This window comes from Panicum virgatum, chromosome 4K, assembly GCF_016808335.1.
Source record: "Panicum virgatum strain AP13 chromosome 4K, P.virgatum_v5, whole genome shotgun sequence".
Lineage (NCBI taxonomy): Eukaryota > Viridiplantae > Streptophyta > Magnoliopsida > Poales > Poaceae > Panicum > Panicum virgatum.
Genome location: NC_053139.1, coordinates 47322290 through 47455437, shown reverse-complemented (window position 1 = coordinate 47455437; position 133148 = coordinate 47322290). Strand labels below are relative to the sequence as shown.

Sequence of the window (133148 nt, the reverse complement as noted above, 5' to 3'; positions counted from 1 at the left end):
CCTGACAACACTGGGAGCAGGTGCAGCTTGAGCTTGCTTTTGCTTTTTCTTGGCTGGGGTCTTCTTTTTCTTTGGGGTCTTCTTTCTCTTGGGGGAAATCTTCTTCTTATTTTTCTGAGATGGTCCAGCTATGTCCTCAGCAACCTGTCTCTTTCTACAATGAACACAAGGCAAAGAGTTTAATATTTTCAGATTAGTAGTCATTAGTAAAACATGAATTAAGACAGCTGTGTACCTCTTCTTTGGAGTGATAGTTTCTCCATCTTCTCCAACAACTGGCATCTGGCAAGTCTTGGAGAAGTGACCAAATTCTTTGCACCTTCTGCATCTCACTTTCTTTTTTGTTGCATTTTTTCTCTAGACATCCCCGAATCCTGACTTTCCTAGACCTGGCTGCTGATCTACCCAGTAAAGAAGGGTACACTTTGAAGCCAAGGTCCACAACTGGCCACTGGGATCTGTCTGGTAATGCTTCAACTCTCCCTTCATATGCAGCTCTGAACCTTGCAACTGAGTAGTACTCATGCACATAATCCCCAATGTTCAGGCCTCTGTTGGACAAAATCCATGCCAAGGCATGCCTGCAGGGTTTGCCTGTCACTTGACATTCTCTATATGAACATTTGGCGTTTTTCAGGTCCACAGAATGCCTTCTAGTGTTGTTCCACTTGTCAATAAGAGTCACTTCTGCTATGTCATCATCACTCCTGGATACCTTAACAACCTGTAGGTTCATGCTTATGGCATTAAGTTCCTTAATCACATTTGGCAATACTCCATCTTCCATCTGTTCTCCTATCTTTCTCCTAAGATATCTCTTCTCCATGATCAATTCTCTCAACCCATCAACCAATTCATGAAGCAGCAAACCTTTTAGATGCCTTATCTGTGCATTGAAGCTCTCAGACACATTGTTTGTCAAGTAATCACACTTGCTTGCTTCTGAGAAACCACTTCTGTACCAAATCCTGGAGTGGAACTCCTCAAGATAATCTATAGCATCTGGAGCAACATTATATATTTTCTGCATATGCCACTTGAACAAGCCCTCAGTGTAGCTTCTAGCTGCTGGATACAAATGCTCAGTGAAAACATCACCTTGGTAGTACTTCATGAAGTTCCCATACAAATGCTTCATGCATTCTCTGTACTCTGCTGTTGGGAACACAGCACCAACTGCTGTCTCAAGTCCTTTACAGGCATCTGTACAAATGACCAGTCCCTCTAGGGTCCCAACAGCCCTCTGCAAATGTTCCATAAACCAGGTCCAGTTCTCCTCTGTCTCTGAGTCAAAAACTGCATAAGCCAGGTTATACAACCAGTTGTGCCCATCCACTGCAGTTGCTGATGCCAACTAACCAGTGTATTTGCCATTCAATTTGGTGGCATCAACCCCTATGTATGGTCTGTAACCAGCTAAAAACCCATCTACACATGGCTTCAATGCAACAAAAATCCTTCTGAACCTCATCTTCTTATTCTTCCTTTCTAAATTAATTTCAATTACACTACCAGGTGCACTGATCTCCATCTGTGCTTTCCAGTTGAACAAAAATTGGAAGCTCTCCTCATATTTACCATGAACTTGCTCTAAGGCAAGTTTCAAACCTGACCAAGCCTTTGAATACTTAAGATTGATGCCATAATCTCCTTCCACATTCTCTTTAGCATCCTTTGCACCTTTATTGGAGTTTTTCTTCACCCATTCAGACAACCTATCAGCAACCCATCCCTGAGTTGTCATCTTGCTCTCCCTAAGCTTGGTAGTTGGACAATTGTGCTCTGCAGGAAGAACTTTTATCTGCACAACCAATACAAACAGGTGTGAAATTGGAAGCATAACAAACTAAACAATTACATAACTAAATCAGACATGTACTTTACCTCAATTGTCTTCTTATCCCAAATGTGGGAAGCATGTATGCACCATGGGCATTCCTGATGAGCACACTTGGCAATGAACCTGGTCTTATCTGTCTTGAGGTCAGTGAACTCAAAACCCCTCTGCACAGCGTAATGCCTAATTGCTTTCTTGAAGCTCACAATATCAGGAAACAAGGCACCCTGCTCTATATTTGGCTGATCAGGATCATGAATCACATTCAACTCCTGCGGATCTGCATCATTGACCTCTGCCTCAAGAGGCACACCTCCTTCAGCAGCAGGCCCATTTTCATTAAATTGAGGACATGCATGTGCATGAGATGATTCAGGTGCTTGTGAACTAGGCTGTGATGGTGTAGGTGTGGGTTCAGCAGCAACATTTTCAGTGCCTGCTGCTGAAGATGGTGGCACAGGCATATAGATGTGCTCATCATCTACCCCAACATATTCCTCCTCATTGTCAAACAAATCTGTCTCTAAAGCATCTGCCTCCTCAACTGCAGCACCTTCTGATCCTGCCACCTTGGATGCAGACGCTCCCTTTTGGTTAGCATGTGCCCCTTCATCAGGTAGCACCATACACAGTGGCTCTAGTTCTTCAATTAGTATCACCTCAGCAATCTTGGAATTGTTAAGGATGACTACTACCACATGGCAACGCATTTCTGCCTCATACATTTCAAACATGTCATGCAAATGAAACTCTTCTGTTAGTCTAATGTCCTCACCCAATTTCTTGTGAAAAAACCACACTGTAGCCGACTGGTTAGGTGCCCATTTTACTTCATTTTCCAGACATTTCATGAGCAAATCAAGTGAATAAGAGCCAATCTCGACATCCCACTTAATCACCCGGCCCTTACAATACACTTTTCTACCCATTGAATCGACTGTGAGAAACCCTTCCACCATAATCTCTAGCGAGAACAACTCACACCTATAAAGAGGAGACAGAGAAACCCAACAACAAATCAACAACCTACGATTCACCCTTCGTCTAGTTAGGTTTGGGGAACAGATCTAGGCTTACCTGTTGTGCCCGCCGCTGCTGTCCACGCCGTCGACCTCCATCGGCGCCCCCAGTAGGGGAGGTTCCGTCGAGGGTGGGCTTGCCATCCGCTTCAAATCGCCTGCATCGGACTTCCTTGGAGGTCTTCCGCCGCCGTTGCTCTGCCGCCGCCGCCGGTCTAGGGTTCGTCGGGTCGAAGAGGGGAGGGGCGAGTGTTCCAGTGAGGACTGACCGGATCAGCTGAGCCAACCATGGCCTTATCATTTGGGGAACGGCTCCGCTGGTTCGGCTCGGCTCGTCGTCTCGGCTCAGCTTGAGCCGCCAAAGCAGTAGAATATGTCGCGTACGGTCTGCATGTGGGCCCAAAGCCGCGTCAAGCGTACAAAATGACACGAGCCGGGTAGAGATGAAATAGTAATGGCATGGTTCCAAATAGACGAATAGTAATGGTAGTTCTCTGAACCTTAAGAATTGTAATGGCATGGATTGAATTAACCCTATATTCTATACTGCGTAGTGTGGTGTATCTTTGCTGCAAATCAATTCAATAATATTTCATGGAGGCGGACAGCTCATTTTGGCTGTTTTTTAAAGCTACGAAAAAGTGGGTGGAGTGCACAGTAGCTGCTGTTGCATATACACTTGAAATGAAATGTTGGCTTCTAGAAAGTAGAAAGGGGCTATATTCGGCCCATGACGTTTGCAAGAAAGTGGGCTGTCTTTACGTGGGCTTTTTTTTCTTCTTAAGTGGGCCACAGTCAGCAGCCTTCTTAACTTGAGAATTTGTTTGTGGTGAGCCCTGTGAGGTCGGAAGTAGCACCCTGGGCCCTGCTGGGGGCCCTTGAGTTGCAGAATGCAATGGTTCAAAACTAGCATATTATTTGCTGAAAGTTTAAAAAACTAGCTGTAGATCCTCTTCTCGTCCCTTCCAGAGCTACAGTTGAGAGCGCCGACAGGGGGGCGATTCCTTGTTCCCCCGTCCATTCGCCGTCGCCCTCGCCTCCGGCGGCCTCGCCGGCGTCGGAGGAGGAGGGGGGCTGGCTGAATTGGAGGAGGATTTGTACATACCCGTTCTTATTAGTCCTAGTCTAAATAAGCTACCAGCTTTCTTCGCCGCCATCCTTGGTTTGTCTCAGCTCTGCTTCGTCCATGCCTCTGCTGGGGTTGTGCGTGGTGGGGAGCGACGACGACGACGGGTTCGAAGAGCTGGGCCCCTTCTTCACCTTGCTGATGTTCGTCTTGTCGGCGGCGTTGGCTTGGTGTGTCGCATCCTCGCCGAATCTGGGGTTCCGTTCGAAGCTCCAGATCTTGTAGGTGAGTTGTTTTGTCCCTCCCTCGTCCTTTTCGGGGACGGCACCGCCGTCGATGTCATCTCCGATGAGGCTCCAGGGAGGTTTGTGTACCAATGTCTTGAGGGATCGGGAGAGTGGTTTCATTGCAACTGCTTGGCGGTCTTCCCTTTCGGTTGCTTGGTTGTTCGGTGTTTTGGGGTGGCTGGCGGTGCTTGTGGCTGCGAAACCCAAGTTCCTCGGCGACGAGATGGCCGGTGGTCATCTTCTACTACCTGGGTGTTCATTGACTTTACGGCATGTTGACGAGTTTGATGTGCTACTCGGCGTGGCAAACAAAACTTTGTTTCTTCGTCGGGAAGGGTTTCGGGTTCAAGTTGCTTCCCTGGTGCTCTCCTCCACTTTGGTGTGGCGGAGGCTCGTCGGGTGGCTGCTCCGTGCGCTGGCGACGAAGACGACCAGGAGATCCTTGGCTGGACCAAAATGTAATTTTCTTTTTTTCCAGGGGTGGCTCTGTAAGAGTTGCAATGTAATCCTTATCCCATATATGTGAAATGCAATCCCGGTTTTCTCAAAAAAAAATGCTGAAAGTTTAGAATATTTCAGGTGATGATGCATAACAACATCAGACGCTATGGAGAGCACCAGCGGAGAGGCTAGGGCTCTAGGGCTTTATATGGAGTATTTATATGTTGCTAGCGCTGGTTGACCGGTTGTGTGCTACCGGGATTAGAAAGAGCTGAGGAGAGGAAGCTGTTGAGAATCCATGAAAAGTACGATCCTAGGTTTGGAAAAAGTTCACAAATAGTGTAATCGTCATGGAAATTGAATCTCAACTACCTACCTAATTTTATTTTTAGATTTGATTTGCATGCTAAAACTAATTGTATGTGGCCAACAAACGGGGCCAAATGAGTCTTTTCACGGCATCACTAATTTGTCTAAAAAAACTTGTCAAGACGAGGACAGGTTATGGCATACACGTAACGCAACCACATGCACGCTCATTCCACCTGCCAATCACATGATTGATGATTGCATTGTAGAATAATATATATACTAGTCCTAGCTTGATGGAATAATGAAATAGTAAAAGAATGGATCATGGAAATGAACAATTCGTTAGCGTGCTTTTAATTTTTTACACCAACCAACTCTCTGTCGATCAGTTGAAAGAAACAAAACGACCTGTATGTACGAATACCATCGCGCGACTATGCTGAGCTGCTGCTGCTGGGGGTTACGTTGGCGGAGGATGAGCAACAAGCGGCGGCAGTTTGTTGGCGTCGGTGGTGAATCTGAATCCGAACCATCTGCGGGTGGCGTCGTAGACGAGCTGCTGGCGGCCGCCGCTCCAGCGCAGCATCTCCATCTCCCCGGCGGGGGCGGCGTTGTGGGACGACACCTGCGCCGTGGCGGTCGTGATCACGAGGCTCGGCGCGCGGAAGGGCGGCTTGCGGCGGCGCTCGGGCCTGGGCATGGCGCAGGTGTAGGCTTGGCGTCCGGACGTGGGCATCCTGCCGAGCGGCGGGGCCGGGGCGGCGGGGTGGAGCAGGACGAGGACCTCCCAGTCCGGGAGCAGCACGGCGTCCGGCGAGGAGCGCGGCGAGGGCGAGGGCGAGGAGGAGGAGGAGGAGGAGCAGGCGCAGGTGTAGGGAAACGGGTAGGCTACGCTAGCATCACTACCGCATAAACCCAAGATACTTGCGAGTAGAAGATCATAGATCGTTATCACTAGACGCGCAGCGCAGCGGAAGAAGTCGCGCGTCGATGTAGAGGAAGTAGTCGATCACGTCCCACGAACCGAGCTCCGCGTACTTGATCCCAGCAGCCGATCAGCGCAGCAGTCGCAGCAGCGCCTCCACGGAGTCCACACGTACGGGGATGAAACGCCGGGCGTCGGTGTGATAGCACCGCACGCACGGCAAGGGCGGCGGCCGAGAGAGAGGGAGGGGCGGCGGCTAGGGAGGTGGCGCGGCTCAGGTCTTCGCCCCCCTAGCCCCTCCCTCATATATATATAGGGCGTACTAATGGGCTTCTATCTCATAGGCCCATTAGTAACCCTAATCCCTCTTGGATCAATATTTATTTGGGCCTTTAAACCGTATTGTGATGATGGGCTCTTGGGCATATCACCAACAGCAGGGCCCTGCCGCGGCGGCGCGGGGAGGGCGGCGACTGCATGGTGGACTTGGCGATGGATCGATGGGCCGAGCTAGTAAGGATCGATGTGGACTTGTAAAGTCGTACGTCGTCTTTGTTCGGTGGTGACCGAGCGATCGAGCGAGGGGAATCTAGCTAATTCTGTCTTGTGTCTGTCGTGGTTTGGTTTGCCTGCTGGTGCTTGAGGGGGAGTAAAACAGATGGACGCCTCCCCGGTGAAGCAAAGCCAGAAGAATCAACACGTGCGTCAGAATGTGAGAATATAGCCTTCTTTCCTTCTTCTCCGACCTAGCTAGCAGTAGTAATAGCTGTCACGACTCGAAAAATTTCAAACATGATTAACATGTTAACCACATCATCATGAGCATCATTAAGGCATAAAGGAACATCATGTGCATGTGTGCTTTGTTTTAAATTCAATTTTGTGTTTGGTCGAATATGTGCTTGTTAAGAAAGTTCAAATTTTGTTATGCAACTTGGCATCCAAAAATTTTATTTAAATACTAGATTTCAAATGTTGATTTTAAAATATTTTTGCAGGATTTTATTACCTTTGAACAGAACCACAAAATTGAAGGAAATTTCAAAAATGGTCTCTTTGTTCTTTTTTCTGCGACCAAATTACAAAAGCTTTTCAAGTGATTCTTATTGCATTGTGTTCTTGGTGATTTTATCTATCTCCAGTAAAAATTTGGTGAATTTTTTAGCCCGGAAACACCTTCGTTTCGAATTACAAACTTGAACCGCTTATTTTCCTCGCCCGGGCCCACCCGTCAGTCTCCCCTTCTCCTTCCCCCTGCTCTGCTCGGCGCGACACACGTCGCCACCGCCGCCGGACAACCTCGTGCCACACGCCAGCGATCCTCATTCCACGTGCGTCCTTATCCACGCCGAGTCCGCCCCCCTCGCCCTCTCCCATTGCCTGCCGCCCCGAGCTCCATCGCCACCATCGGTTCTTCGTCTCCGGTCGGCCTCTCCTCGATTCCTCGTGCGGGGAGCTCCCTCTCACCCTCCTCCTTCGATTTCGGCCATAACACAGCCCCTCCCCTCGCCGTGCAGGGCCGCTGGCGTTGCTCTCCGCCCGCCGTCGCCCAACGCCGCCGCGCCGCCCCCCTCGTCGCCGTTCTCCGCCCGCGCCGCCGCTGGTGAGCTTCGCCGCCATCACCTTCACCCCCGTGCGCGTATCCCTACCTCGCTCCGGCTCCGCCTCACTGCGCCGCCTTGCGCCGCCGCCTGCCGTCGCCGCGCGCGACGTGTGCGCGCGCGCACCGCTCGACACGCTCGCCGTGGCCGCGCCCACGCCGCGGTCAAGGCCGGGCTTGCCTTGACCCAGCCTGGGTGGGGCACCTGCCCAGTGGGGCCCGCCTGTCGGCGCCTGGGCCGGCTCGGCTGGGTGCACCTAGCGTTTTCAAGCATGTTTATTTTAGCAGCGAATTTGCAAAATCTATAGAAATTTGTGTATAGCTCATAAAAATGTGAAACTTGTTTTATTGATTTCCCTAGCTTAGATCTACTCAATAAAAATATTTTTTTGCATGTTACTTTGCTATAGATTTATCTATAGTTTTATCTTACAAAAGTGAGTTTAATGCTTAATTATTTGTATATTGCTCTAAAAATGCCAAACCAAATTTTGCTAGACTCCTTGTGAAGTTTAGATTTCATTGGTGCAACTTTCTCATATGTTTCCCTAATCTTTGTTAAGGTTTTAGTGTGTTTTCTTATGCTCTATCTGAAAATGGTTTAATATAGAACTTTTTGCTGGAAAGTGACAAAATGGTAAAACTAGTTTTATCAGCTTTGTATTCATTCCTAGTATCTATAATAATTTTCTCAGATTTGTTTAGTTAAGTTTGCATGTCTTTTATGATTTATCTTGTTTAGAATAGCTGAAAATTAATTTATTTATGATTAATTGTAGGAAAATGCTTTTGCGGCAAAATCAGTTTTCTTGAGTTCCTTGTAATGATCTCTGCTTGATCAATTTATTCCATGATTGATGCTTGCTGTGTGAGTTCATTTCTTAATTCTTGCTCTAACTTCCTCGTTTACGTTTACAATCGTGATCGCATGTGTTTACATTGTGTGTCATCACATTTTGTGCCATTCTTTCTTCACGCCATATCCTCTTGCATAACCATGGCATCAATCTAATATATACGCATCACTTCATGCATTTTAGTGACCGAACCGTCGGAGGTCGAACCCATGGAGCCCACCGAGTCCGTTGAGCCTGAACCCGGAGTCCAGTTCGTGGTCGAGTCCGAAGTTAACCCAGGCAAGCAGCTAAGCATGATCCTTTGCTCCTATTTAATCTGAGTTATTTAGTTATTTCACCGGGTAATGTTGGATTATATAGTACGTATGTATTGCATTCTTGTACCTAGTTTCCTGCATTACCTTTCTTGAATTGTTATCCCTGTTCTTGGCACCTGTTAGTCAATTAATTATTTAACTTGACTAGATGCTTAGCCCTGCTTAGAATACTCATATCGCTTACTAAGAAGGAATGTTTTGGAGTATCACATTTACCGATAATCCTTGTTTGCGCTGGTTCGTTGGGGTAATGTTGGAGTGGTAGTATCGAGATTCGAGGGGAATGGTAGGGCCTAGAGAAGAAGTCACTTGGGCATAGTCCGCTTGAATCGTTTAAGGACCGTCCGTGGATGCCATCGACTTTGAGTACCTTTCCGTGCTACCACATATCCAAATAATGGTACGGATGAGCCAATTACCTTCTTTGACTTGATCGTTGAGGCCCGGTCCCATATGTGTGGCCAAGGGGCTATGTAGAGAGGCTTAAGGGTGTCCCCGATGGACCTAGGTTACTCTCCGCGCAAGCTGGGCGTACCCTCAACGGTCGAGCCTCGTTGGAAACGGTTGACACGAGTACCCCCTTACCCGACGTGATCGGTTGAGTGAGCCGCATGGTCCTCGCGTCGTGTGGGTAAAGTAGTACACCCTTGCAAGGTTTTAATCGATTCGAATTGCCGCGCTCTCGGTTATGAGCAAACTCTTGATTCGTCGAATTCCTCGTAGAGAGTTTCGGTATCGTCGGTTTTGGTTCATGTCACTTCTATGATCATTTATATTTCATATCATGCTTTTAACCAACTAAAATTATCTGGGGGTTTGGGCAACGTTAATTAATTCTGATAGGTGATAGTGTAGAGAGCTCATGCTTATGCAATAATTACTTAACCTTAAAGCTTTTGATGAGCCTGTGCATGATCCTTGTTTATATATTCGCGTAAGGCTTGCGAGTACCTTTGTACTCAGGTTGCTTTCTAAACCTAGTTGCAGGTGAGCCGGAAGTGGTGTTCGGCCACTTCTACCCCGCTGATCCAAGTGCGGGGGAGGAGTAGGTCGTTGTGGCTGTAATGATGTTCTTGAGCAAGACATCATTATCTTAGTATGTCTTTACCGTAATCGAGCTCCGTGAGACCATGTAAATGTAATAAACTCTAAGTTTCTGTTTAATATGACTTTCGTGAGCCCAAGACTTGTAATGGAAGTTAGTTGGAACCCTCCTATATCGAACATGTATTAAACTTTTTATATTATAAAACTACTCTTTGTGGTTCTGTGGCGATGTATCTGATTGTAAACGGTATGTGCATATGCTGGATCCTGGGCGTATGCTGGAGCACATACCGGGACTACCGGATTCGTGATCATTTTAGATGAATTGTGTTGATTAAGTGCTTCTAGGATGTAGATTTAACACGTGGTGTGTCGAGAGACAGACACGTGTTAACTCTCATCTTAATGGATTAATCAATAATTTTCATCTAAACCGAGTGCAAATTAGGCGGTTCTCACAATAGCCGGCCGGGCCCCAGTGAAAATAGGATTATAGGAAGGAGACGCTCACCTAAGGTGGAACTCGGCTCTAACAATCTCTTCACAGTCCAATATATTCTTTATATATTTTTAACTTAAAATTATGTAAAATTATAGACGGTCCTTAGATTATATGGACTAAATTTTAAGACTCTTTACCATCCCTACGCCTACCAGTTGGCCGGCCTTACTGATTGTGATTGGAGTGGAATCCTAGTCAAGTCAAATTGGATGCTTCATCAGTTTTTCCCCCTTTTTTTTACTATTTTGTCGCACTTTTTCTCTTCCTCCCCTCCCCTCCTCTCACTCATGAGACTCTTATCTACCTTGTGGAAGATGGCTAGCTGGTGTATCTTTAAACCCGACTAGGATCTAACAAAGCCCACTGAACAACAAACCGTACAACCCTGGCTGCAAGATGGCCGAGAAATAGAATTCAGCCTAGGCTTCAAGGGTCGTCGGCCTATGGTGCTGGTGCATGCCGGTTCAGTTTTACTCTATTTTCCCTTTAATGCGTTTGTTCTTTTTATTCTTTATTTATGATTAACTCACATTGTGTTATAGTTTTGTGCTTTCAACATTTTGAGCACCAAGATGGCTCCAAATGTAAAACATTTGAACTACAAAGTTGTAGGGCCCCGGCGTGGGCACGCCCATCTGCGACGCAGGCACCTCCAGAGAAGCGGTTTTTTCTTTTTTATATTTAAAAAAAATTAAAATTTCAAAAATATATGTCCGTTTTGGAATATTTCAAAAATATACCCCGGTCGCCCTCTCATAGGGCGACAGGCCCAAAGTGTAATTTTTTTTCTTCAAATTTGCAACGAAGTCCCTGGAGAAGAAAAAAAAGGGGGGCCTGTCGCCCACCCCTCGGGCGACAGGCCCCCCTTTTTTTTCAGGGACTTATTTTGAGCTATTCGAGCGTGTATTCGTCATCATCGTCGGCAGGATCTCGACCGCTAACTCCTACCACACCTAACTTGTCCTTCATTAAATCACGGGAAAAAATCGCAAGAACTTCCCTTATTTCACGAGCATTATGGAACCCACAAACATAATAAGTTCACATCAATAGTATCTATAGAAACAAATGACAAGTAACCTACCACAATCATAAACATCGGATACAAATAAGCGGTCCACAGCTATCTCATTACAAATAAACATCAGGGATACAAACATCAGATACATCTAACCACCTCTAGGGCGTCAGACCCTCTTAGCCCTCTGCTGGGCACGGACATGGCCCTCGGAGTAGGTGAGAACATCCGGAGACCTCACCTGTCGCTCAGGACGCGCAAGGGGCTGCGGTGTCTGCTGCTGAGAGATCCCAAGTGGTGCTCCTCCTAGCTGTGAATACCCCAAGACATCGGGGTCACCTTGCACGGCAGGCTCTTCTGGACTCAAGCTGTCGAAGTCGTCTAAGGTGAAGGTCTTGTTATCTGGTCGAAAGGAGGAAGAAGAAGGTCCGGCGCCCGCATGGGGGTAGAATCCTATGCAAAAAATGTGGATGTTAGCATATGCTCGTATATTTTGTCATGCCATGTAGAAACCGAAATACGAAACATAAACTAACCTGTGTAGGCCGGTATCTGTGGCCCCGGTACCATCCCTGGATACGGTCCGCCAACTGGTGCTGTCTCTCTAAATATTACAGTATGGCCGAACGCAGTAGCTGGATCGTATCCTGTATGTGATATTAGTAAATATGTAGGAACACTTAATGTAATTTTAAAGAGATATGTACGTTACCTGCACTTGGGAAGAACTGCGACGTCGTCCCGTGCATGGTCGACGGACACGGGAATGACGACGAGGCCTGAGACGACCCGTGGCTGTCTTCGTACTGCACACGGCTTTCGAAGTTGTGCACTACCTGACGCAACTGATCACGCTGCCTCGACCATGCCTCTGTCTGCTCAAACTGGGTCATTGGGGATCTGGCACGTACCCTCGTCAAGTAAGTCGAGCAGTCCGTCTCCATCATGTTGCAAATGCGAAGCTGCATCAATTCAGTAAAGGTACAGTTACAAACACATGAATTATCTTATGAATATGATTATATATATATATATATATGATCAAGAGACTCACCGTGCCAGCTAGTGCCTCCACGTGGTACCGGCCATAGCCATCCTGAGGCCTCGCCTGGTGTGGCTGCGGGTGAGTGTCAACAAAAACCAGACGAGCCCGAGTCCGGGGTAAGTACCAGGTGAGGTAAGCCCTAAAGGAGCTGTCTGTGTGTGGTCCTGTTGGATGAACCAAGAGCTCGTCTGCCTGTTACCATTGGTCCACCCACGGCTGGATCTTGGTGAGCCAATCATCAGAGCACGGCAAGCCACTCCTTGACAACCTACAAAGTGGACCACGAAGAATCGTTAGATTCGACACGAATGTATGAGCCAAGTTCATTCATAATTACCTGTGGTCCTGGCGACTGACACGCTCCAACGCGGTGGGCACCGGAAACTCCTGGCGCTGCCCAAACTATCTCCTGACTCTCCAGGGGCAATATGCCTCAACCGCGATGTCATAAACCAGGACGGCGGAAGTAAGCCACAGGCTCGCATTCGCGGAGCAGTGCGAAGACAGGCCTGCTGGTGCATGGGTAGCCACAGCCTCTGGGCTGTAAGGCTCCCAGACAACGTCCTCGGGCGTCAGAATGTCGAGCTCCGAAACAAACTCAGGATATGCGCGTCTAACCCGCGCATGTGCCCAGGACCTCTGCATTCCGAATAAATAAAATTAAAAGTGTGCTAATACATCATGTAACAATGAATAACAAAATTAGATTTGTTGCGAACGTACCTGACGCTAGATCCAGATAGTTCCCATAATGGGCCTCTCGTCCTCCTCGTCGCCGTACATGCCCCCGTGGTAAGGCTCGTGGCTGACAAAGAGCCGACCAACGGCTAGCCTCTCGTATGACCAAAGCTGTAGCAGTAGTGGGCACCCTGACAGGATAGCGTTCCCATGTGTCTTCATGCAGCCGTCACAGAGTCCACGGTAAGTGGCTGCAAGTACCGCCTCATCCCAGCTGTAGGGCGGTACGTCCTCGTCCCCATCCGCAATCTCCCGTGCATACGGAAGGAGAATCCTATCGACCGAGTTGCCATGAGTGTTGTTGAACATGATGTAACCAAACAACCAAAGTAGGTACGCCTCCAGCGATCTGGTCACACTGTACTCGTCGGCATCCGCAGCCAACAGGGCAGGCTGCATAAACAATTAAGATTAATGGTTTCAACTATCAATGGAACATGTGAATTGTAACAATTAAATTTATATATGGAATGAATACGTACTGTAAACTGTAGGAACCAGGTCTTCGAAGGACCTGCTGCTCGCGGGTGCGGGTTGATCGGACCTGCTTCTTCCACGCGGTCAACCAAGGCAAAACGGGCCTCGAGCTCATTCTTCCATGAGGCCGCCACCACACGCGGACCTACAGCCTCCCCGACGATATGGAGGCTGAGGAGGTAGGCCACGTCCTGCAGCGTAGGAGTCATCTCCCCACACGGGAGGTGGAACGTGTGTGTCTCCGGCCTCCATCGGTCAACGAGCGCCGTCAGGAGGGATCGGTCGAGCTGAATAGGCCCAACCTCGACAAGACGGCTCAGAGTCAGTAGGCCGGCCTCACGTAACCTGCAAAAAACAAAAAATGTCAAAACAAAGGAATACCGGTGAATACATAAGAGATAAACAATAATATTTCATTACATACCGGTCACACCAATCGTGGTGTATAGAGATCGCCTCGCCGGGTGGACGAGGACGTAGCACCTCTAGGGCTCGGTGCTCAACAGCTGCAAAGTAAGACCTGTGGCTCGAGTCGATCACTGGGTCTAGCAAGGAGTCCATCTCCATACCTGCATTCAAAAATATATGAGAACACATAGGTAAATATATATTTCGTACAAACTGGACACATAAATACAATAATACTTCATTACATACCTGCCATATTTCATTACTACATATTACAAATAATGAAATACAATTGTGGATCATGACACCGAATGCCTTCCACGAGCAATTCTCGTCGATGCTCGTCTAAACATAGGAGGTGCTCCATCTCTGGGATTTCTGGAAGGACCGACGTCAGCAACATCGTGAAGTGCATTCTGAGGACACTTCTTGTAGTTGTGACTCAATGCTCCACATTGCCTGCAACGCTTTTGTGCCTTGCTTGCTTCCGACTCGTCCATACCATTCCGAATACGACGTGTCTGACGACGGCCTTTGCCTTTCTTAGTGGCTGGATCAGGAATAAACATCTTATTCTCATTATCCTGAGTGAAAGGCCCCACAATTCCAATCCCGTATACCTCATGTCCCCATGTGGATACAGCTGCTTCCTTGCTGAAGTACGGTGAAACAAATAGTCCTGGCTGTAACGCAGACTCTGCACATGCCGCAATGAGATGGGAGCATGGCATATGCAATAACTTAGACTTCATGCAGGAGCAGAAGGCTTTGCCATTAACTGTAATCAAACTCTCCTGTACCACCCTATCTCTACGGATACCACGATCACTTCTATCCTTGCATAGAACCTCAAATCTATGCTCCATTGTACCTGTGGATATGACGCGGTGCAGTTTGGTATTTTCAATCTTCTCTTGCATATATTGTGTCACTCTTTTGCAAAACTGAATTTGGGAGTTGCTGATGTTTATGCTTGCAGCCGTGTAACGCTCTCTGAAATACTTCATGCACCCATACATGATGAACTCAACAATTCCCACAAGTGGAAAGGCACGACAAGAACGCATAACCATATTGAAACACTCTGCATGGTTCGTTGTCTGAATACCATACCGTATTCCGTTGGTATCATAAAGGAATGACCATTTCTCCTTAGGTGCACCTCGAATCCAGTGTGAAAATGGCTTCTCAATTGAATTCCTAGCCTCTGCAGCCTGACTCGTGCCTGCTCCTGATGCCCTTACCTTCACTAGCTCTGCAGTCAACTGATCAAGCATCTGCCATAATGCATTGAATTTTCTCTGTTGATTTTGGGTGCACAACCTCTTAAACAGGTTCTTTAGATCCTTGTTCTTGAAGTGTTCATAGAAGTTTGCACCCATATGCCTAATGCACCACCTGTTTTGGACATCAGGCCATAATGGAGGCGTTGTCGCAGTTTCACGTTGCAATTTCAGAATTGATTGCAGGATACCTGCATGCCTATCACTAATAAGGCACACATCTGGACGTGCAGCAACAACATGAATCTTCACTCGTTCAAGGAACCAATACCAACTGTCTATGTTCTCATTCTCAACAAATGCAAATGCGAGCGGAACAATTTGGTTGTTGCAATCTACACCGATTGTGGTGAGTATCTGACCTTTATACCTTCCAGTAAAAAATGTGCCATCAATGCAGATCACCGGAAGACAAAACTGAAATGCTCTAACACAAGCACCTATGCAAAAGAAGGCTCGTTGCATAATTCTTTGTCCCCTAGTCACGGCTGGTACAAGGTATGTGTCATAAAAGCTTCCAGGATTTCTAGCAGCAACCTGGGATAACATACGAGGTAGGTTATCATATGATGCCTCGTATGTGCCGAACCGCATCTCGAACACCCTTTGTTTAGCCCGCCATGCCTTCAAATAACTGATGGTGTACTGGTAAGTCTGCTCAATGTGTCGAACAATCATTTTTGGCTCATAATTTAGGTTGTCCATAATAAACCCATACATTTGCTTTGCAACAAAGTCGCATGATATATTGCGATGCGAGGGAAGAACTTCTGACAGCAAACAAGTGTGCTCTGTGACAATGGAACATTTCCAGTTTGACTTCCATTTTCCCTTGAATGCATGTACTCGCCATGGATATCCAGCATTCACACACTTCACCTCATATTCTTTACTGCCAGACTTTACGACTCTGAATTCTCGTTTCAATGAGATTGCCCATAGTCTCACAGCATCTTTTACGGCTTCAATGTTTGGATATGTTGCACCTTGCACTACCTCATTCCCTCTGTACTCCCACTCCTGATTTTGTACATCTTCTGCGACATGACTGCCAAAACCATGCTCTTTCCACTCTTTTGGCAATGAGTACTGCTCGTCATCAGATGAGTCCTCATATTCTTCCATCTCTATTGCGGTTTGGTCTTCTGCCTCCATCTCGTCCACAATGCTATGTATCCTCTCTCCCTCATCAGCAAGGCCCTGTGGTCCCATATTTTGGTTCTCTGTCTCTTCTGACTCATCTTGCTCAACATAATTGGTCTCTCTTCGAATACTTGGAGTTCCTTGATCTGCACAATGTTGGATTTCATTTTGTGTCTTCTCCTGAATTTGAACAAGAATGGCCAGAGGCCACCCACGCTCTAGAGCTGCTTGCATGTACTTCTGCCAGTCATCAGTGCTGTGTATCATCATTAATTCCCATAATTCACTTTCTACCTCCCAATTAACAAGAGACTGGACAGTGATCACATGTGTCAACGGATCAATATGGAACCCACGCTGCAGCCACTTACATATGGAACCAAAACTCCTTTCCAGAGGTTTATCTATACCGCTAGATGTGCGCTTAAAGGCAGAAAGATCTACTCCATTTGGCCCATACATAACATTGTATTCACCATAAAATACTTGAAACTGCATCTTGCTCGACTTATCTGTATATCACATAATACTTATCGAGTTATACTCTTTACTTCACTACCTTATTCATTAATCCGTAAAAACTAAGTATGAAATTCAACTACAACGTATAAGTATTCATAACTACGTGATGACACTCAAATTCTATACTGCATATGCCAAATTCTATTCTAAATCATAATTAATTGATAAACACATCTCTAATAGTACTGCAATTGTAATAATAAATGCGTAGAACTAATTTTCTAAACTAATTTACTACTACGTAACTACAAACTAAAGTATCATTGAACTCCTACTTAAATGGTTCTACTATAGCACTAATTAAATTAAATTACTTACCCCTACTTAAATTACTCATATTTAAATACGTAGTACTTAAATATAACAATATATAAACTAAATGTACTAACCTGCAGATCACAAGTGCTGAATTCGGCAGGGCTTCGCCGCTTTCCTTCTCCTCACTCCTCTCTTTTTTCTGGATTTTTGGTGGAATTTTCGGACTCAAATGAGGAGGGAAGGGGAGGGCTGGACCTTTTATAGGGGTGGACACCCCGGTCGCCCGGGGGGGCGACAGGCCCCCCTGTCGCCCGCGTGGGGGGGAGGGGGGGCGACAGGCCCCCTGCCGCGCCCGTGGGCTGGGCCCAGCGGCGGTCGCCCGTGGGCTGGGCCTGTCGCCCCCCAACGGGCGACAGGGCTTTTTTTTCCAGGGACCTTATTGCGAATTTGAAAAAAAAATTACACTTAAGGCCTGTCGCCCTATGGGGGGTCGACCGGGGGTATTTTTGAAATATTTCAAAACGGACATATATTTTTGAAATTTTTATTTTTAAAAAATATAAAAAAGAAAAAACCGCCTCCAGAGAAGTTGAGATGGTTCTGGCCGGATCATGTCATGTATGTGCCACGCGCAGGCCCACCACGCCTCCCTGGAAGCAACGTTTTTGGGACACGGCCCAGCCCACCAAGCACTTAAGCACTCTCGCACTCGACGGACGCACGCAGGCGCCGCCCGACCAGGCACCCGCACGAGCGCCGCCACTCGCCGTCCGTCGCCGCGCCGGCTGCAATCTCCGGTGAGTTATTCAGCAAACTGCCGTACGTATCTGCCTCGATACTGATACGCGTATCTGTATCCATGTAACTTAGACATCAGGTGCTGTCTTGCTTTGCTGATCTAACTTTCTCGGCTCTCCGTGTTGCAGGCAGCGAGATGTCCGAGTACCAAAATGTCGTTGGGGGGAGGCTGAAGCTCAAGGGGAAAGCTTTGGATGTCAAGGAAGGTGGAGTCAAGAAAAAGAAGAAGCAGCAGCACCATGAGGACTCGTCTCAGATTGGGCATGATGAACTTCATCAAGGTTTGGCTCATTTACACTGGCTTCTGAACGTAAGCAAACTACTCAAATTTCTGTGAACGACTGAACGTGTTAATGAGCATCATTGTGTACGCTAGTAATGACCTGTTAATTGGAGTATTTTAGGTCATCAGATGATCTTCTTTTAACCCATATTTGTACAACAACAAATCCTTTAATCCCAAACAAGTTGGGGTAGGCTTGAGATGAAACCCTAAGAACCAAAGCACAAGAACAAACAAACCAACCAAACGGAATAAGGAAAAGAAATATAATTTTTTTTACATCAATTGCGTGCTGAAAGTTAGTGATGTTAGCTTGTATCCTTTATCATGCCCTCTGTTTTGTCTCTTTTGTTGCGCCTCACAAGTAAACAATGTGAAACTTCAGAAAAAAGGTGTTTTGGGAACAACCCTATCACTAAATTTCTGGGAAAATACAAGTAACAACCCAACCAAACCACAAAGCTAGCCCTAATGTTTCATGTGGTGTATTGTAGTCTGAATAAGTTTCAGATGGTACTTAGTAAACCTGTCAATAAAATAGCACTATAAGCTGGTACACCCAGTTTGTGCTGCTAAACTTTCACAACACTTTTATGGATCCCTTTTGATGTTTTTGAAAAATAAAAACAAAGGTGATTGCCTAGGTCATCATAACCAATGCTTGTTGCAGGTGGACCGATTTCTTCATCGATGGATAAAAGAAAGGGGTCACCATGTCAACAAGGTTACCTTGAAAGTTCTCAAGCTGGTAAAATGATGAGATATTCGATCCCAAACCTTCCAGAGGTATGTCAGTTATCGGCATAAGATTCTGAGAGGGAGATTTAGATGGCAAGCCTAATGTCACCATGATTACTCTAAATAGGACACAAACTTCATATATTTTATATTTATAAACAAAGGAAAAAAAATGTTTAGTGTTGCAGTTTGTTTCTTTCATGGCCCTGTCTTCCAAAATTAGTTATTTTTCTTTGTTCTAACTATAATCGTTCTCCCTGCAAAGGCTGTAGGGTAATATGGTGCCTTATATATGCGTGTTTCATCCTATAATCTATGTATACCTACTGCCTCCTGAAAGTTTCTGAGCTTCTCAGATCACTGCAACTGTTTCAACTTTTCCTACCACCCGGGAAGCATATATCAGCCAATATATGGGCATGTAGCTATTGCTGCTGTATGATACGGTCCCAATTAGAATACACTGTTAGCAGCTTAAGATTTCCCGCTGGCTTTGTGGATTCTAGACAAATGTGACAGATATTACTAAGCCTCTGCAGATAAGAAAATACAGTCGCATGTCCATAAAATCTTTTTAGTCAAATTGAAAGCAGATACTTAATGCTTGTTCTGCAAAGTCCAATTTTGGTGTGTTGCAGCCGGAAGCCTTCCACTATCAGAGCAGAAATACGAGCAGGCCTAACCATGGCAATTGGCAACTATGCATGTCCATTTGAGAATAATATGAAAAAGAAAACATTCTGTTTTGATAACTTAGTGTTAGTGGGATTTAGGTAAACCGAGCATTGCACAGAAAAGTTTATCCGTATTAACCATATTATTAATTGTCATTGAAATTCCCATGCATTATATTACTTTCCCATTTAGCAAACCTTGTGCAATCAGAGGTGGATTACCCATGTGCTTGTGCTAACCCCTCTCGTCTAAGTGACAATTGAGTTCCCATGGCTGTACATGCAGGACATCTGGCGTCATATACATTCCCTTGTGCCACTGCGTGATGCTGCTTGTGCTTCTTGCGTGTCTCGTGCGTTTCTACATTCCTGGAGATGTCGTCCTAACCTCATCTTTAATCGGCATACTCTTCGGTCGAAAGCACATGTGTCTGGAGCGAATTTGAGCCATACACTTGACTGCATTCTGAGAAGGCACTCGGGTGTTGGCGTGAAGACTTTGCAACTTGTATTAAAGGATATTGCCAATAATGGCGATCTTGACAGTTGGCTTCAGGTTGCTGCTGCACCAGGGATTGAAGAATTAATACTTATGCCAATATCTGAGATGATAAAGTACAACTTCCTGTGTTCACATTTATTGGAAGGGGTTAGAAACTCAATCCGGCTTCTTACACTTGGCTATTGTGCCTTCCGTCCCACACCTGAACTTGGCCCCTTAAGAAGCCTGACAAGTTTGTGTTTGGATACTGTTGGTATTACGGGGTATGACTTGGAGTGCTTTTTTTCCCATTCTCGTGCTTTAGAGCGGCTGGTGCTCATGGATTGCCAGGAAATAATTTGTCTAAAGATACCTTGTGAGTTGCAGCAACTCAGCAGCCTCAGGGTTTGTGGATGCTGGAGGCTAAAGGTGATAGAGAGCAAAGCTCCGAATCTCTCCAATTTAGCCATCATTGGGAAGGTAAAACTCTCTGGAGAAACATTGCAAATGAAACACTTAAGCTGTTGGCGCATATAGATGAATAGCACGGTAGCAGGGTAACAAACCCTAGTTCGCCCTCCCTTGGAGGCTCTGAACTTGTTACGTCGCTGGAACTTGTGACTGAAGAATCGGTCCACAACACTTCCCTCCCCGTAAGAAAACAACTTGTCCTCAAGCTGGAAATCCGGATGAGACTCCTTGAATTGCTCCAATGGCTCCCATGTGGCGTCAGCATCAGACTGGCCTTGCCACTGAACCAGTAAATCCCATGATGAACGGGATGGTCTTGCGCGGATAACAGCTGCCGGCGCAGGAACAGCTCGGCCATGGATGATGGGTGAAAGAGGCACTGTAGTGGATGGCGAGTCTCCAGTGAACTTCTTGAGGAACACCACGTGGAACACATCATGCAGGCGGGACTTGGGCGGGAGCTGCAGACGGTAGGCTACCGTGCCGACGCGCTGTAGGATCTGAAACGGGTCGTAGTAGCGCGGCGAGAGCTTGGAGGAGGAAGCTCCTTTCACTGATGCTGCTGCCCGTTGGTGGAGGCGAAGCCAGACCCACTCGCCCACCTCGAACTCAACTCGCCGATGAGTCTTGTCGTGATACTCCTTCATGTAATCCTGAGCCTGGAGCAAGCGCTCCCTGATGTCGGCCAAGAACACGTCGCGTTCCTAGAGCTGGCGGTCCAGAGCGACCACCCTTGCCACGCCAGGCTCATAAGACAGCAGTGTCGGAGGAGGTCTGCCATAGACCACCTGGAACGGTGTCGTCTGGAGGGCGGACTGGTACGATGAGTTGTAGCAATATTCCGCCCACGGAAGCCAACGCAGCCAGCTGCGAGGATGATCACCTGCGAGACAGCGAACGTAGACGCCCAAAATACGGTTAGTAACCTCCGATTGGCCGTCCGTCTGTGGCCGGAACGCCGAGCTGAGGCGGAGCTTGATGCCGACAAGCGTTAAGAGCTCCGTCCACAGCTTGCTCGTGAAGACTGGGTCCCGATCGCTCACAATAGAGCAAGGGAGACCATGGAGCCGTACGATCTGGTCGAAGAAGACCCGGGCGATGGATGTAGCAGTGTGGGGGTGGCCGACCGCAACGAAGTGGGCGTATTTGGAGAAGCGGTCGACGACGGTGAGGACGACGGACTTCCCTCCAACGCGTGGAAAGCCCTCGACGAAGTCCATGGCGATGTTGGACCAGACCGAGCTCGGGACGTCGAGGGGATGAGGAAGACCGGCGGGGTGTAGATGTTCGGTCTTGTTGCGCTGGCAAACCTCGCAGCCCTTGACGTAGTCGCGGACGAGACGACTTGCGTGCGGGTTGTAGAACGAGGCGCGGAGGCGGTGCAGCGTCTTTTGGGCGCCCTCATGGCCCAGCCTGTGCGTCGTGGCGAGAAGTTGGGGCCACAGCGAAGATGTCGACGGGACGAACACGCGGCCGCGGTGCATGACGAAGCCGTCCACCATGGACCAGGCGGCGCCGGCCGTGCCATCCGCGATCTCGCGCCGCTTGCCGACGATATCTTGTAGTGTGTCTGCCTCCCGTCTGAAGTCGTCGAAGATGGCGAACTCCGGGGCGGACAGCGCTAGCGCATGAGCACTGTCCGAGTCCTCGTCGCGGTGAGATAGCGTATCTGCCACCGCGTTCTGGCGACCAAGCCTGTAGATCACAGAGAACGTATAGCCAAAAAGCTTACTAACCCATGTGTGCTGCGGAATAGTCGAGAGGCACTGGTCGAGGAGATGCTTCAAGCTGCAGTGGTCGGTTCGGATGGTGAACGACCGCGTCCAGAGGTATGGCCTCCAGTGGCGAACGGCCTGGACAAGGCCGATTAGTTCCCGTTCGTACGCGGCTAGCTTGGCGTGCTGCGGCGCCACGGTGCGGCTGAAGAAGGCGATGGGCCCTTCGCCCTGGTGGAGGACCGCGCCGAACCCGGAACCTGAGGCGTCGCAGTCGACGAAGAACTCCTTGTTGAAGTCCGGTAGCTGAAGCACAGGTGCGGACGTCAGGGCGGCCTTGAGAGCGTTGAAGGCCGCAGTGGCGTCGTCCGACCAGCGGAACGCCTCCTTCTTGAGGAGGGCGGTCAGGGGCGCCGCGATGATCCCGTAGTTGTGGATGAAGCGCCGGTAGTAACCCGTGAGGCCAAGAAAGCCTCGCAGTGCTCTGATGGTCCTGGGGATCGGCCATGCCTTGACAGCATCAATCTTTGACTCATCCATGGCCACGCCGGAGCCGGTGATCACGTGCCCGAGGTAGGCGACGTTGCGCTGCGCGAAGAGGCACTTGGAACGCTTGAGCACCAAGCTGTGCTCGCGCAAGACGGTGAAGACCGCATGCAGATGCTGAAGGTGCTCGGCCCATGTCTTGCTGTAGATCAATATGTCGTCAAAGAAAACAAGAACACACCGGCGCAGGAAGGGCGCGGAGGTCCTCGTTCATGAGTGCCTGAAACGTAGATGGCGCGTTGGTGAGGCCGAAAGGCATTACGAGGAACTCGTAATGGCCATGGTGAGTGCGGAACGCCGTCTTGGCGATGTCGTCGTCGAACATCCGCACTTGGAAGTAGCCGCTGCGCAGATCAAGCTTGTGAAGTATGTCGCGCCGTGGAGCTCGTCCAAAAGCTCCTCCACGACCGGAATCGGGAACATGTCCCGAATGGTCTTGGCGTTCAACGCCCTGTAGTCGACGCAGAAACGCCAGGTACTGTCCTTCTTGCGCACCAAAAGGACGGGGGCGGAGAACGCCGAGGTACTTGGCCTGATGATGCCTTGGTCGAGCATCTCTTGACACTGGCGTTCGATCTCATCCTTCAGCAGTTGGGGATAGCGGTATGGGCGTACCGCCACAGGTGCGTTGTCGGGGGCGAGGTGGATCCGGTGATCCAGATGGCGCTGAGGGGGCAGGCCAGTCGGTTCGGCGAACAGGTCGCTGAACTCTTGCAGAAGACGTTCCAGGAGATCCACCGTGGCCAGCGCGGACAGCTTGGGTGATGGCGTTGCGCCGACGCCAAGCCAACGAACTCTGTGGGAGTCACGCCAGAACGTCATGGTTTTCAACTTGAAATCTCACAGCACCAGTCCTAGAGTGCGCAACCATTGGCACCCCAGGACGAGCTCGTATCCCGCCAAGGGGATGATGTAGATGTCGACGCAGAAGTCTTCGCCGGCGATGGAGAACGCCGTGTTAGGACAGATGCCGGCGGAGGCAACGCGTTCGCCGTTAGTGACGCCGACCGTGAGGCCAGGACTCGGCGTCGGCTGGAGTCCGAGGCGCTCGGCTGTGGTGGTAGACATGAAGCAGTGTGTCGAGCCCGAGTCGACGAGTGCGACGAGCGGCTCTTGGGACACCGTGATGTCCAGCAGCATGGTGTCGCCCGTGGAGATGCCGGTCATGGCGTGGATGGACACTTCTGGAGAGCCGTCGGTGTCCGAGTTGGGGTCAGCTTCATCGTCTTCCATGTCCATGAAGTAGATGCCCCGCATGGGACATTGCTTGAGGTGCTCCTTGCTGAATTTCGCCGGGCAGTTGAAACACAGGCCCTCGAGGCGGCGTTGGGCCATCTCATCTGGCGAGAGACGGCGAGGACGAGTAGATGGTGCGGCCGGCTTGGGCAGAGTATTTGCCGGAGCCGTAGATGTCAATGAGGTGGCCGCCGACTTGGTTGGACGCGCCGGGGTACGGGGGGCGTCAGTCGTGATCTGGAGACGGCGTTCGTACGAACGCGCCAGCGCCATGGCGTCCTCCAGTGTGGTCGGCGCATGCATCTCGACGTCGGTGCTCATCGGTTGCAGCAGGCCGGCCGTGAACAGATCAATCTGCTGCTTTTCGGTGACGTCTTCGCAGCGGGCCAAAAGCTTGAGGAATTGGTCGACGTACTCGTCGACAGATCCAGTACGGCGGCAATGGGAGAGCTCGCCGAGCGGATTGCTGCGGAGGGGTGGCCCGAAGCGCTTCTGGACGCCGTCGATGAACGCTTTCCACTCCGGAACGCCGTGATTCTTCTCCCAGCGGTAGTACCACTGGCTGGCCGCACCTTGTAGGTAGAACGAGGCCGTCCAAACCTTCTGATCCGCTGGTGTGCCGTGTGCTCGGAAGAATTGTTCTCCCTTGTGGATCCAAGTGATGGGGTCTTTTGATCCATCGTACTTGGGGAAGCGGAGTTTGTGGACAGGTGGGGAAAGGCCGCGATCGAAGCCGCCTCCAGATGCGTCCTGGTCGAAGCGTCCCTGCTTGTCCAGCAATTGCGTCTGGACGTTCTTGATCGAGGTCGACAGATGAGCGTAGTCCTGACGAACTGCGGAGACCTCCGTGTCAACTTTCTTGCCAAGATCGCCCATCATCTTGATCATCTTGTCGACGGCCTCCTCAAAGACCGCCTTGGTGATTGGCTGATCATCGTCTTCGGGCATGGTGGTGGTGGTGCCGGGTGAGGGAAGCTCTGCCCGACGGCTGGCTGTGGAGTTGGCGCAGGGAAGTGTTTGGTTAGGGTTTTGCGGTGGGCTGAGGGAAGGCGCAAGATCAAAGTCAACTGATACCAAGATGTTGGCGCATATAGATGAATAGCACGGTAGCAGGGTAACAAACCCTAGTTCGCCCTCCCTTGGAGGCTCTGAACTCTTTGAGGTTTATTATCTGCTTAATTGTCTCATGTGCCAGCTCCCCCTTTATATAGAGCCGGCCCTAACAAACCAAACTAACAATTCTGAATAATACGAATTACAGCAAATAAAACATAAATGTGCCTAGCCACTAGTAGAAGCCGCCTTCTTGTTACGTCGCTGGAACTTGTGACCGAAGAATCAGTCCACAACATAAGCATGTTCTTTGGAAATGTGGTCTGTTATGCTCGCTCTGAGCTGCCGTCAATTTTGCCAAATCTTGAGACTCTTGACTTAACTTCTAGTGATGAGGTATATACTAAAACTTTAGGTCTTATAGAGTTGATATATGCCTAGCAAAATACTTATAATTTTCAAACCTAAGCCATGCCATATTTTTTGAACAGGATGTCCATACACCAATGCTGCCTACCAAGTTCATGTATCTCAAGCAACTGACCATTTCAATTACATCAGGATTGACCTTTTCCCCATCCTATGATTATTTTTCTGTGGTTTCTTTCCTTGACGCATCTCCTTCATTAGAGATTTTGGTCTTAGATGTAAGGCTCTCATTGATTATGTCCTGCATAGATATGTAGTAATTGTTGGATACATAAATTCAGGTTCCTTTTATTCTTCAGGTAAGTCAGCAACGTATGGGGCATGCATCAGTTTTTGAAGATTCCTCAAGTTTGAGGCAGATTGATGAAAGCAACTATTGCTGCCACAAGACTCAAGAGTGTGAAGATCTCAGGGTTTACCGCTGCAAAAAGCTTGGTTGAGCTAACGTGTCACGTCCTTAAGAATGCAGTGTCACTTGAGTCTGTTATATTGGACACCCTTTATGGTTGGAGGTGTTCTGAAGAAAATCGTGGAAGCTGCTTGTATATGGGCAATGGTATTCTGAGGGAAGCCCCAAGAGCAGTTGAGGCTATCAGAACATACATTACAAAGTTCCAGCCAGTGCTAAGTTTTCTGTTGTAGAACCTTGCAGACGGTGCCATAAAGTTGCACGTTCGTTGCAGTTATCATAGCAAGAAGGCAGTTTTCAAGCTGCTTCCTGGTTCGTCCTCTTTCATTGCGTGTATATATTTGCTTCCGTGTTTGTTTAAATCAGTATCTATATATTGCAAGCACATCACCATTATATATGTTTGGAACAGCTGATTGATTGTTCATGAGAGGATGATCAACGTACAGATGGATACCGCAGTAGTGCTGTGAGCAACAAGACAAACCGCGCAGAGAAGAAGCCCACAAGAAGGAGCAAAGACAAAAACAGTGCAGAGAAGAAGCAATTAGTGAAGAACAAGAGGATACAAGAGAGGGCGTAGTATTTAGCTATTGGGGTGTAATGTAATACTAAGCTTTACAATTCTTTCTAGCTTGCTTGCTTGTCTACAAGCTCAAACTTTGACTGAATAGCTTAATATTTCTGTATGCTCATGTTGGTAAACAAGACTATGGGTCACCAGGGGGTCGGCCGCCTCGCCTAGGGTGTGTGCTGACTTGTGGAGATTGGTAACTCGCCTCAAGAGCGCCTTAGCGTCTCTGACAATCCAGTTCAAGGGTTGGTGAGCTGACGCGTTGACGTGATGCAATATGTGGTCGCAGAGGCGGACGGCCTCGGCTCTGAAAGTGCCGCCCATCGCAGTCGCGTATCCAGGCGAGATTGCCCGCGCTGTTGTGGGGGTTGTCCACGCGAGCGGGAAGCGCGGAGAGGTGTTGGAGTAATGGGCTTGGCCCATTTATTCTAAAGCATTAAAAGAATTTAAAGTCCACTATTAATGTTAGGGAATCAATGTTTAATTCCGTATCGGGAATTGAGGAGGATCTCAACCGACTTAAAATGTGGACTTCTTGTACATCACTTGTGAAGCCGGTAAGAGGAGGACGGTGAACCACACGCGCGCGCTCGCTCGCCTCGCCGGGCCGGGCCGTGGCCGTGCGGCGCGGCGCGGTGTGATGGCTATTTTGCCGTTGACAGCAATTAATCGTGCGATTAAACGTGCAATTAAATCTGTAATTAATGGCCATAACCGCATCACCTAAATGACTCTGATGGTGTCCAGGTTCAACGATCCTGAGCACCTGAGTCACTATATAAGGAGTGCCATTCCCCTCATCCATCCTGCACCAGAGCACTGAGGCACTGAGGCAACTCGGCTCCTCTCTTCTCCCTCTCCAGTTGCAACAACTGAGTTCCCCAACGCTAATTTCTGCGCGCACAGAATTAGCGTGAGCAGGCCTCCGAAACCTTGCTCGCCTTGAGATCCTGCACGGGATAGGCGGGCAATCAGGTTTTTGGGTAACGCTTTAGCGTGACTGCTCAAAAATACGAAACCTTGCTCGCCTTGAGATCCTGCACGGGATAGGCGGGCAATCAGGTTTTTGGGTAACGCTTTAGCGTGACTGCTCAAAAATACTAAGGCTTTGCCCGATTGTACTACTACTTCCTGGTGGACGAGCCGAACGACTACATCGACTACATTCTGGTGGCCGAACGACTACGTCGACTACATCTTGATGATCGTTCGTGGGACTGCACTGCGAACTTCTTCCTGCACCGATTTAGTTCGACTACTTCGACTGAGGCCAACCGAGTAGATGTCTACTCCAGTTGGTAACAGCGCAGCCAATGCCTCCGGCAACGGCCCCGCTTTAGGGTACTCCCTGAAACTTTGGTTATTTATATTATTTATGCTTATATGTGTGATAAGTATAAACATGTTCACATGTTTTATTTTACTCCTTAAAGTCATAGAAATATTGCTAGTTTATACATTTAATTTTGGAATTAAAATATACCGAAAATTGCCTAGATTTCTAACAATCCAAAAACCTGATTGTGTTAATAGGCTTTCGGTATCTAGCTTTGCTGCATCAATCAAACCATCACCTTTTGATGGTTCAAATTACAAACGTTGACAAGAGCGGCTTATACTGTGGTTAACACTATCGAGAGTGATCCATGTGAAAGAGGGTAAGCCTGAACAATTCTCTCCAGAGGAAGGGAGTGCGTTCGATGAGGCTGATTTCCTCTTTCGAGGCTTGATCATTAGTGTTCTCGGTGATAACTTGGTGGATTCTTATATCCGGCTGCCAACTGGCAAAGCTTTGTGGGATGCTCTTGAGGCTCAATATGGAGTATCTGACGCCGGGAGTGAGTTGTATATCATGGAGCAGTTTCTTGAGTACAGGATGGTCGAAGACCGTTCTGTAGTGGAACAGGCTCATGAAATACATACTCTGGCAAAAGATCTCAAAAATTGCAGCAAAGAGTCCCCATGTGTGTTACCCAATAAGTTTGTGGCTGGAGGTATAATCTCTAAGCTGCCACCTTCTTGGAGGGACTTTGCTACTTCTCTAAAACATAAGAGACAGGAGTTCACAATAGATGGACTCATAGGGACTCTTGATGTTGAGGAGAAGGCGAGAGCAAAGGACATACGTGGGAAAGGAGTTGTTGGTGCTTCAAGTGCCAATCTTGTTCAGAAGAACAACTCCCATAAGAACAAGAAAAAGCCACCGCAGAACCAACCAAAGACTAAGAAGACAACCACTTTTAAGAAGAAGAAGAAGACGGGAGCTTGCTATGTGTGTGCTAGTACGGATCACTTTGCTGCAAAGTGTCCGAACCGCAAAGGCAACGACTCCGCCAACATGGTTATTAGCGAGCCTGGAGGAACTTCGGGGTACGGTAATTTATTACCTACTGTTCTTTCAGTCTTTGGTTCACCCGAGTGGTGGGTTGACACTGGTGCTAATATTCATGTTTGTGCTGATGCTTCTTTGTTCTCTTCTTACCAGACCGGCGGGACTTCCTCCTTTCTGATGGGGAACGGATCACATGCGCGTGTTCTTGGTGTTGGTACGGTAAATCTGAAGTTTACTTCGGGGAAGACCGTGCAGCTGAAGAACGTGCAGCATGTCCCCACCATCAAGAAGAATTTAGTCAGCGGCTCTCTACTGTGTAGAGATGGTTTCAAATTAGTCTTTGAGTCCAATAAATGTATCTTGTCTAAGTTTGGTACTTTTGTTGGAAAAAGTTATGAAAGCGGAGGTTTGTTCCGTCTTTCTTTGTCAGATGTTTGTAATAAAATTGCATACAATGTTATTAACGTTGATGAAACAAATGTTTGGCATTCGAGGCTTTGTCACGTTAATTTTGGTTGTATGATGCGCTTAGCTAATTTGAGCTTAATTCCAAAGTTCACTTTTGTCAAAAATTCTAAGTGTCATGTATGTGTTGAATCAAAACAAACTCGTAAGCCTCATAAGACCGCGGAGGCAAGGAGCTTGGCACCCTTAGAATTAATTCATTCCGATTTGTGCGAAATGAATGAAGTGTTGACAAAAGGTGGTAAAAAATATTTCATGACTTTGATTGATGATAATACTAGATTTTGTTACATCTATTTGTTGAAGTCAAAAGATGAAGCTTTACACTACTTTAAAATCTATAAAGCTGAAGTAGAAAACCAACTTGAGAGAAAGATCAAAAGAGTTAGGTCAGATCGTGGTGGCGAGTATTTCTCAAATTTATTTACTTTATTCTGCGAGGAACATGGTATTATTCATGAGAGGACGCCTCCCTATTCACCTCAGTCAAATGGGGTTGCCGAAAGAAAGAACCGCACTCTAACGGATTTGGTTAACGCCATGTTAGATACAGCGGGACTTTCCAAGGAATGGTGGGGTGAGGCTATATTGACTGCATGTCATGTCCTAAACCGTGTTCCTACAAAGAATAAAGAGATAACTCCTTTCGAGGAATGGGAGAAGAAAAGGCCAACACTGTCATACTTACGTACATGGGGTTGTTTGGCAAAAGTGAGTGTGCCAATAACCAAGAAACGTAAGTTTGGACCTAAAACTGTGGATTGTATCTTTCTAGGTTATGCTATTCACAGCGTTGGATATAGATTTTTAATAGTGAAATCTGGAGTACCTGACATGCATGTTGGTACTATAATGGAGTCCAGAGATGCTACATTTTTTGAAAACATTTTTCCCATGAGAGATGAAACAAGTTCATCTAGGCAAGAGTTCATCAAGGATGATGGCTCTGCTGAGCCGATAGAACACAATGAACATACACTTGTAGAAAATCCTGAGGAGGATAACAATGATGCTCCGAGAAAGAGCAAGAGACAAAGGACTGTAAAGTCTTTTGGTGATGATTTCATTGTATACCTCATAGATGATACACCCAGAACCATTGAAGAGGCATATTCATCTCCTGATGCTGACTATTGGAAGGAAGCAGTAAGGAGTGAGATGGATTCTATTATGTCTAATGGAACCTGGGAGGTCGTTGAACGTCCTTATGGATGTAAACCGGTTGGATGCAAGTGGGTGTTCAAGAAAAAGCTTAGGCCAGATGGTACTATTGAAAAGTACAAGGCTAGGCTTGTGGCCAAGGGTTATACACAAAAAGAAGGAGAAGATTTCTTTGACACTTATTCACCAGTTGCCCGATTGACCACAATTCGAGTGTTACTTTCTTTGGCAGCCTCTTATGGTCTTCTCGTTCATCAGATGGACGTTAAGACGGCTTTCCTCAATGGAGAGTTAGAAGAGGAGATCTATATGGATCAGCCGGATGGGTTTGTATCAAAGGGTCAAGAAGGAATGGTTTGTAAGTTGTTAAAATCTTTATATGGTCTCAAGCAAGCGCCTAAGCAGTGGCATGAAAAGTTTGATAGAACTTTGACCTCTGCCGGCTTTGTTGTGAACGAAGCTGGCAGATGTGTGTACTATCGCTATGGTGGGGCTGAAGGAGTGATTTTGTGCTTGTATGTGGATGACATACTGATCTTTGGCACTAGCCTTAATGTGATTAAGGAAGTCAAAGAGTTTTTATCTCAAAATTTTGAGATGAAGGATCTGGGAGAAGCTGATGTTATCCTTAATATAAAGCTGGTAAAAGAGATCAATGGTGGGGTGATTCTTACACAGTCTCACTATGTGGAGAAGGTGTTAAGTCGCTTTGGTTATAGTGACTATAAACCTGTCTCAACACCATATGATGCCAGTTTAATTCTTAGAAAGAACAAAAGGATAATGCGAGATCAGCTGAGATATTCTCAGATCATTGGTTCATTAATGTATTTAGCGAGCGCTACAAGACCTGACATCTCGTTTGCTGTAAGCAAACTGAGCCGGTTTGTTTCAAACCCGGGAGATGATCATTGGAAGGGTCTTGAAAGAGTAATGCGCTATCTGAAGGGGACAATGAACTATGGAATTCACTACACCGGGTACCCAAGGGTACTAGAAGTGTATAGTGATTCAAATTGGATTTCTGATGCTGATGAGATAAAGGCCACAAGTGGATATGTGTTTACACTTGGTGGTGGAGCTGTTTCCTGGAAGTCTTGCAAGCAGACCATCTTAACGAGGTCAACTATGGAAGCAGAACTCACAGCATTAGATACCGCCACTGTTGAGGCTGAGTGGCTTCGTGAGCTCCTTATGGACTTGCCGATAGTTGAAAAACCGTTACCGGCAATCCTAATGAACTGTGACAATCAAACAGTAATTGTCAAGGTGAATAGTTCAAAGGATAACATGAAGTCATCTAGACATGTGAAAAGGCGGTTGAAATCTGTCAGAAAATTGAGAAACTCCGGAGTTATAGCCCTGGACTATGTTCAGACGGCTAAAAATCTAGCAGATCAGTTTACAAAGGGTCTTTCACGAAATGTGATAGACAATGCATCTATGGAATTGGGCTTGAGACCCACGTGAGTCATTCTATAGTGGAAACCTGTCCTATGTGATCGGAGATCCCGTGAATTAGGATGGTGAAACAAACTAAAGTCTGACTGTGAGAAGAGAACCTTTGTGAAAAGGGCTCATTCCGTGTATAAGGTGCATTTCTCTTCTAATCTGTATGGCAGGTTGGTCTATACCTTAATGTGTGCCAGATGGTTTCTTTTAAACAAATGAGTTGTTTTCTTGAAACAAAGATGTTGTCCTACAGAACATCTGAAAGGAACACACCTATATGAGTTTGACCACTGGTCATGGTCTATGAGAATTGGGTATTCTCTAGAAACTCATGAAGGGCCTGGAGTATGACTTATAAGCTCCAAACCGCGGGGATGCTTTTGCAGCCTAGTACCAGTGTAGGGCTCTGGTCAAACTTGTTTGCACAAAACTGGCAATTCAAGGCATAGTCCATTGCACAGTTGTGAATAAGTGTAGCCTTTGTCCTAGATGGAAGTTCAACTTAACAGTCTCTGTCGAATACTGGTATATCAATGAGAGAATGAGGGTATTTCTAGTGTGGCTTAAATTTCTTGGTGGGGATTGTTGGAGTAATGGGCTTGGCCCATTTATTCTAAAGCATTAAAAGAATTTAAAGCCCACTATTAATGCTAGAGAATCAATGTTTAATTCCGTACCGGGAATTGAGGAGGATCTCAACCGACTTAAAAGGTGGACTTCTTGTACACCACTTGTGAAGCCGGTAAGAGGAGGACGGTGAACTACACGCGCGCGCGCGCGTTCGCTCGCCTCGCCGGGCCGGGCCGGGCCGTGGCCGTGGCCATGGCCGTGGCCGTGGCCGTGGCCGAGGCCGAGGCCGAGGCGAGGCGCGGCGCGGCGCGGCGCGGTGCGATGTGATGGCTATTTTGCCGTTGACAGCAATTAATCGTGCAATTAAATCTGTAATTAATGGCCATAACCGCATCACCTAAATGACTCTGATGGTGTCCGGGTTCAACGATCCTGAGCACCTGAGTCACTATATAAGGAGTGTCATTCCCCTCATCCATCCTGCACCAGAGCACTGAGGCAACTCGGCTCCTCTCTTCTCCCTCTCCAGTTGCAACAACTGAGTTCCCCAACGCTAATTTCTGCGCGCACAGAATTAGCGTGAGCAGGCCTCCGAAACCTTGCTCGCCTTGAGATCCTGCACGGGATAGGCGGGCAATCAGGTTTTTGGGTAACGCTTTAGCGTGACTGCTCAAAAATACTAAGGCTTTGCCCGATTGTACGACTACTTCCTGGTGGACGAGCCGAACGACTACGTCGACTACATTCTGGTGGCCGAACGACTACGTCGACTACATCTTGGTGACCGTTCGTGGGACTGCACTGCGAACTTCTTCCTGCACCGATTTAGTTCGACTACTTCGACTGAGGCCAACCGAGTAGATGTCTACTCCAGTTGGTAACAGCGCAGCCAATGCCTCCGGCAATGGCCCCGCTTTAGGGTACTCCCTGAAACTTTGGTTATTTATATTGTTTATGCTTATATGTGTGATAAGTATAAACATGTTCACATGTTTTATTTTACTCCTTAAAGTCATAGAAATATTGCTAGTTTATACATTTAATTTTGGAATTAAAATATACCGAAAATTACCTAGATTTGTAACAAGAGGCTCAGCATGCGCAGCAGCCCATACGCATTGGCCATCTGCCTCACGGCCTTCATGTTGTGGCCCTGCCATGCGTCGGCTCTCATGTCGATAGCAAGCAGCACTTCCGCCCATACGCATTGGCCATCCGCCTCACGGCCTTCATGTTGTGGCCCTGCCATGCGTCGGCTCTCATGTCGATAGCACGCAGCACTTCCGGAGCTTCCTCGACGCGGAGGGCGCGGACGAGAATCCTGCGCCGCGCACCGCCCGGCAGGTCTGGCAACCCGCTCATCTTTTCCATGGCCTCGCGCAGCGAGATGGCGCTGGCATGCGGCAAAGCCATCGTATCTTTGGCTCTTTGCTGCTCTCTCTCTGTTTTCTCTCTATCTACGACACGTACGACTACGCTATTTGAAGGCAAATCAAACTAGAATCCGACCGGGACTCTCTCGATCCAGTCTCCCCGCTTCCTTTTTTTTTTCTCAACTTAACAGTCTCTCCGCTTCCGACTCGGCCTTCCTCGTCGAATTCGAGTCGGGAGAGGGCACTAGGATTTGGTTTGGGCCTTAGTCGCACTCGCACCAATGTACTCAATGAGGTGCTTGAGATCCAAATGTTTGATACCCTTATGCTATTGATTCCTTGTCCAAAAGTCAATTTGACATTATCACTGCCATGAAGTGTCAACTATAAGATAAGGATCAAAATCCTTGGTATGATGATCTACTATTCTGCACAATTGGGCTATTTGTTGTTGTGGTGTTGATGTCATTGCCAACAGCCCTGTGACGTGCCTCACTCAACTTGAGGCTGCAGCTATCTGATGCGTTTAGGCTTTAACTAATCATCAGCAATACTGAGGACATTGGATTCAATTTGTTGCCAACAAGAATTTATGAGAATTTACACCGGACTAGATTCTGGATTGATATCCCTCTTGCAAATATGATGTGTACTATTTTCCTCAAGGGTCAAGAAGGTGTGGTATTGCTATGGTAAATTAGGTAGCATTTCAAACCTCTCCTTTTTCTATCCAGTTAACTCAAGACCTCACAGTACATTACCTATACAGTAAAGGTTTGACGGCTACAATATTTTTTTTTTGAAAGATTGATGGCTACAATATTAACGGTGGGATTGCTCGACTCTTTGTGCAGTAAAGTATATAGTAGCAGCGTATGTGTAGCTGTGGGAATGCTCAACCAACATCAAGGGCAACAGAGATCGACATGAGGGATGAATATATGGATGACGTAAGAAATTATGAGATGGCCAGAGACAGAACTACTGCAGTCTCTTTCCTTTGCTTGTCCTAGTTCATCGGAAACAGTTGGTAGGTTGACTCCTGCGTTGACTGACGAAAATAGCTAATCCTTCCGACCCCAAAAAAAAAACATATTCTTCATGGCAACCACTTGACAGAGACGGTTTGTCCAAGCATTTTTCCCGTAATTAGGACTTTGGTCAATTTGCGCATCTCAAGTTTAATTTGAATATGATGAAGTCATTTTGGGGGACACATTTCATCTATGGTGGGAACTAGCAGGTACAGTCGCCACCTCTGCCATGAGCTTTTCTCATGCCATTTTCAACAATGATATTCCAAGTGCTGGCTACTAGCTAGCTAGTGTGTGTACTCCCTCTCTCTCTCTAAAAAAAAGGCTAGTGTGTGTACTCAAGAAGAAGCACGTATATAAACGTCGTAGATAGACTGACACAAGCTAGCGTGGACTCACTCGTCAATCTCGTGTTTGGCAGATCAGAACACAAAGGACAAAGAAAAAAAAAACACGCCCTTTCTTTTCGGTGGTTTATTTGCAGCGAGCGAGCGAGGGTAGCAAGCATAGCAATTAGCAACAAGGCAAACAACTTCCTCCTCCCTTCGATCCACTCGGCGCCGCGGTTGCAGACTTGCAGTCGCAGTCGGTTCCCTCTTCCTTCAATCCTTCCTCCCCGCCCTCCGCCTCCGCCTCGGCCCTTCCTTCTCTTCTCCATCGCTTGCTTGCTTGCTTGTGGTTCCTTCCACACAAACCTACATACAACAGCAGAGGATCGGAGGACAAGAAAGGGAGCCCGTCGGCGGAAGGGGTGCCTGCAGTCTCACCACACCAGTGTCTCTCCCCATGGGGAACTGCGCCAGCGCCATCGACGCCTTCGTCCAGCGGGGCAGCAGGCCGTCGCCGTCGGCTGCTCCGGGTAAGTGCCAACCACCATCAATCACAAGCCAACGCCATTTCCGACTCTCTTCTCCCTCCCAATTAAAGCTCCAATCTTTCCTCCCCTGGAAATGCAACCGCTGGTTCTGTTCACTTATTCTGTCTGTGGTCCGGCCCCTTTTTACTTCAGTACTGGATTTGGCCACTTGCTCATGCTGCAACAAAGCGCGCGTATCTCTTTCACTCTCCCCGTGGCAGTGCCAGTGTGTTGCTAATTCCATCGTGGGTGGGGATGAGATTGAATTTCCTATGCTGCCCAATTTTTCGATTCATGTATATGCTTCCAAAACTCAAACTTTACATGCCTTATCTGCTTGATTGCATACAGCCTAAAACTGTCTTATTTATATACCACCGTCCACCGCACCGGATTTTTTTTTCACAAATCTCTCTTGTATATACCGTAACAAACCTAGGAATAATCATAATCATGTTACTCATCAAGATCAAGCATATGGTGCACTTTCTCAATATATTTTGCCGTATTGCTGTATCAACTGTAAATAAATTCTTGCTGTTGCAACTAAATTGGTTGGTTTCTGCCAATTGCGCTGACTTTTCTGTAGAATAAAGCACCACTTCTTTTTTTTCCTTCAGGAAATGTTTATCTCAATATATTTGGCCGTATTGCTTTATCAACTAAATAAATTCTTGCTGTTGCAACTAAATTGGTTGGTTTCTGCCGGTTGCACTGACTTTTCTGTAGAATAAAGCACCACTTTTTTTCCCCTTTCACAAAATGTTTATCCAGGTCCTTGAGAACCATTGGTATCTTCTTTTACCCGAATGGTTAAATTCACTTTCTCACCTTGTATCTCAATGTCGATGAGCATAAATAACCCTCGACATCTAAATTATTTTGATGCTATGGTAAATTAGTTAGCATTTCTACCCAGTTAACTCAAGACCTCACATTACCTATCTTAAGTGCTGTGCAGGAATGTCTGCATCGAGGAGGACTAGTAGCTCTGCCACCACCGGGAAGCTGTCAACACTGAGTACCAGCACCTTCATGCCATCCACAGTTAGTGGTGTTAGTGCTGACGATGATTATCAAGATGGTCAGATTCTTGAGTCTCCAAACCTCAAAACATACACCTTTGCCGAACTCAAGAGTGCCACCAAGAGCTTCAGGCCCGAGACGGTGCTTGGGGAGGGCGGATTCGGAAAGGTTTACAAGGGATGGGTTGATGAGAAGACCTTGAACCCGTCCAGGAGTACCACTGGTATGGTGGTTGCTGTCAAGAAGCTCAATTCTGAGAGCGTGCAGGGAATGGAGCAATGGCAGGTACGGCAATTCTCAAGTTGCTGTTTTCTTACATTATTAAATGCATGCTTTTGGAAAAATTAATTGCAATTTTAAGGTGGTTTCTGTTTTGATTATCAGGGAAATAGGGAAATGAAGCAGTGAATGCTTACAAAATAGTTCCAGTTTTTATTTAAAAATCATCAAAAGGAAAATCAGCGGATTAGTTCATGTCACTTGAATGTTTGTGGAAACTACAGCTTGCTTTCTTTTTCCAATTTGTTCCTATCATTCACTGATTTTCTTTCTCGATGCATTGTTAACTCGTGCATTGGTCTTTTTTTTCTTTTGGGAGAATGAACCTGAAGTATCCCTGGCACTCTGGTTATTTTTGTTTTTCAAATGACTCCTGTATTGTTCCCTTTTCTACTTACAACCAGAATGCTCTAGTTGTTAGGCCTTAGTGCATGCTCCTGTTCTCTCACCAATTGTTTCACACTTATTATGTCTACTTTGTTTCTGCTTGTAGTCGTATCGACAGAAGGATTTCTGATTTAGGCAAAAGGCTTCCTACTCTCTGATGCTATGCTTGTTTCTCAAAAATAATTGGTTGTTTCCATTGCAGTCTGAGGTCAATTTCCTTGGGAGGATTTCACACCCCAATCTCGTCAAACTCTTGGGATATAGCATGGATGACAACGAGCTACTGCTCGTGTACGAGTTCATGGCAAAGGGGAGCTTGGAGAACCACCTGTTTCGAAGTGAGTATTTTAGCAGATCTTTTCCTAATGATAGTAAAATCCAGCAATAATTCTCTTTATGTCACTTTTTTCCGCACTCTTTATGCCAACTTCGCCTGCAGTAGCGCACTATGCAGATGTTGGCGCTTTATCTGCATCTGCAAACCATTTTCATAAATTATTATATATCGAGCACCATAGTCCATAGTGCTATACAACTAACGAGCATTTTGGAGGATGTCAACGTCAACCAAATTGCCAGAGCTGTACGATATCTTGCTGCTTCAGCCTTCAATTTCTCTTGTCAAGTCAACTTGGAAATTTAAGATGAAAAGTTGGCGCCACTTGTTTGTACCTTTACTATTTTGGGCCATCCATGGATTTCTTTTATGAAACATCCTATTTACTAGTACTGATTATTCACCATTGCCAGGAGGGGCGGTCTACGAGCCACTGCCTTGGAGCCTCAGGCTGAAGATTCTCATCGGTGCAGCTCGTGGCCTTGCTTTTCTTCATTCATCAGAAAGGCAAATCATCTACAGGGACTTCAAGGCTTCCAACATCTTATTAGATTCGGTAAAATACTCTTTCCAGAGGTACTGATAACCAGCTGGTGTTACCTGAACAATACTCTAATCAGCCTAAATCAATGTCATGTTCAGCACTTCAATGCAAAGCTCTCAGATTTCGGATTGGCCAAGCATGGTCCAGATGGTGAGGAGTCTCATGTGACAACAAGAGTCATGGGAACCTACGGCTATGCAGCTCCAGAGTATGTTTCTACCGGTACGTCTTATCTCTATCAGGGTTTATGTTTCTCTCAAAATGTCTACCGTTTTATCCCTTTTCTATTCAGAGTGCTAAATGGTAGCTGATTGCATCTTTCATGAGCTAGGCCACCTGTATGTGAAAAGTGATGTGTATGGATTTGGAGTTGTACTGCTGGAGATGATCTCTGGCCTGAGGGCGCTGGACCCAAGCCGCGTGAGCGAGAAGGTGAACTTGGTGAACTGGGCAAAGCCATTGCTAGCTGACCGGAGGAAGCTTAGCCGAGTGATGGACCCGGGATTGGAGGGGCAGTACAGTTCCAAAGGAGCCCTCCTTGCTGCTCAGCTGACCCTCAAGTGCCTGAACAGTGACCCGAAGAGCCGTCCATCCATGAAGGAAGTGGTGGAGGCGCTGGAGCAGATTGAGTCGATAAAGAGCAGGGTGAGGGAGCCCAGGAGTAGTGGCTCCTTGCGCCGTGGCCAGGGACAGTCACCGAGGAGTGACAGCGCTAGGAAGAACTCCAGGGGCAGGTAGATGCATGGTCACGAGGATACATAGGAGGAACTGATTCTGATGTGGAAATTGTAAATGTAGACCGCATTTTTTGTTGTCATGATGAAGTTTGTGTCGATCATGATGATCAATGTAATAGTATAGCGTTACACTTTTGATGACTTGGTACATGCCTACCTGACATATATATGCATACATTCAACCACTTTCCATTGAAGCCTTGTCTGAGTTGATCGCATCAGATTGCACTAACAATAGCATCCAGTCATTGTCATTCACATCCTTGTTTTCGTCAGTCGTGATTCTGTAGAAGTGCTGAATTTCTATGGTCAAATGTGAAGAAAAAGCAAACACTCGAATCATTAGCAGAAAGATTTTAGCAACCTTTGATTTTTTTTTTGAGGGTCAGCAACCTTTGATATTATAGGGGTGGGGGGACTAGTTGGATTCTTACTTGCTCTTATAGATTACTCCAGGCTGTAGATATTTCAAACTAATGTGATAGTCCAAAGCAATGTGGCATGCTTTTGCATTCCTTTTCGACGTTTCTAGTGGGATGTCCACTAACAAAGCAATAGCTTTTGGTGGTAATGGGGGATTTAAAAATGATTTCGAGGCATTTATGGATTTGATGCCCTGGTTGGATGGTCAAAAGCTGTAACTTGGTTGGAACTAAGCCTACCTGCATATGTCATCAGTCGGCAAAAAAAAGGTGTGTTTCAAGTCCATCTCTGCTATAAGCAACCTCATTGGCTACACATGTGGTTTACGTATCCTAATCCCATGTGTAATTAACAACGTTAGGCATGTCCCGAGTGAGTACTTGACCGGCCATGAGCTCACTTTTGATCCTTGGCAAATTACACTAGCATATATGACCATGCCTACACCAGAATATAAGAGTCGCAAGAAACATCATCATACAAATTGATCTCTCTAGAATCAATATGTGCATAAAGACTTCCAAGCGCTAATTTTGTGCTACTTCAAACTTGCAGAGTACTGTGCGGATTTGATCTTGGGCTGTTGTACTAGTTGTTTTTTTTTCTATTTGTTATATCATCCCGTATAATCTTTAATTTTCTTTTAGTAAATTCAACATCTCTCTTGTCTACTCTCTCCGTTTCAAATTATAGGTCGTTTGATTTTTTTTTACCTCAAATTTGACCACTCGTCTTATTCAAAAATTTATGTAAAATATTATTTCTTTTATTGTGGGGTTGCTTTATCAATACAAGATCTTCAAGAATGACTTAAATTTGACAATGTTTGCACAATTTTTTTGAATAAGACGAGTAGTCAAACTTAGAGTCAAAAAAGTCAAACGAACTACAATTTAAAACAGAGGTAGTAGTTCGTTAAAAAACTTCAAACTTGCAAGTGCTGCCTCGAGGGTACAATAATACTCCATTGTAGTTTAGTCACAATATTTTCTCTAACAATTATAAGTTGTTTAATGATCTTAGAAAGGAAGAAAAAAATAATTAAGGAGTTTGTATCATTTGGTTTTCACTCGAAGTCGACAACAAGAACTGTACCTAATATTGATCCAGCATACTGGACAGTGCTTAATCCATTTTGGCCAGAAAATATATTTTTTTAACAGATTCGTCATTCTTCATCCTTTCACCTACACCCAGCTCTCGTCCCCCTAAACTATTTCCACCTCCCCTAATAACAAGAAAAGAAAAAAATAAAGAAAATTCACATCCCCATCACTCCACTCGCCCGTCCATGGCGTCCTCCTCCACCGCCGCCTCCTCGTCGGCGGCAGCGGCAGCGTATCCCAGAACCCCCTTCTCCCTGCGGCGGCGCCCGGGTCTCCTCGCCTTCCTCTTCGTCTTCCTCTGCTTCATCTCCTTCCAGGTTGGTCCCATTGCCACTCGCCCCTTACTGTCCACTGCAACGGCGAAATGTTAGGTTCATCGATGATTTACTTGCAGAGTTAGGGCTTCTTCCTTACTCATCGTTCCTGCCGCTTCTGTTCCGCAGGTCGTTATCCATGTGCCCTTCGCCAGATCGGCGGTGTCCCAGTGGCTCTTCTCCGGTCACCAAGGGTGAGGACCATCGCCATCGCTCCTTTATTCCTGCGCCATTACAGGTTCTAACTTTGGTGTTTTCTCGCGATTTTGGATTGGCAGTGAGCACCAACGTCCCAAGAACTGCCCTGGGTGTGCCAATTCACAGGTTATTTATCTGAATTTTGGACGCCCAGGATACTCATTTGGCACTGTAGTGCTTCGCTTCCCAGGTTACTGAGTGTGCATCGTGAATGGTTGGCAGGATGTGGGCAGCGCTGACAAGAAGATTGCGTACACCGACCAGTATGGCCGGATCAAGCTGTTCAAAGTCACCGCCAGAGAGTTTGCGTCGTCCTCTATCTGGGAGAACCCATGGTTGCCCAGAGATAGCCAACCGATAGCCAGAACCGTACGTGCTGAATAACACCATGCTATTTGTGTGGAAAAGTTGGTAGGTTGTTCTTGATTGTACATCTCATGGGTGTTTCTTCTGCTGTTGCACCAGCAAGAGGCTGCTGAGGATCTTCTACTAGCCAATGGATCAGAAGCCACCAATCTTTCAAGTGCTGAAACTCTGGCAACTAAAAGCGCTGATCCGATCAAATTAAAGCGACAGGTCAATTTCATTCGGCCGTTTGTAGTGGATAGAAATGCAGTACAATGGTTATCTATTTATGTTGTGAGAATTTTTGTTTGGTTTACTCGGTCATGTGCTATCTGTTTATGTTGTGATAATTTAGTGACTATGAAATGCAGTAAAATGGTTATTTATTTATGTTGTGAGCATTCTTGTTTGGTTTACTCTCTGATGTGTTAATTTTGCCCATCTGAGTGGATCTGGTGTGCTGCTATTGCTTCTCTAGGTATTTCGGCGTAGAAGAAAAGAACAGAGGGTACAGGAGTTGCTTCAGGTGGATAAGAAGGTTGAACTTGAGATGCGAAATGCGGCAATAAACAGCTCAAGGAACTTTGATAATAAAGTTAGGGGCAGCTACAACGTATGGAGGCAGGAGTTCCGCTTTACTAATACTGATTCAACCCTAAGGCTCATGAAAGATCAGATAATAATGGCCAAGTTATATGCCACTATTGCACTTTCCCAGAAGGAACCAGACATGTATGCCTTGCTCATGAAGTGCATAAAACAAAGCCAAACAGCCATTGGGGATGCGCTTATCGATAGCGAACTCGATTCAAGGTACTTCATTTCACTTCTGAAAATTAATCAGGTTGGATCGTTTCCACTTTGGTGTTAAGGATAAGTTTCTTATCACCCCTCATTTCTGCAGTGCTTTAGAGAGAGCAAAAGCAATGGGGCATGTGCTGTCTTCGGCTAGAGATGCTCTGTACAGCTCGAGTGAAGTGTCAAGAAAATTGCGTGCTATGCTTCAGTCTACAGAACTAGATATTGATGCAGTTAAGAAACAAAATTCATTCCTGGTTCAGCATGCTGCAAAGACTGTCCCCATGCCCTTGCACTGCCTACATATGCAGCTGACCACCGATTATTATTTTCGTGATGGTGTGACGAAGGAGCATTTTCATGATGCTGCTTTGAAGGAGGAAGAAAATAAAGCAAAGCTTGAGGATAGGTCACTCTATCACTATGCTATATTTTCTGATAATGTCCTTGCAGCCTCAGTAGTTGTCAGATCAACTGTGACAAATGCCAATGAACCAGAGAAGCATGTGTTCCACATTGTCACTGATAGACTTAATTTTGCAGCCATGAAGATGTGGTTCATCGCTCATCCTCCCCAGCTGGCTACTGTTCATGTGGAGAACATAGACAATTTCAAGTGGCTCAATTCATCGTACTGTTCTGTTCTGCGGCAACTTGAATCAGCTCGGCTCAAAGAATATTACTTCAAAGCACATGATCCATCGTCACTTTCTGATGGAAACGAGAATCTTAAGTACAGGAACCCCAAATATTTGTCTATGCTCAACCATCTAAGGTTCTACATGCCAGAAATACACCCGAAGCTTGACAAGATATTGTTTCTCGATGATGATATTGTTGTGCAGAAGGATTTGACGCCCCTATGGGATATTGATCTTAAAGGGATGGTAAATGGTGCCGTTGAAACCTGTAAAGAGAGTTTTCATCGCTTTGATACTTATCTCAACTTCTCACACCCAAAGATATCAGAGAACTTCGATCCACGTGCTTGTGGGTGGGCGTTCGGAATGAACATGTTTGACCTGAAGGAGTGGAGGAAGCGAAATATCACTGGAATATACCATTATTGGCAAGATTTGGTAAGTATGAACCAGTAGTTTGCTGTTGATTGTACTTTTTAATCACATTTTCCATCGTGTGTCTTCTGTCTATGACAGCTATGGTACATAAATAACTTGTAATGAATTTTGTTATTTTACTTACTAATAGAAGACATGTTGCAGAATGAGGATCGCAAGCTGTGGAAGCTGGGTACATTGCCTCCGGGACTGATTACTTTCTACAACCTGACATACCCATTGAATCGTACTTGGCATGTCTTGGGCCTTGGATATGATCCAGCTGTTGACATTGTTGAGATCGATAATGCTGCAGTAGTTCATTACAATGGGAATTACAAGCCCTGGCTTGACCTTGCCATTTCCAAGTACAATCTGTACTGGTCCAAGTATGTAGATCTTGACAGCTCCCACGTTCAGCATTGCTATGCGAGTAAACAATGACATGTAAATCTTCATCCAGTTTTATTTTTCCTTTTGGAGCATAAGTTATTCACTAGGAGATGGTTAGACAGAGTAGTGGCATGTCTAACATAGTTTAGCCTTCATAATCTTGTCATTCTCCTGAATAGTAATGTGTCTACTCTTGTATCAACTGGTGAACATGGTGATTTATACCCTGCAACAAAGTAGGTGTTCTTTTGTTCACTTTAGAATTTGCTGTACCTTGAATGAATTGCAAAAAGAATAAACCTTCACATCAATGCAGAAATTCAACTTCTTATGTCCTGCGATGTGAACACTGTAGTTATAATGGAGTACTGATTTTAAGAATGTTGAAAAAATGGCTGTACAGCAAAGCTCTCAATCTCAGAACTGTGCCAAAAAGCCTAGAACAAAATGGCCTTGTTATGGATCAGTTAACTAAAATAGACTAGCAGTGAACATATGTTGTTAGTCTCATTTATACTGTAGATGGAATCGAAAATGGTATTGCTAATGGTATAATGCCTCTGTATATGGTACTTTATTTTCCATATTCTTAGAAAAGTGGATTCTAAGAAACCATCTGTATTTTTGAATGATTGTATGGCACCATTCGAAGATCTATCTCAGTGAACTATAACTAATGCAAGCCCTGAAATTAAGACCAGGATAGCTCATGTGTCCTGCTGTAGGCACTGCTATTCTAAAAGATACTGGCGTGACTTTCTTATTATTATTCTTATTCATGACTTAAGAAACACAAATATATTGTCAGAAATGATGAGTCATATACAATGGACGATACAATGCTGTTTGTTAATTTTGCAGCACACTAAGAAAACAACCGAAATACAGCAAAGTTCAATATACAATTAGTACTAACATAGTACTCACTATATGGTGATTACTCTTCATATGACATGACATGGCATGGCTGAGTACTGAGGTACGTATTTCTCATATTACGCATTTCAACAGCAGCATCACTTATTAACCACTCTCTGGGCGATGGCTTTGAGCACAGCACACCAATCTGGATGATGGCAGCCAAACATTCCTTGGTTCTGATTATATATCTTGTAGCATTTCTCTTGTTTGCTTTGTAATGAAGCCAGATTGTGGATCTGCTATTTCCATGACCTTATCAGGAAGAGCAGCCTCGGCAAAGTAATATAGGCTTAACCCATCTCAGAACATATCATCTGTTGGGTTTCTTCCTGTAAACATCTCAATTAAAGTAATGCCGAGACTGTATACTGCAAGCCCTTCTCCATATTCTATAATAGAATAGAACAATTTGGAGCATAAATAAGTATGTGCAAAACTTGTTTACGAACATACACCTAATTGAATCTAATAATGTAAAGCAGATAGAAGCATATTGAAGTTACCTGGGGCAAAATATCCTATGGAGCCTCTTATTCCGATGGTATTTGAATTTAAGAAGTTGTTCTTGCAGCTCCATTTAGAATCCTGGCTTCTGCAACACAAACCCTCATGTCCTGAGTAAGAAGAATGTTGCTGGGCAACACAAGCCCTCATGTACTGAGTAAGAAGAATGTTGTTGGGCTTGAGATCGCAGTGGATGGTCGATGTCTGGCAACCATTGTGAAGGTAGTCTATAGCTTCTGCAATGTCAGTGGTGATATATAACCTCTGTTCCAAGGTGAGTGCTCCATTTCCACTTTGGCTTTCAGTATATAAGTGGATCCAGCTGTCCAAACTTCCTTTTGGCATGAACTCGAAGACTAGTGCTCTGAAGTCTTGACCTTGGTGGTTGTTGCACAGGATGTGATGACCTTTACAAGGCATCGGTGCCTCACCCTTCGCAGTGCTTCACATCCAGTCTGGAAACTTCTGCACGATCCTGGTTGCTGAAGATTAAATACCTTGACAGCCACAAGAACACCGTGATTTTGAACAGTACCTCTGGAAACTGAATCATATCTTCCCTTCCCCAGAAGATTGGTATCTGAGAACCCATCAGTCCCTTTGAGCATTGCATCGTATGAGGAGATGACAGTTGTGATTTCTTCACTGCCGCCTTAGACCTTCTGCAAAGAAATGCAGCTAGAGCAAGCCCAGAGAATAAAACCAGGATAGCTCCTGTTGTAGGCGCTGCTATCCTAATAGACAGTGACATGGCATTCTTAATTTTCCTTGCAGGAGAGTCTGGGCATTGTGGTAGAAGGTAGATGGACCTGTGGTATTTCACCATATAACTCATTGTTTCCAACTATTGATAGCCCAGTTAGATTCTTGAAAATCCCTTCTTTTGGTACTTCACCTTGTAAATTACTGAAGGATAGATCAAGGAGTAGCAGCGATGTTGAATTACCTACGAGTTCTGGGATTGGTCCTGAAAATTATTGTGGGCAAGGTACAACTCATGCAAGTTGACAATGCTACCTAGGTTCCCTGGGATGCCGCCCTTCAGCTTGTTGTCTGTCAAATTCAATAGAATGAGGCCTTTTAATTCTTCAGCATAGTTTCCTCTATTAATTCTTCAGCATGGAAGGTATGCTTCCATGTAACGAATTTCCATCCATTAAAAGGAATTCTAGCAATAGGATTGGTACCTTCTGTGATCATGACATTTGGAACAACCAAGCTTGACATCCACTCACTGTCGAAGTACAGACCGTGCTGAGTTGAATATAGGAAAACCGGACCCTTTTTTGTTTTGAAACTACCATCAAAAGTAAATCCACGAATTAAGTAACAAAAAACTATGGTGAAAGGTGATCATCTTACTACGCCATCTTGGAACAGCTTCTCGCCTCAGATTCACTATGACTTGATGGTGACAAATTCGACTCCTTGTGTTCTTTCCCTTAAGCGACTAAATGGTATGACATCGACCGACTCAGATATCTGGACAAAAGTTTCACTTCACAATAGATGAAGGAACAAGACCTCTGGACAGCACACGAACAATAAGCAATCAAGTACACTGGCCAATTTGTATCACCGGTGAATCAATTAACACTGTATATACAGAAAATTTACTCACTGGGAATTGATGAAAATCGTATAATAAAGACGCAAACTTTTGAGTCAGCAGAGAATAGCAAGCAGAACATTTTGAGTCAGCCGACAAGAAGCGACAAATACACCAGCAATTCGCCATGGTCATGGTTAGCACAGATCCTTACAGCTCGTCCGAAGTCATCTATCTATCTAACCTGACACGCGTATCAAGCCCGCACCGTACCTAATAGCCATGGAAGCCTACAGGCAGGGATCAATTATTGATGTAAACTCAAGTGTACCTATGGTAAATCCATTACTGTATTTCTTCCTTTTAGGTGCCGAGCATCCTGCAACGCAACAACGAAGCCAAACAACCACAACACCACACTGCTATTATAATCCACCACATTCTTCTTTATTGTACTGTATGTCTTTCTTGCAAAGATGAAGCTGGGCAAAGTTCCTGGAAGGATAGGATAACCACCACTGGTTCACACCTCAGGATACGTACTACTATCACGTCCATTACTCTTTATTCAATGTTACAACCATTCCCAACATCACATATTTCATGTTGTATCCACCTCCGGTGCGCCTCGACTGTGCACGATTTCATCCTTGTCAATCTACATGTTTGGCTTCAGGTTGAGCCTAGATGCCAGCTTCTGGCCGATGGATGCATCGCACTGCAGCATAGGGGTAAATACACTCAGGTTTCAGCACCAAGATCAAAAGATAAGGATATGCACAGTTGTACATGGCCTTGTGCATTTCACCAAAAACCAACAAAAACAAATACCTGAGACCAGTAGGAGATCCAAATGCTACGATGCTCATGGGTAACACGAGGATCTGAGAGAGCGTCAACCACGCGCTGGATGAACCGGTCTTGCCTGTGTGTTACCACACCAAAATACTTTAATTAGCCAAACAACAGCTCAAACCCTTCCCATGCCTCAAAATCAATTAAACTCAGGTGGGAGGGCAAACCTTGCAGGGTCGAAGGATCGGTATCTCTCACCAGCCTGCTTGAAGTTATTCTCCTTATGGATAATGCACTGCAGACCCAACATTACCAGATTATAGATTAGCTCAATGACAACTTTTCCAACAGTCATCCACATATGCAGTACATCAAAGCTATGCTAATTGCTAAGCACAGCGTAGCCACCAGAGCATACTGGAACATAATGGCATATTGTTATAATTTAAGTATACTCACCTTCTCACGGCAGCCTGTCAGAACACGGGGAGGGATAGGAACCTTCTCAGCATGACGGACTGTATCAAACCTCGAAGGGAAGTAGTTCACCTGAAAAAAGCAAGGAAAATAGATGTACGTGCAAATGAGATTTCATTTTATTTATGTTAATGGCTATAAATACTGTATAATGGACGCAATAGACCCGCATGCTAAAAGGAGGTAAAAATGCCAAAGAACAAAGTACCTCTTCATCCCTGTGCATGAAGTTCATGAAGCCATCATGGTGGTTGTTGTGGTGAGCACATTTTGGTGCATTCACAGGAAGCATCAGATAGTTTGGACCAAGGCGGTGCCTTTGGGTGTCAGCATAGGAGAAAATTCTCGTCTGAAGTAGCTTATCGTCAGAATAGTGGATTCCAGGGACAATGATAGCTGGGCAGAAAGCAATCTGTTCATTTTCTGCAAAGAAGTTATCGATGTTCTTGTTCAGGACCATCCTTCCAACAGGCTGCAGTGGGATGATATCCTCTGGCCAGGTCTTGGTGACATCAAGTGGGTCAAAATCAAATTTATCCTCATGGTCAGGATCAATGGTTTGTATGTAAAGCTTCCATTCTGGGTAATTCACAGCCGCAATAGAATCATATAGATCCTTTGTGGCATGGCTGTGGCAGGTGCCTCCAACAGTAACAGCTTCATCATCCAACAAGCATTTCACACCGCAAGTAGGCTTCCAATGGAATTTGACAAGGTGAGGTTTTCCAGCCCTGTTGATCAAGGTGTAGGTGTTCACACCAAAACCCTCCATGTGCCTGTAGTTGAGTGGGATGCCAACATCATCAAAGAGGAAGGTGAACATGTGCATGCTCTCTGGGTGGTGTGAGAAGAAATCTACTATTCTCCAGTTCTCCTGCAAATTGGTCTTTGGGTTTGGCTTGAAAGCATGAACCATGTCAGGGAATTTCATCCCATCCCGGATGAAAAAGACAGGCATGTTGTTACCCACAAGGTCAAAGTTACCCTGAAAAAAGCACAACGAAATCCATCAAGAACTATCCCTTGGATATAAAAAGGTCAATATAAGGTGTCAGCAACTGGGAGAAAGTTAATGAACAGCATAGAAATAGGTCAGCAGCATGTCTCGATCAAAGAATATCCTAAACTCCCAATGACAAGGTGAACAGTCAATTGCATAGGCCCACAAGTTTAAAAGGGGGAGGGGGTAATCAGCCATTCAACTGTGAAAACAATGAATGGTTGGATGTAAGATATCATTAACAGGTCATGGCAAGGATACTATTCAAGTTGTTATAGCTCCAATGCTATGTTAAAAATTGTTACTACAGTTTTTGATGAATGTGTTAGGAATATATAGACAGAAACATATTAGCCAAAATTTGTCGCAGAACTTGCAGTAGTTTTTGAAGAAGTTATCATTACAACAAACAGAGCAGTTAAAATAGATACACATTTTGCAGGGAAGCAAGTTAAGATTTGTCATCAGTACCTCTCTGGTGTAGAACTTGACAGCAAAACCACGTGGATCCCTCAAGGTCTCAGGGCTTCCCCGCTCATGCACAACTGTGGAGAACCGAACAATAACAGGGGTCTGAACCCCAGGAGCTCGGAGAAAATCAGCACATGTAAGGTGAGAAACATCGTGAGTTACTTCAAAGAAACCCTTGGCACTGGCTCCCCGTGCATGAACTACACGTTCAGGGATACGTTCCCTGTCGAACTGAGCAAGCTTTTCAATCAGATGGTAGTCCTCAAGGAGGATGGGTCCTGCCAGAGAAGAATACATCATGTCAGTCCATGAATGAGCAATGGTGTGTAATAATTCCAAAACACAAGTGCTGCTGGTAGACACAAAAAAAAAGAACTAAAAAAGAAGCTGCTGGGTCTTTTTTCGGCATCACTGATAGTAACATATTGGTTATAAACTTATAATAGGTGCACATATATCATGTAACTGTTGTGGTACTTTCTGTGACGATGACATGTAGAAGAACAAAACTTGAGTCCCAATCACTTTCAAGGTCATAGGAGAACAGGGATTACGTTCTTCTGGTAGTAATTCAGCCCTACCCAGGTAATCGTCGTAGGTAGGTGTAAAAGGTCAGTAACAATCAGCTACGGTGATTACCCCCTCACTTTACTATCATGAAATTGCTCATCAAGTTAGATTTATTTATCAGTATGACTGAATGATGGCATATTATCTGAAAGGCAATTTATTCCCTCAAGAAAAAATAAATAGTATGACAGCAACTGGGGAAAATATGCAGACAAAAGACTGAAACATAAGGTTTTTCGCCCTAGAGTTGATCAAGGAATGCGACCCCCCCCCCCCCCCCCCCCCAATAGAAGCAGGCTAACCAATCCATACGGAATAGCAATGAAAATTGTACACATAGATTTAAGTGAAAATAGCTTCAAGATGCAAACTTTGGATGAGCATAGCAAGTAGCAAGGCACAATCGGTCACGTCTAGTAGTGTTGTTAGAATCGAGGTTGCACAGCCCAGTTGTCCTGAGATGAGGAGGAGAGAAGAAACCTCTGATTCCCCAGGGGTGCCCCAGATCATCGCATCGCGAGTTCGCGACCATGTATCCGTGTGATTAAGCTCACCCACATGAGGCACGTATGCTAAACGCAGGTTCACATAAGGGGCAGGGGGGGGGGGGGGGGGGGGGGGGAGAAAAAGAGAAATAAGGGAAGCAAGGGCAGAAGCGACAGAGCAAGAGTCGGTGGGCCGACCTCGCTGGCCGACGGTGAGGGCGGAGTTGTTGTTCCAGACGGGGGCGCCGGAGTTGGTGGTCCAGAAGCTGGAGTTGTTCCCGCTGGACGGGCGGTGCTGCAAGAACCAAGAAGAGGGGAAATCCGATCAGATCGAGGACCTCTAGTAGGGAGGGAGGGAGGGCAGGAGCCAGGAGATGGCTGAAAGGCAGGACTGACCTTGTACGGATCCATGGGGATCGCGGCGGGGATTGGGCCCTGGTGAAGCTGTGTTTGCTTATTGCTTGGGGGGAAGGAAAGGAGCAATGGTGGTTGACGATAAGGACGAGGGGCAAGGGGAAGAAGCAATGCAAGAGGAGAAATATAATGGCGAGGAGGACGGTTTCGTGCTCCGCTCGATCAAAAATTCGCCTCCCCGTTTTATCAAAAAAAAAATCGCCTCCCCGTCCACGTGGACTTGTTTACTATTTCAGCCGGTCGCGGAAGGGCCCACTTGCAGACACAGAGAGGGCGCCTTGTGCTACACCTATGTTTTCTGGTGTGCGTGCTTGCCACGAACAATGTACAGTAGTAATTTTTTATCTTTAGAATTCTGTTGCAAAAGTTGTAGGTTTTTTTTTTGCCAGAGTTGTCCCGAGACAAGACAATAATCACTCGGTTGGTTGTAGTTTGTGGCTGGTACTGATTTGTTGTGAAAAAAAAGTACTGTTGGTTGGTTGGTTGGTGATTAGAGACTAGTGTTGATTTGGTGTGAGAAAAAAATACTGCTGCTGGTTACCAGCAAAACAGTGTGAATATCGACGTATGTATGTGCAGTATATGCATACAAACTGATGGAGCAGACTCTATCTATTCCTGTATGGCGACCGAGGCGGCATCCGCCATGCGACTCCTCCCTTCACACGACGTGGTGGCATAGGAGAGAAGGCGCGGACAGAGCTCCTTGCTGATGGTGACAGATAGATGGATAGAACTATGGCATGGGACATTTCGTGTTCTGTTTGTACTTTCGGTTTTGGATCAGCTGCCTCTCTTTTTCTTTCCTTTTTTCTTTTTTGAACTGTGTGTGTGGATCGGCTCATCAGCTCCGTGACAACGGTGTGCGTCACTCACTGTACGTACGTATGGCCGGGTTCGCACTCCGATCCACAGATTAGGTTAGATCAATAAAAAATTCAAAACTTTATCCGGTCAGTACATGATTCATCGTCGCGATATAGTCTCCGTTCGATGCGCTGTAGTTGGTGGCAGGTGCTAATTTGTTGTTAGAGAAAAGTACTGCTGGTTGGCTGGTGGCTGTTGTCTGATGCTGGTTTGGTATGAAATAAAAATAATATTGACTGCATGTAGCGATCAGAGTGATAAAATCTTTATTTATTTTTAAAGAAAGAATTATTTTCTTGCTTCGTTTTGGGCTTGGGCCTTTCTAAGCCAAAACGTTCTCACGTCCCACCTTTCTGGCCTGATACGTTTCTGGGCTCTAGCTCATGCAAGAGAGAGCAGGGAATAACACAATCAATCTAATGTGACGGATTTTTTAAAATTATCCCATTGCAGCGTACTGTTTCATGTGTCCGACTTTTTTCATCCGTATGCATATCACAAATTCATAATTAAATAGTAGATATATAGCTTTCAGGTAAAATCGGACTATAATGGATTATACACTCCGGTAAAACTCGCAAGACTAGGACATTATTTTGGAATGAAATCTTACGGTTATCGTGTTCTTTTAAAAATCTTTAAACTAAGCAGTATAGTTATATATTAACCGTGGCAACGCACGAGCACTATGCTAGTCATCATTATATTTCTAGCATACCATGTTGTTTTATTTTCTTTTAAGAAAAGAGAAAAATCTAATTTTCACCTTCGAACTATCGCAAAAGTCTGATTTTCAACCTTCAACTACAAAATCGGACAACATAGGTCATCCAACTGTCAAAACCGGGCAAATTTGTCCCTTGGGGAGGTTTTGAAGGTGATTTTGCATTTTCTAAAAGAATTAAATAAATCTTATTAGATCTAAAAAATCAAAACTAATTCACTTTAAATCAAGAAAATATGAAATTAGTACCTAAATTTTCTAAAAATATAACCTATCTATTATTGCTCCATTTGAATATAAGTTATTAAAAATAATAGGCATAACTGCAATCAACCAAATATTATGAACATAAAAAATTAGATCTGAATAGCCCATAAGTCATGTGACAATATATAGATAGGTTACATTTTTAGAAAACTTTTGATACCCATTTCATAATTTTTTGACTTAAAATGAATTACTTATAAATTTTTTAGTGTAAAATTGAATATTTTTAATTCTCATAAAATAGAAAACCACATTCAAAACCACCCCATGGGCTAAATTTGCCCGGTTTTGAGAGTTGGATGGCCTATGTTGTCCGATTTCGTAGTTGAAGGTTGAAAATTAGACTTTTGCAATAGTTGGAGGGTGTAAATCAGACTTTTCTCTTAAGAAAAAGAAACAGAGCATGTCGAGAAGTGGAGGTTCATTACAATTTTATGAACGTCCTTGGAAGATTGACGGTGCATTGTGATGATAACATGCATTGCCGTTGCCGACCACTGAAAAGAACAGCTAGCTAGCTGAAACACATGAGCACCATACCGGCGCTAATTGGAATACGGTGAACGGTGTCCATAAGACCATGCATAACATCAGTTTGTATCTTTCTAATGATATACAAAGCTGCAACCAGCTGCAAATTGAAAAAAAAATGCAGTAATTTTCCTTCCATGCTCTATGTAAAGAAACTGACTGCAGTAAAAAAGATCGCAGCTACTTTTTCCTTTTAAATAAATCCTATAAACACTGTTTCTACTGCGTGTTAAATTAACATTCTATTTCTACTGGAAAAAAAGAATGAGTGGGAATCGACGGGTAATCACCCAAAAAAAAAAGAAATAGCTTAATAACTAGCTAGGCCTGACGACGAATTCCAGCCCACTTATCATATCACACGCAACTAGCAGCCCACTTGTTATTTGGTGGTATTTGGGGCCCACTTGTTACTCTGTGAAGGCCTAATAGAGGCCCAGGCGCCGATTGAAAAAAAATCAAACAAATGTGCTGCTGTCAAGTACGTAGTAGAATCTATCCTGTGAAGGCCCTTCTTCGACCGGGAGGCTATATGTCGCCCGCGCTACGAATTTCACATCCATCGCCTGAAGGAATGTGCGCTCATTGTTCGATTATTTTAGGCCCAATAATAGTTTTCTCAAATCAGCCTACACATAGATGCGTTGATGGTGCTAGTAGCGGCAGGATATACCAGACAAATTTGTTGCATGTGATAGCGACGTCCATGCATATGATAGAACTTCAGGCGATGGATGTGATTTCTTACACATGCATGATGATAGCAGGCATATACATGTGATTTTTTACACATGCATCCGGCATGTATACTGCAATATGGCAGGCTTGCTCCATAGTAATTATTTTATTTTTTTCTCCTTTGTTTTTTTCTTAATATTTTTTTATTGCTTCTTTCAATTTTTTTTCGAGCAAGCATGAACACTAATAATTCACGTTATTCTTTTTTATTTTTCTTTACCATGCTCTACTTTTCTTCTTTTATATTTTTCTTTATCAAATTATTTTCTTATTCAGTATTAAGTTTTTTTGAGTTTTCTTATATTTTCCATTTCATTTATATGTCCCTTCCATTTATGGTTTTAAATAGCGGGCTATGACAAATAGCGGCGTATTTTTTCCGGAGGCTATAGCGGGCTATAACAAATAGCGGTTTACTATTAAACTATAAAAATACAAGTAATAGATGCACAAAAATATAGTAATTAGCGAATTTCATAAACATAAATATGTTTCTAGAGCTGTGAGAACATTACTTAAGTTGATAATACAATAAAAATCATACAATCAAATATTTATTTGTCCAAAAGACCAAAACAATAGCACTAAGCTAAGGATAAAGGTTATAGCAGAGCTAAAGCTATGCTATTTAGCGCAGTTATAGCCCAATTTAACGTCCATAGCTATCATAGCGGTACAAATACAAATAGCGTAGCAGGAACCCTCTAAAAAAGCTATAGCGGGGCTATAGCCGCGCTATAGCCCGCTATTTAAAACCATGCTTCCATTAGTTGATTTGTTTTCTCCATTTTTTCTTTCCCTTCTATTGTTATTTCTCTTTTCTCATTGGCGTGATCTTCTTTCTTCCCTTTGTTTATTTTTCTTGTCTCATTGTAACATTTTTTTTCTATTTCTTTCTTTCTTTTCTTGGCATGGCAGGTTACTTTGTATCCTAATCTTTCTCAATTTTGTAAAATTAGTTTTAGATGTATACATTTCTTTTTTAGATTATATTTTTTTCATATAATATAGATTTTGTGATTTATAACACTTGATTATTTTTTTATTTTTTATTTAACTTTTTAGTTGGTTTTCTTTTCCCTCGTTCCCAGCTAAGAATTTTTAATTTAATTATTTTACTTCTTAATGAATTCTATTTTACATACTCACTCATAACAACCGTAATAATAATTGATAATTTTTTACCTAATATGATTTTTCCTATTGTATCTTCTTGAATATTTTTATTTTATTCTTTAATTTCTTATTCCACATTTTTTATCTAATCTTTATGTACCTATCTTTTTTATATTTTTTATATTCTTATGCTACTCCTTATTGTTCAAACTATCTGTTAATCTTTTATTCTATGTTCATAATATAAGTGTTCCAGGCATATACTTTATTTGTTCGCGTTATAGATTAAATTGTTGGGGCATGTTATTTTATTTGTTCGTGGTATTTATTTTCTACTATTTAGTATATACAATCAAATATTCGTGATGTTTAATGTTTTGTTTGTTGTACATTATTATTTGTTTGTTATGTTTAATTTTTTGTTCATGAAAATATTTTTTTGTTCGTGTTGTTAAAGTATTTGTTCCCATTAGTTGAAACTAATTATTTAATATTAAAAAATATGTTTTAAAAAATATTGTGTGAACATAGACAAGTGTGGTCTTGTTTTGAAGATCTTGTCATAAAAAAAACAATGGTGCAATCCAAATTTAATTTAGATGCTCAGTTTAATAGTTATAACTTTTTAGTTTTAAATTTGCATGCATGCGGTGACGTCATGGTGGTCGTCCTCTTCTATATGTGCTATAGCATGAGCGCTATATTTTTAGGTGCTAATATTAATTTAACTTATTCGGCTCAACAATTAATTTAGGCCCAGGCGGAAGGGCGCACCGCTTCAGGTGATGGTGCGAAAATCTGTCACCCGAAGTGACACATAACCGCACCCCTTCTTCGATGTGCTGTTGCCCTATCTATGCGCGCGCTATACTTTTTTCTTCTTCTTCGAAACACACGCTTAACGTTGATTATATATTATTCTAAAAAAAACTATATTAGATGCATACATAAAATTTATCGTCCTTAGATTATATGCTTAACTCTATAGTGGAAACCCGTGCAAACCACAATTTCGTGAAAACCCGTGCAAACCACAGTAAAAAAATCATCTAAATTCACAAAAAAATCACACATGTAGATGATATGATGATACACAATCTTGTAAAATATCTTGTCCAAACTTGACTTCGTCTGTGAGATATAAAAAGAACAAATTTCAAGCCAGGAAGCTGTCCAGATGATTTGTTAGAAATTTGTTATTTTTATATATCACAAACGAAGTCGAGTTTGGACAAGATATTTTACAAGATTGTGTATCATCATATCATCTACATATGTGATTTTTTTTGTAAATTTAGACAACTTTTTTGCTGTGATTTGCACGAGTTTTCACGAAGTTGTAGTTTGCACTAGATATATTCCCATATATAATAGACTCACGTTTCCCTCAAAAAAATATATATTGTCGGTACCCCAGGACTGGGGTACCCTCTCTTGCTGTGTCTAGGCAAGAGCCTTGTAGTTATCCTTAACTACGTCCAGCAGCCGGACCCCTGCAGTCCGGAGCCCCGCTCACTCGACAACGGTCCCGGACCTATCCCCTGGTTGGGAAAGGTCCGGGAGCACCACGTGTTCCGGGCGAAGCTGGCGCTCAGCCCGAACGGCCGGAAGCTCCGGACCTCCCGAAGGGGTCCGGATCCCCAGGGAATCCCGGACCCCCCATGGGGTCCGGAACCCCCTGTATAGTAACCGGACCCCTCTCCAAGGGAAGGAATCGACACCCCGCCTCGGGGTGGTCCGGGGCCGCCACGTGTCAGCAGGCCCAGACGCGTATATAAGGCCGCTTGGTCTCCATAATAAGGCTCACCTACCACTGCATTCATTGCGACAGGAGGACGCCCGCATTGATGTAGCGGAAGCCGAGGCGATTCCTTGACTAGGGGGCACTATTGATCGCGTATTACCAAGATAGTGGAGCTGCTGGCGCCGCCCACGCCGCGCCTGCCAGTCTGCCATAACAGATGGATACGACGGCTCGACTTCACCCATTATGACACCTACATAATAGCCTCCACAGGTCACGCCGCAAGCTACGTTCCCCCCCAACGGGCACCTTGCTGACGCGACAATAGAAGACCTCCCTTCGTCAGAAGGTGTGCAGGGCATGGAAGCATATCGGAGGAAAGATTCGCAACCACTGTAGCTGTTTAAATTACTCTGCACAGTCGCGTTGGGCCCACCTGTCGGGGCATCAACGCCCTATGTATCCGCACCCCTTGGTCTATAAAAGGGGAGCGTCCGCTAGAAGAAAACTCAGGCCGGATGAAAGCCAAGACCTGGCGGAGGATAGGTTTATACACAACCAAGATCAATACCTCTCCCAGTGGATGTAGGGTATTACGCTCCGGCGGCCCGAACCACTTTAGATCGTGTGTTCTTGTGTACTTGTCTCAGAGCTAGATTAGCCCAATCGCCTAGTACTTCCCCGAGTACTCCCTCTCTGGGAATAGACGGGTGCGTTCCGCCACCCGGCTGTGGGTACCCTAAAAATCCCACAACATATATAATAGACTCATGTGGCTTATGAAAACAGTGGGTTACAAGAGCCTCAGTAGTCTTGTCATGTGACCTGCAGCCAGTAAGTTACAGAGGTTGAACTGAATCCTTAAAGCTCGATCTCATGGACTCCGCCTACTGTGATCTCGCGTGTTTTTTTTTTTTGACATGATCTCGCGTGTTTTTAAATTAGAATGATCAGCTGCTAGAGTTGGAACATCCATCCTGACGATGCCTGTCTATATATACATGATTAAAGCAAGCTTCTTATAGAGTTATATAGTACAACCAATATATTTTGTACCCTTCCTATCAATTAAAGCTTCTATATATTTACTATATAAGTAGGAGTTACAACAAAATTTCACATAGAAGAAATGAATTACATCATGTTTCTCCCAGTTCTGTGGTGGACGAACTAACTGCCTAGATTCAAAGTGACAGATCTTATCTGACAGATATCATTGTACCAATGCTCTTGTCTTTTGACATCCTTTTTTGTGAGTAACTCAATTTACCTATTTACACACATGTCTGTGCAGAACTCATCATAATGCTTCCTTTCACTTACCCTTTTTATGAGCACTTGCATGAAAGCTGAATTAAAGAGTTTGCTTTCCTCTGTGCTCTACTTGTGCCGGTTTTTGCAATATCAGATAGATGCTCATGCAAACCGAATCCAAGGGCGTGCACCATAAGGGAGTTGTTATTCAGACCTAGCTCGAGTAGAACAGAAAGCGCACACTCCTTGTTCTTAGGAGTCCCTTCCTTTATGATCTGAACAAGTATCTCAACAAAAGATGTTGTCCCCACTTCATTACGACAATTAGGATGTGATGCTAGGAGGAGGAAAATGGATAGTGCTTCATCAACCATGTCGAGTTTCTTGTCGCCAAGTATTTTCAGCAAAGCAGCCACTATTCCTGCTTCCATAGCTCTGAATTTATTGGGATGGTTCAGTATCAGATTAAAGATTGCTGTAGCAGCATCTTTCTTGCCTCTTATTGTCCCATCCCTTAATAGGCCTACTAAAGGAGCTATACCGCCCAAAATACCTATAGCCGCCTTGTTCTCATCTATCATAGACAAACTGAACAATGCTGCTGCTGAGTTCTCCTGACCTTCAACACTACCATTTTTAAGGACTTCAATTATCAAAGGTATTGCTCCTCCTTTAGCTATCAGAACTTTGTTGGTCTCATCGATTGACAAGTTCAACAATGCAGTCACAGTGTTCTCCTGGATCTTCTTATCGGGATATGACACCAAACTGATAATAGCTGGGAGCCCACCATTTTCAAGGATTAGTGCTCTATTCTCTGGGTTTTCTTTGGATAGTGTCCGAATCTTCTTGGCAGCCTTCCGTTGAACATCAAGATTAACCGATGACAGATCTTTCACCAGGGATGGGATGTCTTCTTTGCGCTCTTCTTGTTCAGCTGCAGGCTCAGATTCGCCCATTTGAATCTCAAGTTTATTCTTTTCACACCACTGCAGAATCAGGTTTTTCAGCGCAAAGTTTGGTGCCAGCGATAGATGAGCTAATGGTTGCTGAGTCTTTGGGCAGGTCCGCTGGCCAGCATCTAACCACTTCTGGATACTTCTTCTCTCGTAAGTCTGCAAGTCAGTTGAAATATATGGACTATGAGACAAATGTGAACTTGCTTTGCGATCAGAGAACATGAATGTCGTAGCACAAAGCATACCCGCCCACTCGCGATGATGACAGGGTCAGTCATGATCTCCAGTGATATTGGACAAAGGAAATCATTTGGGATCATCAAAGATGGGCACTTCTCCAGATATTTTGGTATGGAAACGTCCCCAAGGATGTTCTTTTCGTCGATGCCTGCAATCTCCTTGAACTTGTTGAGGAGTTCTATTATGTGCTTGGTGCTCTCCTGTTGCTGTCCATTCCTCTCGTTGATGAGCTTTTTAATGGCCATCGTCTCTGCTCTCAAATCCGCCAGGCTTTGCAGCTCGAGTTTCTTGGCTAGCCTTTCCAATATAGCTCTATCTGCCTTTCCATCCTCCTTGTTCTGAATAATCATCATAAAATCCATGGAGAGCTCCATGTCCTGAGTATCTGATCTCTTCTTGCATCTCTTTAATTGTGCATTTATGAGTTCTATCTGAAATCACCAAAGCGATTCCAGCTTTTGTCAAAATAGTATGATGGATCATTACATGGTTTATTAACCAAAATGTTGAAAAAAAAACTCTCTTCTTAAAAAAAATTGAAGAGCTTTTTGTCACCTGCTCCTTGACTTCATCAGAGATGCCGATCTCAGAGTAGGGCATCCCATCCAATGCAAGGTTCATGTTCTCGTACACGGCCTGAAACCGAGCGAGCACAGCCTCGCTCTCCAAAGCCTGAAATTTTGGGACAAGGTCGTCTATAAAAGATTCCAAACTTTTCTTTTTTTGAAAAACAAAATTCCAATCTTTTCAAAGGGACATCACTCAATATATTCAGATTTCAGACACCAAGAAGAATGGAATGTCGTTGCAGTCTTATTATTACCAGGAAGATCTTGCTGCCGTCGTGGCAGCAGCGGAGGAGGCGGCGAGCGGCTTGGAATGCGCGACCGAGGAGGGCGAGGCGGCGGTAGGCGTCGTCGGTGAGGGACGGCGCGGCCTCGCGGATCTCCTGGATGAGCGGGAGGACGAGCTGGAGCCAACGGAGGAGGCCGAAGCACTCCTTGCGCTGCGAGCGACGGAACTCCTGGAATGACCGAGCGGAGGCGACGGTGGTGAGGAGCTGCTCCACCAGGGCCTCGTCCGACAGCTGCCTCCCGGACGGCTCCGAGGGCTCCGGCTCCGCGTCGCTGCCGGTGCCGGGGGCCGGCCGCGGAAAGAGGGACCATGGCAGCATTGGTCGGTCAATGCCCTCAGATCGGGGAATGGCAGGTGAAGGGGAGGAGTTGGTGGAGCAGAGAGCAAGGAGGAAGAAGGCGGACGGACCTGAATTCCAGGGGAGGGGAGGGGAGGGGCTGCCATTCCCAATCTTTCCCCCCCAAAAATAGCAGAGGGCCGCTCAACGGATGGTGCTCCAAATATAATGTTCCAATTTCCTCCTTGTCGTTTCATCGCGTTCGTATCCAAAAGTTGACTTGCATTGTGACAGCAGATCGAAGAAATTTGGCCCTGTTCGGCTTGGCTATAAGCCAGCCGCTGATGCCAGCTGCGGCTGATCTTCTCTCTCACAAGCACGGTTACGCACTGTAGAAACAGCTAGTCCCAGCCGGTTTATATTCCAACTGAACAGATGGAAAAACGTTCAACTTTGTTCGTGCATGTTTGTACATCTGCAAATTTGAATATAGCAAAATTGAATCTGTATTATTAAAAGAACTAAAATTTAGATATATACCATCAAAAAATCCCACTATAAACATATACTATCAAAAGATTAAACGTTATAGCTATTTAGCATTCGGTTTGCTTCCATTATCTTCTATTGTTACTGTGTTTGCTTCTGATTGCCACCGCTCCAAGCGCTGCAGGGAGGCGCAGCCAGCCGGGGGGTGCGGGAGGCGTGGCAGCGCTGGGCTTGGCGCATCCGGTGGCAGCACAGGAAGACCCGCGAGGCTGGGTAGGTGCGCGCACGGTGCAGCAGCAGAGGGGTGCCAACGCAGGGACATAGGAGCCACGACAACAGTGGACGGCGGCGGCTCTCCAGGCGGCAGCGCTGCACATAAAAGGAGAGCTGGCGGCAGCGGCAAAGCAGCGTCACCAGCCGATGGGAGGGCACGGGGCTCACGGCAGCAGGGGGCGCAAGGGATCAGGCACTCGCCCTTTATAGACGGCACTCGGAAGAGGGGGGACGCGGGGGGTGTGCGGCGCTGGTGTTGCGGAGGTGTCCGATCAAAGGCAGGGCAGAGCACGCGGCGCAGCAGAGCAGGCATGCAGGGAAACAGGGAGGAATGGTTGTGCAGGAGGAACGGACAGGAACACCTGGGCGCGGTGAGCAAATAGAAGCAAACAGAGTAATGATCGAAGATGGAAGGTAACGGAAGCAAACAGAATGCTAGATAGCTATAACGTTCAATCTTTCGATAGTATATATCCATAGTAAGATTTTTTGATGGTATATATCTAATTTTGGTTCTTTTAATAATATGATCCCATTCTGCCCTTGAATATAGGGTCAGTTCGATCCATGCCACTCTAATTTCTTGAAATTGGATCTCATGTTGAAAATCATGCCATTGAGTGGCATGATTTTCAACGTGACACCCAATTTCACGGAGTTGTGGTGGCATAAATCGAATTTTCCCTTGAATATATGTGCAAGGGTAGGTAGTGCCAATGCGCGGCAGTGAGGCGGCAAGCAAGATGACAACAAAATGATGATGGCAACGCAACTACGCTTCGCCAGAACCCCGCAATACAGTATGCCTTTCTTTTCAAATATTTGGTTGTCGGTACCTCTGGACTAGGGTACCCCTTGCTGTGTCAAGACTCGTAGTTATCCGTAACTACGCCCAAAGGAGCTGAGCAACCGGACCCCTGGGGTCCGACTCCATCTCACCGGACCAACGGTCTCGGACCCGCATTCCGCTCGGGGTCGGGTCCGGTGTCACCACGTGTCCCGGAGGAGGAAGCACTCAGACAATACAGCCGGGGGCCCCGGACCTCCCACGGGGTCCCGGACCCCATATACTATCCGGACCCCGCGGCAGGGAGGGAACAGACACCCCGCCTGGGGGGTCCGGAGCCGCCACGTGTCCGCAGACGCAGATACGCGCGCGCGGCTGCCAAGCTTCCTCGGGAAGACTTGGCCACCTACCGCATTCAATACGGGAGGCGTTAAGAGCGCTCTGCCACAGCAGAGCCCGAGGAGACTTTCGCCAGGCTGTACTGTTGACCGCGCGTTACCAAGGTACATTGTACAGCCGCTGGCGCCACGCACGTCAGTCTGCTACACCAGTTAAACATGACAACTCGGCGACGGAGTATCATAACGCCTACACGGTAGATCCAACAGTCTACGCCGCAACCAACACTGCCTCAACGGGCGCCTCGCTGATGAGACAGGAGAAGACCCCCCTCGGCCAGAGAGTCTACAGGACGATGAAGTGTATCCGGCAAGAGATTCCCCATCACTGTAGCACCGCTACTGTCTAGTAAAATATACATCTTTGTTGGGCCCACCTGTCGGGGTCCGACGCCTGTGTACGCGTCCTCCTTGCTCTATAAAAGGGAGACGCCCCTTAGAGAATGGGAAAAAAAGAGAGTCTTGGGGGCAGAGGATAGACTCATTCGTTCCTAATGCAATACACCACACAGTGGATGTAGGGTATTATGCTCCGGCGGCCCGAACCACTCTAAATCCGTGTGTTCTTGCGTTCTTGCCCCGAAGCTAGATCTGCCTAATAGCTTAGCACTTTCCCGAGTACTCCCCCTCGGGGGAATAGGCGGGTGCGTTCCGCCACCCGGCTGTGGGTACCCCCAAAAGCCCACGACATTTGGCGCCGTCCGTGGGGAGAGATGCAGGCGTTGGCTGGATCTCCAGGCTTCTGAGGTTGAGCTCATCCTCTGCAACAGCGACGAGAAGATGAAAAGAGGCATGGCGTCACCCACGCCGCATGCCACGGCACCGAGACGACGATGCCCTCGGTGCGGCGGCGCGCGGCAGCGGCGCCTGCTATGCGTCGCCACTGCGACACCTTAAGGCCGGCGCGGCAGCGCGCAGCGGAGATACCCGCTGTGCGTCACCCTACAACACCTCTGCGTCGGCTCAAGATTTTCTCTCAAGCAACCGCCAGGGTTCCCCGGCGGCGGCATGATGTCGGCTCAAGGCTTTCTCTCAACACGAAGCCTGGAGCCAACCACTGTCGCCCGGGGGAAGTTGACCGTCGACTCCTCCCTCCCCAGGACCGAGTCTCTCTCGGTGCTGCTGCAGACAGGACTCCGCCACCAGGCGCGGGGCCCCAACGCCAGCACCAAGGTCGAGCCGGCGAACGACCGCCCTTCTACACGCTCCGTGCTCATTCAAACGTGATGAGCGGTCATCGGGCCGGCATCCGACGGCAGACGGCGACAGTTGGCAACGGCAGGGCCACTCCCATTCAAGCCAAAGAATTTGTTCCCATGTTATCTGAGCATGGGACAACTCTTGTGCTGGGAGGAGCCCCGCAAGCTCCCGAGGTGATGCTGGATGATACTGTACAAGCATGTCCAGGACACCATCACCCCAACGACTCAGAAGAGCCCCCAAGATGGCAGCTCCACTACGGCCAGCAACGTGCACGCCTTGCGGGGCGATGGCTGTAGGTTATCACTAGATAGGATTGAGTATGTTTCTCCTTTGTAATGATTTGGTGCCTACGTGTGGTCCAGAGCGGTAAAGATCCGCCCTTGTAAACCCGATCTCTGGCTTCATCGCACAAACAGGCGACACCAGCAAGTGGTCCAGAGCGGTAGAGGTCCGCCCTCATAATCCCAACCTCTGATGTACACCACGAGTCAAACAATAAAGGAGATTTGCTTTCCCAGTCCTATCTTTACTTTAACTTAATAGCACTTGTTCGTTCAACCTGCATGTTTCTTTCTCCCGCACTGAGTTTTTTCTTTAGTTGCTAACAATCCAAATTGAGTTGCTAGCTTGTGGTCAGGTTGGGACACCCCTTCTAGCTGGAAGGCAGTTCGGACCCCTAGGAACCTGCTCAGGAGAAGTGGTGCCCGAATCCTGGGGTAGAGAAGTTCTGCGTAGCTTAGCCTGGTAATGTACCCTAAGCCTACGTACTTCACTGCCCTGTTACGAGTCCCCTAGTATCCGAGTCTGCTGTCCCTAGAGGTCCCGGGCTCCTTTCTAGTATAAGGCCTGGTTTTCTACACCTTGCTGCAAGGCCCGTTGACGTAATTCATGGGATCGTCAGCAACAATCCAAGTCCACTCCGGTGGCCCGCTCCGGCGGAGACCGCTCGCCACGGTCGCTCCAAGTCCACTCCGGTGGCCCGCTCCAGCGGATACCGCTCGCCACGGTCGATCCAAGTCCACTCCGGTGGCCCGCTCCGACGGAGACCGCTCGCCACGGTCGATCCAAGTCCACTCCGGTGGCCCGCTCCGGCGGAGACCGCTCGCCACGGTCGCTCCAAGTCCACTCCGGTGGCCCGCTCCGGCGGAGACCGCTCGCCACGGTCGCTCCAAGTCCACTCCGGTGGCCCGCTCCGGCGGAGACCGCTCGCCATGGTCGCTCTAAGTCCACTCCGGTGGCCCGCTCCGGCGGAGACCGCTCGCCATGGTCGCCTGGAGCCGGGTCCGGGGAAGTAGTGCTGGCTCCCTGGGCGGTTCAAGGTCCTAGCAGCTGCTTAGCTCGGTTCTGTACCCTAACCTGCACCTTCGCGCGCCCTGCGGAGAGCGCTCTAGTACCTGAACCTGGCAACAAGTGCTACGACCTTGAAGGGGTCCGGAGCAATCGCTCTCAACATGAGCACGCCAACGCAATCAGCATTGCGTCACAATAATGGCCCCACCTGCGGGTTCGTACCTCTCTCGAGGTGGGCCCGGGGGCCACTGTCGGTACCTCTAGACTAGGGTACACCCTCTTGCTGTGTCAAGACTCGTAGTTATCCGTAACTACGCCCAAAGGAGCTGAGCAACCGGACCCCTGGGGTCCGACTCCATCTCACCGGACCCACGGTCTCGGACCCGCATTTCGCTCGGGGTCGGGTCCGGTGTCACCACGTGTCCCGGAGGAGGAAGCACTCAGACAAAACAGCCGGGGGCCCCGGACCTCCCACGGGGTCCCGGACTCCCATATACTATCCGGACCCTGCGGCAGGGAGGGAACAAACACCCCGCCTGTGGGGTCCGGAGCCGTCACGTGTCCGCAGACGCAGATACGCGCGAGCGCGGCTGCCAAGCTTCCTCGGGAAGACTTGGCCACCTACCGCATTCAATACGGGAGGCGTTAAGAGCGCTCTGCCACAGCAGAGCCCGAGGAGACTTTCGCCAAGTTGTACTGTTGACCGCGCGTTACCAAGGTACACTGTACAGCCGCTGGCGCCACGCACGTCAGTCTGCTACACCAGTTAGACACGACAACTCGGCGACGGAGTATCATAACGCCTACACGGTAGACCCAACAGTCTACGCCGCAACCAACACTGCCTCAACGGGCGCCTCGCCGATGAGACAGGAGAAGACCCCCCTCGGCCAGAGAGTCTACAAGACGATGAAGTGTATCCGGCAAGAGATTCTCCATCACTGTAGCACCGCTACTGTCTAGTAAAATATACATCCTTGTTGGGCCCACCTGTCGGGGTCCGACGCCTGTGTACGCGTCCTCCTTGCTGTATAAAAGGGAGACGCCCGTTAGAGAATGGGGAAAAAAAGAGAGTCTTGGGGGGCAGAGGATAGACTCATTCGTTCCTAGTGCAATACACCACACAGTGGATGTAGGGTATTACGCTCCGACGGCCCGAACCACTCTAAATCCGTGTGTTCTTGCGTTCTTGCCCCGAAGCTAGATCGGCCTAATAGCTTAGCACTTCCCCGAGTACTCCCCCTCGGGGAATAGGCGGGTGCGTTCCGCCACCCGGCTGTGGGTACCCCAAAAACCCACGACATTGGTGTTTTTTAGATAAAGGAAGGAACAGTTGAATATACCAGCTTCTACATCCCAGTGCAATATATTCAGCTTTTTTCTTTTCTTTTTTTTTTATAAAAGTGACCACTTGTGACCAACAAAACGGAATATTTGGTGTTTTAAGTGCAGAGAGGATCATGTTTTGAACTAGAGATACAAACATATAAACAAGTGCAGGAGCATCGAACGATTCCATCATCATCCAACAAAGGCAAATCCACCTACGCACTGCTCTTTTTTCAAAACGCAAAGCTTATTTTATTTTGAGAAAGTGAAGTTTGTATATTTTGGTCGACATTTGTCAAATTATCAAGTAGACTTGAATTTCAAGATGGCTTCACATAATCTTTATATTTACAGCTATAAATGGTATATTTTCTGTGAATTTAATGATTGAAATCTTAATCTGAAGACCAAGTCAACAAAAAAATGTAAAGTGATCTTGTATCCAGAGAGTACTTTTTTGCATAACGCTCAAATAAAAAGTTATAGAAGTATATAACCCATTAGGGCTCATACTAACAAAGATTCATTTGTCTCCAACAAAAATGGATGAGAAATTACATCCCTCTCAAAACAAATGTTGAGTTGGCCGAATTGCTACTTTTGGATAAAACCTTCAAATTTCCAGAATTTTCATGGGGGTTATTGAAAAGAAAACTTAGAGAAACCTAAAGGTCGTGATTATGGCCCATTTCGTAGGTTCATGTTCAAGATTTTTCTTTTGCCAAGTTGGTAGTTCTTAAAGAGGTTCGATGGAGTTTTTAGAAAAATGAATGTTAGACGGAAACTTTTGAGCATCAAATAACTCGGTGAATTAGCGTCAAGAGAAATGAACATTAACTTAGGAATAGAAATAATCATTACAACTTAGATGCCTCTTTCAAACATCACAATTGCAATTACCCGAATAATGCACATCTAATTTCCCAATACTTTTCCGAGCGTGTGAGATCAACCCATCGGATCAGCGAATGAAAAATGGCGGTACTAAAACTACAGATTTCCCCGAGCTGACTAAACATACTAGATGGATGGATATTTAAAGCTGACACCTCATACTGATCTATCCCTGATCAGGTCTTGAAGTCCTTGCTGTCTCATCAAGACTTGCAAAGTACCCTAATCAGGTTTTGAAAGCGCAAACACATGCCCGGGTTGGATTGGGTTGGGTGACCATAGCCGTTGAGACCGCCCCACAGCTCGGACACCGTCCAGATCCCATCCGGCGGCCGAGATCGCACGACCGTTGCGTTTAAATGGGTCGGACCGCCTCTTCCCTTTTTGGGGTCGTCCACATCCTGTCCCGTCTCTCTCCTCCGCTCCTCCTCCCCATCTCATCGCCAACAGGCAGCAGCGGAGCAGCCACTACCCACCACCACAACCTGTCCGCAACGACGAACGGTAAGGTCTGCGAGGTGGCTTCTCTTTCTCTTCCGGCTGGCCATGGGAAAGATTGGTTCTTGGATGTATACGTTCTTCGACGGGGCGGGGTTGGGATTGAGCTCGGCCCGAGGGTTCGAATCGTTTCTTAGGCGGCTTGTCTTGCGTTGGATTTGGGTTCCTGAGTTGCGTTCTCCCTTGGAACTCCGGTTAGATGGAGTAATTCAGGGAGAAGATTAGCTGAAAGCGATTGCATCAGGACTCGTAGTCGTAGCTAGGATTCTTCTCAATCTGTGTTGCCTATTGGGAGTGGATCTATACTCTCGATGGGCTCCTCACCCCGGCGTTTCCCGTGGATCTTCTCCGCTCTTTGAATTTCGTCAAGAAACGTCGAGAAATGGGCCTGCTGCTTTCGGAAAGCAAGCTCTTGCCCCGAATTTCTCAAAGTTTTCTTTGGCTCTTTCTCTGAGCTGGGATTACTTGCTTCTCTCCAGCTACTAAACCATATCGGTAGCTTACCATCAGGCATCAGGATCTTTTTTTTACTCTCTGATATAGAATTCTCGATGTCTTATCATATTTCTTGACCTGGCTACCTGCCAAATTCGCGGCGTTGTTTCTGACCTGCGATGCGATGGAGTGTAACGAGATATTCAAACCCAAAGGACTCGCCTTTTGCAGATCCGTGTGACTCACGGGCTCTTGGATGTTTTGGGTCATGACAACAGCCGGTCCTTGTTGCTTCGATTCTGATGCCCAGTTCGGTTTGACTTTCTCGCTACAGTAGTTCCCGGCGATGGAGAATCTGAGATCTGAAAACTACCACCAAGGTGCGGCCATGGAGGGTGTCAAGTTTGCGCCAGATATGGCCAACACCAACCGGAAGGCCCTGAGCGACATCAAGAACATCATAGTAGGCCCTCACCAGCACCTGGCTGTTAGCAAGAGGGGTCTCTCAGAGTAAGCCTCCGAGCTGTGCCCAAAATTTCACTCTTAGCTTGCATGAACTGGATCACTAATTGCTCAACTACATTCCTTTCTTCAGGAAACCACTTGCTGCTGTAAATGCCAAGGATCAAGCTGGTTTTGTCGGACACCGTCTGGTCATGAGGTTAGCGAGTTAACGCCTCATTTCTACTATTTCCTATATATCCTGCATCGAATTACCATGGGAGGTTATTGAAGTACGTCTTGCTCTTTTGGCAGGAAATTTGCCGCAACACTGGCGAACCAACCCACAACAGCCCATCTGGTAATAATCATTAAAGTGATTCAAATTGTTGCCATTTTAATAGGATCTGCTCATGCACTGTGTATTTTTTTTTTGTAAACTTTCCCATAACTGCAACTTACAAAATTGATATTTGAATGTGATGCACTATCTTTTGCTGCCAGTTTCATTGTTCTTGGATAGAGATGGCCATGCTTATTATGGTAAACTAGTTGAATATCCCGCGCGTTGCTGCAGGATTTGTGGACAAAAATATTGAAGTTGAGTGTATTGAAAAGATGGAGATATGAAGTTGTAGTCAATTTTAGCAGTGGAGATAATATGGCATGGTTGTATATAAGATATGCTTAAATACTAAAATTAAAGTACATATAAAAAATTCAAGTTGATGAAACTGATAAAAAGATGAATCGTAATTGGTATGGTAAGATTGCTTTAATTTTATTCTAGGAGAAAATGGAAAAAGTTTGCATCATTTTGTGAAGTGATTCGACTTTGTATCGACTCTTTGGCTAAGCGAAATTTATGCAAATATTTTTTTAAAAATAAAATGTGAGGAATGCAGTTGTGTGTGAAATGTTGATAATAAGAAATATAGTTGTACAAATATAGTTGTATCAAACAGTAAAATATTAAGGAGGAACCAAACATAGTATCAATATCAAAACAGAATGAATGAATTTGTAACATTGAAGAGAAGAGACCTGGAACAATCCTTCACGGTGCTCTTCCTGCATGCCACAGTGATGCGAGTGTCATATGAAAGTAGGGTTTGTACTTCTTTTCCAGGGCTTGAATCATCTCTTCGATAGAACCATATTTGTAAGGATCTAGAATTCTTGGGTTATCCTGCAGCTCAATAGTTCCAGGAAAAAATTGATAAAAAAAAGACTCAAACTTGATCATCATGAACACAAATCAATTGGACATGTATCAGGTACGATGGATCGCGTACGCAGGCAACGATAAATCTATTCAGGCGGGGTGATCACTTCCGAGTGGAAGGGATCGAGATGGCAGATGAATGTGTAACATTGAGGAGAAGAGACCTGGAACAATCTTTCACGATGCTCTTCCTGCATGCCACAGTGATGCGAGTGTCATATGAAAGTAGGGCTTGTACTTCTTTTCCAGGGCTTGAATCATCTCTTCGATAGAACCATATTTGTAAGGATCTAGAATTCTTGGGTTATCCTACAGCTCAATAGTTCCAGGAAAAAATTGATCAGAAAAAAAAGACTCAAACTTGATCATCATGAACACGAATCAATTGGACATGTATCAGGTACGATGGATCGCGTACGCAGGCAACGATAAATCTATTCAGGCGGGGTGATCACTTCCGAGGGGAAGGGATCGAGATGGCAGATGAATGTGTAACATTGAAGGGAAGAGACCTGGAACAATCCTTCACGGTGCTCTTCCTGCATGCCATAGTGATGCGAGTGTCATATGAAAGTAGGGCTTGTACTTCTTTTCCAGGGCTTGAATCATCTCTTCGATAGAACCATATTTGTAAGGATCTAGAATTCTTGGGTTATCCTGCAGCTCAATAGTTCCAGGAAAAAATTGATCAGAAAAAAGACTCAAACTTGATCATCATGAACACGAATCAATTGGACATGTATCAGGTACGATGGATCGCGTACGCAGGCAACGATAAATCTATTCAGGCGGGGTGATCACTTCCGAGGGGAAGGGATCGAGATGGAAGATGGGGAACGAACCTTGTGGACGAAGGCGCCAAAGCCCGAGATCGAGATCCGACGCGGGAGGTCCTTCAACTTGACGAACAGAGAGCGCAGCGCCATGGCAGCGACGGGCCCGCGGAATCTGGAGGACAGCGTAGCCGCGTAGGGAATCGAAGGAGGCGTATGCGGTATGCGAGCTCGTGGCTTGGGTTGCATGAACAAACTCTTGGGCTCCTGGTAGATGAATGGTCTTGTGTGAGATGGTGGATTAACGTACAGCAAAATAGACGTACAGGAGAACAGGGAGGATGAAATCAGACGGTGTAGACTTAATTGATGATGTGGCTTCATGTGGTTGCAGCAAAATCAGAGTTAATGATGTTTAGTGGGTTCCATCTATATAATATATATAGATAGGGCATTTTTCAAACATTTGGTCGGTGTGAAAGGGCATTTAGATTTTGCATAGCATAGATATATTCAAATGTGATGCGCCGTGTTTTATCTATCAATTTGATAATTCTTTGACGTTGCTGCTTTTTGTGGTAAATTTTACATTGGAGTCTTGTAAATTAAATTCAGGTTTTACATATAGAATGTCAAGATTTGAATCTACTTTGTAAAATTTACCCTTTTTGCATCATGGCCTTCATTTGGAATGAGCTGAGAAGGACCATTAGTGAGGCCAAGAAGTCACTCACTGCTGCTCCATACATCATGTATATGATTGAGAGGGTGACAAAGGTCGCATTTCCTAAGACCGTCAAGCATGAACCTTATCATTTGCGCGCCCGCTCTGGAGATGCACCACCTCCTCCTCCATCTCATGCCAGTGCAACAAGAAATCCAAGATTTGATCCTGCTCCATCTTCTTTGGGTGCCTCTTCATCGTCTCGTCACCGTCATCATGACTCATTTGTGAAGAGGGCCCTACGCAGCTTGTTTGGCATGTGCAGGAACATTGCACAGGATGTTCATGAGAATGCTAGATCAATTAATGAGATTCGGGGTCATATGAGACTTCTTTTGGATCCGCACCGCGAGTTACCAGCTTTTGATGATCCCTTTGCCGAGTGGGACGCTGCTGATGAGGCCGCTATTGCTGCTGCTCATGCTCCACTTCCTCGTGCTCGTGGCCAAGCTCGCTCTCCTCGTCGTCGTGCTTCTACTTCCTCTCGTCGTGCTCCTCCAAGTGGCCAAGAGATCTTTGATGAGGATGAGGAGACAGAAGAAGAAGCGCCCCTCAACTACAGCGAGCACCCCGACTCAGAAGAAGATGAGGACACTTCCAAAGATGCCGCCCAAGATGAAGATGATGAGTAGACGGACATCGTGACACTTTTCATTCCCTTTTTGGCACTTGATGACAAAGGGGGAGTGAAAATGTCATTTATGTACTCATTTGGGCATGTATCGACTTGTATCGAACTTATGTCGTTTCCATTCCATTTCGAACTTCCTCGATCGTTTGTAAGGACTATGTGGTGTGAGAACATTTGTAATGTGTGCTACTTTGTGCCTAGATGTGTTGTTTATCTATGTTCTAAGGAATCTGTGCTAGTTTGTGATATATTTTGACTTGGTGTGATGGCTGTTCTCTGGTTTCTGGCATGGGGAGGCCGGATACTCCAGGCTAAATGTCGGATTCTCTAGATTTCATGTCCGGAGTCTCCGGACTCTCACCCGGAGTATCCGGGTCCTGATGCCAAAACATTTTTTTATTGAGTGGATAACATGTCATATGCATCACACATGTTTTTGCACACCTGCTCACCCCACTGTAGATCATATAAGAGCTTCATTGTTTTTCTTGAGATATATGCCAATTTTTGACATGTTAAGTCAAATTTGAAATTCAAATTCATAGCATACTTTTAGGGGGGGCTCTTATATGCCAGACGTTTACTGTTTTATGATTATCAAATGAGCTACATGTGGGTTGTCATCAATCACCAAAAAGGGGGAGATTGAAAGTGATCTAGGCCCTTAAGTGGGTTTTGGTGAATAATGACAAAACACATGTATATTTAATCGTGTGATTGAGCATGTGTGCAGGTGATAAGGTTGTACAGGTGAAATGAATGGCGACGTACGACCCCTCAAAAAGGAAATAAAAAGACATAATTCAAGCATACTCAAAAAATTAGATTTTATATTTGAAATTTGAGTATAGGAACGCCGTACTATCAAGAGGGACTTGATTCAAAGGTGTTGACTTGAAACTAGTGCTCAAGAGAACCTAGACAGACACTTGTGAGCCACAAAACAATTCAAAACAGCAAAAATCGAAGTTTTTCCCTGCTTAACCCGGATACTCTAGGTATAGGGCCGGATACTCCGGATCTCTTTGCCCGGAGTGTCCGGGTGACTATTCACGGGCTGAAAATTAGGGTTGCCCGGAGTCTCCGGGCATATACCCGGAGTCTCCGGGTACCCTTTCGCCCAACGGCTAGTTCTGGGCTGAAGACTATAAATACCCCTTACATACCCCTTCAACCCTCTCTCTTGCCACTTTGATGAGCTGAACTCAAACCTAAGCCAAGAAAGAGCTCTCTCACTCCTCTTTCTCCATTCTTGAGTGATTCCCTTGAGGGATTTGAGTGAGAAGCAAGCAAGAGTAAGGATTTGTGCTAGTGAGCTCCATTTCCACCTCTTGAGCACTTGGTTTTGGTCAATCCCGCGGATTCAAGTTTGTTACTCTTGGAGCCTTGTGCTCCTAAACGGCTAAGCGTGCTTGTGACTGCTCAATCAAGATTGTGAGCTGCACAAGAAGTTTGTAAGCTCCATTCCTCACCGAGAAATCCATAGTAAGTGATTTTGGGCTTGAGAGGTGATCTCGCCCTTGGGAGAGGAGCATAGGGGTTCTTGAGCACCATCTCTTGAATTCTTCCTCAACGGAGACGTGTAGCATCTACGGGTGGGAACTTCGGAAAACAAATACTTGTCTCTCTTGTGTTGTTTTACTTGATTTCGTCACCATTTTCTTGTGAGACCTTGTTTCTAGGGCTTGGGCTCGATCTACTCACTCACGAGTTTCTAGTGAGTTTTGTTTGTTGGATATCAACCTTAAGGAACCCCTGATACTCATACTTTAACTCGATCTACTTTTCATACATAGATTCTTGCAGTTTCTTTTGAGTTTGTTCATACCCAGAGTATCCGGGCAAAATCTGCGTCTGACAAGTTTTAAGTGTTTTTAAGCTGCAGATTGCCTATTCACCCCCCTAGGCATCTTAAGGTCCTTTCATCGAGCTCCTGTCATTCTTCATGATCAAGCTTAGCCTTGTAGAATACGAGATGCTCAAGTTCTGACCATTGATGCTAGCAGCTTCTGCCATCTACACAGCTCAATGCACGGTAAATGGGTTCAAATCCTGGAACAAATGCTGTGAGCTGCACACAAAATATTCAGAAGAACAACTAATGTAGTTATTACCTCTCTACTCTTTATATTCCAAAAGGCATACCATTTATTATATGCTTATAGTTAATGGTCCATTTTATGCTGCAGGGATTGCTCTAGGATGATGGTTGAACTGCACCAAAGAGCAGCTCATGGAAAAATTACTGCAGTCCATAGAAAGTACAACACATTTAGGTATGGCTGTGCTGCAAAACCAGAACCTGCCACATTCTTGCTGGATGCAAGAGCCTAAGCTAGAACTAATTGGCTGGTTGGTTATACACACTCTAACTACTTCCATCGAGAGAGTGAAGGAGGGGTTGTATATAGAGGCTGCTTCGACTAAATTACAGAGTGGGATCCACATAAATGCAACAACCTTTGCAGCAACCATTTCGTGGACTGGGTTGGTGTTGGTTCAATATATATATTAACGTCGCTGAAAAATGCTGTTTAGTTTTTTTTTCCAAATATATCCATTGGAATTCAATTCATACACCTGTACCTTTAGTATTATTCTTTGTTCATGTGACACCTCTTCAATCTGAAAATAAACATTGATTGAATTTCCTGTTCAGCATGCCCTTGTGGTTATAAGTGGATCTACTGAAATTGTTCCTTTTGTTATAGGATCTCATCCTGCTGTTATGTGCCGTGCTTATCTTGATCTGTTGTAGCAAACATGTGCTTATCTCCAGAGAAAGCTCCATTTTCTTTGCTCGTCGCTCAGATTTGCAGCAAACGGTGTGGGCAGTTCTCAATGCACTATCATTGTTCATGTTTCATGTTTCTAGTGTTTTTTTTTAATTGGAAAACTCCAAGGGAAACCCCTGAAGCATAAAGGTGCGGCACCCAGGGTTGGAACCCTAGGCGGGAGCACTCCGGCCAGTGGCCTTTGCCACTGCGCCTACAGATCTGTATAGCTGCATCTTTGCTAAAGTTTTTATATATCGACGTTCACTTGCAACACAGTTATCATCCTCTAGAAAGTTGATGATGCATGGAACATTAGCCGTGTCTAATGCTCATTTGTTCCTGATCTTTGATTTGGTAGCATGGTTTCAGCTATATGTGCACAGTACTAGTATTACCCTTGAAGCATGACAAGATTTTTCTCTGTTTTGTCATTTTCCTTTTCTCTGTTTTGTCATTTTCCTTTTCTCTGTTTTGTCATTTTCCTTCTGGTCATGCTACGCGAGTCTTAAGTAATAAGCATGTTTCCCATTTTAAATGGCATTATTTTTATCAGAATTTTGCTTCTGCTGGCATTTGCTATATGTGATCTCCACATTGTACTTTTTTTACTGCATTTCTCTATGCTCTAAACTTTTGATGTATCGAGTAAGGCTTTTTAGGATGAAGTGCAATCTGCAACTTGAAATAGGAGTTTCTGAACCTTATATCCGTAATTAGCAACACTTAGCATTGTGAAACATGCCTAAAGGTCTAAATTTGTAGTGGCATAGAGTCTAAACTGAACTTGTAGCTAGCTCTATCAAGGCAAACAAATAATCTACTTACTACTATATGATTGTCTAATAAGATTTGAAGTTGCAAAACAAACCATGAGAAAGAAAATGATCAACACTTGTGGGGACCTTCCATTGCTTAAAAATTGAAGGTTTGACTTTCTGAGCTGTTCCAGCTGCAGTCTAGTTCCTATTAGATCTGGTTATCACCAAGACGCTACCAGTAGGCATTCATATACTAAGACGCTACCAGTAGGCATTCATATATCTATTGGTTTTGGTTCCTATGCTATCTTGGCTAGGTTAGTTACCTACGTTTTGTCGCTAAAAAATGTTTACCAACATATTATCTAGGAGGAAAAATTGATTTAAAGCAGAATGATTTATACAGATCATAATTTGTTTAAGTAATTTACTCATTTCTTATTGATTTTTTGTGACCTTAAGTGGCATCTGTGTAGCAGCTTATTAATTTTAGCGGCCTGTTAAAATTGTATGTAATTGGAAATTAGCCTTATAAGAACCCTAAGAGACTGGTTCATGATTGGGCTTTGGCAAATTGTGCGGTAGATTGACACAAACTAATATGAGACTCTTGATAGTGAGGCTAACGTTCGTGCTGAAGCTGAGGTGAGAGCATATCCAAACTAATATGACACAAACTAAGGAATTTGGTTGATTAAATTTGCAGTGTGGTAGTATAGCAACCCCTTGGAAAGGAAGCAGTGGTAACGTATTTTCTTCCGAAACAAAATAAGCCTTGTTAACCCGATACAGAAGTTCTGAACTTTCCAGGCCCAACTTGTTCATGAGCTACACTCTGTCAAGGGGACAAGGGGCACAAAGTAATCTGATACGCGATTTGTGTGAAAAGATTTGAGCTCGCAAAATAATCAAGATATTTAAGATTTGACCTGAACTGGTGACAGTCGCCATTACTTGGGGCCTGCTTGTATCCACCAGCTAATTGGTAGTTAGCTAATTCTAGCGATAGTGGATCCAAACGGAGGTAATATCCAGCTAAACATCTTCTAACAAACTAAATAACAATTATCAAATTAGCTGGTTGAACCTAGCTAATTCTATCTAATTAGCTAATGAATTAGCTGGGTGAATCCAGATGGGACCTTACAAGCTAAAGATTTGACCTGTGAGCTGTTCCAAGTGACATACACTTATTTTTTTTAAAAAAATTATCCATGTGCTGATAAATGACTTGTGCTTCTGTACTATTCACAAAACTTCTAGTTGGAATAGAAATGCCCAAAGTAGATAAGTTTTTTTGGGTAGCATTCAGTACACAGAAGTCAAAAACCCAAACTTTCCTCTGATTTGCAAATAGGAACACAGGAGCTGTGGAAAAGGGACGGGCTCAACAGAGAGGCTTTGCAATTCTTAAACCTAAAATCTACGGCTCCAAGGAGTTCTACTGCTGAAAGCAAGTAAAAATTAAAATTCTGGTTTAAAATCTCATTAAAGATTCATTATGTCAACTCAATTCTCCTATTTTAATTGGGGATTAGTAGACCACGATCTGTAGTTGCCAGAGAATTAACAGAAAAACAGCAGAATCAGAGGGCCCAGAGAACGTGAGAGACATGGCATGACAGACAACAACTCCGAAACAAAAGCAGAAACATTGAAAGCATGTGGTGTGGTGTAGGACAGTGGGAGGAAGAAAGGATATCAAAAATCCACTCACCCTTCTCATGAATGCCGTCACAGATCGCCGTCCCAGAGTCCCTAACAACTATGATTCAGCTACCTAATCTTTTGAAAATCAAACCTCAAAGGCCCACTCCTCTCCCGATCCTGATTGGGTCGACTGGTAGGCAGGAAAAGCTCTTTAATACTAATTTTATTATTTCATCTATTATATCGAAAAAAGATTGTAGTATGAAATAAAAAGAATGAGAGTTATTGAAATAAAAAACATCATGACTGGCTGATTTACACCTGCTCAGCATTCACTGTTTACACTTATCGCAAAGTAGAGTTACCATAACAGCTCAAAACTCACGAGCTATTTATATTTGACTTGCCAAAAACTCAATTCAAGCTAAACTATACTTAGAATCAAGCCAAGCTTGGACCTAACCTAGAGCTTGCGAGCCCCCATGACCCGAGATCGAGGCATTCAATGAAACTCGAGTATTTTGGTTTGCGTGGTATAGGTATGCATCCTGTTACCTGTATTAATTAAATTTCCAACCATCCAAAGTGAAAATAATATAGCTGAAGGCTAGAGCCTTGCATTATCTAGCGAGATACTGTGTTGCACAAATTAAAATAGGTACAAAATAATACTCCCTTTATTCCCTTTTCTCTTTTGATAATAGTTCTATTTCAACTGGGTACAATGATAAAAAAGAAGAACCTTGTTTATCATCCCATGAATCAAGACTCCTCATTTCCCATGTTATCTTGTGCTCCCTCCATTTTTTTACATGTCATACTGGACTAACTTTGACTAAGTCTATAAAAATATAGTAACAACTATATTATTCAACATATGCACTATCGATATATATATATATATTTCATGATGGATCAATGAAACAAATTTGGTATTGTAAACATTATTGTCTTATTCCTATAAATTTAGTCAAAGTTTGTCAAATTTGGTTTAGGACAAATGTAATACGATATGTAAATGAAAATAGAGGGAGTACTTACACTAATTTTTTTAAGAGAAGTTACTTTACACTGGAATTGAGCGGCTATCCATACTATTCCTAAGATAGCAACTCAAATGAGTATAATTCAATTTTGAAATGAAAAGGAATTAGAGGGAATAAAGCTAAATATGCTTCCTTTCCTAATTATTTATTTATCAGATTAAATCAGTGTTTTAGGCTAATCAAGTTTCTTTGTACTGTTTTCTATCTAATCTAAACATGTAAATTTAGTAATCGAATCAGCCGCGGCAGGCTCGCTCGAGCTCGGCTCATTGACAGCCCTCCCGCTCAGTCGGCTCAGAGCTCAGCCGCCTGTAATCTCCTCCCTTGCTCGAGATCTTCCTTCCCTGGCGGCGGCGACTGGGCGAGCGGCGGCCCAGCCCTTTGCCGGCGACGAGCGCATCCTCCGGCCAGGTATGCCGCGCCCGCCCCTTCTCCTTCCTTGTGCTGTGCGAGACGGAGCACCCCAAACCCTAACAAAACTATCTGTATTTGGATCTGAATCCACCAGTTCTCTACAATAAATATGTTTCCTCCTACTAACTTGGATTTCGTTTGCAAGAACAAGAATTATCGGTTGTACATGTGTACACCCATGTCCTATGCTGGGTCCGCCCCTGATTCTAGGCACTGGGGATTTGGGAAGCACTCCAGTCCCGATTGGGGGTTGTGAATTATGATCCTCTATGAACCATACCCAGAAACAGATTTCGCCGAAGGGAGAAGAACGGGCAGGGGGTGCTGTGCGAAGAGAGGGCCATGGAGTTGGCCAAACAATCATTCTCTCTTCTCAGTAGCAATGCGCTGCCTCTCTGGGCTACAATTATCGCCGGCGTTTTTGTCATCATCTCACTCTCACTGTCCCTGTACCTGCTGTTCAATCACCTGTCAGCCTACAAAAACCCAGAGGTTGTGAATTATATTTGTCAATGTTTGTATTGTTGGAACTGTGTTTGACCTGGTCATTTCTTTCACACATTCACACCGTGCCTGTATTCTTTACTTCTTTCAGGAACAGAAGTTTCTTGTCGGCGTCATTCTCATGGTGCCCTGCTATGCAGTCGAGTCGGTAAGGTGCTATGTTGCTGCTTTGTCGCTTGTCCAACAAATTGATACTGCATTTGCAGTCCAAGTATAGGATAACATCTACATACTGCTTAACATTTTATGACTACTCTTGCAGTACATATCATTGGTAAATCCATCAATAAGTGTTGATATCGAGATTCTTCGAGATGGATACGAGGCATTTGCTATGTACTGTTTTGGCCGGTATCTAGTTGCTTGCTTAGGTACTTCTCTGTCAATTACTTTACATTCCAATTTTATCGTCCATATCTTGGCCTCACTATGCAGTATTACTTATTGTACTAGGTGGGGAAGATAGGACGATTGAATTTCTGAAGAAGGAGGGCACTTCAGGTTCTGATGCACCACTTTTAGGCCAAGCATCTGAACAGCGATATGTACACCACCCTTTTCCAATGAATTACATGCTGAAACCATGGCCTTTAGGCGAATGGTTCTACTTGGTCATCAAGTTTGGGCTAGTTCAATATGTATGTGCTCTTTATTTTCCACCCCTGTTGACTTTGCAGTGCCCGGTTATATGAACTGATCCATTTTCCATGATGCGAAACAGATGATAATAAAATCAATATGTGCTATCATTGCGGTCATTCTTGAATCCTTTGGGGTGTACTGTGAAGGAGAGTTTAAGTTGAACTGTGGGTAAGCAATGCTGGTTTCTTTCGCTTGTCGATCATATCGTGGACTTGTCTCATTTCACTACGTTGTTACTGTTCCATTATTGTTGGTAGTTCTTCCATTTTAAATGCCTTAATGCTGGTCTTTAAAAAAGGCCTTTATGCTCATTTTCCTTTATAAACAGTCAGCATGCATATGTGGATCATAATGTTATATCACTAAGTATATCATAGACTCAGGTGTGCTGCACCTCCAGCACCGTTATGACTTGCAACTTCCATGTGTCATGTGTGATGAATCATGTGCTTGATTTCACGTCCTATCACATTATTGATTTGGATATCCTGATATCTGGTTTTTCATGTCATGGTAGATGACTTTCATGGGTTGCATACATGAATCTGATACCACTGGATTTGTTTATAATTTGTGTTTGCATTTAATTTATGGTGGGCCTGACCCTCCTTGTCTACCCAGACATCTTTTGGGGATGCCCCATCCTGTATTAGAATGCATCTATACATAACTCAGGTTTCAGTGTTAAATCACGCACTTACTGCACTATAAGCTTTTTGTTGTTTCTTCCTTTTCCCTCGCCTCATTATCTTTTGTTGGACATGTGTTTGCATCAGTGAACTTATTCGTGCATTTGATGATGGACGAGTTAAACAAATAGTTGTCTTGCCATTATTGAACATTTGAACTATTTACTTGTCTACCAGGTACTCTTACACGGCTGTGCTTCTCAACTTCAGTCAGTCATGGGCCTTATACTGTCTTGTTCAATTTTATGCCGCGATAAAGGATGAGTTAGCCCATATAAAGCCTCTTGCAAAGTTTCTGACATTCAAGTCCATTGTGTTCTTAACATGGTGGCAAGGTATAGCAATTGCACTCCTCTTCAATTGGGGCTTGCTGAGAGGTCCTATTGCTCAAGAGTTGCAGTTTAAGTCAAGTATTCAAGACTTCATTATCTGCATAGAGGTGGTTAATTTCTATTTTACTTTGCTCGATAGCTTCTGTGGTACTGAATAATTCATTTATGTATGTGTGATCATATGGGAACCTTTACTGTTCGTAGTTGGGAGAGGGCATGTTCTCTATCTCAATGTTTATGCATATTTGTGTTTTTAATATTCATTTTGAAGTAAACCCTAACAAAGTATTCTGTACTCCGATGCAGATGGGTGTTGCTTCTGTCGTCCACCTGTATGTCTTCCCTGCAAAGCCATACGAGCTAATGGATGATCGTTTTGTTGGAGATGTTTCAGTTCTTGGAGACTATGCCTCAGTTGACTGCCCTCTAGATCCAGACGAAGTCAAGGATAGTGAGCGCCCAACCAAGTTGAGACTTCCCCAGCCAGATGATCATGTGAGGTGTTCCACTGCAATAAAAGAAAGTGTCCGTGATGTTGTACTTGGAGGTGGTGAATATGTAAGGAAACAATTTGCTACTACCTTCATCAGTTTACTTGAATTGGGTTCCCCCCTAAACCTATGCTAATTAAACTAAAATATCTTATTTGACCAAATCTGGCAGATTGTGAATGACTTGAAGTTCACTGTGAACCATGCTGTGGAGCCAATCAATGAAAAACTGCACATGATATCCCAGAACATCAAAAAGCACGAAAAGAGAAAGAAGAAAACAAATGATGACAGCTGTATCAATTCGCCCACATCTTTGAACAGGGTAATTAGCGGGATTGATGATCCTCTCCTGAATGGGAGCCTGAGTGACAACAGTGGTCCGAAGAAAGTGCGAAGGCATCGCAGGAAATCAGGGTACTCGAGTGCAGAGAGTGGCGGAGAGAGCAGTGATCATGGCTTAGGTGGATATGAGATCCGAGGGCACAGATGGATTACTAGGGAGTGACAACTAAGAGCAATCTATGGAGAGAAAATATGAATCTCTCACAAGGGTTGGATTGTGGTGACAGGTGAAAACCGAGCCAAGTAAAGGTACAGCAGTCCGTAGAGGGTTCAGGTGTAAAATGAGATCTCTGCCATGATGTTATAGTGCGGCTAATAGAGATGAACAATCAGCCTGTTGATTCTTTGAGCTGACCATTTCAGCTGTTGAGGCCTTGATCATGTATTTAAGATACAGGCTTCCTTAGAGCAAGTGTTGGATGGAAGCAATGTGCCTGCTCTGAATAAACGTATGGAGCATAGCTAGTTCCCACGGCATCACTTGTAAAGCACAGGCTAGAAATAGTTGCACAAAGAATAAATGTCTCAAAGTTGGCTGGAGAAGATGCTCCGCCACTCTATTTGTTTCATGCTTCGAGTATTTTACCATTTCATTGCTGCTCATTCTGATATTGTGTGCTTTTTGGGGGCCAGGGCAGGCCGTGATCACTCTATGCTCGTGTGGCACAACTAGAAGAAAAAAAAACTGATTAGCTGAAAACCTTTTCTTTCCTTTTGCAACAATGGATGGACATGGAAGTTCCTTCAGATGATGGGATTACACCCTTTCAAAAAAAAAAGATGATGGGATTACACGAGCAAGCACTGTATATCATATAATTTTCCACGTCCTCATCCTCATCGCTGAGGAAAAAAAGACCTTAAAAGACGGCCATTTGATTTGCAGTTATGGACTGATGAAAACCCACTCAAAGAAGCAAGATGAAACGCTGCAGTGCACGGAAAAACAATGGCAACTTTGTCTGATTAACAACCACCACGGCTCGTCTGATTCGGATGATTTTACGTTTAGCTGTCCGTTTTAGACACCGACCACTTTTATTTGTTAGAAAAGCTACAAAAAAAGCTTCTTTTGGGCTTCGAGTTGAAATAATGATGATCTTGCTTGCACAAACGAACATCTTGCACCAAGTGGGAACGTAATTAGTCTGTTTGTGCTTATATATAAGAACAAAAAGAAAAGTCACTTTTCGCTAAAAAAAAAGGAAACGGAGGACCTGTCGGCCTTGGCTGCTCGTGTCCGCTCACGTGGCGCGCCCAGCCCATGCGGGTCCACAGATCTGTCTCATGTCATTGTCCTGTGCCATGGCCTCCTCCTCCGTGTCCGGCTCTGGCTGCTTCTGCTTCTGCTAGCAGATTGCGACGCAGAAGAAAGCAAAAAAAAAAAAAAAAAAAAAAATCACGCCTTCATTGTGAGGGAGAAGACGCCAAGCTGGCTCCGGCGCCCGCTATAAAGCTCGAGGAACTCCCGCTGCTGACAAGATAGGACTCACTCGCCACCGCCGCCGCAATGTTGTGCATCACGTCGCCGTCTTCCTCTCCGGCTCCTCTCCAGCTGACGCGCCGCTCGCGCGCGCTTTCTGATCGAGCGGCGCCGCCAGGGATCGCGGTGAGGTCCGGGGCATCTGGGGCTATTGGATTTACTGCTTTTACTTTTCTCCTGACGGCTCGTTCCTTCCTTGATGGTTTCGCAGGGTGGCAGCAATGCGCGCTTGAATGTATTGTCTGTCCAGCGCGAGGCTCGCCGGCCGGGGCCGGCAAAGGTAAATCTTTTGCCTAGATTAGAATTTGTTATTGTGGAGGAAATGGAATTCAATGGTAATTTTAGAGAAAAACTCTGGAATATCTCGATTGGGACACGTTTTGGATTGGGATGATATTAGACTCTCCTACTTTCTTGCCAGTAATAGTATTTACTTAAAATAAGACTTTTCTAGCTAGAACAATTTGTTATAATATTAGTAAATATGTCCGGTGATACTACGAAGCATTTATTAATTTTATCGGTTTAAATATCAATACGACATAATTAAATTTCAAATAACAACATCTCTTTTAAAATCCTTTCAAATAAAGTTTTGACCTCTTAACACTTTCATACATGCTACTCATCCCTCTTTTTTAAAAAATCTCCCTACCATCCTTCTCGATGCTGGCTGTCACGACTTTGAATTAGCAACGAAAGTGCCCACCATATTTAGCATTTGTGCTTGTCCGGACGCTATGATCTGATGAACGAGAGAGCCTTTCTTTTGCTCCCTAATTGTTCACTCGTCGATATTGTCACCATCTTTCTTGTGTGATTTACCTTGCGATGCATGATTATCTTGTGAAGCTCGCTCCGTGTTGGTGGCGCACTCTATTTCATCATGCTCACGTTCAATTGTGCGTTGAGGGAGGTGATTTTATTCCAGTGTCAAGCTGACGTGACACTATTAGTGACTGTGCGATGATACTATGTATTGAAATTAACTTTACATATTATATGGAAACCAACTCCGTGCAAATTATGGAAACTTCAATCTGAGCTATCGGATTAACATTTAAGGGGAGAGGCGCAGTAGGTGGGAGGGAGGATTTGCAAAAGTATGATTATCCAATCCAATAGGTCTAGATTGTAAAATTACCCAATCTTCCATGACTTTTGAATGTTGATTCGATGATTCAAATTGATGTTTTTATAGTTTGCACGAAGAGATTAATTTGGGCTTGATACGTTGCCTTTTATCTCTCATCGATACCGCTGCTGTGAGTAGTTCTATCGTGAGACGACCTCGGCTCGGGATCCTCCAGCTTTCGGTGCAGGCTCGCTCGAGCTCGGCTCGTTGACAGCCCTCCCGCTCGGGCTCAGCCTCATGTTCATCTCCTTCTCCTCCCCATGTTTCTCCAACCTCCGTGCTACTCTGGGACGGAGTGCCTACGGGCACGGAGAAGCCCCTCCTCCTCGAGTAATGGAATCACTATTCCCGTCAAAAAAAACCTTTCTTTTCTCTCGGACTCTCTCCTCCCTTGCTTTTCCTTCCCTGGCGGCGACGACTGGGCGAGAGGCGGCGCCATTTCTCCTGTCTTCGCCCGGCCCTTTGCCGGCGAAGAGCGCATCCTCCAGGTGTGCACGCCTCTTCTCTTTCCTTGTGCTGTGCGAGACCGAGCACCCCAAACCCTAACAAAACTCTATTTGTATTCGGATCTGAATCCAGTTACCGGATTTCGTTTGCAAGAATTATCGGGCGTACATGCGTACACCCATATCCTATGCTGGATCCGCCCCTGTTCTGTGGTTAATGTAGCAGCCAATTACGGCATTGTCATGTACTAGCGTCTATTTCTTCTCCTGTATGTAATTCTGCATCTGACTTTCATCGGCCATTGCAAGTCCAAGAGCAAATTCGCCACTGCCGCGACTGTGCAAGAAGATAAAACTATGGCAGCTTCCCAGGACGATGTCGACCATCTTCCCATATACAAGCTAGACCCCGACTTGGAGAAATTCAAGGACCATTTCAGCTACCGGATGAAAAGATACCTGGACCAGAAATGTTCCATTGAGAAAAATGAGGGGAGTCTTGAAGAATTTTCTAAAGGTTAGGCTCAGCTCCTGCATTCAGAACGTGCAACACAGTTGTAGAATCTTTTCTGATGCTGTACATTGTTTGCATAATCAATCTTCCTGGATTCTATATTTTTCAGGCTATTTGAAGTATGGGATCAATACAAACAAGGATGCAACTGTATATCGTGAATGGGCACCTGCTGCACAGTAAGTTCTAGTGTTGTTGTGGAAAATACTTGTTATTAACGCCTTTCTTTAATGTATGATATACTGACGGAGTATGACAGCACCAGTTTTTTCTTTTCAATTTTCTTTTGAAGAGATGCTGTCTGACAGCAATTAGACAACAAAACAGAATGCTATAACACAGGAGAGTAATCAAAGTTTGGGAATAGAAAACTGTATGGAGATTTCACTCTTGTGCTAGACTGTCATATCTTGCTAAAAATATGTTTTCCCTTTTCTTGCTGCTGTTGTGATACTTAATGCTTATTTTCTTCATATGGCAAAATGTAGTTTCCACTATTTTAATAGATTGATACATTTGACTTGGAGATTTTTTTACTTATGGATGTAGGGAGGCACAGCTTATTGGTGACTTCAATGACTGGAATGGTGCAAACCACCAGATGGAGAAGGATAAATTTGGTGTTTGGTCAATTAAAATTGACCATGTCAAAGGGAAACCGGCCATCCCTCATAATTCCAGGGTTAAATTTCGCTTTAGACATGGTGGAGTATGGGTTGATCGAATTCCTGCGTGGATTCGTTATGCAACTGTTGATGCCTCTAAATTTGGAGCTCCCTATGATGGTGTTCATTGGGATCCTCCTGCTTCTGAAAGGTCTTTTCTACTGTTCTGAACCACATTGTAAACTTAAGCAATAATCTTAGCCCAACAAAAATATATGGAAAAAATTACAGAACCTTCTCCTCTTTTTTGCAGGTACATGTTTAAGCACCCTCGGCCTTCAAAGCCTGTTGCTCCACGTATCTATGAAGCCCATGTGGGGATGAGTGGTGAAAAGCCAGCAGTAAGCACATATAGGGAATTTGCAGACAATGTGCTGCCACGCATACGAGCAAATAACTATAATACAGTTCAGTTGATGGCAGTTATGGAACATTCTTATTATGCTTCGTTTGGGTATCATGTGACAAATTTCTTTGCAGTTAGCAGCAGATCAGGCACACCAGAGGACCTTAAATATCTTGTTGATAAGGCACACAGTTTGGGATTGCGAGTTCTAATGGATGTTGTCCATAGCCATGCAAGTAATAATGTCACAGATGGTTTAAATGGCTATGATGTTGGACAAAGTACCCAAGAGTCCTATTTTCATACGGGAGATAGGGGCTATCATAAACTTTGGGATAGCAGACTGTTCAACTACGCTAACTGGGAGGTATTGAGGTTTCTTCTTTCTAACCTGAGATATTTGATGGATGAATTCATGTTTGATGGCTTCCGATTTGATGGAGTTACATCAATGCTGTATCATCACCATGGTATTAATGTGGGATTTACTGGAAATTACAAGGAGTATTTCAGTTTGGACACAGATGTGGATGCAGTTGTTTACATGATGCTTGCAAACCATTTAATGCACAAAATCCTGCCAGAAGCAACTGTTGTTGCTGAAGATGTTTCAGGCATGCCAGTCCTTTGTCGGCCGGTTGATGAAGGTGGAGTTGGGTTTGACTATCGCCTGGCAATGGCTATCCCTGATAGATGGATTGACTACCTGAAGAACAAAGAAGACTCTGAGTGGTCGATGGGTGAAATAGCGCATACTTTGACTAACAGGAGATATACTGAAAAATGCATTGCATATGCTGAGAGCCATGATCAGGTACCATGCATTATATTATAAGGAAATATAGTTAGATGTAGTAAAATATTTTATTTCCTTGTGGGTTAGAGAACTAAACATGTGGGTGATGACCTTTTGAATATTTTAATCAGAGTATTATATCATCAAATTTCCATCCTGATTGCTAGTAACTGCATTGATTATTCTCAAAAGTTTACCAGGCCCTCCTAAGCATGTCTGAGAATTTGCAGTCACATACGATCTGTTTATCTTCTACTGGAAATTAATTTCTTTCAAACTTTCAGTCTATCGTTGGCGACAAAACTATAGCATTTCTTCTGATGGACAAAGAAATGTACACTGGTATGTCAGACTTGCAGCCGGCTTCACCTACCATTGATCGTGGGATTGCACTCCAAAAGGTTCCATTTCTCCTCAAGTTCTGGTTAAATTTGGCTTCATATGATTCTTGAACATGTTACATCCCCTCTTAATATATTTGCTTTCTGTGTTCTAAACACTCCAGATGATTCATTTCATCACAATGGCTCTTGGAGGTGATGGCTACTTGAATTTTATGGGGAATGAGGTAAAACCTTGGTCTATTAAAAATGTTTCCCATCAATAAAAGGTTTCATGTATCCTTTCTCTTTATTGATTTGAGATTTCAGCAATAAGGGTCTTTTCTGTTTTCTCAGTGACCCGACTTCCTGATTGCTATTTGAATGATTAATGTCAACTCTGAATAATGCTTGTTGCTGCACATTAAATGTGGTCTATTTATTGCTGGTAGTCCTCTTGTGACTTGTCCACATATTTGTACAAAACACGGGATAAATTTGACCCTTCACTATTTGAAGAAAACTGCTTGAGTGTCCCTAGCATCTTTCAGAGATGTTATCAAGTCTTTCATCTGCACCATCCTGGAACAAACAAACGAGTTTTTCATATGCCATCTATGCTTTTACACATGAGAGTGTGATCTTCAGTGAGGTTGGTTGCACGAAATGTGCAGCTGTATTTCATTTCTTATGTCTTTCTTCTTATTCATAGTTGTAGTGGCGTTGCGCTGTAATAATGTCAATTCTCCTATAGTTTGGTCACCCAGAATGGATCGACTTTCCAAGAGAAGGGAACAACTGGAGTTATGATAAATGCAGACGTCAGTGGAGCCTTGTGGACACTGATCACTTGCGATACAAGGTTATGTTTTTTTAATACAACCCTTATAGTTTTTTCTTGGCACCACTTTGACCATTACCTTCTTCCTTTTATCATTATATCTAATATTAGCTAAATGTTGTGGGTTCCATGCTATGCATTTTTACAGTGTGTTCGATTTCAACTATACTTTTTCACACCTTTTCAAGTTATCCTAGTAGAGTAAAGTTCACCAAACCATTTACTTGTTACTTAATATACTGATCATATTTGTCCTGTGCGAACCTACTACCTCATTAACGCTTATGTATTGGCACTGTTAAGTACATGATTTCTGTGGATTGATAGGTATGACATTTTCTTAACTTTACTTTGCAGACATAGGAACATGTTTCTCAATGATTGGTTGTTTTGTTGATAGAAATTATTTTTTAACAGTGTATGCTAAACTATGTATCCAACAGAATGTCTATTCTGTCTGATTTCTATGCAGTTCAAGTTTTCAATTTATCCTAGCTAACATACTGATTTTTTTTCTCATTGCTCTAATGCTGAACAGTACATGAATGCATTTGATCAAGCAATGAATGCGCTCGATGAGGAATTTTCCTTCCTTTCATCACCAAAGCAGATTGTAAGTGACATGAATGAAGAGAAAAAGGTAAGGACTTGAGAAAATATGAGTGTTGTGCCATTTGTTTTTTTCTTAGGAAGAGTATTAACTCTAGCTTGTGCTATATTTTACTGATCAAGTTGATATGTACTTTAGGAAAGCGCGATCTGAACCCTAGCTATTTGATTCAAATAGTTTGATTTGTTAAAAGATCCTTTGCAATTTATTTGTGCTTGCCTTCAGGTTATTGTATTCGAACGTGGAGATCTGGTTTTTGTTTTCAATTTTCATCCCAAGAATACTTATGATGGGTAAGCGACACATTGCAAGCTTTGCCTTTTGAAATCCCCCTTTCTCCCTGTTGTCTAGCGTGCTTACTCTCATCTCCACTTTGTAACTGATATGCAGGTACAAAGTTGGATGCGATCTGCCCGGGAAATACAGAGTAGCACTGGATTCTGATGCTTTTGTCTTTGGTGGACATGGAAGAGTAAGTAGTGGGATAGATGCTGGAAAAATATTTTCTTTCCCCTCCTGTAATTGATGCCATCAGAACTGTATCAGGCTGCTGTGTTTCAAGATTAATCATGTTGTGCCACAGGTTGGCCATGACGTTGATCACTTCACGTCGCCTGAAGGGGTACCAGGGGTGCCTGAAACAAACTTCAACAACCGCCCAAACTCATTCAAAGTCCTTTCTCCACCGCGCACTTGTGTGGTAATGTTCACTTATCAACTACTTCTCAACTGAACTGATGAACTAGAAGCTATCCATCACAGTGCAATACCAGCAACTGACAAAACATTTGCTACCAGGCTTACTACCGTGTGGATGAAGAGGCTGAGACAACTGGTGCTGGAAAGACTTCTCCAGAAATCATTGATGTTGATGCAACCACCCTCAAAACACCTACAGCTACTACAGAAGCGTGTGAGGAAAGAGAATCGACAGAGGATGTTTCTGGCAAGAAGGGAAGGAAGTTTGGGCGTCAGTCATCTGATAAAAGTACCAAATGATGCCATAAGTCCTGCTCTACTGGACTAGCTGCTGGCGCCCTTATAATAGTCCTGGTCTATAGCTCATAGCGAACTGGTGTCATCACCAATTACTGTGTGTATAGTTTGTCTAGAGAGTGAAAATAATGGGGGAAGAGATGGTGTGCCCATAAGAGGGACCATGGTTATGTAAAGAAGTTCTGGTCCAGAATAAAACTTTGGTTTGTTGTACTTCGTACTGCCGGCCTTGATAAAGATGTTAATGCGCAGATACAGAAGCATGTATGGTTAGTCTACAGCATTGTCTAAAACAGAAAATGAAGGTAGGAAGCTTCTTCAGTCTCTGTTCCCTGTCTGGTTCACATTTGATTCAAATAGGTCGGGTCAGGTCAGGTCAGCTCCACTCAAGCATAGACGTCACACAGGCTTCTTTTCATCTCTCATAATATACATAATTTCTCTCTTTGCAACAAAAAGATGGATCACTAACGACCTCTTCTTCCAGGTCGTCCAACTCAAGATGATGCGTCATCACCACCACTTGGGGAGAGCCCTGAGGTGACTGACCCACCAATTGAAGCTTCTTCTTCATTCGCAGCACAGGATAGAACAGAAGAAAGACTTGGACTGCTTCAAAGAAGCTGCGGATCCGATCTCTGCTTGTGTTGGTATGTGGTGATGGGCGAGGCTGAATGTCACTGGAGGGCAATCCAACCATGGACTTGACTCTCCGGACAGCGGCAAAATCTATCGACCCGTAACAGCTAGCAACGACTTGTGCATCGAAGAACCGGTCCAATATAATTGACTTGGATGTGATGGATGGCTCCAATCCAACTCCATTCCCAAGTCTTGCTCTCTTGATTTATATGGTACAGCTAGCTGGCTCATCGATCTTCTGTCTCCAGTCTCCTAGCACCAGACAAGTCCACCTTTGTCACACTCAGAAACACTAGTATCGTATGCATGCTGCTCTTTCTTTGCTCATGGTATTATTATTCCATTTAAAGCACACCAAAAAGAAAGAAAGCAATACGTACATGTTTTGCTTTAAATCAGCATCAGTACTTGAGCTCTATGACTGTCACTGGTGGTATGACCTTACTGGTACTAAAGAAAGGGAGCAAAAAAAATTTGAGATGAATAAAGCTGTTGAGATATGACTGCGAACTCGCTGCAGATTTTGTTCTCCCCTGGGATGAAATTTGAAGTAATTTTCTGAATGCAAGTTCTGTCAAACATAAAAAAGGTTGCAAAAGGTTGGTCTGATGTTGACATGTATGCTATGCTAGATTGCTAGTGGCGTGCATAGTCCAAGCAGGTCCCCAGTTTGATGCGAATGGTGAGGTGCCTGAAAAATGCAGCCACTTTAGCCAACCATTAGTCTTTTTGCGCAGCAGCCGCCGCCGAATTCTCTGCAATGATTTCTTCTTAGAAAGTAACTCCATATATCGGTTCGTCAAAAAAGGAGAATCATTTCAAGACTTGGAACGATTCAACGCGGTTTTAAAGAGACAAATAAAAGAGGGATTATTGGAGATATGTGGGGAGGTCACCTATCAGGAGGACCTCACCATGTCCTCTGCTCCGGAAAGTCATGGCCACGCACGACTAACAAACCTGTGAACGCAACGAATTCAACTGTCAAAACATCCGTCCATCCATCTCGAAATCTTGTGGAAACCAATGGTGTCGGTTTGCTTGCATTGTCCCTGTTCGTGAGGGCGCCCTGGACTTAAAAACCGTTTAATTTCATGGGGGTTTACCATTTCAACGTACTACGTTTCCTGTCAAAGTAAAGCCATCGATATCAAAGGGACGAATTCTACACGTATAGCTGCTGCCTCTACAAAGTGAAGGGAGTACGTACGTATCTCTTAACACAACTACCTAGCTCTACATGTACAGCCATGACATTTGAAAGCAACATATGCTTATTACTCCATGCATTATGATTCCTGTAGAATTTCGACATTCTTTTTGCAAAAAATGGTATTTCAAATATGACCTAATCATGATAATTTCAAGGAGAGGACGAATAAAACCCACTTAGGGCCCGTTTGGTGCGACTCCGGCTCCGGCCACTGGAGGAGCCCTCCCAAATGGGGCCTTAGAAAAAAGAGAAAAGTATACATGCAAGACTATTCTTTTAGAAAAAAATGGTGCAGCAAAAGTGAAAGAATTTGCATTATGTTCTACATATGCAGATAGTAGCAAACAGGGGCGACGCCATGCTAAGTCTGCCGCATCAGGGTAAATTCTTTTTTACCACTAACTAAGCTTAAAATTACCGTATAATCCTGAGAAGCTATTTTAGTCCCTGAAGGAGTGCACCATGTCAATTTGGAACTGGGGCTTCGCCCCGGTAGCAAATTATTATTATTTTTTTAAAAAAGAACACATATGTGAAACATATATATTACCAAGCCATGCATGCATGGTCAAGAATGCATGGCTTGGTAATATACAGTAAGGTGGTCAGAGGTATTCATTCTCTCCGCATCCTTGAGAAAGCTACGTATGCCAAATTAAATCTCATCAAAACACTCTCGTCTACGGATGCACTGCACAGGGGGCACACATGAATGAATGAAATTCTTAGGTAGTTTTGTCGCTCCTAATTAGCTGCAGTGCAGACACGCACTCTGAACTTTTTTAGTATATTAGTTATTGTGCACCAATGGACCAAGTCGTCTCGGACCACTTTGCAGGCTCGCACCCCCTCACTTCTTTATCAGGAGGCACTCTTCAGTGTGTGTAATTTCTGGATGTATGGCGGGTCACCAGGCAATAGTTAATGAGTTGTACTTATTATATAATTTGTTTCTTCAATATAATGGTTGTTCATACATAAACTGTGTGCTCATGCACCAAATTTGACATTTTCTAGTAACTAATAAGCTAAACTACCACTATGACATGCTAAAGTACTTACACCTTCTTACATCAGTGAATTTCTGTGCATGCATAGCAAAAACTATGTACTTACAAAAACCGCACAAGCCCCCCAAACTCAAAGGGTCCCCAAAATACTAGGTATATACATTAGGTATAATTATGTAAAGACTTTAATTTAGTTGATTGTTGGTCCAATTTGTGGCAAAATGTGGTCCAAATTGCTCTTGGAAGATGAATCGTACATAGTAGGCGTATCGTTTGCCGCTTTCTTTCGCACAGCACATCGCGCTTGCCAGCTGCTGTCACTTTGTATTCGCGATCCATCACTAGGCTACTAGGGCCCTACTCCATTGTTTCGCACAGGGCCTCTAGATTTGCCCGTACGGTCCTGGCCAATAAACAACTAATAATTTGAAATAGGGGGCAATAGATAGGCCAATTGATAATAATTAACTCGATTCCAAGTAATAAGTAAAGTAATGAGCACTAGCTATAGTTAAGCAGCCTGGCCGCAATCAAGAATTCCAAGTCTTAATAATTTCCACACACGACACATACCAGCCAGCACCATTAGGCTGGCTAGCTAGCCAGTAAAAGTCAGCCGTGACGACTGTGGAGAAGACCGGCCCGGAACGAAAGAGACGAGAGCGCATGACCCACACACTTTCCTCGCTCACTCTTTCGTTCGTCGCTTGTCCATCCCCAGACCCAGCAGTCCAGCACCAGCTAGCAGCCGGCCGACGGCCTATATATATATATGCTCCGATCCTCTCTCATCAGGCCCTCGATCATCTCAGCTCTCGATCAAGCAACAACTGCTCATTAATTATATGTATGTATTGCTAGCTAGAAACCATCAGCAGCAGCAGCAGCAGCAGCGTCGAGACAGAGATCGAGAGATGGATCATCAGCGGCGGCGCGGCGCATCGACGCAGGAGGTTGATGAGCTTCCGGGTTTCCGGTTCCACCCGACGGAGGAGGAGCTGCTGGAGTTCTACCTGAAGCAGGTGGCCCAGGGGAAGAAGCTCAAGTTCGACATCATCCCGACGGTGCAGCTGTACCGGCACGACCCCTGGGAGCTGCCGGGCCTGGCGCGCATCGTCGGCGAGCGCGAGTGGTACTTCTTCGTGCCGCGCGACCGCAAGCATCATCAGGCCGGCGCCGCCGGCGGCCGCCCCAGCCGCACGACGGAGCGCGGCTTCTGGAAGGCGACGGGGTCGGACCGCGCCGTGCGCTGCGCCGCCGACCCCAAGCGCCTCATCGGGCTCAAGAAGACGCTCGTCTACTACGAGGGCCGCGCGCCGCGGGGCACCAAGACCGACTGGGTCATGAACGAGTACCGCCTCCCCGTCCACGACGACGCCGCATCACCGCCCAAGAATGTACAGGAGGACATTGTGCTGTGCAAGGTCTACCGCAAGGCCGTGTCGCTCAAGGAGCTGGAGCAGCGGGTGGCCATGGAGGAGCTCGCGCGCGCCGCCTCCGCATCATGCACGCCGTCCGCCTCCGGCCACAACGACACCGCCGGCTCGCCCACCGACGACTCCACCATGTCGTCGTCGCGATCGGACCACCACCAAGCCCAACAGGGGGAGACGATGATGGGCGTGGCCATCCCGCCGGCGAGCGTATGCCGCATGAAGAAGGAGGTCATGGCCGAGTCGACGACGGCGGTGCTGAGGCCGGCGACGCTGAGCCTGCCGCAGCTGGACGTGGCGAAGCAGCAGCAGGAGTGGATGCAGGACCCCTTCCTGACGCAGCTGCGGAGCCCCTGGATGGAGAGCTGGTCGCCATACTTCGCCAGCAGCGTCCTCAACTTCTAACTAATAATCAACCGTCCATCCATCTATGCATCGTCGCATACATACATAGCTGCCCGCCTGATATATAGTCATATATATTCTCTACTTACAGACAGAGATCTAGCTACTATAGTATATATAATATATATACGTACACTACTATAGAATATAGAATAGACCTTTTGTGCCCAGGACAATAGGTGGTTTTTGTCCCGGGTCCAACGGCTAGCCAGGCCAGCGAGGGGGACAGAGACCTTTTGTCCCGGTTGGAGGCACCAACCGGGACAAAAGGACCCCATTTTTGTTCCGGTTGGTGGCTCCCCCTTTTGTCCCGGTTGGTGACTCCAACCGGGACAAAAGGCTCTGGACATTTAGTCCCGGGTAGTAACACCAACCGGGACAAAAGAATCCTCTTTTGTCCTGTTTGGTGGCTCCAACCCGGACAAAAAGGTTCTTCACGTGTTAGTTTAACAGGAATACATTTATTCTAAAGTCACATGTGGTGCGTAGGTGGGGTGGTAAAGAAATTACACGCGAGGCAAGACATCTCGGGTTCGAGTTCTGGGTTGCACAAAATATTTTTTTACGTTACACATGGCCTTTAATCCCGGTTATTTCACCCGGGACGAAAGGGTGTAGGCCTTTTATCCCGGCTTTATTGTCCCGGTTCCAAAACCGGGATGAAGGGGGATTTGGAACCGGGTGGTACATATACGCGCGTGTACGACGGAGAGTCAGAGTTTATTAGATAGCTAGCAACATTATATATATACAGCGCATGAGTATGGTACCATATCTCTACAGCTAAAATGACTAATTGGGAGAGAAAAACTGTTGGCCTCCTCTCCCGTGCTCATTCTTCCGCGCGACAATCTTAGCCGTGCAACCTGCCAACTATAGGTTCTTTTGGCAAGAGGATAAACATAGAAAAAAAATACAGATTAACAAAATGGGATACTATGTGTAGACTGAGAGATCAAGATGGTCTAGAATTTTTGGATTTAGAAGTCTAGAATAAAAATCTCTTAAAGTACATGGCTTTTCAAGCTTATTAATGAAGATGGAATTTGGCAATAAATCCTCAAATGTTATTAGAGGATTCACATATCCGGTTTGGATCCATGGATGTCAAAAATGACTTTCTTAACAACGGAACATTTAAACTTCAAAATAGAAAAACTTCAAAATAGAGAACAAATCAAATTCTGGGAAGACAAATAGCTACAAAATACTAGTCTTAAAAACAAATACCCAACACTTTACAATAGGGTAATTAGGAAGCATGGCACAGTAAAAAAGTTATTTTTTATAAGTGATAAATCAGTCTCTATATCCACCTGGTGGATATATACATCTAAGGATTACAAGAGTTCTTAAACTCAAAATCTCAAATAATGAGGGTTTTAAAATACAAGAAAGAAAACAAAAAGACTAAGCTTCAATTTTCTTCTTCACTCCAGTTTCTTTCATGCAAAGTCTTAACGCCACACCAAATTAATTATCACATCTCAACTTCTTAGAAACTTGATGTACATCGCAGAAGTAGACACAACCAAACCAAAAGTTACAAGCAAGTGCACCAATCAGCGGACACCAAACAGTATCGACAGGAGATCCTCCAAGGCAGCAATAAAATCATCATCCACGGATGTCGTCATTGCCACTCCAATCAGCCTATAGTTGGCCATCCGGCCTGAGGCCCATGGGCCGGCTCGAAGCACAATTTTTTTGGCCCGACACGAGATTAAACGGGCCCGGGCCGGACCAACACGAGGCTCGTCCTGTGCCTGGGCCACTCCTTCGGCACGTGGGCCGGCCGGGCCCGGCATGTTTAATTCCCGCCCGACAAGGGCACACGGGCGGCCTGAGCACGGAAGGCCTGTTAAGGCCCGCGAGCCCGAGCGCTTCCCCGTATATGCGTTTGTCTATGTGTTTATGTATGTTTTAATGTGTATGTGTGAATAAAAGTGAATGTTTTAATTTGTATGTGTGTGAATGAAAGTGTTTGAATTTAAGAATATGTTAAGATTTCATTATTTTTTTGTCAAATTCAAATTTTTGAGACAATTCTGAATTAAATAAGGGATTTATAGCAACATGGGCTCGCAGCCCGACTCGGCCCGCGAAGCCCGTATGGGATATCAGGCCGGCCCGGCACGAATAACAGGCCGTGCTTGGGCCAAGGGCTCGACACAAGGGCCGGCCCGGCCCGGCCCGAATAAGTAGTTGGGCTTCGCGTGCCGGGCCTAATTGGGCCGGCCCGAATAGCCAACTATAGATCAACGGGAGCATGGTTATGTCGCTTATAACGAGATCTTCAAAAACTAAACCACACTTGACTACATTTAGATAAATTTTATTATTGGAACTTTTTTTGAACCTAGAATAATTATTTCAATTTCAAAAAAAATGTTCCAACTTCTTTATAAAATTGTTCCTCTTCAGAAAAAATGTTCCATGCGAACAATTGTTCCAGCTTCTTATACAATTGTTCCCCTTCAGGAAAAGTATTCCATATTAAAATTTATTTAAATATTGTCAACTGGGATCTTATTTTGAAGATTTCATCATAAGAAATTAAATGGTGCAATCCGAATTTGATTTAGACATTTCACTTGAAAATTGCAAATTTATTTGCTTCAAACCTTTGTTTAAACTTTAAACCCTCTGCTCAGGAGGTACGTAAGTGGGCCGGCCTATGGTGCTCTTTCTGCAATAGCTATGCAGCCAGTCACACATGTGACTGGCGCCCCCATCTTTTGTGCGTAAATCGTTGTGTGTGTCTATATATATATATATATATATATATATATATATATATATATATATATATATATATATATATATATATATATATATATATATAAAGAGATGAGGGAGGACTGATTGCTTGGAAGTTGTTACTATGATGAATGAAGGAGGCTTCTCAGCCACCGCGGCAGCTCCTAAGTCATATCTATGTTGAATGTTGCCAACTTTGGATGGATTTCGCTGCTATTTCCATTAGTCATTGCAACAGGGAATGCAACTCAGTAGTTGATGATGAACTAGCAAGGCAAGCTTTGGTAGAGAAAAATTCTTTTGTGTGGGTAGATGATCCCCCCTAATTCTATCCTTCAATTGCTTGTAAACGATGTAACTATCTTATTGAATCAATAAAGCTCTGCCTGATTTCAAAGAGAGAGAGAGAGAGAGAGAGAGAGAGATGAGGGAGGAATTGTGGCCTGAAAAATCCAAGTTTTTTTAGGAACAACTGAAAAATCCAAGTGGGCTTACTTCTTATTCAAAGCCCATAGGTCTGTCATCCTACCCACTTCCTTTCCGGCCCGCATGATGAACACGTACACAGGGCACACGGTCCAAAAGAAAAGAGACTTGGTCAGCGCTTTTCTTTTTTCCCTCTCCTTCTTCATCCAGATACATGCATGTCTTGGTAATGTTGATCTAGCTGCTGCTACCTAGTAGTGTCCTCTTTCTAAAGCCACTTGCGTGCAGCTGCTAGTGTATGTCAACTCCAGCATAGAAGCTTTTGTTATCTGTGGAATTTCGTTCCATACGTGAGCCTCTGCGTCGTACTACATGCATGTTGCTATCTTTTTTTTTTAATACCGGAAACCAAACATGGATGTTGCTATCAGTATCATGCATGCATCTGGATGGATAGATTGCCACTAGCACGCGTGTATTGGATGGACATGCATGATCATCTGATCACTAAATATCTATCTATCTAACTATATCTATATCTTCTACAAAGATATATTATATACTCCCTCCGTTCCAAAATGTAGATCGTTTTGACTTTTCTATATTTCTATATTTTGCTATGTATCTAGACATATGTTATATATAGATGTTTAGCAAACACTATGAATCTATAAAAGACAAAACGACCTACATTTTGAAACGGATGGAGTAGATTTTTGGTGAATATAATGCGTACCCACTAATAACCACGTACGTGTGCGCATCAACTAGCTAGATACTTTAGTTTTGGAACGATTTCAGCCAAACTAAACCTGCCATGCATCAAGGTCTTGTTTTTCTAGAGGTAAAAGCTAATAATAAACAAAATCTGAATGTTTTCAGATTGCTGTTTCCAACAGACCCATATATTGTTAGATATCTAGGCAATTTTCGGTATATTTTAATTCCAAATATTAATATCAATTTCATGATATAGATGAGTGATAATGTGTGTACAAGATATGTGCATGTGTTCACGTTATTCTCACTAATAAGCATGAACAAAGAATTAAATCAGAGTAGGTTTAGTAAGTACCCCAAGGCGGGACCAGTGCCGGAGGCACCGGTTGCGCCGTTACCAGCTGGAATAGACATGCTATTCGACTGGTCTTGCTCGAAGTAGCCGAACTATGTCGATGCAGGAAGATGTTCGCAGTGCAGTCCCACGAACGGTTACGCCGGGAAGTAGTCGTCCCACGAACGGTCACGCCGGGAAGTAGACGAAGTAGTCGTTCGCACGAGCGGTTACGCCGGGAAGTAGACGAAGGAGTCGTTCAGGGAGCGAGCAGTCGCGTCAAGACGCTCCCCAAAAACCTAATTGCCCGCGTCCCGTGCAGGACCTTCAGCGAGCAGAGGTTCCGGAGGCCCTGCTCTCGCTAGACTTGTGCGCGCAGTGCTAGCGGTGGGGAAGGCAGAAAGCAGCTGAGGGAGAAGGGAGAGGTCTCCTGAAGAGGAGTACCTGGATGAGTGCTTGAGATGAGTGAGGATGAGAGGAGAGGGTGCTGGTTTCCTGAAGAGGAGTACCTGGATGAGTGCTTGAGATGAGTGAGGTGCTGGTTTATATAGGCACGAGTGCTTGAGATGAGTGAGGATGAGAGGAGAGGGTGCTGGTTTCCTGAAGAGGAGTACCTGGATGAGTGCTTGAGATGAGTGAGGATGAGAGGAGAGGGTGCTGGTTTATATAGGCACGATATGCCTCAGGTTCAACGAATCTGGACGTCATGAATGGCTTTGATGAGCGGCAGTTAATGTGCCTCAGGTTCAACGAATCTGGACGTCGTAAAGAGCCTTCAATGTCCGGTCATTAGTGATGACATTAACCCTCTGTTTTAATACTCTTTACTGCAAAACATCCTTCGCACCGCACCGCACGTCCGGCCGCGCCTCAGCCACGGCTCGGCGAGGCGAACGAGCGCGCGCGCGTGTGGTTCACCGTCCTCCTCTTACCGGCTTCACAAGTGGTGTACACGAAGTCCACCTTTTAAGTCGGTTGAGATCCTCCTCAATTCCCGGTACGGAATTAAGCATTGATTCCCTAGCATTAATAGTGGGCTTTAAATTCTTTTAATGCTTTAGAAGTAATGGGCAAAGCCCATTACTCCAACATATATACCATTATTGCAGGAGAAAAAGTTGTCCATCACAGTAATAAATATAATGCACTGAATTAATTCAGCATTTTGTAATTCAATTTTATTTGTGAGTACTGACAGTTCCCGAACAAGAAATTCATCAGATCTCGATACATAAGCATGCACGTCTTTTATTGCTTGCATTATTCGTATGTATAATTAAACTTGAGTGACCTCTGCCGCCCGCCTTGTTGGCTAAAGCTAGCTACAGATAGCCCTGCTAATGGGTTGGAACCCGCACCATACCCAACCCCACCCAAAATCAACATATTTAGATATCCAACCCCACCCAACCCAATTAGTTAATTTCTCAACTCTAACCAACCCGCCCCATTATAAGCGGGTAACCCATAAAAACCCATGGGTTCTACTATGCAGAGGAATTTAGTGGTTCTACACTTAATGTGGGGACCACATATATGTCCAACCACACTACTTTGCACAGAGTATGTGTCAGTCATATTGACTCATCTCTAAAAATTTCAGTCAATTTCGATAAAATTTTATAGTGTGAACGCGAGTTTTTAATTCCAGGGTCCGAGTCTTGATGTGGAGCCCACGTGTAGTTCTAACCACGCTACTTTGCACAGAGTAGCTGTCAGTCGTACTGAGTCATCTCCAACAAATTTCAATCAATTTCGATAAAATTTTATAGTGTGAACGCAAGATTTTAATTCTAGGGTCCGGCTCTTGATGTGGAGCCCACGTGTAGTTCTAGCCACGCTGCTTTGCACAGAGTAGCTGCCAGTCGTACCGAGTCATCTCCAACAAATTTCAGTCAATTTCGATAAAATTTTATAGTGTGAACGCGAGGTTTTAATTCTAGGGTCCGGCTCTTGATGTGGAGCCCACGTGTAGTTCTAGCCACGCTGCTTTGCACAGAGTAGCTGCCAGTCGTACTGAGTCATCTCCAACAAATTTCAGTCAATTTCGATAAAATTTTATAGTGTGAACGCGAGGTTTTAATTCCAGGGTCCGGCTCTTCATGTGGGCCCCACAGGTAGTTCTAGCCACACTGCTTTGCACAAAATAGCTGCCAGTCGTACTGAGTCATCTCCAACAAAATTCAGTCAATTTCGATAAAATTTTCTAATATAAACACGTGGTTTTAATTTCAGAGTCCAGCTCTCACGTGGGACCCACATTTATATATAGTTATACTATTTTGTAAAAAGTATCCATTTCGACCCACCCCAACCCGCCTCAACCCGCATTTATATAGAACCCGCCCCGACCCACCCCATTAACTAATACAACCCATTTTAAATCATCCAAACACACTCCATTTCAAAACCCACCCCATAAAACCCATTTCAACCCAATCCATTAGCAGGCCTAGCTACAGATCGATCGACATGCATGCATAACACAGCTAGAGATGGATGGATGGAGCTTGGAGCTAGCTAGGTGTTGAACGGGCTCTGGTTGTAGCAGTCCAAGTTTGTCCCCGTAGGTGACCCCGAGCATGTCGCAGTAGCGCTTGTAGAAGCCGATCCGGTCGGCCACGCGGCTGTCGGCGCCGCGGCCGCACTCGAGCCCGCCGTTGATGATGTTGGTGAGGACGCTGTACCCCGGCAGCCGCCCCGCCGCCCGGTCTCCGGCGGAGGGGCTCCACTGCCCCGTCATGACGTCGTGGCACGACGGCTTGGGCGACTGCGGCGTCATCCAGAACCAGACGGCCGTCTTGAAGGACACGGCGGCTTCGGCGGCCACCTGCTCCGGGCTGCCCAACAGGTCGGCGCCGATGGCCCGCTGTAGCGAAAATGGCCTCTCATGCCATATTTCAATATAATGTTTTGGCGATTGATGACACACGCAACACTTGAACTAATGTGTTTGCTTAGATGATATACTCAGGCTTTTAGGTTCAAGTGATGACAAAGAGAAGAGAGGCGAAGCTAGGCCCGAAGGGCCGCCCCTACGGGGGTTCCGCTACCCGGTTAGCGGACGGGGGTCGAGGGGGAGCCGCCCCTCGCGGGTCTCAGGGCAGCGCCCTGAAACCTAAAAGAAATCAAGTCACCGGTTGAACCGACGCCAAGCAAATTACACACGTCGGTGCATTGACTTGAGCACGTCTGGGAGTTTTAGTATCACCGGTTAAACCGACGTAAGGCAAAATGTACTCATCGGTGCAATGACAGAGATGGCCTGCGGGCTAGGGTTTGGCACCGGATGAACCGACGATAGGAAGTTTGAATACGTCGGTGCAATGGCAGAAGCAGACCAAGGAAAATGCATACATCGGATGAACCGATGATGCACCGGTTAATGGCGTCGGTACAGTTGTCCAGAGAGTTTGTTTTTCAAGGATCAGAGGACAGTTGCACTTACCTCTTTACTTACCGCATTACGTTTCCGCACTTACTCTACCTTGCATACCTTTACTTTCCTAGTTAGTTTGATTAGGATTAGCTAGGTTGCAAGTCTTTTTAGGGGTTAGTAGAGAGTAGCATAGATAAACCTTAGTCATAACTAGCATGCGTAGGACGTGTTAGGTTTATCTTATGCAAGTAGTTTGAGCCCTAGGTTAAAAAGCGATTAGCGACCCTATTCACCCCCTCCCCCTCTAGGGTCGGACACCCCGGTGATCCTTACACCCGCCCCGCCGGCCCGTAGTTGTAGTTCCACAACAGCTGCATCGGCCCGCGGCCGTAGTACTGCTTGCCGGCGGCGCAGGGCCACTGCGAGCTGGGCTGGCAGTAGGACGACGAGCCGGCGCCGGTCTCCTGGTTGAAGCAGTAGCCCCACGAGTAAGGGCCGTCGGGCGCCGCCGCCCACCCGCCGGTCGTCTCGTGCGACGTCTGCGCCAGGAACGCCGCCACCTCGCGCTTCCGGGCGTCGGCGGTGCCCGTGGCGGCGAAGCCGGGGAAGGCGTTGGCCGCCGCGACGAAGGCGGCGTACGTGTAGAAGCCCCGGGCGGGGCAAGCGGCGTCGTTGCGGTGCAGCAGCATCTGGTCGAACAGCGACTGTGAGATGATGGACGCGACGCCGCCTGTAACACCCAAAAAAAACTCCGCACGGTCCGCTCTGGAGCGGCGGACGGTCCGTCCAGAGAACACCCAGATATTTATCTGGTTATGGACTCCGGTTATCATCTCCTCCTTCCTCCTCATCCCATCGATCAGACGAGCGGAGCTCATCCGCTCGCTCCACCGTCGCCCCCTCCCTTCGATCTCCTTCATCCGACCATCATATTTCGATTCCTTGCACGAGCACCTTCCCCAGCACCTCCTTCACCTTCTCCAACCCCCAGCCAGCTCCTTCCCGGCCGGAATCGCCCCCGTCACCGCCGATCACCATTGGAGCCCGCTTGAAGCTTTGCTCCACCGTCGATCCGCTTCTCCGGTCATCCTCCGCCCGAACCGACCGCAAGAATGGATTCATGGTGAGTTACTTGTGCTCCCCGGCCTTTTTCCCTTTCCGTTGTGCGCCGCCGGCGCCGGTGAACGGCCGCCGCCGCCGCGCTTGCTGCCGCCTGTCGTGCGATGTTAAAAAGACGAACCGCGGACGGTCCGCTCAGGGGGGCCGGACAGTCCGCAAGTTAGGTTAGAGTTTGTCCAGAGGCGTTGTGTCTCTGGTGGTCTCGCGTAAATGAACCACGGACGGTCCGCCAAGGAGGGCCGGACGGTCCGCCGGTAAGATTAGAAATTTGTCCAGAGACGTCGTTGTCTCTGGTGGATTGGCAGAGTAAACTGCGGACGGTCCGCTAATAGGGAGCGGACAGTCCGTCGTAGAGCTTGAATTTCGTCCAGAGACGTTGTTGGTTCTGGTGAGTTTGCAAAGGTGTACTGCGGACAGTCCGCTACCGGATCGCGGACAGTCCGCAATATAGTTTTAAGTTTATCCAGAGGCGTTGGTTGTTCTGGTGGGACAGCAAGGTTGAGCTGTCCGCTGCTGCATAGCGGACAATCCGCAAGCTAGTTCATTTTGAGTATGGTTCTTTTGTAAGTAGGGAATTTTAGCTGCACTAATTTGTGTCATATGCATGTGCATTAATTGGTATTTCATATATATTCATGCATATGCATTATTGCACCTCATTTAGGTACGCTAGATGTACACGTGTGGACGTGAAGCACGCGGTGTTGGAGTCGACCCACAAGACGGTGTTCGACGGATATCGGCAGAAGATGGAAGGACCCGCTGAAGCAACCAAAGACCCGGCCCAAGGTCAGAAGGGCCCAAGGCCTTAATAGCATTAACACTGACTTAGTGTTACCCCAAGCAAGCTCCGGTGCACATCCTATTATTTCAAATTATGACACCTATATATGTCTCTATTACTTGTGTATTAGGTATAGGAATTGTTTGGAACCCTAGTTGCATGATCCCTAGGCTTCCTTGAGTTATACTAGTATGTATAGGACGATAGAAGTGCTATGCTTAATGGTTTCCTGTAGAAGATGAGTGCTCTCTTGTCACTCGCGAGATATATGATGATTAGAAGTCGAGTAATTTCCGGTTACTCGCGAGATATATGATATATTCATATTCCAGTACATGAGTTGTGTATTCGATATGGAATGAATGGAGAATTGAGACCGGACAGGAATGATAAGGATGTGTAGGTATGGCAGCAGGACAGGGTTCCTGGGTGTCTTAGTCTCGTCTGTGTCGATTAAGGACCGTACCGTTGTTGGCCCTGCTGATCATGTTTGAATTGTACTAGCCGCATGCCGGGAGTAGGAGTCGAAACCGGTAAGTCGAGTACTGCCTTGCTTCGAAAGTATAGGACTTCAACTCACCTCCTAGGGTAGTCGAGTAGTCGTGGAGAAGTGGGATGCATGTTTTACTTTTGGTAGTCTCTCGTTGAGCTCGGTTGGCCATATGATGGTGGGACGGTCCTGTAGTTCGAGGCAGGGAGGGGAATGGTTGGTGCATGTGGTCCGACGGGGCCTATGCATACCGTGTTGGTTAGGTCCACCTTGCAAGGTTAAATCGAATCGATTCGCCGTCAGTCGCTCTCGGATATGAGCACCTTGGTCACCGAGTCACATCGTAGCGTATGTTGGGATGATAAGTTATAAATATGAGGATTATTACATTGATTTAATACTTGTTGCTCCACCATAGTTGCTATAGTTAGTTTTTGCAAATGATAGATTATGGTTAATTTATATAGAATCGAGGGCTAAAATGATGAAAGTAAGGAATTACTCTAGTCGCTTTTTCTGCAAAATAACCACCAGCCAGATGCCTTGCATGTCTAGATATGTGGGCTAAGTTATACCCACTGGTCGGGTAAGTCTTGCTGAGTATTAGTTGCTCAGTATTTGTTGTTTACCCTATTTCAGGTATAGGAGCTAATTAGGCTTCACATCGGTGGGCTTGATGTACCACCTTGTCTTCACGTTTCGGTAGTTCTCGACTTATTTAGTTCGTTTGATTCATTCTCTAGTAAACATGCTCTATAAGTTATGAGTTAGATTCTCTTCCGTTGCTATCTTTTGTTTTGTAAGTTTTAAATTTAAAGGTATTTTGCAAAAGTCTTAATATTATTTACTATTTTGTAATATTTTATCATGCTGGTACCTTCTGCGCTCAACTTCATGCGAGACTTTTGGTGTGTTTCGATCGGCCTGTGCGTTGGAAACAACCTGTCAAATTATACTTAATTAAGCTAATGCGTTTAATATATTCAAATGATGGTGGCTACACTTTAATTAAAGCCTTTAACTCGGCGGGTCTGTCACGCCGCCGCCGCCGCTGCCGGCGACCGGCGGGCTGCCGCAGCCGGTGCACTGGCTCTGGCAGCCGTCGCCGCAGTAGTCGGAGGTGGAGCCGCACCAGCCCCACTTGCTGCAGCAGAGGCAGTTGGGGGCACTGCGCGCCGCCGGCCTGCGACCCGCACTGCTCGGCGCGCGCAGACACGGCCAGCAATAAGGCGGCTGTGGCCACCACTGCCCTCATCGTCATCGTCTCTACTGTACTGTTGGTTGCACACTTTGGTACTATCTGCTTGCTAATTTATTTGCATTGTGTGACACAAGAGGTGGCCGCGCATGGCCTTATATAGCACGCAAGGTGCATGTCGGGGCCGGCCGGGCTGTGCATGCATGTGTCCATATGTCCAACTTGACACGGTGTATGTGTACATGTGTGAGAGACAGCTCTGACCGCATCTAATAAATCGGTTGCATAGTCGCCCACTCTAGCTAGGAATTTCAAGAGATGATAGATGCAGCTGATGGGCTGCTAATAAATCAACCATTATATTGAACCAGGCATATACATGGATCATGTACTTGCTTGTGTACTCACAATGCAATAATTAAGATAGCACATATACAATAGTATGTACTCCTTCCATACTCGAAAAGGAAGTCGTTTTGGACAGCGACACGATCTCCAAAAATTAACTTTTTGACTTCTTATTTTTATAAAAAATATTTATCGCAAATTAAAGTGATATAATTTTATTTTTATGAAAGTATTTTCAAGACCAATCTATTCATATGATTTTTGTATTTTGAAACTCAACAACTTAAAAGTTATTCGTGATTTATATATATTCCCGATGTTTGATCCAAACTTTGTCCAAAACGACTTCTTTTCGAGTATGGAGAGAATACATTATTTAATTATTTAGTTGTGTTTGATTTTTCATAGCTTTTTGTGCAACATGGATGCATAAATGGAACACTCTTGTCCCCAGTAGGATCGAGTTGCTGAGCGCACATGATTGCTGTTCTAGTGGTGGGTGTTACATGTTCGTTGATAGTAAAATGCATGGATAAGTTGATTTCATTAATCTTAAATGTATATATGTTTGTTTGGCTGAGTCTCGTCAAAGGTTCTTACGGATATGTAAGATATGCATACTTTGTATAAATTCTACGTGTTATTATTTTCTTTCCAAATAGGTACATATATATACTCGGTCGATGATACATGAACTTAATGTAGCCCTGCTAATGGGTTGGAACCCGTACCATACCCAACCCCACCCAAAATTAACATATTTAGATATCCAACCCCACCCAACCCAATTAGTTAATTTCTCAACTCTAACCAACCCGTCCCATTATAAGCGGGTAACCCATAAAAACCCATGGGTTCTACTATGCAGAGGAATTTAGTGGTTCTACACTTAATGTGGGGACCACATATATGTCTAGCCACACTACTTTGCACAGAGTATCTGTCAGTCATATTGACTCATCTCTAAAAATTTCAGTCAATTTCGATAAAATTTTATAGTGTGAACGCGAGGTTTTAATTCCAGGATCCGGCTCTTGATGTGGAGCCCACGTATAGTTCTAGCCACGCTATTTTGCACAGAGTAGCTGCCAGTCGTACTGAGTCATCTCCAACAAATTTCAGTCAATTTCGATAAAATTTTATAGTGTGAACGCGAGATTTTAATTCTAGGGTCCGGCTCTTGATGTGGAGTCCACGTGTAGTTCTAGCCACGCTGCTTTGCACAGAGTAGCTGCCAGTCGTACTGAGTCATCTCCAACAAATTTCAGTCAATTTCGATAAAATTTTATAGTGTGAACGCGAGGTTTTAATTCTAGGGTCCGGCTCTTGATGTGGAGCCCACGTGTAGTTCTAGCCACGCTGCTTTGCACAGAGTAGCTGCCAGTCGTACTGAGTCATCTCCAACAAATTTCAGTCAATTTCAATAAAATTTTATAGTGTGAACGCGAGGTTTTAATTCCAGGGTCCGGCTCTTCATGTGGGGCCCACAGGTAGTTCTAGCCACACTGCTTTGTACAAAATAGCTGCCAGTCGTACTGAGTCATCTCCAACAAAATTCAGTCAATTTCGATAAAATTTTCTGATATAAACACGTTGTTTTAATTTCAGAGCCCAGCTCTCACGTGGGACCCACATTTATATATAGTTATACTATTTTGTAAAAAGTATCTATTTCAACCCACCCCAACCCGCCCCGACCCACCCCATTAACTAATACAACCCATTTTAAATCATCCAAACACACTCCATTTCAAAACCCACCCCATAAAACCCATTTCAACCCAACCCATTAGCAGGCCTAACTTAATGCTGCAAAACTCAGCAGGGGTGGAGCTAGGCATGTTTATTGTTGTCAGTTGACAATGATGATTTTGTGTAAAATCAAAGAAAATTACTGTTATTAACTGTTTATCTATGGAGTGCAAAGGAAGTGACACCGGTGGCTCCGATGGCTAGCTCAGCCCCTTAAACTCGGAGACCTAATTATGTAAGCTAATAAGTTATGATCAGTATCGTGAAAAGGAGGTTAGCCACACGTACTACTCCATATAGAGCTAGCTAGGTGGAAGGATCGTGTCGTCGGCTAGTATATATAGCAGTCTGCAGTAGCAAGTCGATCAGAGTAAGAGTCCGTTGAGGTTGCGGCCGGCTGCTCAAATTTGACTTGCCGCGCGCTTTGGTTGACGCGCGTGTGTACGTACGTGGCGTTCCACCCATCGTCATCATCGTCCAGCCTGTCTTCAATTCGCTGGCATCCATGTACGTACGGTATATACTGCGGTGCATGCATGCATGCATACGTACATACATACACTTATACTATAGCAGGTCGTATAAATGTACGTATGTGCACTAGTCCAGCTAGCTGCTTTATTCGGGAGTATATATGGATCAAACTTGCCGGCTGCGCATTCTATATTTCTTCTTTTCATTATTCGGTAAATTTAATTTTTTTTGAGATTACACAGTACAATGCAGACACTCACAACGCACGCACACTCACACCCCTATGAACACACGTACGCAAACCCTACCTCTATGAGCATCTTCGAAGACTGAGCCGGCAAATCCTCGAGATTGACGAAGTCCCACAGGCGCATCGCTGTCGACGGGAACATCGCCTATCACTGAATGCACAAAGCCGTTAAATCTCAGAATATTCGCTCCAATAAGAAGTCGAACCCAGAACCTCAGATGCTACTAAGGCTGCATAAAAAATTGGCGTTCATTTTTTTCTAAACAAAAATTAGGAAGCAACAACTAACAATCTAACATCGTTAGCGTAACGTGGGCTTCCATATGGATGTGAGCCGAAACAGCTAGGCCGGAATGATGCATTTGCTCAATTGGGCCCGTGCGACTAAACCACTATGGATGGGCCTATACCATGCTAGACCTTATTGTGGCCCAGACAGAGTTGGGTTCTGACCCAGCCTGCCCAGCCCAATCCGCGGTGGCCGTCTCTTGCTCGGCTGGTTATCTCTTGGCCCCAAAAATTAAAGCCACACCTCTCACAAACAACCAATTCTAAAAAAAAAACTCACAAACAACCAAAAAAACAAACCAAACTGGACGGTGCACTGCACGCATCTTCTCCTCTTCAACTCCAGACAAAAAGAATCGGAGAAAATATGTAGTTTAAAAGAGGACACGCATGCTTTCTAGTAGCGATACAAAGGGATCAGAGATACATTCCTTTACCACCGTGGGTTGTGGTTGTGACTCCAAATCTGACACATATACTTTTATAAACTACATGAAATATATATTGCTCTACTCGCTTTATCAAATAAAAGAACTATTGCAACAGGGGTTGAGTGCACATGGCAGCGACAACCTACACGTATAACTAAATTTAGCATTAAGAGTAATATATCTATTATATTAGTAAGGGAGTGTTAAAAGAAGTCAAAAGAAGCCACCATGTTAGCCGAGAGGATCTAGAAATTCTCACATTAATCTAAAAGAGAGAAGAATTTGCACGGTCGAATTTTATGAAGATCTAACGATATAAAGTAATCAGAAGAGTTCATGACAATGTATTCAGCATGATAAAAAAAATCTATTAGAACTCAGACGGAAAAAAAAGTCCGGCCATGCAAAAAACAACCTGACTTAGCTTAACACAATTAATAAAATATTTGATGTTCCATATCAGGTACGTAAATGTACTACCCTTCAAAAAAATGTATTTGATATTCTATAGCAGGTACATGAATGTATTTAGAAAGATACCGGTCAATAAATATAGTTATAGAACTCGTACAAGAAAAGAGTTTCAGCCATATAAATAATAAATAGATGACCAACTAGAAGTGCAATCTCGCCGGAGCAGCTGCGCGTCATCGCCTAGAAGGCACCAGCAGCACACTTGGCTGGTGGGCTTCCTTTTTCTGTGCCATGACTTCAAGGTTGCACTAGGCTCTCGCTGCAAAAAAAAAATTTGTGGTCATGTTTCGCTACTTAAAAAACCTAAGCAAGACAACAAAACAAATGTTTCAGTAAGAAAATAGAATGTTAAGTCACTTGACAGTATTAGTAAAAACATATATATGATGAACAGTAAAAACAATAGAGGCTAGGCTATGTAAAGCATTTCTGAATCTGAGCTGCTATTAAATAAAGGAAAATTATTGAGTTTCCTATTTGCATGATAGCCGGATCCGGCGTGCTGCTGCCACATACTCGCAGCCGAGCGATGCGCGTCCCCGACGGACCCGCCATGATGCAGGCACAGCCTCGTGGGCGAACGCCACGCAAGCTGGCGCAGCGGCACGGCCAGGCAGAAGCAGGGACACGGCCGGAGGCTTCATGCCCTGCGTTCTGAGGTGGTGACTGATGCATATCGGCACGGGCGGGCGGCAAGAGGGCCCCAGCGCGCCACCGGTAAGAGGGCTACGACCGAATCCTCAGCGCACCAGAAAATCGAAGCGCGTGACCGGTGTGGTGGCTCGAGCAGGCCGGCCGGCGGCGGCAGGACCCCAGCGTGCCGCCGGTATGAGGGCTACAGCCGGACCTCCGCGCTATACGGACCAAAGCAGAGGATGATTCGATGTTCTGGCGATTCGATGGAGATGGGGTTGGGAACTTGGGATGGCTTTAGGCGGCAGGGGTATAATTGGTCATTTCCTATTCATTTCCAATTATTCTAAATAAAAAGATAGACTGCAATATCTTGCAGCAAATTGCGATGGTTGATGAGTGTCCTATGATAAAGAGATGTTTTTTTAGTTAGAAGTCAAAACCAACTATGAACAAAGCCCTCCAGCCAAATTTGCAAAACAAACAACATGAGCCTGAACGCGGCAGGATAACCTTGGGAGGGCTCAAGCTACACAGTGAATTTCACCATTAATGACATCCGATGCAAAAGACGAAAATGAAAGAGAAAAAAAAATCAGCACAAATAGAGGGAGAAATTAAAAAACAAAGAAAAAATAAAACACAACAAAGCACACATAGATATTATTTAGAAGCAAATTGCTTACATAAAGAGCATAGATACCAATATTTTCTATGCTATTACCAATGCTGGTGCAATTTCTTTGCTGTTTTTTAAATATTAAGTTAAAAAACTAGCTACACGCGCTACACGCGCGGGCCACCTTGCTAGTTTGTTTTATTAGAAGGGAACATATCAGATGCATATCAGATGCAGACCAACATCTTCGTGCAAACCATGCAAAAGTGTGATTACCCAATGCAAGAGCGGACGGTTAATTGTAAAATTACTTAATCCCCTATGCTCCTTGGATGTTGATCCGGTGACCCTGATTGAAGTTCACACGAAAGAGGTTGGTTTTCACCTGGTATATTTCTTTTTTTTTTTGAATGCCTGGAAGGGCTATATATTTTATTACAAGAAAAAGAATAAAAACATTTCTTTAAACCAACCCAACATAAAAAGGGCCGTCAACGTTACATGATCTCAAGCTGCACATTTTCTACGCTAAGACTTAAAAATTTAATTGCCACACCCATATATTCACCATTTTCACATTAAGAGTAATACAAATTTTTTAAGAATGTTTAGGAGAAGTACATATATTTACACGAAAAAACATTTATTTAAATTAGCATGACAAAAAAGAGCCGCCTACGTTACTTGATCTCAAATTACACGTTTTTTACATTAAGGCCTTGTTTAGTTACCTTCAAAATTCCAAAACTTTACAAGATTCTCCATCACATCGAATCTTTTAACGTATGCATGAAGTATTAAATGTTGCTAAATAAAATAACTAATCACACAATTTATCTATAATTTGCGAGACGAATCTTTTGAGCCTAATTAACCTATGGTGGGACAATAATTACCAAATACAAATAAAAGTGATACAGTGTTTTACACACAAAACTTTATGCATCTAAACAAGGCCTAAGACTTGCAAATACAAAGTTAACTGCCAGCCCCATTCACCAAAGGTGCATCCTGAAACCTCTCATTTTTTTTACTAGGCGTGTTCAATTTGAGTAGGCACTCTATTCATCATGCCATGGCTCGTCCATAAAAAATGCACAATTTGTTTTGTTTTCTCCATTGGCAGTGGCAAGAAAAAGAGACGAGTCAGCAAGATACCACACTCACAATTGCCGTGCCAAATGTCTCAACTCTGAACTCGTGACGTGCACCGAGATACTACGGCTGGCGAGCAGAGGCAGTGATAGATCGATAGCACAGCAATCTCTGGCTGCCATGGTCTCCACGTCAAGCAGCAACCCATGACTCCCTTTCCCTTCCCTTCCCCTCCCTATATCTCTTCTCATCTCCCCCCAGCTCCCCAACCAAGCAAGGCATCATCAGCAGCCATGGCGCCGCCCTCGGTGTCCACCTCCCACCTCCTCATCACCGCCTCCCTCCCAAAGCCCAAGCCTTCCTCCCTCCGCCCGCCGCGCCTCCCTCTCGCCAAGCCCCTCCCCGCGGCGCTCCTCGCTCTCGCCGCGGCGCCCGCTCTTGCCGCTGACGCGCCGGCGCCTCCCCCGGCCCCGTCCCCCGCGCCCGCCCCCGAGCTCCAGGCCGAGGCCCCCACCCCGACCGCCAACCCCTTCGCCAACTCCCTCCTCACGGCCCCCAAGCCCTCCGCCGCCGCGGACCTCCCCGAGGGCGCGCAGTGGCGCTACAGCGAGTTCCTCTCCGCCGTCAAGCGCGGCAAGGTCGAGCGCGTCCGCTTCTCCAAGGACGGCGGCCTGCTCCAGCTCACCGCCGTCGACGGCCGCCGCGCCACCGTCGTCGTCCCCAACGACCCCGACCTCATCGACATCCTCGCCACCAACGGCGTCGACATCTCCGTCTCCGAGGGCGAAGCCGCCGGGCCCGGGGGCTTCCTCGCCTTCGTCGGCAACCTCCTCTTCCCCTTCATCGCCTTCGCGGGCCTCTTCTTCCTCTTCCGCCGCGCGCAGGGCGGCCCGGGCGCGGGTCCCGGCGGCCTCGGCGGGCCCATGGACTTTGGACGATCCAAGAGCAAGTTCCAGGAGGTCCCTGAGACCGGCGTCACCTTCCTCGACGTCGCCGGCGCCGATCAGGCCAAGCTCGAGCTGCAGGAGGTCGTCGATTTCCTCAAGAACCCCGACAAGTACACCGCTCTGGGTGCCAAGATCCCCAAGGGATGTCTCCTGGTCGGCCCGCCCGGGACAGGTAAAACCCTGCTCGCGCGTGCCGTCGCTGGTGAGGCCGGGGTACCCTTCTTCTCCTGCGCGGCGTCAGAGTTCGTCGAGCTCTTCGTCGGTGTCGGTGCCTCCAGGGTGCGCGACCTCTTCGAGAAGGCCAAGGCCAAGGCGCCCTGCATTGTCTTCATCGATGAGATTGATGCCGTTGGCAGGCAGCGTGGTGCTGGGCTTGGTGGTGGTAACGACGAAAGGGAGCAGACTATTAACCAGCTTTTGACGGAGATGGATGGTTTCGCCGGCAACAGCGGCGTCATTGTGCTCGCTGCGACCAACAGGCCTGATGTGCTGGACTCTGCTCTTCTGCGCCCAGGAAGATTTGATCGTCAGGTCACCGTTGACAGGCCAGATGTCGCCGGTCGCGTCAAAATTCTTGAGGTGAGTTTAGACTCTGCTGCTCCTAACTTGTGAAATGTGAATCAATACTTTGCTGCTGATACATACTCTTCTGACCTATTGTTAGTTCTGAATAACTGATTTCATAAGCCATTGCTATTGATGATACATGACTAGTCTAGCAAAAAGGGGATTTGCTTGCTTGGAAACTGAAATGATAGCTAAAAAATTGAAACTTTGCAATAGTTAGTCCAGAGATTATGTTTTATAGTGTCGGGACTTGCCGTGGCAGACTACAGTTTTGTCAGTTGCTGCTTTCATTGAAATCTTAATGCCTTTATTACTGTTGCATCTCCATCTCTGTAATGAACTCCTGAGATCATTCTCTTCGCTCCAAGTCATGAACAAACATTGTCATAGTTGCTAATATAGGACAGGGATTTGCTTCCTTGGGATTGAGCAAAATAGCAAAAAATTTGAAACTTTGGCATAGTTAACCAGTGTTTGTACATAATATGTTATAGTGCAGTAAAATGCATGGGGGTATAGCTGATTTTGTTATCTGAAACGGGATAGGTGTTCTGCAATTTGCTACACCTTCAATTTGATTATTCGTATAATTTGCTAAATCTAACAGCACTAAGCTTAAATTATACTTGAGTTTACAAGACATCTTTTTTCTTCTTTTAATCTAATAGGTCCACTCCAGAGGAAAAGCTTTGGCGAAAGATGTAGACTTTGAGAAGATTGCTAGAAGAACCCCTGGTTTCACTGGAGCTGATCTTCAAAACTTGATGAATGAGGCTGCCATTCTTGCTGCCCGCCGTGATCTTAAAGAAATCAGCAAGGATGAGATATCTGATGCTCTTGAGAGGATCATTGCTGGGCCTGAGAAGAAAAATGCAGTTGTTTCTGAAGAGAAAAAGAGACTTGTGGCTTACCATGGTAATTTTTTTTGTCACTATAAATTATAGCTTGCAGTTAAGAGTTAAGACTCATCCTATGGGGAGCACATATTCCTAAGCTGTGTTTGAACTTTTGGATTTGCAGAGGCTGGTCATGCCCTTGTTGGTGCCCTTATGCCGGAGTATGATCCTGTTGCTAAGATTTCCATCATTCCTCGTGGTCAAGCTGGTGGACTCACATTCTTTGCTCCAAGTGAAGAGAGGCTAGAGTCGGGATTGTACAGCAGGAGCTATCTTGAGAACCAAATGGCTGTAGCCCTTGGTGGCAGGTGAGATTTGCTTTAAAAGTTTCTGCACTCTGCACCCACCATTTCCAATGTTGCAGAGTGCTGAACTGCATGAGCTAATATGGTTTGCAGGGTTGCTGAAGAGGTGATCTTTGGCCAAGAAAACGTGACAACAGGGGCTTCCAACGACTTCATGCAGGTGTCACGTGTCGCAAGGCAAATGGTTGAAAGATTTGGATTCAGTAAGAAGATTGGACAAGTTGCGATAGGGGGACCTGGTGGAAACCCTTTCTTGGGACAGCAGGTATGCCACTACAATTGAAAGACTAGCAAGAGAAGTAGACCATAGAATCTGGACCTGTAGCAACTAAGTGAAGACTTGCGTGCAAACCTCAACAATTACAACACATCTGCCCAACTTTTGCTGTCTTTGTTGTTTTGTGTCCTGCTGAAATCACCACCAGCTTCTAGGGACAATCTTTTTCTCTATGTTCAGTATTGCCCAGCCCAGTTACATTGAGTCCTTGATGATTACTGCACCGTCTTCCAGTCTTGTAATGCTGTCTCATAAAACACACCACTCCTATAATGCCAATTCTGTCATCATCAGCCTTCTGGTCATAGCAAAAGTGTGAATGGGCGCAGTGTCTCATTCTGTGTGGCTGCTGCCTGACCTTGGTTTCCCTGCCTAACCTGGATTTTTGCCCCTTGGATTAGTCACTGCTTCTCAGATATGTTTCGCTGATTCGGAGAAACTAAGTCATATTCTGACAAATTTTCACATTGTTGTCGCAGATGTCCAGCCAGAAGGACTATTCCATGGCTACAGCGGATGTTGTGGATGATGAGGTGAGGGAACTCGTGGAGAGGGCCTACTCGAGAGCAACACAGATCATCACGACGCACATCGACATCCTCCACAAGCTTGCGCAGCTTCTGATTGAGAAGGAGACTGTGGATGGGGAGGAGTTCATGAGCCTGTTCATCGATGGCCAAGCCGAGCTGTTTGTCGCTTGAGCCGTATGCTATATAGTCTTGTCGTGCTGTATTGAGCCGTGCGCTTTTGTACGGAAACGGAGAGCCCAGCTTGTAGGAACCACATTAATGTAGCCAAAGATGTTTTTGCATACTTGTATAGTCTGTTCGTTGTAAAAAGCATCTACTGACATTCGAGCAAGTAAAATGCTTACTGTTATAGCACCATTCGAACATTGTATCTGATGCCTCCATCTCTGGTGCCACAGCCCACATGGCATCAAAGATTCAGTTACCGCACATGTATTGATTTGGAAAAGTGTCTATCCTGGAGGGTTGTGATTTGAGGAGAAAGAATAGAATATATATTCTAGTACAAACCTGCAAGGCAGAATGTACAGAAAGCTTTCTGCTGTTCCATATTTATTTCAGAAACGGTAAACAAAATACATGACCATACGAAGTTTACATTGCATCAGCCTATCGTCTGCTTCATTCACAGCTTGAGAAGCCATGTCATTTTAAGCTACAGTGCTTAACATTCCATCCCAAAATCAACACAGAAGGAATTTACCTACGTAGACTTGTCTTGTGTGGTGCTCTCGTTCATCCTTCGAACAGCTCTTGCAACATCTCTTGCAGGTGAGAACCGAGCTTAGCTCGGGTGGTGAGCGCTGCCGGTGTGCAGCCCACCCGCCCGGGTTCGATCCCCGTCGGGGACGACCTGCGCGTCTCACCGGGGAAAATTCCCCTGAGGGAGGCTGAGCGTGTGTAGTGGTGTGTGTTTGGGTGTGAGTTGTTCAGTAGGCGCATTCTGGGACCACCCAGGTAGCCTCACCTGCGTTTGAGCGTACGGTCAGCGTGGGTGTTCCAACCGAGTTCTTAAATGATGTACCAGTGCTCCTGGTGTAATTCAAAAAAAAAAACATCTCTTGCAGGTTCTGGGGAGTGAATTTTAGGGTAGTAACATTGTTATCCTCTATGTATTTTGTATAGCCTGAATTGATTTTCTCGGTGATAGCTCTGCGCAAGTTTTTTCTCAGCTCAGGATCTGGGACCTTCCACAGCTTTTGGGTTGAGTAGGTTTTCTGAAATTCAAACTCGAACTTAGGCAGTGGGGAGCAGTTTTTTCCGAAGCAACTAGGCGTAGGAGTGAGCAAGCACGACAACACCGGTGACCAAGACACTTGCAGATAGGTCTCCATATAGTCTTCAACTTTACGAGTGAGTTGTGCCATGTCGAATATGTCGAGATCAATCAGGAGGTTCTGCTGCCGTATGAAGTATGAGTTGTTGAGCAAGAATAAGAACCTGAGGCCTTGATCTGCAAATGACTGCGATCTGCTGGCAAGATTTTCTTCTAGACAAGACGCCATCTCTATGATCATGCTGTCCAAAGGCCGAACGCTTCCAATCTGAGGCACATACTTACCAAGGTTAGCTGCTTCAGAGACAACTGCGGCCACCGATGAGTAATTGAACAGCAGGAACTTGATGTTGGTTATCACGGACCGAGTGCCCTTGTGAATGTCCGATGATCCTTGATGAGTACCCATCTCCAGGGTATGTGTCCTAGACCTAGTGTGCTGTACCATTGTGCTCCATATGGCCTCACCTGCCTTGCTCTCCTTGGCTGACAAGAGGCTGATGATGGCGTCAACTATGCTTTCGACTTGTGCAGAGAGAGGCGAGTGGAATGACAGCCTGATCTCTGTTAAGGCCCTGGACAGAGCACCGCGCACGCCCAACAGGGCACGGAGCTTCGCGTACGGCAGCAGCGGCACCCCATTGCTGACAACAACTTCTTCTCCAGCGGTCGTCCTGGCATCATCAACCGGAGGAGCAGCGGCTATGACGTCAACAAAAGCCAGCATTGTTAGCATGGCTTCCTGGATAAACCTTGCAAGCCGGTACTGATCCCGGATGGTAGCCTCTTCCTCAGCCTCCTTGGTGTCCAGGCCCAGGGAGCTGCGATCGGGGAATAGCGATGTCGTGAAATGGATTGTTTCCATGATTTCGGCGAGAGCCCAGATCCAGGTCCTTGCATCATAAGTTTTCCCAGCACCTGAAGATGATGTTGTGCCATCAGCGACGGGGAGGTGTAGAACCCACCCCACGCCCAGCTCCGTGAACCACCTCCCCAGGACCCTCATGTCCCCGCCTTTGACGACGCTGCGATTCGCGGACGGGGAACGGAAGAATTCCTGGACAGTGCTCTTAATCTGCTTCGTCCTCCTCTCCCTCTCTTCCTGCAGGTCGATGCTGTCTTCCAGTTCCAGGTTTATGGCCGCCTCCGTAGGGATGGAGGAGAGGTGCGAGCCGGTAGTAGATGTGTAGGCAGACGAGACGGTACCTGGGGAGCTGTAGGAACTGCTGGATGCCATCTGGTCGCGGTAGCTCCAAAGCCCGCCCATGGTCTCCATGCTGAGCAACTGGCGATCTCCCTGCAGAGAACAACAATCCAGGTCGAGTCCGTTGGCTGTGTTTGGGGAAGAACGAACTCAAGTGAAGAGAGGAGACTGATCGGAACACAGCTTCTGGCAGGCAGCAAGTCATCGTCAACCCGGACGTTTTCCTAACCATTCCCGAAGTTTTTCCTAGACACAAACGTAGTAGTATTATACAACAAGGGGACCATTGATTGACTGCTTTTCGTTGATTGACTTCACAAAGAATCGTTCGGTTCCAACTGCTCCCTCGTCTCCCAAACGCATCTCTTTGCTCTTGCAGCGAGTAGCTATGTCTACATTTGCGAACCGAGCACAACAGTGAAATAGCTCATGCCCTTGCGGCGTTCGGTTTTAAGTATTGTTTTAAGTGGTTGTAAGTGTGCCATATGGCATGAAGGACCTTGTGGCCAGCCATCTTGCTGAGTCTCTACCGTTAATGGAAACTTACTTTTGCACTAAAAAAAGAATTTATTGGTGGTGGGCGGAAAGGCACATAGATCCCTGGAAAACATATTTAAATGCATATCAGGTACATCTATAGTGACACGTTATTTTGTCCGAAAAAAATATCTACTGTAAAAACAAAAGACAAACAGCTAGTCATTTTCACACAGACATGAAACAAATCCATTGCAAATATACAAGACCATATGATGTATGTATGTCAGGACAAGGCGAAGGATCAAAAGCAGGTCCTAGCTGGACATTCTAAAACGCCAACTATTGTACAACATCAACAAACTTGTAGTGTTCTAGTTTTGCTTCACACATAGCTTCGGAAGTTTAACTTGAAGGAACAAACATTTATTCCAAAAAAAATGATACGAAAGCAGAACTACTAACTGCTCTTCTCCACTAATGGCAACTTTTCTTCTATGGTGCACTAGATCAGCCTTCGAATAACTCTCCCAACATCTCTTCTAGCTTCTTGGGAGTGAATCCCGGTGTGCTGACGCTGTTATCCTCCAAGAATTGTGTAAAGACTGGGATGACTTTCTCGGCTATGGCTTTCCGCATCCTTTTCCTCATATCAGGGTCTGGCACCTTCCAGAGCTTTTGCGTGGCGCAAGTCTTATGGAATGTTGATTCCAATTTCGTCAGAGGCGATGAGGTTCTAGCGAAGCAACAAGGTGTAGCAGGATCACGCAAGCATCTCAACACAGGTACCCAAGACACACTGAGGTAACCATTTATGTAGTCGTCAATTCTGCGGGTGAGGATGGGCATGGGGAAGCCCGCCAAGCACCAAATCGTTTGAAGCTGCTGCAACATGAAGTAGGCATTGTTGATCAAGAATAGGAACCAGAGGCTCTCATCTGGGAACCAAGACTGCGACTTTCTGGCAAGCTGATCTTCTGTCGAACGGACCATCTCCATAATCAGGTTGGTCAGATGGCTCACACTTTGATTGTCAGGCTTAAATTTACCACGGAGATATGCGCCATCCAAAATTCGATTCAGTGACCTGTAATTGGCCCAGAGCACCTTGGTGTAGCTTATTATGGAATGCGTGACCCTATGAATGTCGCTTGAACTGCCATTGTCTTGCATCCACGCCAAGGTACCAGTCCTGATGTCAACCATTGTGTCCCATATGGCCTCATCCAGCTTGGTGAGCTCTGTTGACAGGTGCTCCCCTAATCCCATCATACCATCAGTAGATTCTATGCAGGGTGAGGAAGAGGATAATGATGGGAGGATTCGTTCTGAGGCCATGGAAAGAGCATCACTCGCGTCTATCAGTAACTGGAGCTTCTCAGCTGCTGCTAGTGCCTCCGGCCTATCACTGGTTCTTGTGGCAGCAGCAATAAGGCATCAACGAAAGGGAGCATCTTCGACACTGTTGTTTCAACAAGAAGTGCAAACTCAGAAGCATGTGGCTTGCTGCTCGTTCCTTCGTCTCGGTCCTGGCTGTGCCATACATCAAAGCATCTAGAGACGGATTCATTGATATCTTGTAGAGCCAGGATCCAACTCTCTGCTAAAAAACACAACTGCCCACGCATGCTCCCTGCAGATTCATCGATTCTGAATTTGTGGAGAACCCAGCCGACACCCAGCTCCGAGAGCCACTTGTCCGAGGCACCGAGATTGTGACCGCCGCGGAATTCCACGACTAGGCCCTTGAGATGCTCGAGCTTCCTCACCCTGTCTTCCTCGATTGCTTTGCCCACATCGAGTTCCTCCGCGCTCTCTTCCACGACCGGCGCCGTGGATAGAACCATGGACGAATTGAAAGCACGAGGCCTTTCTCCTCCGGCTGAATCGGATGATGATACAGTGGTGACAGTGGTGGTGGTGGTGTAGGTGGTACCTGAAGGTGAAGTGCAGCTCTCACAGTAGGTAGGCTGCAGCGAACTACCTCCTCCATCGACATCGCCGCCGGCTCTCTGCAGTGCAGAAGAAAAGACTCTGGCCTTAATCCATGCTCCCCGCCACACGGAGGCAACCGCCATGCGAGCAAGACAGCGAGACACAATCTGTCAGTAGAAATATTTGAGGACGGATCGAGACGGACAGGCATTCGCGTAGAAATGCTACTGAAATTTGGTTTCATGTTTGAATGGATCAACTGCAAACGCGTCCTTGACTTGACCTGTGCGCCAGTGTAGTAGTAGATGGAAGCTTCCTTTTGCAAACAATAGTCTAGATGTGATCTCATCATGACAGAAATTCAGGACGCGTTACGTTGTTGATTTTTGACCCCCGACATGACCTGCATTCCTCTATAGCCTCACTTCATCAGAGCCTGTGACAGACGTAGTGCACTCCACTACAAACTCAGAAGTCAGCACACCCATGGGCATGCTCTGTATGCCTCCTATAACGGGCATGAAAATCCCACACTTTGAAGACTTGAAACATTGAAGGAGCTCACCCAACGGACGAGCCTCAAGTGAGACCAATTTTCATTTCCAGGCTTTAAGGAACATCCTCAGCAGCCTTCTCTTATCACCTGTAACAGCATCCAGTGAAAACATCAAATAAACAAATAATGGACCAGGCTGCAACGTTTGTTCTTATCTTGATTTTTAACACTCTTCCTACATTAACCCACCTTAGGATCCAAGGGTATATAATCCCAAATTAATTATGCAACCAGTTATAATATCTGCAACAAATTAAAAACGATGTAGTGCCTGATAACTAGTCATATTCATGTGTTGGAAAGCTACACTTGAAACATTGTAGACATCCGCAAAAGAAACAGTTGACCGGGTAAAAACAAAGCAATTATAATGGATCCTAACAGAGATGAGGATGAGAAAAGGACCCACCAGTACAAGGTGAAGAATGCAGCTGATCGACAAAAGCTAGAATGATGATCCAAGGCTCGCAAGTTCAATATGAAAGCAATAATGATACTAATGCCGTTACTTTCCTTTTCTAATAAAAAAATTAATCTTCCAACAGTCATGGATAACTGCCCTCTGACTGCTATTTTTTATGTGGGAAGCTACGCATGAAGCAGCGAATGTAGCCATCAACAAGAGGACCATCAACCCACCATGTGAAATCAGAGCAAGTGTCATGGATAACTAATTAATAGTGGATCCACATCCTCTTCAGTTGATTCAGAAGTTTACTTGTGTCCGTCTCTGGATTCATATAGTTGGCAATGGCACTAGACATAGATCAGGGCTACCAAAGCTAGCTACTAAGTAGAAGGCGTAGAGCATTACATGGCAGGTGGACAGGGTTGGCTTTTCAGTGCCAAACTCAGATGCGCCCAGCAGTGTCTTGTTCCTCGTGTGAAGAGCGAGAACCCATGCCTTGGGTTGCTTGTATTTCTTCCTGGTCATCAGGTAAACAACACCTTCATCTTGATGAGGACTGAGGAGCAGGAGCAGGAGCTGGAGATCACGGCCAGCGGCATCTGGCTCTGTCACCGACACGGCGACACCTTCCGGTATATCCATTCGGTCGGAGTGGGTTCTCGCAGTGGAAGATGTTGAGGTCGCAGCGGATAACGCGGGGGAGAAGGGTGAGGCACAGCTCCGGAAGGGATTGGAGAGGAGCGGCGGCCGCAGAGGAGGAGGCAGACCGTAGACATGGCCGGAGACAAACGGGGATGCGGCAATGGAGGGGGCTTTTCCGCCGCCGGCGGGTTTAGTTTGGGCCTGGGGTGTGCTAGGTCAAAAAGGGAGCTCGGCCATGTTAGTTTTGGCCCGGGTGGAAAAAGAAAGGGCGGTTTTTTTATTTTTTATTTTCGTTTTTTATAAAAAATATATTTTTGATTTGGAAATTTACAGGAATATACTCCGGCCGCCCCGCTGCCGGGCGGCCGGGACCTGGCCGCCCGGCAGCGAGGCGGCAGGGGCTTTGTGCAAAAACTTTAATTGCGCGTAGGTCCCTGGGGGCCAGTCGCCCGGCAGCGGGGCGGCCGCCCCCCCGGGCCGCCCGGCTGCCGGGCGACCGGCTCTTCCACCCTTATATAAGGGTTGTCTGGTCCCCCCACCCCTCATTTGCATCACTAAAATTCCAGAAACCAAGAAAAAAGAGAGGGAGGGAGAGAGGCGAAGTCCTGACGGATTTTCGAGCCGGTGACTGCAGCTAACCAAAATTCTTCTACGCTTTACAAATATCATAATTGTGTGTCCAGATATGTCGAGCAATTATTTTTTTTTTGTAATTATTTTTGTTGAAACGGTAGATTAGCAATCAATTTAATATCATGATTGTGTGTCCAGATATGTCGAGCAAGTTTCGTTTTCAAGTTCATTATGTTGACGAATATATTTCTCATGATACGTATGGAGTAGATCTATCAGCTTTTGAACGAAGAGAGTGTGGAATAGATAAACCCTTAGAGAGGAGTTTTGGTTCCATACGCAAATGGCTTCACGAGATATTCAATGTGAACCCAAAGACTCATTTCCTAACCGTTCAGACTGTGACAAATTGGGAAACTGAAGGGGATTTCTGGGAGTTGATACTTATAGCAAACACCGAAGAATGGCGGACTTACATGCAATCAGCTCTTGACCGCGGGTGGCCTCTTGCAATGTTAATTCAGATTCACCAGAAGTCAGCCTATTTCGGTGAAGGGTCAACAAGTACACCATCTCATATGAACCAAGCAGTGGAACAAGAAAATAAAGATCAGAACATGCATGTCACAGAACCTGAGCCGCAAGGTATAGCTGATCATGTCACAGAACCTGAGCCGCAAGGTATAGCTGATCAGGTAGGAGAAAAAGAAGATCAGAACGTGCATATCATTCAACCTGAGCCGCAAGGTTTAGCTGATGAGGGGGAGCAGATACCTGGAATAGTGGAAGCTGTACAGAATGAAGACTAAGAGACTCGAATGATGGAAGAATGTGGGGACTCATCAGACGATGAGGACTACCCGTTGCTAGGTGAATGGCGAGGCAAGGGTTTTGGAAATCCAGTGATACAGGATATTAGGAGTAATGAGTACGAATACAGAGAGAATGAGGTTGTGCAGGGGGCAATGTATCCTAGCATTGAAGCTGTGAAAGATGCTGTGAAGCTTTGGGCTATATCGTTGAGGAAGGAATTCAGAGTTGTGAAGTCTAGCAGCAAAGAATATGAGGTGAAGTGTGTCAATGGCGATTGTATATGGCGAGTACAAGACACACTGGGAGTGTTCTATTGTTACACCACATATATGTAGATTAACTGCTGTTGCGCAAACTCACCGTAACATCACATCCACTTTCGTGGCCAAGAAGATGTATGGGGTGATTTTGGACAAAATTGATTATGAGCCAAAATTGATAATTAGGGACATCAACGACCGTTTTCAATACAAAATCAGCTATGCAAAGGCTTGGCGGGCAAAACAAAACGTGTTTGAGATGAGATTTGGCACATATGAGGCATCATATGATAACTTGTCTCACATACTGTCAGCAATTGTGTAGAGAAATTCTGGAAGCGCGGCTGATACCTACATTGTACCGAGTTTAGATGGGGGACCTGTGTTTCTGCTTCGTGCTTTTTTCTGCCTTGGTGCATGTGTGAGGGCATTTATGTATTGTCTTCCTGTTCTATGTATTGACGGCACATTCTTGATAGAAAGATATAAGGGGACAATACTGACAGCGATTGGAGTTGATTGCAACAAGCAGGTGGTTCCCATCGCCTTTGCTTTTGTTGAGAATGAGAACACAGAGAGCTGGTACTGGTTCCTTGAATGTGTGAAGATTCACGTTGTTGCTGGAAGGCCTGATGTTTGCCTCATCAGTGACAGACATGCTGGTCTTCTAGCAGCAATAAGGCAACTACATGAAGGAAGTCGAGGACAGTCTCCTCTATGGCCAGATGTTGTGAGTAGGTGGTGCATAAGGCATATGGGTGCAAACTTTTATGAGCGCTTCAAGAATAAGGAACTTATGAATTTGTTCAAGAGATTGTGCACTCAGAATCAGCAGCAGAAGTTTGATGCTTTGTGGCAGGTGCTAGATAACATGTGCGCCGAGCTGCTAAAGGAACATGCCTCAACCTCCAACCGGAGATGTTCCGGCGGCGGACCTTTCACACAGTGGATTAAGGATGCACCTAAGGAGAAATGGTCAATTCTATACGACACTGGTGGTCGTCGATATGGGATCGAGACAACCAACCACGCAGAGTGTTACAATATGGTAATGCGTCATGTTCGTGGATTTCCTCTTATTGGCATAGTTGAGTTCATCATGTACGAATGCACAAGGTACTTCAGAGAGCGGTACCAGGCAGCTGCTGTCTTACTTAATAATACATGAGTGATTTTTTGTAATAGGGTCACTAACTACATGAAAGAAAAGATTGAAAAGGCTCAATATCACAGAGTGGTCTCCATGGGCACAAAGGATCAAAGGTTTGAGGTTTCATGCAAGGACAGGACAGGGCAGGGTGTCCGCAGACAAAGGGTCGTTCAGGATTGCTTGATAACGCCGGAAGGCAAGGTTTTTTTGCAGATGCAAGAAGCCACAACTTCTTCACTTACCATGCTCACATGTCATTGTGGCATGTTCAGAATCTGGGTTGGATCTTGGGGTTTTTGTTTCACAATATTATAGAAAAGAAACCGCTGTGCATACTTGGGGCCATGAGATATATGGCATAGACAGTCTGGGATCATTCACTACACCAAATATCTCTCCAATGTACATTCCCAATCCAGATGCTAGGAGAGGGGTAGGTCGACGGCAGACACTTCGTATCCGTAACGGAATGGATGAGTCTGAGGCAGGAAAGAAGAAAAAAAATATAACCTGTGTGGAGCAGATGGTCACACTTACAAGAAGTGCCCTAAAATGCAAGAAGATAATGATGGTGCTGAGGTTGGACCTTCTGGAAATCCCACCGATGGATTGCCTCCGGATTTTGGAGTCCGTCGCGTCTAGATTTCGTTATGTGTGCATATGTATTTGAACCAGATGTATGGATATGTATTCCGATCTGTATGTGATAATTACATTTCGTTATGTATGGATATGTATTTGCACCAGATTGTAGCATGTAATATTACGAAGGTATTTGTGTAGTAAGATTTCTTGGTTGTAGTTCTAAATGTGTAGGTTGGTTCAATTAGATTGCTCACTGAATGTAGTGTACTAAAAATAGAAGGGTAGTTACGAATCATAAATTTTTTGTTTGCAATACAGTTTTGTAAACAATGCTACGATTACAAAGTAGAAGCTTAAGTCGTTCGTACTACTAGGTACTTGAACAATGAAAAGCATGGCATGTGCAACACGATAACCTCGTGTTGTGAGTAAACCTAACATGTCTTAGCAAATATAAATTGCCGGGATTACATGGTGGTGCTTTACTGAGTGCACCGGGGATATTTTCCCTTCCTAATAGCTTCAGACCCTGCTTCCTTAGCACGGCGGGCCCTCTCTCGCTTCCTCTCACTATCAGCTTCACGTTCCTTTGCCTTCTGACGTTCCACTTCTGCAATCCTCTTCTGAATCTCTTCCTGGTTTTTCTTGCGCTTCTCCTCCATCTGTTCTTTATGCAGCATTCGTTGCCACCTTTGTGCAGCCCACCTTGCTTGACGCTCTACGTGGTTCTTATCCTGCTGAGATTGCTCGGTGTCTAACCACTGCACGAAATCACATAGAGGCGGTGGAGTCTTTCCCCAAATCATGTTAGAAGTCATTACTAGATCTGAAAGTGACAAACTCTGATAGTGTTTTGTAGTACCTTTGCTCGGTCCTTGCCGTAATGCTTGGGCGGGTCGTACTCGTAATTCTCGCACATGAAGAATCTCTTTCCAAAGTCGTCCCCAAAAACCCATGATTTCATTAGTTTGCATAAGGATCCGCAAAAACACATAGGCACCTGGACTTCTTGGGGGACTGTTTCCATCACCTTACTCCATGGAATGTAGGTGGATCCTGAGGATGCCATGGTGTTGAGCCCTGGCAATCACAAGGGAGCAATCAGATTGCTAATATACTATATCAACGCTAATCATTATCAGTAACTACACCTAAATGTACCACTAATCACTCCTAATAATAATTAAATTGATTCCTAAACTATTGTTTCAACAAAATACTTTCTACAATTTTCTAACATTTTCTAAAATTTTTTAATATTATCTTCCAATTTTAAAGACTTTCTAATACTTCTCTAACAATTTTCTAGTACTTTCTAATACTTAATCTAACACTAAATGTATTGTATCAACGCTAATCATTACAAGTAACTGCACCTAAATGTACCACTAATCACTCCTAAGAATAATTAAATTGATTGCTAATCTATTGTTTCAACAAAAATAATTACAACATAATCTATTTGTAAAGTGTAGAAGAATTTTGGTTACCTGCAGTCGCCGGCTCGAAAATCCGGCAGGGCTTCGCCGCTCTCCCTCCCTCCCTCTTTTTTCTTGGTTTCTGGAATTTTAGTGATGCAAATGAGGGGCGGGGGACCAGCCAACCCTTATATATAAGGGTGGGAGAGCCGGTCGCCCAGCAGCCGGGCGGCCAGGGCCGGCCGCCCAGCTGCCGGGCGGCCAGGGGGGCCGGCCGCCCCGCTGCCGGGCGACCGGCACCCAGGGACCTACGCGCAATTAAAGTTTTTGCACAAAGCCCCTGCCGCCCCGCTGCCGGGCGGCCAGGTCCCGGCCGCCCGGGAGCGGGGCGGCTGGGGTATATTCCTGTAAATTTCCAAATCGAAAATATATTTTTATAAAAAAACGAAAATAAAAAATAAAAAAATAAAAAACCACAAAGAAGGGAAAGCCAGGAAAAATAAATGGAAAATGACGACGTTTGGGCCGAGCTAAAGAGCAAGGAGGTTTCGGCCCAGCACTATTTAATGTCTATACTACGGCTCTGTTTGTTTCCAATTATAATTATAATCGACTTATCGGTGAAAATAAGTGAGAATCCCACCAAACGCCTCGCTTTTTTTCGATTCTGTGGTAACCCGCTTCAGAGATTTGAACTACGAGAAGCGAAAAAATCTTCCCTTTTCTCGGCCACGCTTAGATTATATGCTAAGCGAAAACAAACATGACCTACTCCATCCATGGTGGCATGGGCACGAATTTTTATTTTATTTTAACCCTTTTTAATCTAATATTTTAATAATAATCTATAATAAGAATATAAATTTTTAAGAATTAGCCCTTTTGGTCATGTCGAACCTCATGGCACGACTCCCTAAAGGGTCGTACCGCATGCTTTGGCATGACCGACCTGCCACGCTAGCTGGACCTACCACGCTGGTGGGAGTTGGCGACCTGGCAAGGTTGACTCGCACATGTTTTGGCACGACTCAGTATTGCCATGCGTCATGGCGCGACTCAGCCTTGCACATCCTCCACACGACCAGTCCTTTCTTCCTCCTCATTTCTTTCTTACTCCAACCCCCACCCGGCCTGAGCTACATGGCGCCACCCCTCCCTTCCCCTCTAGATCCGGTCGGTCGGCCGACCTGGTAAGCCGACGGTCCATGGGCTCCAATCGACCCCAACTTCGGTTAGGGGGTTGTCTAGTGGGCCCTGGTCATGTCCTTGGGTGATTTGGCCCTTGTCCTAAGGCGGTTGCTCCGTAGGTGGGCCCCGTGGATCCATGTGAGGCTGAACAATGCGCTCTTGATTGGTTGACGACTTTTGCCTTGGACTGAGAAGTGTGTTTTTTTGCTCTTGAGGTGTGTTTTCTGTCTTATTACACCTGCATACAAATATTTACGAACACTCGTGGAAATGGTTAGTAATAAACCTCTGCCACCAGATTGATGTTCATCTTTTAAGCATATATGCAGGATTTGACAGCCTAAAATTGGTGTTTAGGAACCGTCAACAGAGCCTCAGCGTGCTCGTCCACTTCTACCATGGAGACAACGCTCTCCTCCTCCTGGGGAGCGTCTCCAACAATGGCATTCACCCCCGCGGCATGGAGACCACCCACGCCTTCCTCCTCGGACACGTGAGCGACCGCACCACCGGCGCTGACGCCCGTGCCCTTCTCCTAGGGAGCGTCTCGGACTCTACTTTGCGCACCGACGCCTCTACCTTGCTGCTCAGCGATATATCCAACCCCGTGCGAGCTGGCACCTGCTCGATTCTGCTCTTATGGATGCTATCGATGAGTGCCGACGCTCAAGACAAGGGTGGGATGCCTCTCGTCCCGTTCGGCCGCGCTGAGGCCGCCCGGTTGGATCCCCGCTCTGCTTGATCGGCAGCAACGGCTTGCCCGACCCTCTGGTCGCCTTACGCGTGACGCCATCAATGTCCGGGCGCGCATCTCTGCACCACTGATCTTGTTCTGTTGCATCAACCGCTCCTTCGCCATCCATGGCTCTCTTGATGGCATGTTGATCATCTCCTACAATAGCAACCTGTTCGCATACAACCCCTGCGGCGGCGGCGGCTACTATACTCCCCAGTCCTCCCCCCATCCACATGAACGCCACCATCATTGACTTGTATGTGCATCCTCTCGAGGAGGGCGAGTACTGCATGCTATACCGGAGCAACGAGAAACCATACCGGCAGGGGTACTATGCCATTGCTGAGAGACACACACTTGGCTCGGCCGTGCCACTGCATCGAGGTCTTGTGGATCCTAGAGAATGGGATGAAAGGGTGCCAGATACCACTAGTGTTCCTTCATGGAGCACTGCACTAGCTACAGTCTGGGTTGGGCCTCAAGGTCCGTGTTTGATGCTACCACTTATTTGTTTCGGTTCCTGAAGCCACCACATGAGTAATGTAGGTCTGGTACTTACAGTGACTAAGGTGGACGCTGATGATCCCCCATCATAATATTGTATGCAAGTTTGATTACAAGCAGGATTGAGGTGTGAGTGAAGGAGTCCAATATTTTTTCTGTCATAGGAGCTAGTATCTTTATTTGTTGAAATAAGCAATGCATACTTGTAATAATTTTCTAGAAGATTAGAGAGTATATATGAACTATAGTTGTCATGCTTCATGGTGAAATATAGAATACTCTAGAAACTAGATATTTGTATGGTTAGATAAGCATGAGAAAAATTCTAGAATTAGATATTTTATAGGAAGTGTGTAGATGATGGACAGGTGACAAAACTATATGAGCCATGAAGTCTTATAAATAGGGGCCCCTCCCCTCTTACTATACTATGGCATAAGAGGTCTTAAGTAGTGTCATGACATGGTAGCCACATAAAGAGTGTAGGAGTCTTGTGTTTTATTAAGTTATGATGAATAAAGAGTTGAGTCCTTATATAGAGTTGGTCTCCCTAATGTCTATGTGAAGGTCTTCTTCTGTAGTGTGAGTACAAGGTCCGTAGAAGGGGTAGGACACTACTTTGTGCCACTTCTAGGAAGTTAGTGCCAAATTTGGGGTGCCAATTTCTCAACATTATTTATTGAAGACTTTGACCAACGTTGGGACTCCCTTGTATATCTCATTTCCAAGGATGGAGAAGCCCCGGTGGAGTGCCCAAAAGACCTGTTGCACTTTGGCACCGAGGGTGTGCATCTAGGGACCTACCACCAAGCTCAATTTACTCTCCAGTTCTTGTGATAGTTGGGCAATCAGGTCTTGAATCAATTTTGTCATGCTCTAGATCTGTTAGCTAAGTTTCTCATGAGAAGTGCTCATATCACCAATACAGTAATAGATTAGAGCAAAATGTTTGTCTACATTGAGTAACTAGATTTGTTTGGTGGTGCATTGCTTGCTGCCTCGACCTTGTTCCTTGCGTAAATGTAATTGTGATAAATGAGTACAGTAGTCTACTTTGCCCCCATCCACATGAACGCGACTATCCTAGGCTTGTACGTGCATCCTCTCGAGGAGGGCGACTACCGCATGCTGCACTTGAGCAACGAGAAACCATATCGATACGACTACTGTTCTGTTGTCCGTCAGACGCACACATGGATCGACCATGCCGTTGCATCGGAGCAAGTCTCGTGGATCCTTTGAGAATGGGATGAATGGGTGCCAATTACCACTAGTTTCCTTCATGGAGCACTGCACTGGCTACAATTTGGGTCGTTGGGCCTCAAGGTGCTTGTGTTCGATGCTACCACTTGTCTATTTTGGTTCTTGAAGCCGCCGCCTGCTGGAAGTTTGATTACAAGATTGAGGTGTAGGTGAAGGAGTCCAGGATTTGTCTGCTGCTGGAGGTGGTATCATGGTTTAAAGACTTTGACCAACATTGGGACCCCTTGTCTATCTCATTTCGGAGGAGGATAGAGAAGCCCTAGTGGAGTGCCTGCAAGACCTGCTGATCTACTCCTTGTGATAGTTGGACAATTAGGTTCATAGTCTTGGATTGATTTTCTCATGCTCTAGATATGTCACCTAGATTTCTCATGAGAATTGCTCATATCACCAGTACAGTAGTCGATTAGAGAAAAAAATGTTTGTCTACATTGAGTAACTGGTTAGTTTGATGGTCCAGTGCTTATTGCCTCGACCGTGTTCTTGTGTAAATGTAATTGTGATTCATAAGTACGATTTTGCCTGAACTTGAATTGTGATTCATAAGTACGATTTTGCCTGAACTTGTGTAATGTGATGGCTTGGGATCCAGCATTTGAATACCGGAGTGTGTTTTTTGAGCTATAAAACTTAAATCATATCATATGTTTACTGCATATATCTACACTGGTGGAGTCCAACAGATTTTAATTTTATATTTTATGATTTTTTGTGATTTACTATGATGTTTCAAAAATTCATCAAAAATAAACATAAAAGAAAAAAAGAAAAACCACTAAAAAAACTACACAAAGAGGTCATATATCCAGTTTTGTGAGTTCAAAGAGGCAAAATACCCGATTTACGAGTTCAAGGTGGAAATGTAAACTCGGCCCATAATTCATGGAGGTAAATAAGCTCTTTTCCAAAAAAAATTAAATATTATATTTGGGCCGAGCTAGAAAGCGAGGAGGTTTCGGCCCAGCACTACTCCATGGTGGCAAAGATTAAAGACCTAGGCCATTATTAATCTCTAGCCAACTATATACCTGCAAATACGACATCAGATAGTTCAGATAACAATCTTATTGTCTTACTGCAGCCAACACATACACACAACAGCGCATGATCACTCTATTTGGCTCATGATGAATATAGAGTAGAGTACTACCCATTATTAACTGATCACAACATCAAAATTAGCTTCTTAACTCTGCAAACTTTCTTATATGATTCTGTTCACGTATGTGTATGCATCAACTTTCACCACCAAGCTCGCTCGATCTAATTAAAACGTTGGCGTGTGAATGTTGAGCAACGAGACCCTGGTCTGCACTAGGCTCCTAAACACCTCGCTCTCGCTCTCCAGCTCCCCGACGCACTGCTCCAGCTCCTGCAGCTTCCCAAGGGCCGCCGCTTCCCTCTGCTCCTCGCTGCCACACCTCTGCTGCTTGCTCCTGGACGACAGCGGCAGCCTCTTCTTGGGCGAAGAGCTGGAGGCCGACGCGACCGCGGTGCCGTTGACGGCCTCGGCGACGGTCCGCGTGATCTCGAGCTCGGCGGGCGCGCCGCACGTCGTCGACGACGCCTGCAGGCTGGCCCGCGCGCACCTCGCGGCCTCGCGCGCCACGGCGGCGGCGAGCTGCTCGAGCTCCCTGCCGACCTGCCTCTGCGCGCGCGCCGCGGAGGCGAGCTTGGCGGCGTCGCTCCTGCGCACGGCGGCGAGGAGCTCGGCGCGGCGTGCTGGCGGAGCGCGAGCAGCGCGGCGAGGAAGGTGCCGAAGGCGTCGGCCAGGACGAGGATGCCGTCGAGCAGGCTGTCGTCGGCGCAGGCGGTGCGGACGAGCGCGGCCTGCGCGAGCGGGAGGTGCAGTAGGTCGTCGAGCACGAGGAGGAGCGCCCGGACGTGGGCCAGCGACAGCGGGTTCTGGCCCGGGTTGGACGTCCAGGAGCGCAGCGCCAGGAGCTGGTCGTCGATGTCCAGCAGCAGCGGGTGCGTGTGGCACGGCACGCTCGCCGACCGCACGTGCCCGCCGGCCATTAGCGACGACCTCGCCGCCGGCCTGCCGGGGCTCAGCGGCACGGGCATCGGCGCCATGCCTCTCCTTGTGTGTGTTGTTGCGGCCGGCTTGGGTTCTTTATTTGGCAGTGTGATCGGCGGCCGGCGGCGCAATGCGATTGATTGATCGACAAGGCGGCAAGTGTGTGCGTGCGGCGTGTGTGTATATATATAAGTGATGAGCTGAGGTAGCTAGCTAGGAGAGACGATCGAGAAGAAGGAAGGGGGGATGGAGACGAAGACGACGAGGTAGCTATCTGGAGCTGTTGAGTTGTCGCGGCGTTGGCGACTGTTTGAAAAGCCATGCACACGGCAGACGAAGCTTCGGTGAAGTGGACGCCGCGATCACACACGCTTGCTGATGCATGCGGATCGTACAGTGGAAAGACGCCTTGGAGAGGAGCGAGGCTGTACACGTGCGCGTGCGCGTGGATGGCCGCATGTCTGCCACGTACTACTGCGTATACGCTTCTCAGCTCGATCGATTCCAGTCTGATGGACACCGTGTATCGGTTCTTGGGTTGGAAAGTCTGCGGTCGTAGGAATTTGCATATATGTTTTTTTGTCATACTGAAAACTGAAGTGTTCGATCGAGATGAGGCTGTTATAAATTGATGTCAAATTCAATTATTTGCACTAGGTTGTGATTCAAGTCCCTGGCATTATTATTATATTGAA

The 133148-nt window shown here is 45.6% G+C and overlaps 11 protein-coding genes, 1 long non-coding RNA gene and 2 pseudogenes across 23 annotated transcripts; 8 read left to right on the top strand and 6 right to left on the bottom strand.

Moving 5' to 3' along the window:
- Positions 1–17756: 17756 nt before the first annotated feature.
- Positions 17757–26658, top strand: LOC120704550 (F-box/FBD/LRR-repeat protein At1g13570-like). Of its 3 annotated transcripts, none has more exons than XM_039988983.1 (7): positions 17757–17899; positions 18029–18181; positions 18854–18969; positions 19882–20556; positions 25589–25744; positions 25826–26247; positions 26348–26658. In XM_039988983.1, exons 2-6 carry the CDS (start codon positions 18037–18039, stop codon positions 25964–25966), a joined length of 1233 nt encoding a protein of 410 aa, XP_039844917.1. In that variant the 5' UTR covers positions 17757–17899; positions 18029–18036; the 3' UTR covers positions 25967–26247; positions 26348–26658. The 3 variants fall into 3 exon arrangements, with proteins under 3 accessions (XP_039844917.1, XP_039844919.1, XP_039844918.1); XM_039988985.1 differs by having other exon boundaries at positions 19882–25493; XM_039988984.1 differs by lacking the exon at positions 25589–25744.
- An 8665-nt stretch (positions 26659–35323) lies between these two features.
- Positions 35324–39259, top strand: LOC120704549 (probable serine/threonine-protein kinase PIX13). 2 transcript variants are annotated; one of them, XM_039988980.1, is made up of 6 exons: positions 35324–35755; positions 36714–37063; positions 37647–37782; positions 38195–38337; positions 38424–38547; positions 38657–39259. In XM_039988980.1, the coding sequence occupies exons 1-6, from the start codon at positions 35683–35685 to the stop codon at positions 39061–39063; spliced, it is 1233 nt and encodes a 410-aa protein (XP_039844914.1). In that variant the 5' UTR covers positions 35324–35682; the 3' UTR covers positions 39064–39259. The 2 variants fall into 2 exon arrangements, with proteins under 2 accessions (XP_039844914.1, XP_039844916.1); XM_039988982.1 differs by having other exon boundaries at positions 36704–37063.
- A 1451-nt stretch (positions 39260–40710) lies between these two features.
- LOC120704547 (probable galacturonosyltransferase 3) lies at positions 40711–46067 on the top strand. Its single transcript, XM_039988978.1, has 9 exons — positions 40711–40908; positions 41035–41099; positions 41184–41229; positions 41326–41472; positions 41569–41679; positions 41927–42261; positions 42353–43325; positions 43470–45396; positions 45519–46067. The coding sequence occupies exons 1-8, from the start codon at positions 40777–40779 to the stop codon at positions 43746–43748; spliced, it is 2088 nt and encodes a 695-aa protein (XP_039844912.1). The 5' UTR covers positions 40711–40776; the 3' UTR covers positions 43749–45396; positions 45519–46067.
- Positions 46068–47003: 936 nt separating this feature from the next.
- Positions 47004–51050, bottom strand: LOC120704548 (catalase isozyme B). Its single transcript, XM_039988979.1, has 8 exons — positions 50866–51050; positions 50668–50764; positions 49415–49692; positions 48152–48928; positions 47926–48015; positions 47694–47761; positions 47503–47596; positions 47004–47389 (listed from the first exon to the last, which is right to left on the bottom strand). Exons 1-8 carry the CDS (start codon positions 50878–50880, stop codon positions 47330–47332), a joined length of 1479 nt encoding a protein of 492 aa, XP_039844913.1. The 5' UTR covers positions 50881–51050; the 3' UTR covers positions 47004–47329.
- A 6866-nt stretch (positions 51051–57916) lies between these two features.
- On the bottom strand, positions 57917–60685 carry LOC120704546 (U-box domain-containing protein 15-like). The gene is made up of 4 exons (XM_039988977.1): positions 60147–60685; positions 59879–59995; positions 59329–59754; positions 57917–59239 (listed from the first exon to the last, which is right to left on the bottom strand). Exons 1-4 carry the CDS (start codon positions 60495–60497, stop codon positions 58199–58201), a joined length of 1935 nt encoding a protein of 644 aa, XP_039844911.1. The 5' UTR covers positions 60498–60685; the 3' UTR covers positions 57917–58198.
- A 6820-nt stretch (positions 60686–67505) lies between these two features.
- LOC120704545 (cyclin-B2-2-like) lies at positions 67506–74503 on the top strand. Of its 2 annotated transcripts, XM_039988976.1 has the most exons (6): positions 67506–67622; positions 68386–68561; positions 68647–68712; positions 68808–68853; positions 73731–73948; positions 74035–74503. In XM_039988976.1, the coding sequence occupies exons 2-5, from the start codon at positions 68398–68400 to the stop codon at positions 73749–73751; spliced, it is 297 nt and encodes a 98-aa protein (XP_039844910.1). In that variant the 5' UTR covers positions 67506–67622; positions 68386–68397; the 3' UTR covers positions 73752–73948; positions 74035–74503. The 2 variants fall into 2 exon arrangements, 1 of the variants encoding a protein (XP_039844910.1); XR_005687588.1 differs by having other exon boundaries at positions 67518–67627; positions 68808–73948.
- Positions 74504–78325: 3822 nt separating this feature from the next.
- On the top strand, positions 78326–82081 carry LOC120704544 (protein LAZ1-like). Of its 3 annotated transcripts, none has more exons than XM_039988972.1 (9): positions 78326–78487; positions 78636–78982; positions 79086–79142; positions 79257–79365; positions 79448–79632; positions 79716–79804; positions 80503–80764; positions 80964–81215; positions 81321–82081. In XM_039988972.1, exons 2-9 carry the CDS (start codon positions 78833–78835, stop codon positions 81654–81656), a joined length of 1440 nt encoding a protein of 479 aa, XP_039844906.1. In that variant the 5' UTR covers positions 78326–78487; positions 78636–78832; the 3' UTR covers positions 81657–82081. The 3 variants fall into 3 exon arrangements, with proteins under 3 accessions (XP_039844906.1, XP_039844908.1, XP_039844909.1); XM_039988974.1 differs by having other exon boundaries at positions 78332–78487; positions 78642–78982; XM_039988975.1 differs by having other exon boundaries at positions 78356–78982; positions 79086–79147.
- Positions 82082–82930: 849 nt separating this feature from the next.
- LOC120704542 (1,4-alpha-glucan-branching enzyme, chloroplastic/amyloplastic) lies at positions 82931–89923 on the top strand. 4 transcript variants are annotated; one of them, XM_039988969.1, is made up of 14 exons: positions 82931–83102; positions 83188–83256; positions 84867–85074; positions 85181–85250; positions 85621–85887; positions 85990–86896; positions 87163–87279; positions 87384–87446; positions 87953–88060; positions 88578–88679; positions 88875–88942; positions 89040–89121; positions 89233–89349; positions 89448–89918. In XM_039988969.1, the coding sequence occupies exons 1-14, from the start codon at positions 83004–83006 to the stop codon at positions 89646–89648; spliced, it is 2478 nt and encodes an 825-aa protein (XP_039844903.1). In that variant the 5' UTR covers positions 82931–83003; the 3' UTR covers positions 89649–89918. The 4 variants fall into 4 exon arrangements, with proteins under 4 accessions (XP_039844903.1, XP_039844902.1, XP_039844904.1 ...); XM_039988968.1 differs by lacking the exons at positions 82931–83102; positions 83188–83256 and adding an exon at positions 84282–84599 and having other exon boundaries at positions 89448–89923; XM_039988971.1 differs by lacking the exons at positions 82931–83102; positions 83188–83256 and adding an exon at positions 84349–84599 and having other exon boundaries at positions 84691–85074.
- Positions 89924–93168: 3245 nt separating this feature from the next.
- Positions 93169–95172, top strand: LOC120704541 (NAC domain-containing protein 22-like). The gene is made up of 2 exons (XM_039988967.1): positions 93169–94478; positions 95033–95172. The coding sequence occupies exon 1, from the start codon at positions 93356–93358 to the stop codon at positions 94346–94348; it is 993 nt and encodes a 330-aa protein (XP_039844901.1). The 5' UTR covers positions 93169–93355; the 3' UTR covers positions 94349–94478; positions 95033–95172.
- A 5874-nt stretch (positions 95173–101046) lies between these two features.
- LOC120704540 lies at positions 101047–103215 on the bottom strand (annotated as a pseudogene).
- An 8949-nt stretch (positions 103216–112164) lies between these two features.
- Positions 112165–115814, top strand: LOC120704538 (ATP-dependent zinc metalloprotease FTSH 1, chloroplastic). Its single transcript, XM_039988963.1, has 5 exons — positions 112165–113448; positions 114105–114351; positions 114457–114640; positions 114731–114902; positions 115394–115814. Exons 1-5 carry the CDS (start codon positions 112216–112218, stop codon positions 115613–115615), a joined length of 2058 nt encoding a protein of 685 aa, XP_039844897.1. The 5' UTR covers positions 112165–112215; the 3' UTR covers positions 115616–115814.
- LOC120704539 lies at positions 115724–118339 on the bottom strand. 3 transcript variants are annotated; one of them, XM_039988965.1, is made up of 3 exons: positions 117927–118332; positions 116503–117822; positions 115724–116206 (listed from the first exon to the last, which is right to left on the bottom strand). In XM_039988965.1, the coding sequence occupies exons 2-3, from the start codon at positions 117724–117726 to the stop codon at positions 116180–116182; spliced, it is 1251 nt and encodes a 416-aa protein (XP_039844899.1). In that variant the 5' UTR covers positions 117727–117822; positions 117927–118332; the 3' UTR covers positions 115724–116179. The 3 variants fall into 3 exon arrangements, with proteins under 3 accessions (XP_039844899.1, XP_039844898.1, XP_039844900.1); XM_039988964.1 differs by having other exon boundaries at positions 116503–118332; XM_039988966.1 differs by lacking the exon at positions 115724–116206 and having other exon boundaries at positions 117401–117541; positions 117639–118339.
- Positions 118340–118629: 290 nt separating this feature from the next.
- On the bottom strand, positions 118630–122179 carry LOC120704537. Its single transcript, XR_005687587.1, has 2 exons — positions 121707–122179; positions 118630–120979 (listed from the first exon to the last, which is right to left on the bottom strand). It is a non-coding gene; the product is annotated as an uncharacterized LOC120704537 (long non-coding RNA).
- A 9444-nt stretch (positions 122180–131623) lies between these two features.
- Positions 131624–132562, bottom strand: LOC120705268 (annotated as a pseudogene).
- Positions 132563–133148: the final 586 nt, after the last annotated feature.

Bases quoted from the DNA above. Each gene is read 5' to 3' on its own strand.
- LOC120704544 (XM_039988972.1), top strand. From the start codon at position 78,833: ATGGAGTTGGCCAAACAATCATTCTCTCTTCTCAGTAGCAATGCGCTG. The intron at 79,143-79,256 runs GTAAGGTGCTAT...CTACTCTTGCAG, and splicing joins CCTGCTATGCAGTCGAGTCG to TACATATCATTGGTAAATCC. The intron at 80,765-80,963 runs GTGGTTAATTTC...ACTCCGATGCAG, and splicing joins ACTTCATTATCTGCATAGAG to ATGGGTGTTGCTTCTGTCGT.
- LOC120704547 (XM_039988978.1), top strand. From the start codon at position 40,777: ATGGCGTCCTCCTCCACCGCCGCCTCCTCGTCGGCGGCAGCGGCAGCG. The intron at 40,909-41,034 runs GTTGGTCCCATT...TCTGTTCCGCAG, and splicing joins TCTGCTTCATCTCCTTCCAG to GTCGTTATCCATGTGCCCTT. The intron at 41,100-41,183 runs GTGAGGACCATC...TTGGATTGGCAG, and splicing joins CTCTTCTCCGGTCACCAAGG to TGAGCACCAACGTCCCAAGA.
- LOC120704545 (XM_039988976.1), top strand. From the start codon at position 68,398: ATGGAGAATCTGAGATCTGAAAACTACCACCAAGGTGCGGCCATGGAG. The intron at 68,562-68,646 runs GTAAGCCTCCGA...TCCTTTCTTCAG, and splicing joins AGCAAGAGGGGTCTCTCAGA to GAAACCACTTGCTGCTGTAA. The intron at 68,854-73,730 runs GTAATAATCATT...TTTAAGCTGCAG, and splicing joins AACCCACAACAGCCCATCTG to ATTGCCTATTCACCCCCCTA.
- LOC120704541 (XM_039988967.1), top strand. From the start codon at position 93,356: ATGTATGTATTGCTAGCTAGAAACCATCAGCAGCAGCAGCAGCAGCAG.
- LOC120704548 (XM_039988979.1), bottom strand. The intron at 49,693-50,667 runs GTCGGCCCACCG...CTTCTCTGGCAG, and splicing joins CCTCACCGTCGGCCAGCGAG to GACCCATCCTCCTTGAGGAC. The intron at 47,762-47,925 runs GTGAGTATACTT...TTGGGTCTGCAG, and splicing joins TGACAGGCTGCCGTGAGAAG to TGCATTATCCATAAGGAGAA.
- LOC120704546 (XM_039988977.1), bottom strand. From the start codon at position 60,497: ATGCTGCCATGGTCCCTCTTTCCGCGGCCGGCCCCCGGCACCGGCAGC. The intron at 59,755-59,878 runs GTGACAAAAAGC...TGGTGATTTCAG, and splicing joins CTGATGAAGTCAAGGAGCAG to ATAGAACTCATAAATGCACA. The intron at 59,240-59,328 runs GTATGCTTTGTG...ACTGACTTGCAG, and splicing joins TCATCATCGCGAGTGGGCGG to ACTTACGAGAGAAGAAGTAT.
- LOC120704539 (XM_039988964.1), bottom strand. From the start codon at position 117,996: ATGGAGACCATGGGCGGGCTTTGGAGCTACCGCGACCAGATGGCATCC. The intron at 116,207-116,502 runs ATGTTTTTTTTT...CACCTGCAAGAG, and splicing joins CTCCCCAGAACCTGCAAGAG to ATGTTGCAAGAGCTGTTCGA.
- LOC120704550 (XM_039988983.1), top strand. From the start codon at position 18,037: ATGTCCGAGTACCAAAATGTCGTTGGGGGGAGGCTGAAGCTCAAGGGG. The intron at 18,182-18,853 runs GTTTGGCTCATT...TGCTTGTTGCAG, and splicing joins GCATGATGAACTTCATCAAG to GTGGACCGATTTCTTCATCG. The intron at 25,745-25,825 runs GTAAGGCTCTCA...TTTATTCTTCAG, and splicing joins TAGAGATTTTGGTCTTAGAT to GTAAGTCAGCAACGTATGGG.
- LOC120704542 (XM_039988968.1), top strand. From the start codon at position 84,372: ATGTTTCTCCAACCTCCGTGCTACTCTGGGACGGAGTGCCTACGGGCA. The intron at 84,600-84,866 runs GTGTGCACGCCT...GGCCATTGCAAG, and splicing joins GCGAAGAGCGCATCCTCCAG to TCCAAGAGCAAATTCGCCAC. The intron at 87,280-87,383 runs GTTCCATTTCTC...TAAACACTCCAG, and splicing joins GTGGGATTGCACTCCAAAAG to ATGATTCATTTCATCACAAT.
- LOC120704549 (XM_039988980.1), top strand. From the start codon at position 35,683: ATGGGGAACTGCGCCAGCGCCATCGACGCCTTCGTCCAGCGGGGCAGC. The intron at 38,338-38,423 runs GTAAAATACTCT...TGTCATGTTCAG, and splicing joins CCAACATCTTATTAGATTCG to CACTTCAATGCAAAGCTCTC. The intron at 38,548-38,656 runs GTACGTCTTATC...TTCATGAGCTAG, and splicing joins TCCAGAGTATGTTTCTACCG to GCCACCTGTATGTGAAAAGT.
- LOC120704538 (XM_039988963.1), top strand. From the start codon at position 112,216: ATGGCGCCGCCCTCGGTGTCCACCTCCCACCTCCTCATCACCGCCTCC. The intron at 114,352-114,456 runs GTAATTTTTTTT...TTGGATTTGCAG, and splicing joins GAGACTTGTGGCTTACCATG to AGGCTGGTCATGCCCTTGTT. The intron at 114,641-114,730 runs GTGAGATTTGCT...TATGGTTTGCAG, and splicing joins GCTGTAGCCCTTGGTGGCAG to GGTTGCTGAAGAGGTGATCT.